General features: G+C 45.5%; 4 protein-coding genes across 10 annotated transcripts; 3 read left to right on the forward strand and 1 right to left on the reverse strand.

Annotated features, from left to right (window-relative positions):
* Positions 1 to 23,083: 23,083 nt before the first annotated feature.
* On the reverse strand, positions 23,084 to 70,823 carry BRCA1 (BRCA1 DNA repair associated). Its single transcript, XM_033169205.1, has 21 exons — positions 70,737 to 70,823; positions 69,096 to 69,189; positions 62,822 to 62,875; positions 61,927 to 62,004; positions 61,125 to 61,213; positions 59,974 to 60,119; positions 56,994 to 57,087; positions 56,058 to 56,106; positions 50,629 to 50,756; positions 47,073 to 50,258; positions 45,985 to 46,073; positions 41,290 to 41,449; positions 33,937 to 34,268; positions 33,349 to 33,436; positions 31,817 to 31,894; positions 30,561 to 30,601; positions 28,999 to 29,082; positions 27,592 to 27,646; positions 26,014 to 26,087; positions 25,019 to 25,079; positions 23,084 to 23,546 (listed from the first exon to the last, which is right to left on the reverse strand). Exons 2-21 carry the CDS (start codon positions 69,173 to 69,175, stop codon positions 23,437 to 23,439), a joined length of 5,076 nt encoding a protein of 1,691 aa, XP_033025096.1. The 5' UTR covers positions 69,176 to 69,189; positions 70,737 to 70,823; the 3' UTR covers positions 23,084 to 23,436.
* Positions 70,824 to 72,603: 1,780 nt separating this feature from the next.
* NBR1 (NBR1 autophagy cargo receptor) lies at positions 72,604 to 97,297 on the forward strand. Of its 3 annotated transcripts, none has more exons than XM_033168862.1 (21): positions 72,604 to 72,727; positions 74,718 to 74,828; positions 77,637 to 77,699; positions 79,320 to 79,338; positions 81,119 to 81,141; positions 82,667 to 82,870; positions 83,370 to 83,426; positions 83,953 to 84,161; positions 85,114 to 85,275; positions 86,263 to 86,469; positions 87,059 to 87,215; positions 88,393 to 88,680; positions 90,538 to 90,690; positions 90,930 to 91,005; positions 92,402 to 92,563; positions 92,666 to 92,806; positions 93,273 to 93,603; positions 93,898 to 93,998; positions 94,244 to 94,322; positions 95,221 to 95,326; positions 97,072 to 97,297. In XM_033168862.1, the coding sequence occupies exons 2-21, from the start codon at positions 74,727 to 74,729 to the stop codon at positions 97,249 to 97,251; spliced, it is 2,820 nt and encodes a 939-aa protein (XP_033024753.1). In that variant the 5' UTR covers positions 72,604 to 72,727; positions 74,718 to 74,726; the 3' UTR covers positions 97,252 to 97,297. The 3 variants fall into 3 exon arrangements, with proteins under 3 accessions (XP_033024753.1, XP_033024751.1, XP_033024752.1); XM_033168860.1 differs by having other exon boundaries at positions 72,629 to 72,727; positions 83,361 to 83,426; positions 95,218 to 95,326; XM_033168861.1 differs by having other exon boundaries at positions 72,629 to 72,727; positions 83,361 to 83,426.
* Positions 97,298 to 102,782: 5,485 nt separating this feature from the next.
* Positions 102,783 to 115,632, forward strand: TMEM106A (transmembrane protein 106A). Of its 5 annotated transcripts, none has more exons than XM_033170188.1 (10): positions 102,783 to 102,882; positions 106,112 to 106,191; positions 107,121 to 107,308; positions 108,635 to 108,888; positions 109,659 to 109,722; positions 109,859 to 110,018; positions 112,045 to 112,185; positions 112,270 to 112,313; positions 113,726 to 113,779; positions 114,724 to 115,632. In XM_033170188.1, exons 4-10 carry the CDS (start codon positions 108,651 to 108,653, stop codon positions 114,845 to 114,847), a joined length of 825 nt encoding a protein of 274 aa, XP_033026079.1. In that variant the 5' UTR covers positions 102,783 to 102,882; positions 106,112 to 106,191; positions 107,121 to 107,308; positions 108,635 to 108,650; the 3' UTR covers positions 114,848 to 115,632. The 5 variants fall into 5 exon arrangements, with proteins under 5 accessions (XP_033026079.1, XP_033026084.1, XP_033026082.1 ...); XM_033170193.1 differs by having other exon boundaries at positions 108,639 to 108,888; XM_033170191.1 differs by having other exon boundaries at positions 102,786 to 102,877.
* Positions 115,633 to 126,978: 11,346 nt separating this feature from the next.
* ARL4D (ADP ribosylation factor like GTPase 4D) lies at positions 126,979 to 129,935 on the forward strand. Its single transcript, XM_033170846.1, has 2 exons — positions 126,979 to 127,061; positions 128,890 to 129,935. The coding sequence occupies exon 2, from the start codon at positions 128,966 to 128,968 to the stop codon at positions 129,557 to 129,559; it is 594 nt and encodes a 197-aa protein (XP_033026737.1). The 5' UTR covers positions 126,979 to 127,061; positions 128,890 to 128,965; the 3' UTR covers positions 129,560 to 129,935.
* Positions 129,936 to 142,327: the final 12,392 nt, after the last annotated feature.

A 142,327-nucleotide genomic window follows, 5' to 3' on the forward strand; every position in this document is an offset into this window, starting at 1 on the left:
GGATGGTTGGAGAGGTCAGGAGCTGTGGCGGGAGCCATCTTTCCTCACAGCATCCTCTCAGTCACACCCTCTAGTGCCTTCAAATGCAGGACATCCATGCCTCTCTCATTCGCTTTGTATGATTCAAGAGACGGGAGAGGGACAAATGTACCTCTCAGAGCCGCTCCAGCGTCGCGAGAGGAGGCCAGTTTTCCCCCTGTTGCTGTGCCTTCATCACTTCCTTGTTGCTTGAAATGCTTTTGACCGCTGCATTGAGGTTGATGCCAAAGCAGAGGTTAGCTGGGAGCTTTTTCATCATATCTTTTCCCCGAGGAAAAAGGAGGGTAGGAGAAAGAAGGACGGGTCCACTTCTGTGCCATGGGTAGTAAATTAACCATGACATTGTTTTGGCAATTTATTGCTGCTGCTGGCTTTCAGTTCCGCGGCGCTGCGTGGTTTTGGTTTGCACCAAAGAGAAGCCACTCTTTCGTTTTCCCTCAAAACACATTTGCGTCTGAAGTCTCTCCCTTCCCACGACGTATCTGGGCGATGCTGCTTTTGGGGCAGCGGGAACCCGGGCACGTTTATCGGGAGGTATGGAAATGCCGCCATGCAAATTCCCTCTTGAGATGATTTGGAGAAATGGGCTTGATAGACAGGAGCACAGCCTACGTGTGTGTCAAGAGGCCAGGAAGCAATGTCGCATTAGCATTCATTATAAGGGCCCTGGCAGAGAGTGAGGTCGAGCCACGGATTGTTGCCAATGGACAAATCTGCAATGATTGGAGGAGGAGGAGGAGGAGAGGGAGAAAGCTGCTGACTTTGGGCCCTGAACCAGAGAAGTGAACAGAGATGGCTGTGTGTGTCAAGCAACTTCTTCTTGCAACTCGAAATAATAACTGCAGGAGACTTGCTCCAATGCTCACTAATATATCCGGGAAGCCAGCGTTGGGTTTGGGTACCGTTTTAGGTTCTTGATGGGTGTAAAGCTCGTTCTTCCTAAAACACAAACCGATCAAATTTTCGCCACCACCGTTAACTTTTCCCGCCCTCTGGTGCAATCGAAGGACTTTTCTCTGGAGCAAATGCATGCAAGGCTCTAAGGGGAGGCGGTGGCTCTGGGTTCCAAGCCTGCCTGGCAAAGTGCAATTTGGTTGTGTGGGGAAACGACCTCTGCATATGCTCAGGTGTTCTAGGACTACGGAAAAATATATATAAAAAAATCTGGAGCAATAATGTGCTTCTGACAAAGGGATTTTGGTGACGCAGCCCCCCGAGTTGTAGACTGATCTCATACCCTCCCAACATTTCTCTGATGAAATTAGGGGAAACACTGAACATTAAAAAAAAAAAAACACTTCCCTATACAGGGCTGCCTTCAGATGTCTTCTAAAGTTTGCCTAGTTACTTATCTCCTTGACTTTGGGGTCGCATAACTCCATACCCTCCAACATTTCTCCGATGAAAACGAGGATGTTCTAAAGAAAATTGGGACATTCTGGGATGGAATCAGAAACCTGGACAGCTTCTGTAAATCCCTGGAAAATGGGGGCACTTGGAGGGTCTACCATGGCAGCACCCATTGAGATCGGGGGGTGGCTAACCTATGCCCCCCCTATATGTTTTTGGGCACCTGGCAGAAATGCAGGCCACAAACTTGCCAACCCGGCTTGTAGGGCTTTGTTTGAGTGAGGCCTTGAGTGTATCTCTTCTTGTGGCAAAGAAAGGGGTCTCCATTTTCTACCTCACCTCTGAGCAGCCAATGCCTTGTCCACACACACACACACACACACACACACACACCATGACTTTAGGACTCTTGAGATTGCAGCGGCTGCTTTCTACGCTTTCAACCCTTCTCAGTGGCTTCTCCCTTTCGAGTTAGCGGGCTGAGTGCCACAGTTGCTCTGGCACCGGGGGAATCTATTCACAGGCAGGATTAGCCGAGGCTGCCTGTTCATCCTCTCTGCCAAAATGAAATAAAAAAAGGCACAATTGTTAACTGCGCTGGGTTTGAGGACAGCGGCTCCATTGTCCTGGCTGGGCAGCAGCTGGTGTTTCCAGCATCTCCCTTCCAGCCTCTCCTTGGTCTGGGATTTCAACATAGGGTTATCTCAGGCCACGGTCGTCCATGAGGCCACCAAGGAGAGGCCCAAACCCCACACATCCAGGCAGGCCTTCGTTGGTAAAAATTGCATGCGCAAGAGAGGGGAGGTTACCCGGATGGAAGATATGGAACCTTTTATCCCCATATAAAGCTACTGAGGGAAGGAAACCTCAACGATCACCGAAAGATTTTGAATCTGATAGAAAAATAATAATAATAAATTTTCAGGCTGAGGTGTTTCATTTCCGTTTCTCTTTCCCATCCCTAACCCCCCCCCCCCCGCTCCTGCATCTCCAAATGCAAAATGTTTGGGCTAATTTAGCAGTTAGCAAGTTTTGTACAAAAGCCGTTCGTTCGCTTAGCCTGACCTGCCCGCTAAGCCAAATAATTCCTTGGAGCTTAGGTATTTTGCCGTCAGCGTATGATTATTATTAGGCTTCTAATACATAAATTGCCTCCCCTGATGAGATGAAAACCTTATTAAGAGAACAATTGTTCCTCACAGAGTTGTGTTTTCCCTCCTCTCCCTCCTCAATAGCTCCTTTTGCTGCTCCATATTTGGTCTGCACTGGGAGGCATGGATGGTGAAGGAGACGTTTGCCAAATATTCGGGGTCGTTGTTGTTTTTTGTCACTAGATTACTGGATGCAATTCCTTTTTCCGGTGTGTTCAGCTGTGTTTTGTAATGCAAGGCCTTGGCACTAGGGCCCTTTCAGAAGCTGGAGTGCCTCTGAGCATGGGCAAATGTACCTATGATTGTGTGCTAGGGGTTCTGGAAGGTACCTGTCCTGAATAAAATAATAATGGCTGCCTTTCTTCTCCTTGCCCATGGCTGATAATGAACTATTAAGTGATGGACACCTTGGAAGTGAAGAGTAATACATTGCTGCAGTGATTTTTCCTGTCAGGAAAGGGAGCCTTCATAATTTATTAATCCTATTTTTAGCATAATAGTTCTGACCATAAATGAACCTCACTAAAGCAAATTTTCGAGGTCTTTATTAATCATTAAATAGCATCCTCTCAGTAAGCTGCTTGAATAAAAGCCTCATAAACGCCCAAATTAACTAGCAATGGGGCCCTGGGCATGGGTTGAAATTCAAAGGCTCCCTTTTGCAAGCAAAAAAACAAAAATCGAAAAACCAACTTCTCGGTGCCAAGTTTGTGAAAGCTGGAAGGACAGACAAGGCATTTGTAGTCATTGAAAGGAGATTCGGCCATCTTTGATGGTGATCTACCTCAGGGATTATCCTGAAATGTGTTTGAACATTATTTTAGAATAGGTAGCCTATGACTCTCCAAATGTTCCTGGACTACAACTCCCATAATCTCTGGCCACTGGCTTGTTGGGGCTTTAATTCAGCAACACCTGGAGGGCCAAAGTCTGGGGCCATCTTCCTCAGAATAGTCTGGGGCCATTTTCCTCATAATAATCTGGAGCCACCTTCCTCAGAATAGGCTACCCTGGACTCTGCTTCTATGTTTACCTCACTTCCACCTGGTTTGTAAAGTCAGCAAGAGTCAATGGAGTCTGGTGGGTGGGAAGGAAGAGCTTTTTTCCCATTTCTGAAGTGGGCATGATTTTAATTCCAGAAGATGTTCCTGGAACGTGTGCAGAGGAGGGCAACCAAAATGATCCAAGGCCTGGAAACCAAGCCTTGTAAGGAATGGTTGAAGGAGCTGGGTATGCTTAGCCTGGAAAAGAGGTGACTGAGAGGAAATGCGATAGCCATCTTCAAATATCTAAAGGGCTGTTCCATGGGAGTAAGGATCCTGCTCTGGAAGGTAGGACTCAAACCAAGGGCTCCAAGTTACGAGAAAGGAGATTCCGATTAAACATCAGGAAACACTTTCTGACAGTAAGAGCAGTGAGACAGTGGAACGGTCTCCCTCAGTAGGTTGTGGACTGACTCTTCTTCCTTGGAAGTTTTTAAGCAGAGGTTGGGCGGCCATTCATCATGGATGCTTTAGTTGAGATTCCTGCATTGCAGGGGGTTGGACTGGATAACCCTTGGTGTCCCTTCCAACTCTATACAATTCTATGATTCTAAGTAGTGGTGGGCTCGAAGTCCACCTGCCATGACGCTATGGCTGCTGCCTTGGTGGCAACCCTGCTGCTTCACCCTCAAGTGTGTGGTTGTAGCTACTTGGCGGTGAAGGGAAACCACTCGGGTTCATTGTCCTTCTCTCCAAGCAACATTGCAAGGTCCAGGCAGGAGCCCTGCCTCCAGAGTTGGAGAGCAAACAGATCTTGTTTATGAGCTTTTGCTTTCTCGGGGGGTTTGTTGCTACTTGAACAATACATAACACTCCGCTCACGAGTTTTATCTGCCTGTCAGTTGCTAGGCATTGCCCCGAGGTGCAGAAGGAGTTGGCTGGGGATCAGATGGCTTCCTTCAACCCTGTTCTATAATCCCCAACAGAGAAGTGTTTGGGGATCAGGTTTATGGAACTGGAAGAGAGACCAAAGGGCTCTTCTGTCCAGGACTTAACACCCACATAGGCTAGTAGTCCATGAAAGCCGGAAGCCGCGTGCTACAAGTGGAGAGCAAGGATCCTCTTCTTAAAAATGCTGATATCTCGAGCAGTTTTCTTAGTCACGTGGCTTATTGCTTATCTAGACAAAAACAAGCTGTTGACATAATTCCCAATTGGGTTTTCTACCTTTGCAGCTGCAGGGAAAGCTGAGCAGGCTTTTTGCAGGTTGGGGTTGAAGCATCGGAAGGAAGGCTGTCCTCATTCGCTGCATGTTGGCATACCTTACAACATCTCTCCGATGAAAATAGGGACGTCCTATTCAATAATTATAATTTTATTATTTATACCCCAGCCACTCTGGGCGGCTTCCAATATATATAAACATAATAAAACTTTAAAAAAAAAAACTTCCCTATACAGGGCTGCTTTCAGATGTCTTCTAAAGGTTGTGTAGTTACTTATCTCCTTAGCTCGGGAGTCACATAACTCCATACCTTCCACCTTTTCTCCAATAAAACAGGAAAAGGGGGGCATTCCGGGATCAAATCTGAAAGTGGGACGGCCTCTCTACATCTGGGACTGTCCCTGGAAAATAGGGATACTTGGAGTGTCGGTATTGGTGGAGGTTGGACCATGCCCAGCGAAATTTGCTTCTCCCTTTGCAAAAGTTTCTTACACTGGTGATTCACAGCATTAACGGTTGCTGTGCCAGCTCTTCAGAAGAGTTCGACCAAAGCAGAAATTTGTTGTTAATAGCTGTGGCTGCCGTTTTCTTCGGGAAACCAAAGAACCCAAAATGAAAGACTTTTAAGTAGTAGTAGTTGCCAGGACATTACTCTGTTCACTTCCACATGGTTCCATCCTTATTTCAGACACTGTGATATAGATAGATAGATAGATAGATAGATAGATAGATAGATAGATAGATATGCATATATCACAATGTTTAGCTAGTGATATATCAGCATGTTGAAAACCAGACATCGCTTGGCCCTGCTCTCCATCCCACTTGGGTATTAGGACCTAGGGAGAAGTTAATAATGATTTGTTAGAGGGCATAGTGGTGAGCAGAACAGAATACCTTCTGGGAGCCACAGGAAATGAGAATTCGTGGTCAGAAACTCCCCTTTCTCCTGGGCTCCTGCAGGACATTCCAACACCTACATTTCTCCTGTCTCCCACCTGGGAGTGGGGTGGGGGACCTGATCCACGACAGCAGGCTTGCACCCTGAAGTATGAAACAACTTCTGTTCTGCCTCTGACAACATACCCTCCAACATTTATCCTATGAAAACAGGGACGCCCTATTCCATAATAATAATAATAATAATAATAATAATAATAATAATAATAATAATAATAAATACCCTGCCCGGGGTTGCCCCAGCAACTCTGGGTGGCTTCCAACATATATAAAAACATAACTAAACATTAAACAGTAAAAAACATCCCTATACAGGGCTGCCTTCAGATGCCTTCTAAAAGTTGTATACCAGTAGTTACTTATCTCATTGGCTCGTGTCGCATAACCCCATACCCTCCAACATTTCTCTGATAAAAATAGGGACGTCCTAAGGCAGGGGTAGGCAAACTAAGGCCTCAATCCGGCCCGTGGACGGTCTGGGAATCAGCCTGTTTTTACATGAGTAGTGTTAAGTTGTGGGTGGACACAGCAGACAACACAGTGATTTCCAAACAGCTCTTGTTTATTCTCAGGCTGGAACAGAAGTGAGCTGAAGGGCTCAGCAGCCTGCTTATATAGAACTCAGCTACAAAGCAACAGTAACAACTTTCTGTAGTTACTCAATCCCTGAACGTCACTTTCAATCCCTCATTTGCATGTGCGGACCTGAGTGAAAACTGCAGCAGAATGAACTATATACACACACCCCTAGTGGCCTAGGGTGAGAACTTCAATACATAACAAGTAGAATGTGTCCTTTTATTTAAAATGCATCTCTGGGTTATTTGTGGGGCCTGCCTGGTGTTTTTACATGAGCAGAATGTGTGCTTTTATTTCAAATGCACCTCTGGGTTATTTGTGGGGCATTGGAATTCGTTCATTTCCCCCCAAAAAATACAGTCCTGCCCACCACATGGTCTGAGGGACAGTGGACCGGCCCACGGCTGAAAAAGGTTGCTGACCCCTGTCCTAAGGAAAAGCAGGATATTCCGGGATCAAATCAGAATCTGGTACGGCTTCTGTAAATCCGGGCCTGTCCCTGGAAAAAAAGGAACACGTGGAGGGTCTGTGCTAATGCCCTCCTCATGGCGACCCAAGGTTGTACCACTGCTGCACTGTTAGTTGGATTTATTTGGTTTGGTTTGGTTCAATAGGCCCAGTCCCGCAAAGCACTGCAAATGCCCAGAGCTTCCTTTATAGCCTTTCCAAGGTGCTGGCCTTTGGTGCAGGTGCTTGTCAGCTAAGTAAGCAAGGTTATGCAGTTACAGGTGGGTAGCCGTGTTAGTCTGCCATAGTCGAAACAAAATAGGACATTCTTTTCAGTAGCACCTTAGAGACCAACTGTGTTTGTTCTTGGTATGAGCTTTTGTGTGCATGCACACTTCTTCAGATACACTGAAACAGAAGTCACCAGATCCTTAAATATAGTGAGGGAGTGGGGAGGGGTATTACTCAGAAGGGTGGTGGGAATGGGTGATCAGGTGATAGGTGTGGAAAACCTGTTGACGACTCTTAACGGCTGCAATTAGTCTTGCAGGGAAAGGCAAGGGGTGAGATGGCTAAAGATAGCTTTGTTATGTATAATGAGATAAGAATCCAATGTCTTTGTTCAGACCAGGTTTCTCCATGGTTCTAAGTTTGGTGATTAGTTGCAATTCAGCCACTTCTCTTTCCAGTCTATTTCTGAAATTTCTTTGTATTAAGACAGCTACTTTGAGATCTTTTATAGAATGTCCTGGGAGATTGAAGTGTTCTCCCTTGCCTTTCCCTGCAAGACTAATTGCAGCCGTTAAGAGTCGTCAACAGGTTTTCCACACCTATCACCTGATCACCCATTCCCACCACCCTTCTGAGTAATACCCCTCCCCACTCCCTCAGTATATTTAAGGATCTGGTGACTTCTGTTTCAGTGTATCTGAAGAAGTGTGCATGCACACGAAAGCTCATACCAAGAACAAACACAGTTGGTCTCTAAGGTGCTACTGGAAAGAAGGTTATGCAGGTGTTCTTTTTTTAGAAAAGCATAATGATGGGAGTTGTGTTGCAGCAACATCTGGAGGACCACGAGTTCCCCACCTCTGGCAGAAAGTGGTGTCATGTTGCAGGAGACAATGGAGATCAGCTTGCAGGCGCAGTAGGCAAGGATGAAAAAGATGGACTAAGTCTGACTGAGGACAAGGCAGCTTAATGTGTTCAGTATAGAAAAAGGTGGGGGGGGGGTAACCTGGCAAATGGAAAGGGGGAGCAGGAAGCAAAGAGGGTGGGAGAAAAAAGTTTAATGTCCTGTGTGTTTTGCATCACTCAGGCCCTGCATCTACAAAAAAAAAAAAAATCCAAATTGCAAATATTTTTCTAATTGCAAAATTATGACAACAAATACCCAAAACTCTGCAAACACTTTGTTTCTCGATCACAGCAGATTTTTTAATCTGATTTTTTAAAATATGTATTTCTCATAATAGTTTTTAAACTTTTAAAGTTGTATGTTGAACTCCCCCCCCCCAACCTCTTTGCTTCCAAGCTTAATACAGTCACCTTAACGAACTATGTAAAAAGATCTACCTGAATTGTAGCTATTTCCACAACTTCCATTCCAAGCACAAGAGCTGAAATTAAAGATGGTCTCTTTCTAGTTTGTGATGACCTGTCAGAGCAGGTTGTCACTGGCCAGTTGACGAGACTGAAAGTGCCGGCCATTTACTGTAGCTTACCACCCCCTTGGTGCAAGGCTCCTCGCTGTTCGGCAGCTGCACGGCAGCACAAAGTTCAACAGGTGCAGCTGTCCCCCATCGCAGCACTTCTGTGGGCTTGCCATGAATAAAAGCCATTGATTGATGATGAAGCCACCGAGAGATGAACTCTCTCACACACACAGAGAGAGACGCAAGAACAGAACAAGAGGTAAAAGTGAGTGTTAGATTTGTTTGGCGGGCGTAATGACACGGGTGAAACACGATTCATGCAACCCACCCCATCCATCCTGCAGTTGTTGGGCCCCAAATCCTCACACAGCCTTGCCACCCGGACACTCAGCCGGTTTCTGCTGCCGTAGAAAGGGTGACGTAATGTGGAACAAGTGCAGCTAACCAGGCCCTGCATCTGACGGCCGCCTGCATTGCACCGTTTTCATAACCCTCACTGCTGCAAGCCTAACATTTCCCAGGGAGGGTGCGCACGAGAGCATTTATTTAGTGCACGGAGTTCATTAGCAGCTGTGGCTGAGAGAGCAGGGACAGCACAGTGGCGGCTGCAACAACAGCAGCAACAGCTGCTTAGACACACTATGTTATTTCCACTCAATGTATTGTTTCTTTCTCCACGGCACACTGCAGAACACTCTGCTTAGCCATTTCTGAGTGCAGCCTGCTCCAAGATGTTCCATCTCTAACCTCTTTTACCAATTGCCTCGGTGCTTAATTAACAGACCAGGACTTCCCAGGGCTCAGCCCTTCCTGGGTTCCCTGCCTAGTCCAGTGTTTGATCCTCAGCGAGGCTTTTCCAGCTACGTACTGGCAGGGGGATCCCTTACAAAATATGCCTTTGCGTATGAAGAAGGCGTTCTTTTCAGATCCTCAGAAGCGCAGGCTTCGGGAAAGGCTTCGGGTGCAAAATGCCTCGCAGAAGCACCAGCAAGGACGCACGGGTAGGCTGGAACTCTTGAGAAATAGAAATAAAAAAATAAACTCCAAACAATTCCCCAATTCAGGGAGCCTATGGATTTATTTGCTTGCTTGCTGTGTTTTCATCCTGCTTTCCAGACCATGATTGGCTCCCAAAGCATCTCACATCGATTGAAGGAGGCAGAGACACATCCTTGCAAACAAAAACAAAAAAACAAGAGAGACTCAAGGAGTGGGGAAGAGGCAGAGGAAAGCAACTAGTCCTCTATGGCCAGGACAAAGTGGAGAGCTACAAGGATGGCTATCCAGTTCAGGCTGGGCTGATCATCTTCCTTTGCTAGTGTTCTTGCTTGAACCAGCACTCACTAACTGAAGAAGTTTCCCTTCTTCGTCTTGGTTCTGCAGTCCTGGAAAACAGGCATCTGGAACAGAGTGTACTTTCTGGCACGAAGGGGAAGGGAACAGCATCTCTGGCTGTGATCTCCTACTGGCTGTGATGGTCTTCCTGGGAGGCAGTGTGTGCAGCCTTCCATCCGCCCCTGGTTCCCTGGCTTGATGTTAGCTTTTGTATCGTCACTGTATTTTAAATGGAAGCTTGCAAGCAGTCTTCAAAGGCAGACCCATGTCATCAAATCAAGGTGCTACCAGACTACCTGTCCAGGAGGGATGGGATTTAATGCACCAGCCTCCCCTGGTGAAATATACTGTTGCATGACACCCCAATCTCTGAGCAGTGCGAGATTGCAGAGGGTTCTTGTTTCCTTTTGAAAACAAGGCACAATGGAGACTGTGGTGTCTTTATGATACATGGTTTATTTACACAAATATATAACCTGAACCTGCGATGGAGGGGTTCACAGCATCAGCATCCCAAGCGGGTTTTGCTTCTCCCATAGCTGCAGCCTTGGATTCAAACAGAAATCAACCATCATGCAGATTGCAGCCTTTGACAGCCTACCACCATTTTTCTTCCCATTTGACATCACTCCTGGTCTAAAACTCTCCTTCAAATTCCACCTTTGTCTTCTAAGTAACTGGGTTGAGGGAGGGGGCCCCTTGTCTGGCACAGAGCTCCCTCTCTGGTTTTCCTAATGGCTCATCACCTACCTTTTGTTCTCCTAATGGTCCATCACCCTAGGCAATTTCCTCTTCTGGAAACTGGCCTAGCTTAAATTTTAACTGAATTAAGGGGTTCAGGGCCTGGCACCCAGAAACTCATAACAAAGGGGAGCCTGGTACCTGCTAACTCATAACAATACTTAATGCCCCAGAAGCCAGTTGGGCACCCAGAGAAAGGACCAAATCTAAGAGGATGCCGCTGCCCCAGACAGTGAACGTGGATGGACCACTCATCAACTGCCTTGTCTGAACTGAGCTTCCATCTCAGGGCCCTCATCCAATCATCTCCTGCCCTGATCACAGATCAACTGATCAACACTCCACCTAAATGTGAAGAAAAGGAGTTGAACCATCAGATGCCATCAGCATATTGATTACACATCAGCTCATCTCCTCGAATAGCCTCCTTCTGCAGTTTCATGCATATGTTGAATAGCATGGGTGACAAAACAGAGCCCAGTATAGCCATGAGTTTCTATACTCTTAAACTAACCTATAGTATACTACGAAATGAACCATAGTTTCACCATATGGTGAAAACAGCCCCTCAGCCCATCTAGAGGTACTTAGGTTGATGGCATCCAAATCTGTATAGAAGCTCAGGAGAATGAACAGGGCCACACTCTCCACGTTCTTCTCTTATCTCATGGATAATCCATCTAGCCAGTCCAAATGGTTTTGGTGCCAAACCACTGCCTGGACCTCTCTTGCAATAATCATTCTTATTCAAGAGTGACTGGAGTTGACATGCCACAACCCACTCAGAGCACACTGCCCAAGCAGGGCATAGCTTATGACACACAGGACACAACTTACATGCAGAAGGTTCATCTCCAGCTAGAAGGAGAAGCAGGGGCAGGCCCTTCAAAACACGAGGCCCTGGAGATCCAACTTCAATTGGGCCTAGAGCGGGGAAGATAGGAAAGCTGTGGGACTCCAGTTACTGTTGATTTATATCAGGGATAGCCAACATGGTGCTGTCCGGATGTTGTTAGACCACGTCTCAATTCCCATCATATCTGACGCACTGAACATGTGGTCTGGGATGCCTGTGCCTCCTCGCCCTTGATATTGGACTCCAATAAGGGTAAGTAGCTCTAAGGGTCACTTGCCCTTATTTTTAAAGGCTGCGGCTCTGTGCTTTGAACAGCAGTAGTACAGACAGGTGTCAGCAGGTGAACATCTCTCCTCCTCCTCCTTGCTCCCAGGCATTGAGATGTTGCAGTGGTGGGAAAGGCTTCGGTTGTTGATTTCTTCCTGTTGTGCAAGGAGGTTCTTCCATGAAAAAGCAACGAGCTGGGAAGCATCTCTTTTTATTTTTTTTTTATAAGAATTTATTGGCATTTTCTATAACAACATATACCCACACCCACACCTACAATTAAACAAATGCAAAACACATAGAACAAATACAAACAGTGTCAAGTTTTCTTATTGCATCTTTCTAGAAAAAAAAAAAAAATTCTATTTCCATATCTTGACTGTTGACTTCCCCTGCCTTTTCACCTTCGAGTTTATATCCTAGATCTATTTTATAACCATTTCTCCTAAAAAAGAATAAAGAAATTAAATTCAGTTGTATAATTACAGTCAATCATGTCTTCAACATTTTACTAAAAATACATCTCTGCATCTTGATCTCAATCCTCTTATTCCATAAACTTAATCCACTTAAATTTACTTTACTTATACTCCACCTCACTGATCTTCACAACTCATTCGATCAAATCTATCTCTTCTATCCTTAAGATTGCTGCTAATAACATGATAACTAGAAATATCTCCTTTCATGTTCAAATAAAAAATATAACAGAAAATTGTTGACAGTATTCACCCTCCGATTTCAGTTTACCATAACAGGCTACCTTAAGTTTTACTTATTGCTTCACCCCACACCCCCTCTGTCCATTATTCTTCTCCTGGTGGTTTCAACACTGAACTTCCATGTAGCTTCCCTCTCCAAATGTCCACAGATCCAGGCACAGTCCAAACCTCTCCTTGCCACGAGTTCAGAGGTATCCATCTCATCATCTCTCAGCTTCTTCGGTTCTTTGTGACATTCCTTTTCTTCTTGTAAATACCTTAATTCTCTGTCCCTGGCCCCCGAGCTCACACCTCGGGGACTGGATATAAAAAATCTTGACGTCGCCTTGGGGCTGCCACCCCCAGAAAGCGAATTTCTTCTCCGAAGTAGCTCACTCATCAATCCTCTCAGCTCCTTGGCAAGGCATTCTTCCAAAGTGTCAAAAGTTTTGAAAGCCTCCTCTGTGGGCAATTGGTTCCATTTCAGACCCCCACACAAGACTTTGACTTTTCTACAAAGCAGTTCCACCTTCAAGGCAGTGAGTCTCTGTTCATCCGTTAGTCCAGAGTTCAAAACCAGTTCAAGGACGAAGCCCAACATACTGGCAGAGGAGGAGGAAGTGGGTGTCATATTTCTACTCCCCTCTTTGTTCGTCGCCATTTTCCTGAGCTGGAGCGCAAATACCGCAACTTTAAATGGAGATATTTTCCTCTAATTAGCTTCCCGAAAGAAAAATTAGCCAGTCTCATGTGTCAGTTTTAAATACATTATAACCAGTTCTGTAGCAGTAATCACTCAGATTGGTTAGATTCTTGAGCTCGAAGGGAGGGAGGCAGGCTGCCCTTCTCCTTCTCCCCGGATCGTCCCAAAAGCACGATTTCACTCAAATTCTTTACTCACGACCACCGGGTTCCTTTAGCTCCATTCTTCACAGGTAGAACTTAGACGCTCACCGCGGGCTCTGTCGCCGCATTTGCATCCCGGTTGGGGCATGTCCCCGAAGCCCGGCTCCGGTTGTCCCTTCACCCCCACTCCCCCTTTACAGGGGGAGCGAGGGAAGGGTTCGGAGCCTCCGCGGGCGCTGCCGGGGAGCCCAGGGTGCGGGACGCTCTTCCCGCACCCCAACCGGAGCCGCGCGCTGCGGTAGCGCGGCTCCTAACCCCCGGGATGGACAAGGCGCTTCGCACCCGAAGCAGCCTTCGACCACCCGGCGATGGCGTCGCCGCCGGAAGTCCGGGAAGCATCTCTTTTTAACACGCCACTGGACTCTTTCTCCTTTACTAATACGCCCATTGCTTACTACCCCACCTAGGGCCAGCTGCTCCCTTAACACAGCACTGAGATGGGTTGCTCTGCCAAATGCCATAGGGCCCAAAGCAGAGGCGGTTTTAAATGGGCAGAGTCACCCTAGGAGGGGAAATGTGCCAGTTCCGTGGCACAGCAACCATCCGTTAGAGATTGCATGCTTCTGGTACATGCTGGGAGCGGAGACTCAAACAACACTGGCCAACTCAGCAAAGGGTCGGGTGAGGACCTGGGGCGGCAGGGGTGTGCACCTCTGTTCTTAAGAAGAAAAAACAACGGTGTTATTTAATTCCCCTCCAATTTATGTATGCAATCTCACAGTACTTGCATGGATGGGTCGCAACATTCACGGACGGCTCCATGTGTATGTAGCAAAGCCCGGATCAGTTTTGGAGTTCAGAACAGCCTTTCTAGAACCTTACCATACTCAGAGTCAAATAATAATGATAATAATAAATTTTTATTTATACCCCGCCCTCCCCGGCCAAGACAGGGCTCAGGGCAGCTTTGTTGTTGTTGTTCAGTCGTTCAGTCGTGTCCGACTCTTCGTGACCCCATGGACCAGAGCACTCCAGGCACGCCTATCTTTCACTGCCTCCTGCAGTTTGGCCAAACTCATGCTAGTCGCTTCGAGAACACTGTCCAACCATCTCGTCCTCTGTCGTCCCCTTCTCCTTGTGCCCTCCATCTTTCCCAACATCAGGGTCTTTTCCAGGGAGTCTTCTCTTCTCATGAGGTGGCCAAAGTACTGGAGCCTCAACTTCAGGATCTGTACTTCTAGTGAGCACTCAGGGCCAATTTCCTTGAGAATGGATAGGTTTGATCTTCTTGCAGTCCATGGGACTCTCAAGAGTCTCCTCCAGCACCATAATTCAAAAGCATCAATTCTTCGGCGATCGGCCTTCTTGATGGTCCAGCTCTCACTTCCATACATTACTACTGGGAAAACCATAGCTTTAACTATACGGACCTTTGTAGGCAAGGTGATGTCTTTGCTTTTTAAGATGCTGTCTAGGTTTGTCATTGCTTTTCTCCCAAGAAGCAGGCATCTTCTAATTTCGTGACTGCTGTCACCATCTACAGTGATCATGGAACCCAAGAAAGTGAAATCTCTCACTGCCTCCATTTCTTCCCCTTCTATTTGCCAGGAGGTGATGAGACCAGTGGCCATCAGGGCGGCTAACACCAAATATAAATACAGTAAAAACATTAAAAAGAAAACAAAACAAACAAACAAACAAACAGTTGATTAAAATATAAGTTAGAATACAGTTTAAAATGCAGCTTAATATGCAGCCTCATTTTAGTGGTAGCCTATAGATCAAAGCCATAAGGGGAGAAAATGTCAAATATACACCGGGGCCAACTATCCATGCTGGGCCTACATGGGCCAGCAAAAAGAGCTGAGGGAACATTTATATACAAAATCCCATACAAGGGGTTCCATTAAAAAAAATGAGGGGGGGGGGGAATAGACTGAGTCCAGCCCAAAGGCCAGGCAGAACAGCTCTGTCTTGCAGGCCCTGCGGAAAGATGTCAAATCCCGCAGGGCCCTGGTCTCTTGTGACAAGAGCGTTCCACCAAGTCGGGGCCAGTGCTGAAAAGGCCCTGGCCCTGGTTGAGGCCAGTCTAACCTCCTTGGGGCTCAGGACTTCTAAAGTGTTGTTATTTATGGACCTTAAGGTCCTCCCCGGCACATGCAACAATATCCATTGTGGCTAGTAACCTGACAATTGCCGTCAGGAACAACACCCACAGCCATGCCCCCAAGGAGAGTCCACAAACATTCACAGCAGCGATACACAGCATAATACCCAATTTATTAGGATCAGCCTGATTGCAACCCGCTAAATGGTTTCCTAGGAGCAAGCGCCACTGAATCCAGTTCTGCTGACATCCGAGTAAAAGGGTTCAACTTGTGAAACGCAGAGAACTTTAACAAATGAATCCACGGCAGCCTGAAATGCATCCTTTAACTTTTAATTGGAAATGCTAACCATCTTGCAAAGAAGTGTTACTATTCACACCATCAAGAGGCAGCCGACTTTGCTCTATGTTCCGCCTTCCTCTGTCCTAATCTGTCACAAACAAATTTGAAAGCTTCATTAGCATCAGTTCATTTACTTGCCAGAGCAGGGAAGTTCTGTCAATTACCCCCTGCTCTTAAAAAAGAGAGAGAGAGAGAGAGAGAAAGTCCTGGAGCTCCATTCCTCCTCCACTAAAGCTTTGCAAATTAACAGCTCTTTACATTCAAAACTGTAATGCTAGAAAAATGAATTGGAAGAACCCAGAGGCCATTTAATTTACCCGCTGAATTGCACAAATACTTCCCCCCCCCCCAGCTACCTGACCGTAACGTACGGGCAGACTTTTAGTGAGGCTTCCGAGCATTCCTGGGTAAGCAAATACAATCCTGTGCTTTTAGCTTTTAATTCGTTTACTGTTTTATATTGCATTTTAATTGATGCATTTAGTTTTGTGAGCCGCCCACAGAGCTTATGCTGTGGGGTGGCTACATAAATTCAGTTAATAAAACAAAATGAAAATAATGAATAATACATTCTTCCCAGAAGAATGAGCAGCGAGGGCTCCATCTGGGAATTCTGCTTTCCCTACAATGTGGTCCTGGTTTGAGAGACAACTCATACACTCAGTAGTGACAGTCCCTGGTTCCCACGGCTTCATGTCTAAGAAGAAATGTGCTGGGACTCGAGTGTGCCTGCCAGGCATATTGCCTAGGGCTGAAATCTCCACCCTTCGGCTCAAATATTTGAAAACATGGTTCCTAAGTGGAAAAGCAGCTGGGAGAAGACACTGACTGCACAAACATCATACATGTAAACCACATTTTCCACCCAAAGAATACTGGGAATCATAGTTCATTAAGTGCTCACTGGAAGGACAGATCCTGAAGCTGAGGCTCCAATACTCTGGCCACCTCATGAGAAGAGAAGACTCCCTGGAAAAGACACTAATGTTGGGAAAGATGGAGGGCACAAGGAGAAGGGGACGACAGAGGACGAGATGGTTGGACAGTGTTCTCGAAGCTACTGCGGGAGGCAGTGGAAGACAGGAGTACCTGGTGTGCTCTGGTCCATGGGGTCACGAAGAGTCGGACACGACTGAACGACTGAACAACAACAACAGTTCGTTAAGGGTGCTGTGAACTGTAGCTCTGTGAGGGGGTAAACTATAGATCTCATGGTTTTTTGGGGGGGATGTCTACACAGTCCAAGTGCATAGTCAGAAGCTGACTTTGTTATCATTGCTTCAAGTTTGTCAGAAATGGTTCCGGGCACTAAAAACAGATTTTTTTAGCGTGGGGGGGGGGGGCTGGCTCTGATGGACCTTTAGTGAGAAAGACATACGAACAACATAACCATTTGTTATTTTTTGGATCTAGATACAGAACGAGTCTTTCTTCTCATGAGGTGGCCAGAGTATTGGAGCCTCAGCTTCAGGATCTGTCCTTCCAGTGGTATTCATGAGAAGAGAAGACTCCCTGGAAGAGACCCTGGTGTTGGGAAAGATGGAGGGCACAAGGAGAAGGGGACGACAGAGGATGAGATGGTTGGACAGTGTTCTCGAAGCGACTGGCATGAGTTTGGCCAAACTGCGGGAGGCAGTGGAGGATAGGGGTGCCTGGCGTGCTCTGGTCCATGGGGTCACGAAGAGTCGGACACGACTGAACAACAACACAGAAGGAATGCTACCAAGCATCTGACTTGGTCACCCCAGGAACTCTGGGTGGCTTCCAGAATGTAGAAAAACGTAACAAAACATTAGACCTTAAAAAGCTTCCGGATACAGGGCTGCCTTCAAATGTCTCCTAAAAGTTATTTAGTTACTCATCTCCTTGACATCTGATGGGAGGGCGTTCCACAGGGAGGGCGCCACTACCAAGAAGGCCCTCAACCTGGTTCCCTGTAACTTCCCTGTAGCTTCACATCTAGCTCAGGCTCTACATCAAGAGGTACCCATGCTGCTTCTCCTTTCCTTTCAAGGCAATTCCTAGTTGTTGTTGTTGTTTAGTCGTTTAGTCGTGTCCGACTCTTCGTGTCCCCATGGACCAGAGCACGCCAGGCACTCCTGTCTTCCACTGCCTCCCGCAGTTTGGTGTCATGAAGACAGGAGTGCCTGGCGTGCTCTGGTCCATGGGGTCACAAAGAGTCGGACACGACTAAACGATGACAAAGACAATCAGGATGCCCCTCAGACATCCCTCAATGCAGAGCAACTGGACAAACAATGATAATTAATACAAAGGAGGCTCATAGATATAGGAGAGGAATCCCTTCAGGAACTTCCCCGGTTGCTATCTGCCTATGTGTTCTCAGGCAAGGGGGATGAAGGAGGCAGAGGAAATATTGAGAGTACCAGTATTTAGGAGAGCCAATATGGCTTTTGGATTGCTCTCCTCTACTGTTTTAGACATGTGATTTATATACTTATGTATGTGTGTTTACCTTGTGCAATTAGCAACATTTCTTCTCTATTTGAGATCTTAGAATTCCTATAACAATGGTATGTAGTTGGGGAAATGCCTACTCAATAATGTGCAATATGAAAATGGATATTAATATGACTCTCCTACAGAAAAGCCAAGGCCTAAATTCCAAGTAGGGGCTGGCCTTGAAGCTGACCCAGAAACTCCAGCGGGTGCAGAATGCCGCGGCGAGACTCCTTACAGGGTCCTTACTGCGGCATCACATTCATCCAGTGCTTTACCAGCTGCACTGGCTCCCGGTGGAGTACAGGGTTGGGTTTAAGGTGCTGGTTTTGACCTTTAAAGCCCTATGCGGCCTAGGACCCTCATACCTATGGGACTGCCTCTCCTGGTATGCTCTGCGGAGGACCTTAAGGTCCATAAATAAGAACACTTTGGAGGTCCCGAGCCTCAAGGAGGTTAGATCAGTCTCAGCTAGGGCCAGGGCCTTTTCAGCACTGGCCCCGACTTGGAGGAACGCTCACAAGAGACTAGGGCCCTGCGGGATTTGACATCTTTCCACAGGGCCTGCAAGACGGAGCTGTTCCGCCTGGCCTTCGACTTAGACTCACTCTGACCCCTTATATGGGATTTGGTATATAAATTTTCCCTTGGCTTTTTTGCTGGCCCATGTAGGACGAGCATGGATAGCTGGCTCGGGTGAATATCTGATGTTTCCTCCTTTTATGGTGTTGATTTATGGGCTACTACTAAAATGAGGCTGCATTTTAAGCTGTATTTTAATTGTGTGTTTTTTCTATTACATTTTATTTTATTATTATTAAAGATTTTCTTGGTTTACAGAAGTGTGTGTAATGTCTCTCGTTTCCCCCCCCCCCCCATATAACATTTTTACAGATCAGTTTTGGTTGTTGAGACATTAGGGAGAGAAGGGGGAAGGAGGTGGGTGGGATGGGGGAGATGATGCTTTTATTTTCCTTAATATATGTAGGATTTGGTGTCAGTGTCATTCGTGTTGGTTCTTTGTTGCTTGCTTGTGTTTCTTTGGCGGTGAGAGGTCGGGATTGGCGTAGGGTGTGATTGTTCCTTTGTGGTTGGCTGTGGTGATCTTTGTTTTCCTGTGTGAGTGGGGTGGGTGGGTGTTTTGGATCAGGTTAGCCATATTGATTTGTATGCATCGGTAGATTTTTGTCGTCGTCTTGTTGGGCTGTGTGTGTGATGAAGGGGGACCATACGAGGGTGAAGGTGTCTTCTTCTGTTTGTCCTCGTGCTAGTTTTAGGTTGCTGGTTAATTTTTCTAGTAGGGCTGTTTCCCATACTACTTGGTACCATTGGTCCATGCTTACTCCTGATAGGTCTTTCCAGTGTCTGGTTATGATGTTTCTGGCTGCTGAGAGTAGATGGATTATGATCTATTACATTTTATTGTAATTTATATTTGGTGTTAGCTGCCCTGAGCCCGGCCCTGGCTGGAGTATAAATAAATAATAATAATTATTACTATTATTTTTATTATTATGAAGTGCCATGCGATGATCTTTTTTTTGTTCTCCTTCACAGCCTTGGCTGCAACTACCTTTCCAAAGACATTGCATCTCTGCTCACTTCTCCAGAGAGATAATTTCACAGTGCCTCCTATGGGGGTATGTTGGCAGCTTCCTCATGTTACCTGGGTAACATTTCCCAGATAGCTATAATCTCCTGGAAGGCAGATAACAGAAGCCAATGTGGACTTTGAAGATAAGCAAGCTGTCAGTCAGAAGGTGAGGTTGACTTGACAGTTAAAAATGTTGTTGCAGCTCTTGGCAGTGGATGGGGACAATCTTGATGCAATCGGGCTACGGATTCTGCTGCTTGCTAATGAGGTTCTTGTGAGGCAGTATCTGCCTTCATTATGCAGGCGTCAAACATGCAATGATGCATCTGCTTCTTGTTCCAATGGAACCAATGGCAGACAAATCCATCACCGCAAGTGCCATTTTACATTTACGAAGTGTCCACTTCACATCTCTTTCTCCTTCCACAGGAAACATTGGAGAACAGTTGCACTTGCAACTTGAAGCCTAACAGAATAGTCTAGGGCAGTGCGGCCCAACTTTTCATACCAAAAGGGCTGCAGGAGTACTTCGGCATGGCACCCGGGGGGCTGCACATTGCTTTTCCACGCCCAGGGTGCTGGGGAACCTGAGATGTCTGGCTTTGGGAAATAGATGGAAGGACTCTGTAAATAGGAGAAATAGGAGACTGAAATAGGAGAAGCCCTCACTCCTCCTTCCCAAAACCCAACGCCTCACTTACCTGGCTTTGGGAAGTCAGTGTGAGGGCTGCGGGCGTCAAATGTTGCCAAGGGCCACCCAAAAAGGCATTGAGGGCCGCATGCAGCCCTCAGCCACATATTGGACCAACCTGGTCTAGAGGCAGGATACAAGACTGCGGCTTTGGTGAGGGGGGTGACTTTCATTTCTTTTAAGTAAGAGGTGGGAAAATGGGGGATCTCTAGGAAGTGTTTCACCCCATCTTCTCTGACTGCCGGCCGGAGTTGATGGGAGTCCCATATCTGAAGGCCCACAGGTGAGGAACCTGCTTAAAGGTTTGTGGTTCAAATCAATGGTGGTGAAATGGTTAAAGGAGGAAAGTCAATAAACAGGGGGAAATAAATCAATGAGCTTTTGCACAGTAATTGTTTACTATTTTCTAATCACTGTTTGTACTCTGTAAGCCCCACTACATATTGCATGTCAAGGCCAACAAATCTGTTGTCTTCAATGATACCTAACTCCCAAGAAAGTGTGCAGAGAGCAGCCATCTTAGTTGATCAATTAATGCTGTATCTATGTGTGTATGGGTAAACATAATGCTCCTTGAAGCAAGAAGTGTACATAAGCAGTAACAGGCACAATTTTTTTAAGACAGGAATGGGGAACCTGCAGTTCTCCATGTATCTGACTCCCATCAGTCCCAAGCAACATGGCCAGTGGTCAAGGCGATATAGTCCAACAGTATCTTCAGGACCACAGGTTTCCCATCCCTGAGAGAAGACAGCTTCCCAATGCCTGCTTACCTGTACAGGGTATGAGAAGCATGAGGATAGTCGGGGCAGATGTGGAGCCATCTGGAACTAAGGCTCCATTTGTGTTCCTTTACAGTGATCTGCCTACAGTGGGCACTCTCTGCTTTCAGTTATCATACTGGGCTTGTCCTCACTGACCCCAGACGGTGAGGTGGACCTTCCACCTCCCAGGCCTTAGGTGGACTCTGCCGCCTCAGAAAAAGATGATGATTGCCATGTGAAGTTTTTATATATATATATAAACACATGCATTAAAAATTACATTTTAAAAAACCATCTGCCCAATTAAAATGTGCACCATTTTAGCCAATCCATCAAACTTATTTATCAGTTAAATACCACACCCCTACTCCGTAGCCTGTGTGTATGCACAGAGAGATCTATTAAAAAAAGATTCTTGGGCCTCATTGACTGATACTGAAATTGTACAGTGCAGGCAGATTCATTGTGTTTTTGTAAGGTTGCCCCAAGGCTCTTTTTGCTATAGGAGGCTTAAACGTTGTGTTGCTTCTTCAGGCTTGGATGTGGAGGGGGCAGCAATCCCAACCATGCTCCCATGCTTGCAGAAAGGAAGCTTCCTTTGCTCACATTATTTGAAAACATAAAACTGCTGGATCCAGATACTCAGGGTAGCTGGCAAACTTAGCAAAAACAGAATGCCAATAAAAAGCTACCATGAAATATTTAAAATATTAAACAAACAACACACTGTAAAATATGCTTCTGAGCGAGCCCGTTCTCATCCGCGGAAGTAAAGAAACGAGAGGATCTCGTTGGTGAGGATCCAGCTAGCAAGACTTTCTTCCGTCATCACTGTCCTGTCACCTAGGAAGGAGGAGGGAAGACAGGGCTCTCATTCTGCTTGGCACCTGAGCAAGTGGGAACTGTCTTTTCTGTAGATTACTTCTCCTGCTGCACAGGGTGGGTAAGCAAATGTTTGGATCTCATGGCAGTGCCATCGCTTCTCGGCCTTTTGGCTAAGATCAAGTGTGTGCCTTTACCTTTAAGAATCCCATCCTCTCAAGAAGGGGACCTGCTCTACACAGATCTTACATGAGAGATAAAACCTGTGCAGGAATGGAGTGGTGACTTTTCATTAAAAAACAACAACACCCTGCTACTTTCTTCCACTGGAACCATTTTTATTTCTTGCTGCCGTCTGTTTTGTCATGGGTTTATGGCACTCTGTACAATGTGCTGTTTTACAGTTTTAGAATATTTTTTTGTTCCTCTACTAAGCCATATTTGTAGGTATTGGTGAAATACAAATTCGAAAAGGGAAAACTGCAGCTCTGTGTCGGAACTGACTCTCACAGGCATACATAGAAGTGTGTGAGTGAGCAAAACCTGCACCTGACTTATTTGCTTTTAGAATTGCAGAACATCGAAAGATTGCTCCAAATGCATTATGCAATGTAAAACTCTTTCAAAGCTAACGGGGGGGGGGGGGCAGGAATTGGAAAAAAGTATCTAGTAACATGATGGGTTCTACCCATCTTTTAACTGTAAACAAGCAAATTTTATTTATGAATCTCAATTTGCTTTTCAATAAGAAGTGGTAAATATTCTGCTGTTTCAAAGGCACTTGTGGGAACTAAGCCAGCAAGTTTTTAAAAATAATAATAATAATGGGTGCTTTGTCCCATGGTACATGGAAGAAGTAGGCTGATCATATATCCTAGTCCAAAAATAATGCCTAGGTCTTCTGTGGATCCAAGAATACTGTATAATGATCAAAACCTGTTTGTATTTAACTTGCTAGAGAGATGCTAGATTTATTTACTTTGAGCAAAACAAATATTTGACTTGGGACATGCTGCAGGGGCCCATTGAAGTGTTTTGTGTGTGTGTGTGTGTGCCATCTCCAGTCTGACAGTGCTTCTTATTAGAAGATGTTGCTATGCCAGTTATGCAGCATAAGTGCATCTTTGTATGTGAACACCCTACCCCATTAAACAAGCAGATAAAATACTGCCATCCTCCTGAGTTAATTGAAGCTCTCACATCCATATAACTCTTTCAGACGATTACATCTCCAAGACATGAAGAGAAAAGTCTCCCAAACAAGGCAGCAATTGGATAGTAAATAATGCATCTGCATCACCACAGAAGAACACATTATTGCTTGGCTCACGACGGCAAAGATAGAAGTATCACAGTTTTAAGTTCTGCCTTTGGCGGGCGACGGGGTGTTTTCATGCCAACTGAAATATTTATCTTGCAAGTGAAACCACACTGCCTGTGAGGAAGCCTTCCACAAACGTTCCACTGAAATCCTTTCCTGAAGATTCTGTGTTCATGAGCAATTTCAAAAGGCCGTCCTTTCACACCTGTTGCACGATGTATTCGTCAAATGCCTGGCGTTGATAGCATGCAATACTGTCCAGCATCCACTCTCGTGAGACTACAGTAGCACTGCATTGCGGTGGGATCCCTGCAATACAAGATCAATTGTGAGTATTTTAATGTCCACACTCTCTTGTTCCCCTTCTCTCTACCCAGAGGGCTCAGGAATGCACTTTCTTTCAGAGCATCTTTTGATGAATGACCTTTCAAAATGCCAGACGCACAAAAACTGCAAATGACAAGGGGCAGATCATATGAGCGGGTTTGAAGTGTTGCTGCAACATCCCTTGACATTAGCTATCAAGCAACTTTGAATGATAGTGCGCATGTGTGGGTAAGGATGGGCCAAGCCCATGACCTAATCTAAGTTAAGTCACTAATCCACACATATCCCTTGCCCTTCATATTTGGGAAAAAGAGGCAGGTATGCGTGAGCCAGTGGAGGAGGAAAAGTTTTCTTCTCCTTCATGTAACCTTGTTGTGTCTCCCTCCAAAGCCATTTTAGGAAGTACAAGCAGAAAACAAATGGGAAATGTCAGGGAACTGTCCCCAGCTCAGCGCAGGGTGGTGGAAGGGCTCTCGGGATGTTACAGAGAGCCCCAGCCCCACCTGACCAGCAGCACCTCCTCTTCCAGCGGAGGGGAGCGGCGAGGTCTCCAGCGGGGAGGGGCCGGCAGCTTTGGATCCTGAGAACAGAGGCTCTGGGGATGTTGGAGAGACCCTGCACTCCCCTTGCTCAGCGGGCGAGGAGGGAGACACGCCAGTTCCGGTGCCCCAAGTGCGCAGAAGGGTGAAACGTAAGGAGGAGAGGCGGAGATTTGGGATACTGAAACTCTTATGTTGGGGTCACAGCCAGAAGGGGCCACACCCGGATTCTGCGAGTGACTGATACAGACATGAACTTGTAGCTCTGCACTGTAAATAGCATGCACAATAAACCTCTTAAAAGACGGTATGGAATCTTGCCTGGTTAATTGCAAGCAACCATCCCACGGACCTTACAGGAAACTAGGAGGCTAGGGGGGCACTACCAGCTCTCACCACTACAGAACATCAATGTGAGACTTTACCGTTGCAGCAGGAAGTATCCACAAATGGGCTTGCCAGCTTACTGACACCAAAGGATCCTAGCTCTCTAGGGAACAGGATGCCTGCAGTACACAGACCCTTTCCCTACCTGGAGCTGTCACTTGAGATCCCAGTCTGGAGAAAGTAAAACACAGGCATCTCTTCTGAGCAGTGGCAAGAGGGAGGACTGGTTCAGTTTCTTACCTTCCCCATGTACTAGTGCAAATGAGAGAAGCCAGCACCTCTCCCCCAAACCCCTTTGTGTGTGTGTTACAGGTCTATGGGGGTTGGTGTTAGGCATTATTTATTACTGACTAGTAAAGTCAACCTAACAAATGTGAACTCCTGATCCAGAGCCTTGCACAGCTAATTCTGCTTCCTCTAGACAGTTATTCTGTCATGGCTGGTATTTATTATTCCAAACTAGTACACAATCGGACACTTTGTAACCTATGTTTATCTTGGGAGGCATGGGCAGCATGATAATCTCACCTTGGCAGGCAGTGTCTTCCCCCCAAGCTTCGGGCTGAACGACCACCACAGCAGTAGAGCTCTAGTGGTTGCAAGATAAAAGAGAAGAATGAGGAGGAGGAGGAGGCATATACTGGATCAAATTTGCCTGCCTGTCTGCAGCCAGAGATACTGTTGGGACAGGTTGTCCTTCACTTTGCTGCAGCATTCCAACTCGACAGGGAGTTGAGGAGAAACCTTCCCCCTACCTTCCCAACTACACAAAAATTAAGCTAGGTGACAAAGCAAATACGTTCGGAGCATAAGACAGTGCCAGAGAAACCAGGCTTGAAGCTAAGGGTGGCACAGGGGTGGTCTAAGGGCACACTGAAAATTGCAATCCCCCAGCACATGCCCATGAATGCATGTCTTCTCAGCATCAAATTGTCCATAGCTCTTTGCTCGGACAGCAAGTGAGATGTCACAGTCCTATATAGTGTCAGGTGTGTGTGACTTGTTAAAAGCAAACACCAGCAGGTCACATTCTGCCACTGAACTACATGTGCCTGATATACACAACGTTTCAGATTAAAACATTCCTGGCAGCAGTGCTAGGAAACAAGCCGCCATCTGACTGATGTTTGGAGCAAAGGTGGGGAGCTTTCTTCAGGTCAGGGGTTATATTCCCTTGTGACCAGGCTTTTAGGGGCTGCACAGGTGTGGCCAAAGTATGGCATGACCACAGCTGGTGGTGGGTGCGGCTGCCCAACTTTCTCTCTCACATACTCTGCACAGTACTGAGCTAGATGAACCACTGGTCTGACCCTGTTTGCAATTAGAACCCCATACATACACCCTTGCTCAACACAGGACATGGGTCTATAAAGCTGAATAAAAAACAAGGCAAGCCAAATTCATCAGTGCTTTAAAGGAAATAAAGGAGGCAAATGGAAATGCTCTCCCTCTGTCAGTCTGTTTCTCACACACACTCAGATTGGCCCATTTCTCTGTACCCACAATATTAAACCCACACTTACTTTTGAATGTGAGAATAAGCGAGGTTCTTTCACAATAGAGGCACCGGACAGCTCTACCATCCACTCCAATTGTTCTAAGCAATTTCCACCCGGAGGGAAAGAGAGACACAACATCAATATACAATGGTACAACAGGTTACCCCAACCAACATCTCTCTCTCTCTCTAAGCCCCAAATAGCTCCTCACATCTGTTAGGAGATATACGGACATTTTATTTGTATCAAAATTTGGGAGATTCAGGAGTCGTATTCCAAAGACATGACTGCCTAAATGAATCTGGAAAGGTGTGGGCTGCAACACCTTATCTTGCCATTTCTTATGACAGTGGTGGGGAACCTCCGCAGGCCAAATCAAGCCCAGCAGCTGTCTTAATCTGGCTAGTGAGGCAGGTTTGCCTCAGTTCGCTGCAAAGGAAGAACCAGGAACTTTAAAGTGCACTCCCAAGCAAGGTTTGTCGCAAGCACCCAGTAGCCAACTGGTGGTGACGGCAAGCTCCTTTCGGATCAGCTGCATTACAGAGTTCCCAGTCAGGTAATGCAGCTAATTCCTGCTCAAAGCAGGGCTTACAGTGATGGTGCTTGCAGCAAGTCTCACAAGGAAATGCTACCTTTGCGCCATCCCCCCCCCCCCCGCCCCCGTTTGATTTCAAACCACACAAGCAGCTTTGCTTGGATTCATGTTGGTCTCCAAAGGAAAATACTTTCATGATGTCATGGTGATGGCAGGTGGGCCACCTGTCAAAGTCACCTGCTGGGGCTGGGGGGACATCAAGATCTGGCCACTGGTCAGATCCAGTCTGCCCCCCACCCCCCGCCTGATAAAACCAGAAGCAGAGTACCGGTAAATTATACAAAATAAGAAAAGAGATGCAGATTAATTTGCAAAACTTATTTGGGACACAGGATCGTTGGGGCAGAATATGAGCAGAGCCCAGCGTTCTAAAACAATGACTGATCAAGCAAAGAAATCAGAGTGCTGTGGTCCGGTCCGGTCCCTCTTTCGACAATACTGGATAATTTCATCAGTGACTGAGCATGATCAAAGATAATAATAATCCTGCTTCACTTTACAAGATTCCTTGTCTTTGAACAACGAAAAGGAACTCAAGAGGGATCAAGAGATCAATCTATTTCTAAGCCATATCAATTTTACAAGAGTTTACTCATGTTTGTTCCATTCCATTTCTGGATTAATCTACAGTTTTAAAAAAAAAAATCCATACCAGAATTTGTATGCACTAAAGTATGTATTTTATCACAAAATAAATATTTAAATGTGGAATTCATCCCAGTGCATATATTTCTAAAATTATTTTATCCTGAGATACTTTTAAAAATGCCTTTTGGTACTTTCGTTGAGACAAGAACTATCACAACAGTCAGATATGTGTGACTCCTAAAAGATAATTAACTTTCCAATCTGTATTTTAGTCTGAGAGGTGCAGATTAGGCTCATTTGCTTAAATGTAAACCAAACACAATTCTTCTCCATCCCCAGTAAGGATTCTCAGTGGCTTCTATCGGCTGGGTTGTTTTCAAGCCCTTATCAACCTCTCTCCCTTATCGCAATCTCCTCACCTGGGAGCATGTCAGTGAATGGCCCGTAGCAGCATATTTCTAAGCCTTGGAAAAGCTGGAAAGGAAAGCAGAAGTGTCAGAAGGGGTGTGCAATGAACTCCCAAACTAAGGAGCTCAATATGGGTATGAACAATGTTATAGGGGTCTGCTCAGACCTGAATATGTACAGCTAATATGATCCCGAGTAGAGTTAAAAACAACACTAGACATTTAGATAAAAGATGAGCACTTAACTAAACCCTGTCTCCATCTAAAAGTGCAGCATTTCTCTTTCCATCCCAATCAGTCTTTATGGTGACAAGGCAATGCAGAACAACAACGACAAAAAATACAGGCCAAACTGGCAGGCCACTACATCTTCAGGCTGGGGGCGGGAGGCAAAATAAACGATTCAGCCAAGCAGAATCAAAGCTTTGCAGCAGGATCCTAAACACAATTTGCATCAGCTCCTAATTATAACCCTCCTTCACTCCTTGAAGAACTAGAAATTAACTTTCTCTCTATAGCAACAGGGCAGCATGACTTTTTATATTCTGCCAGCCTCTTCCTTATTAGTTTTTAATAGTTAGTAGTCAGGGGTTCTGAATATAACTATTTCTTTAAAAGATAAGAGCCACCATAAATGCTTATCAATGGTATTTCATTTTCAGGAATTACGAAGTGTCAATCAGACACTCACAAGCAGGCAGTGTTAAGCATTTCTGTAAGGGTTACTCAGGAGGGTATACTCTACCTGTTTGCACTTACCTTATGGCCATACATTCTTCATACAGTGGTACCTCTGGATACGAACGCTTCTGGTTGCACACACGTCAGATTACGAGCTGCGCTAACCTGGAAGCAGTTGCTCCCAGATGAGAACTTTGCCCCGGGATGCGAGTGGAAATCGCGTGCCAGAGGTGCGCGTGCAGTGCGCTTTCGCTAATGGTGCCTCATGTTAAGAACAGTTTCAGGATAAGAATGGACCTCCGGAACAAATTGAGTTCGTAACCAGAGGTACCACTGAATTTCTCCCACTTATTTACATAATTATAAACCACCCACCATTCAAAAATATTGTTGCGGTGTACAAAAATTAATAAAAACAAAACACCAAGTTAAAACAATATGTTAAATCCACGTGTAAATCTAGCATGAACAAGATCCAACAATGCTGTCCTGAAAAACCATGTTGAATTTTTAAAAAGTATTGAAAGAGGTACATATTGAAAGAACAAATTGTTGGCACTGTCCCAATCTGCAGAGGGATGATATTCCGAAGCGTGGGTGCCACCACACTAAAAGCTCTGCTTTGGGGGGGCACCTTAGGAGGAGCTGGAGAGGGGCATAGTCTCAAGACATTCCTGTGAATGTACAGGACTTTCACATATTCCCTTGTATAAGTGATAATGGTTAATAGATGCACACCTTTCCAGTGGGAGATTCCCTTGCTCTTTTGGGTCCCTGATGGTTTCTCCCATTGATCATGTCTCCTCTAACTTCAAAGTCCTCCTGAAAAACAACACACATGAAATGAAATGACAATGAAACTCTGGTTGGTTTGGCCAGTTCTGCATGGCTGAAGCAGGAAATGAATGCTTGCATTATAGAAGATGGAACCCCCTCTGTGAAAATTGAGACAGAAGGGGAGGGTTTTTTGTGGGGTGGGGGCTATAGAGACAACAGCTCTCATTTAAAAAGGAGACACAACTGGAATGAATAACTGCATCTTTACAGAAAGCTAAATTCTGAACTGTTTACAATGTTCACTAGAATCTTGAAAAGTAGAAGTTCAAGAGCCTAGAGAGGAATGGAACAAATTCAGAATATTGCTATGCAGTCTAAACCAGTGGTTCCCAACCTTTTTTGGCCATGCCCCACCTAAGCATCTCTAAAATCCTGATGTACCCCCCCCAGGTGACATATAATTCTTATTATTCAAAAAGTGAACTCCTATTCACGTGGAGGAAGCCTAAAAGGCCATTAATTGTTAATAACTCATTCTCAAATTGCCCCCCTGTGGGGTGTGTGCCCCACGTTGGGAACCACAGGTCTAAACAATTGTAAATTGCTTTAGAATCTAGACAGAATGCTTCCTAAGATTTAAATTAGAGAAGGATTCACCAAAAACTGGTGTTTCAAGTACAGTAAGCCCATGTAACTTGTATGCATTCAGCTTTACGTGCATGGCAAAAAAATAAAAAGGGGTGGAAAGGAGGCAGGGTTCTGGGGGGAAATGAATTTGGAACCCTAGCTGCCATTCAACCCAATGGGTTTTGACTATACTGTACACCAGGGGTGGCCAACTCCCAAGAGACTGCGATCTACTCACAGAGTTAAAAACTGGCAGTGATCTACCCCCTTTTGGGGGGTTCAGGTCAAAGTTGTTGAGCTTCTTTTAGAAAGAAGGAAGGCCCATTTTTAGGGGTTCAGGTCAAAGAAGTTGAGCTTGTTTGACGGAGGAGGAAAGCCCCGCTTTTTTGGGGTACAAGGCAAAAATGTTGAGCTTTTTTAAGGGGAGCCAAAGTTGTTGAGCTTCTTTGGGGGGAGCCAGTGATCTACCAGTGATCTACCACAAGATATCCAGTGATCTACTGGTAGATCACGATCTACCTGTTGGATGTGCCTGCTGTATGCGATTTTGGCTTCAGGCACAATCCTTGGAATGTAACCCCTGCGTAAGTTGTGGGAAGGCCTTGTGTAAGATGCTGGAGGTATAATGTTGGAAATGCCTTTTCCAACACATAACCATAGAATCGTAGTTGGAAGGGACCCAAGGGGCATCTAGTCCAACCCCCTGCAATGCAGGAATCTCAGCTAAAGCATCCAATAAATCATTTATAAGTATTAGCATTTAAATAAACAGAAGACAAAAGGCCACCTTAGATAGTGGCCCTGCCTCAGTCCCTTCCTCCTGCTCCCCCATTCTAAGTACTCTGCAAAATGCTCACATATTTTAAAAAAAGCAAAAGAGCAGACACCAGACATACCTCATTAAGAACTCTTCTTTCCTTCAGTGACTGTACAACCCCTAGGACAGATCAGGCAGAAGCTTACTATTAATTATAATAATACAGTAAACAGCTCTTTTTAGCACCTGCCACACAATCTTTAGTTCTTACCTCAAGATACAAAATAAAAATAAAAAATACTCATCAATGTGGTGCAAAAGAGCAAGCCCATGTTTAAATAATACTGCCTGCTGGCAGTATTACTGTACACCGCTGGAAACTTTATCCTCCCCACTCTTTTGAGATTTCAAATCCATTCCCTTCAAGAATACAAATGCTGAACTAACTGAAACAGTTTATGGCTTATTTCCAGAGAAAAGGGGCTGGCCCTGCCAAGAGCAACTCTAGGTGGGTTGATGCTTTAAAGAAATTCAAAGGGTCGGGGGGGGGGGTGAGAATACAATGACCTGTATGAATTAGGCAAAACTAAATCAAATTTACATCTCTTTGCTTGTTTCCCATAGTTCATTCTTTTGGAGAAGTGCACCAAATCCCTAACTTCACAAATACAGCATTTTTTGCTTGTTTCTCCTTGATTTCACCACTGTCCATATTTACTGACCACATCTGCTAAAAGCGGAAATTCTCAGGATGGCGAGTTCTTTGCCCAGTGCCAAACTCCACACTTGGATGATGCAAGTGGGGTGGGAAATACAGAGCCTACACTTTGTTTTGCAGAAAGAGACAGACAGACTAAAAACACTGAAATGGTAGCTTATGTTGGGACGAAGCTAGATAAAATGTGGGCAAATTCAAAACATGCAGTCCTCCAGAGGTTGTTGGACCCCATACATGCAGCCAATGGTCAGGGATGATGAGAGTTGGCAACCCAACAATTTCCAGAGGGCCACAGTGGCAAAGATACCAAAGCTTTATGCCACTTGTATGTTTCCGCCCTCCCTCGGCCACATCATGCAAACAGCAGCCTGGGGTGGGGGACAGAAATTTAGTTCCTGTGGTGTGGCGAAATATTGCCACTGCTCCCCCATTTGGCCTCCCAATGACCGCTTTGAACATTAAAAAAACCCTCAAAAATGTGGGAGATTGCCAAATGCTTCATCTAGTTTGGCTTTTGCAGCCTAAACATTAAATTCCTTGTTGCAGTACCCAGGCTGAGAAACACCCTGTCCTGAGAGCACTGATAGCCAAGAGCCTGTTACCTCTGCCTGATTATTCCGCTGAACTTTGCCAAGAGTGCAAGGGGAAAGAACAGAGATATTTCAATTACCACTTACAATGGTAGCTCACCACCCACTTCCGTCCAGCAATACCTAGGAAGTATTTCAGGGTCCGCTCACAAACCAGATCCTCATCTGAAGATTAAGCAGAGAGATCTCAATTAGTGCTTAGGCCCTGCCTTGCCTTTGGAAACCTTGTAAGAAGCTGCTGCAAGAGAGGGACTGTGAGCAACACTGTGGGAGGAGTATTTCTAGGACTAAGGTGAAACTGTGAATCTCTTGTTATTTTTGCTATTGGATGCTGCATGTTGTTTAAGTAATCTTTTTCTATTTATAGTACTGAAATGTGGTCGGGGTTTTTTGGCATGTTATTATATTTGCTATTGTTTTGCTATGTTATCATGAAACTGTTTTTGTAGTGTTTGTTTGAAATGCATACCTGTTTTCTTTGTTGTAAGCTGTTTTGAGCATGATCTCTTTTGAGGAAAAGTGGCATACAAATAAAATGAATGGATGAATGCTCTATTTAAGCATCCCCAAGGGCATGGGCTAAGTCCAATGGGAATTTTTTTTTTTAAAAAAAGGTTTTTCCTTTAACAGCAGATCCTCATGCTTAGTAGTACCTTCAAAAGACTGCTAGGTGACGGGGGAAGGGGTGCCAGAGGGAGGGGAGATGGCACGTGGAATCAGAGGCCCAAATCTTTGGATCATGCCCAAGTAGTCTGACAGGCCAGCAACCCTTAGAAAGTTCTGCCAGGTACCTGCCATGATGTTGTGCAGATTCACAGGATTCATCAAGCAGGCTATAGTGCCTTTCAAGATCTAAACTGCTTTTTGGAAAGTGGAGGAGGGACATTAGTCTCTTTTTTTCGTTTTTGTTTTCCAGGAATTACCTGGCTGATCAATTACTATCACCTTCTCAGTGGTGATACAAAACCAAATTATATGCCAAGGAAAGCAAGCCTTGGCAATCTGAAAAAATAAAGAAATAATCAAATAAAACAGCATGGGCGTTTGTTTTTGAGACATAATATATTTTGTTAGCCACAGGATAAGACAAGAAACTATACTACTAGAAAGCTGCTCAGCTTATCTTTTTATCCATGAGTTTCCTATAACTTGTCAGCTTTTGCAGTTTATCTCTGCAAGCAACGTGGGATAGAAACTTGCTTTTAATAATAATAACCACCAGCATCTCAAAAGCTGAATTACCAAAGCAAAGAGTATGCAGTTCTCTCTATCTACAAGGAACAGGAAACAAAAACATAGCAGGAAAGGTCAAGTTTGGATTTTGACTCAGAACTCTCAAAGCCCCATTCGACACATCCTCAAAATTGCTGTGCTAGCTGAGACCAGGGGGCATCCAATACTGCACAGCATTCTGTGTTCAACAGTGGCTAGCCACATGTATCTGGGAAGCTCAGTTTGATGGCAGGCTTCGTCCTGTGTTGATGGTATCTAGCATTTGGTAATCAGAAAAAACTATCTCTGAGCTTGTGAGTTTCAATAAGCAACCATATTTAACAGTTGTTGGTTCTGTTCATGTGACAATGCAGATGGGAAAGTTCTCCACTGGGTTCTCAACTCACCTGTTTTCATTACTACATGAGTTGTTTCATAAGAAATCTTATTAGACCAAGTGCTCTCATTTTTCCTGGCAAACACCTGTACTAGTCGCTAGAAGCAAAGCAAATATTGGAGTTAGAAATTATTGATTTTATCAGCACATGAGATATTTCTGTCTTCTCAATACAGCCTCTAAGAACTTTTATGAACGTACACCCTCCTTTTCCATATCAATGTCCAAGGTAGCTTACAACATTAAAATAACCACAGTAAAACAATAATTAAAACTAAGATTACCCAGACTCTGCGCCATGGCTGCTACTTGGGCAACCAGGTTCACGGCCAGACCCAGAAGTACCCTCACACTATCAAATTTTTTACAGACCTGCTAAAAAATAAGAATGGACTGAGAGTTTGTCAATAGTATTTCTCAAAGCAGGTTGCATGCTCTCTCAGCACCAGATCCTAGATATGAGGCCACATTAATAAATTCCATGGTTTTGAGTAGTTTCTTAGATGGAAACTGAGAAAGATCAGGATTTGAATTGCAGCCTCTGATCCTTGCTCTGTAATATGAATCATACTGATTTTACCATGGACAGAGTGCTTACCAACTCGCCCTGGTTCAGACCCGAGGCCACCAGAGACATATTCCTCTTGCTTGTCAGAAATGGACTCTTTGAATTCCCTTTGCTTGCACTACAATGTGTGATTTGTGACAAGGGGCAGACTGGACTTCCTTGTGCACTATGCCTCAATGCACTTTGTCTTCCTGCATCATGTGTGGCAGCAGGAGGCCCCATTGCTGTCTCTGTGGCCAAAGGGCTAGAAATCTGCTCTTTAGGCGTTGAGGACCCTGGAGTCCCTTGCATGTTTCTCACAGGGGTAGAAAAGGCACCTTGGAGGCTTTGTTTACTTTCAGAACTCAAATCTGCTTTACTTCCTGAAAAAGAAGAAAATATATCCATTACAAAAGCATTTCCTTCCATATTTGGAACGGATTAAAGATCAATCACTTAGACCAGTCATTATCAACCTAACCTACATCAAAAGTCGCATGGATGCCAGAAGTACACTTCCTTTCTTATCATACCTAAATTTACTGCAATGCTTTCAGAATATGAAATATTATCATGCAGTATTAGCTGACAGTTTGTATTGTCTAGGTATTTATGAAATTTTTAGAGTATAAATGCCTGCATTTTATTTTAAGAAACACAAATATACCAAGCATTATAGAGGAGCCGAAAGCAAAGCTTTATTATATGGTCATCAGAAATAGTATGTAGACCTCAACATTATCTTACAGAAACTTAAGAAGATTTAGAGAAAAAGCTCAGAAAATAAATGTTCCTAAAATGTAATTTAAGGAACAGCAATACATTCTCTACATTCTACTCCTGAAAGTTTCACCCTTGAGGAGTTAAAATGTTTGTGAACATTCTTGGCAGCTCCGCAGAAGGCTGAGTGGGTGGAATGGAGGCTGCACGTGTCTGTCACTGATGGACATGTTTTTAACCCTATTATATACTTACTGTTATCACTGATTTATTAACTGCCTTATAGACAACCACCCCCAGGGTGATGAACATTGAGAATAAGAAGAAAGTTGAACACACAAAACCAACAAATACATTCACATCAAAAGTGAAACCATACAAAGTAGACACCCCTGGTATAAACCCATTTAGCCAGCCAGTAAAGCCTGTCAGAACAAAAATGTTTCCTACAAAAATGCAGATAGTGGGCACCTGCTGTTTCTCAAGAGGAAAGATATTACACAGAAACAAGGGCAGCCATACTAAAAGAAAGCCTTGCTCTGGGTTACCGAGGAATAGGCTTCTGAGATCTTTGGCACTTTTACAGAGAAACTCTCCCACAGCTATTTATGAAGTGTATAAGGGTGAATAAGAGATATACTTAGTATAGGGTACTCTGTTTTTAGGAGAGTTGGTCTAGATTCTAGAACAACCCTCCAAGTTTGAAAAAAAAGAATGCTATTGACACAATTCTCAGCCAGTAACTTGAAGTGACACCAGTCTTTAAAGCAGCTTTAGTATTTTGCTGATTTATTATGAAATATTCATCATAAAATGTAGAACCATATCAGTTCCTGACTCTGGAGAGTAGCTGCATCTTTAATGGTCTATAAAACACCCACAGTCCTGCATCAGTATATAATACGCTACCGACTCAATACTCAAATTATACTTTGAATATTCAATCACATTGAAAAAACACAAGGTGTCAAGTGATGCGTTTGGTGGAACTAATGATAAAACAGCAGAAGAAACATGGAAAGAGCAGAACAGGCCTGAGGCAACATTCTCTTCACTACTTTTTTTTTAAAGCTTCTTATTTACGGTGTCTCAAAAGAGCTTTAATATATCTCTTCTCCCCAGAAAGTGATTAGAAAGAGGCAAAAGGTGTTTTTTTAATAGCCAGGAGAGACGCTGTAATTTGTAATCAAGCCATCAATAAATGTAATCAGGTTGAAGCTTTTATGAGGAGCCCCAAAATACTTTATTCTGGCCTGAAAGCCCAAACAAGGGCTCTGTTAATTAAGTTGTCTTCAGTCTGTTTCCGAGCCCAAAGGAAGCTAATTAATCGATTTCACCGACTTAAAACTCAAACGTGCTATTTATAGCTATCTAAGGATTTGGCTTTGATTGGATTTGAAATTGCTGCAAAAACATTTGCCGGCAAACCAGTTCCATGAGGAACAGCATATTATTCTCACACTAGATAAGGTTCTGTTTATGTCTAAATGCAGTGGGCTTCTAAACCCAGAAAGACTGGCCCTAGAATCACTGGGGGATTGGGATGAAAATAAACTAGAAAAGCACAGCAGGCTCATAACTGCCATTCTAGAAGACACTAATCACTTTTGCGATTTATGTTAAAGATATTGGGTGGGATTCAATCCAGTTTTACTCAGAGTTGTTGTTGTTGGTTTTTTTTGGCATCCATCTGTCTCAAGAGAAAATGGAGTGTGCCTCCAGGGGTGAAGCCAAACCTCTTCATTCGTTTGGCTAAGCCTGGGTGGTGTGTATAAAGGTCTCGGGCTGCCCGGAAAACGTCCCTCCTCTCAGCCTCACTGATGTGATCCAAGGGAAAGTAGATCAATACATTTGGCACAGCTTGGCTGCAGGAGTTGCTGAAGTTGCATACAAGGCACCAACCGTCTTATGGGTTTACTCCTTAGCGTTTTCTTCTCCCAAGGATATCCCACAGGACATCAGAGGTTTCCGATCAGTTTTCCTTCTCCTAGATGGGCTACCTTCCCTACCTGCCCCCTCACTTCCTTCTATACCAAGTGCAATAATTGCCTTCCTGACCACTGGACCCACTATTGGTTTTGACCGCTCAATCCACCGGAGCCTGTCTTTGCATGCAGGGGATGTCCCTAACTCACCCAGGGTTTGAGACCCTGACCTGGTTTAGTCAGCCAGTCGAAGACGTTTCCTGGAGGGTGGACACTGTTGTTTGTTGGCAGCTTCTAGGAGCCACAGGTAAGAGCTGAGTGCAGGGTGGGGACCAAAGGTGGACAAACTCCCCCAGGAGGAGCACGACATGTTCCTCACCAGAGGTGCTACCCTCCCCTAGCAACCCATACATCCACTGAAATTAATGAATAGGATTAGGTGAGGTCCATTAATTTAAGGCAGGCATCCCCAAACTCGGCCCTCCAGATGTTTTGGGACTAGAATTCCCATCATCCCTGACCACTGGTCCTGTTAGCCAGGGATGATAGGAGTTGTAGTCCCAAAACATCTGGAGGGCCGAGTCTGGGGATGCCTGATTTAAGGTCTACTCTGAATAAAAGTTGAACACCACCAATTGTGTCAAAGATTGAAAGGTAAATTCCACAAATTGCTCCTTCAAACAGCTGTGGGGAGCACAGACCTTGAACTGTGTTCAAGACAGCTCTAGATAGCCTTGCAGATGAATCTACAAAATCTGCTAGCCCACAAAAACTTTCACTAGCATGTCTGGTCACACGTAACAAAATCACCTGTTGCATATCGATAGCATGAATTAGATAAAGTAACAGCTCTTCCAGTTTACAGAAACAGCCATGCCTGGTCAGCTGGAAAATATTCTTATTTGCCTTTAAGTGAGAATGCAAATTAACATTTACAAGCCTGAGCTAGTTGCATGTCTGGTGGTAGGTGGGGAATTAATCAATCAACTTTCTCCCTTATTGTAGAATTAGGAAAAGCCCACCCTACTCCCAATTTCCTCCATGAAGTTGTCTGATCTGCCTTCTGTGTGAGTGAGTTTCATAGTTTAACTATGCATTGTGTGAAGAAGTACTTTATTTTAACTATCCTGAATCTTCCTATGTTCAGCTTCAATGGATGCCCACAAGTTCTAGTGTTATGACAGAGGCAGAAAAACTTCCACTTTCTCCATGCTGTGCGTAATTTTGTAAGCTCCAATCATGTCACCTCTTTCAGCCCTTTTCTCTGAACTAAAAAGTCCCAAATACTGCCACTTTTCCTTATTGGGGGGGAGGGGTTGTCACTCCATCCGCCTGATCACTTTGCTTGCCATTTTCTGAATATCCTTTTTGATGTGAGGCAACCAGAATTGTGCACAATACTCCAAATGCAGTCACACCACAAATTTGTATAACAGCATTACGATGTTGGCATCTTATTTCCGATTCCTTTCCTAATGTTTCCTAGCATGGAGTTTGCCTTTTCCACAGCTGTTGTACACTGGGTCAACATCTTCATCAAGTCATCCACTACAACCCCCAACGTTAGCTTCTTGTTGTGTGATGCCCTTTCAAAGCAAAGCAATGACAGCCATATAACCAAGTCTGAAGGAGCCATCTTTGCAAACAGGGGGTTGAAAAATGCGAACAGATCAGACGTGCAAAGATGAGCATACTCTACAGAATCACTGGCACTGAATGCAGATTGCAATACCCTTTGGCAGTCAGCTCATTAAGGTGACAGTTACTCTGAACTTTTAAAAACGTTTCAGCTGCCTTAAAATTCTGGGTCATCTTGCTCATTTGGCATGGGCTTCATTCTTCCTCTTGGAAGTAGCTCTGTTACTTTCTACTGCTGGTTTTTTATAGCTAGCTCCCCCACAGACTTCCCAAGAGAACCTTTGACCTGAAGCCTGGTGAAGATTAGCATTGCTCTGTTTCGCTTGCCCACCCTTCTGCAGAAGGCAATGATGCCTACTAGCCATAGCCCTTGTTTGCCTCCATAGGGTGTCAAAAGATTTAAGCACCTGGGAACCTGCAACAGCAAAAGGTTATGAAGTTAGTCTAAGAGAGGGACCCGCCTGTGTTGTTGATGCAGCAATTAAACTGGCTTTCCTTGCCCAGAGGAACAATTTGAGTGAGTAGCAAATAAAAGCCCTGAATGTGTACACTTTCTTGGAGTAGCATTTATATTACAAATTTTATCAGTACACCAGGTCACAATTCCCAAAGAAGGGCGTCCCCTGCAAAGCCAAGGTAGCTTCTGGGCTTTATCTAGCTAAAGAAAACAAGCTAATCAGATACACTGTCACAACAATATGGGGATGGGGATGCATTTTAAAACCAATGCCATGGCAACAGAGCTCAAACTGATGCATAAACTCCTCTGTAAAAATGCAAAATTAACTCCGTATTGCATCATCAGCAGAAACTATAGCGTGGTGCATTAACAGACAGAAGAAACATTTGTTTCTGGAATAAAAGAGCAAGGATAAACAGATCAGAAGAGGGCAAACAACACTGGACTTGTTGAGAAGGTTCCTTCTCGTCTTAACTGTGAACGGAGATTACTCCTCTTACTCATTCCAAAGGAAGAACTAAGAAAATCTTGGTGCTGTCCTTTCTGTTGAAACAAGGACCCCCAACCCAGTTTCAGGACATGGTACAGCCAATACATTAACAACCACCATAACTGTAAAAACACTACTAGAAAAAAGGGGGGGAAGAAAGAGGAGGAAAGGAGAGAAAAGGATCCCCAGACTCAAACCAAGCTGAACTGTAAACCTCGGAAGCCAAATGCGTCATCCCTCATCTACCCTATGGCCAGCAAGGGAACTTGAAGGTGAGCCTGAGTATGACTGGATATCCTTCCATGTACTGATGAGAAGAAATATCCATGGTAAGTTCAGTGCTCCATTCTTTATTAGTGGAGGAAGATACCTAAACTGGAATGTTCAACTGTCGTACCAACATCCTGGTCTTTCCCCTCATTACTCAGGGTCTAAGGGCAAAGGGTCTGTGGGGACACCATTCTTACAAAAGCCGCATCAGCAGAAGCAAGTATGTCCAGTCGGTAATGCTTAACAAAGTAAGAGGCCGAGGTCCAGGTGGCCCTGCTAAAACTCATCCAATGGAGCATTTGTGCTGAAGGCTGAAGTTGCATCACTGTTGTGGAATGAACTGTGACCACTGAGGGGCTATGTGCTGTACATTGTAGGCTAGAGATACAGGGCTTACTCCACATACCTATGTTAGCTTTGGAAACTTTCCTGCTTGTTGTGGAAAGCTAATAGGTTGGAAAGCTAATAGGCTGTTAAGCTGTTTAATTACCATAGATTCATGTTTGTTGCATGTCAGGCTTGTACCACTCCTCTTTGGGGGTTGGGAAGAGGGGATGTTTGAGCCTAGAAAAGGTGGCAGGAAGCAGAACCATGTGACAAACGGAACTGATCTCATTAAAGTAGAGTCAAACTTGAACTGCAAAGGTATGCACCAATGACCAGGCATATCTCCTCCAGCAATGCTCTCTCTCAGAAAGCAACAGTGTAGCAAGGCAGCACCCCCGACAAGTGTCAGCCAGGATACTCTCTGGGATCTGAATGTTGCTGGAAGACTGAACTAGGACAAACATTCCCAGGGCAATTTGACTGAGGAAGCCAGGGGCAGCCTTCTCTCAAGGCCCAATTTATTGAAGGGATACAAAGAGAAATCTGTGTTGAAGCACGGACTTGGTTCTGACAATATAAAACTTGAAGGTCTGGCAGTGACCAGTTCAAGGGGCATGGTTGGATGAGAATAGAATAGAAAGAAAGAAAGAAGGCAAAAAAGAAAGAAAGAAAGAAGGCAGGATAGGTTCCCGAATCTTGTGAAAACAGAGTTGATTTTTTAACTAAAAGCTGGATCTTTATGGAGGACTGCTTTACCTTGGTGGAAGATGCACAATCACCTTCCGCTAGAAGAACTCCCAGTTCCAGTACTTCATGCAGAGGTATCCGTCATGAGAGTGGCACTAAACCAAATAGTTGCACTAGCAACTATTGCTAGAACAATGTGATTAGTTCCCTCTCCTCCCCTATGCTGCCCCAAATCTGCTCTGCACCCCCAGAACAAATTCAGAGGAGGGAAGGCAGAGATTGTTTTGTTGTGCACTGGGAAATCCTTGTGCTAATGGAACAACCTGCTTAATGCTATGTTGAATACAACCCAGTCTTTAAAGTGAGAACTTTAAGTCCGGAAGCTCCTATAGGCTCAAAGAGTGGTCTAGTCAGAACTTTCAAAACGTTTTAAGTATTCAGGTGGACACTTGATGCAATGAAGGACTGACAGGAGAGGCAGCTCTCATGAATCTGCAGTGTGTGGGTGAGTGCCCTGTGAGCTGTAACCTGAGTCATCCATGTGCTTCCTATCCTTCCTGAGAGTAGCTCACTCCCTTTACCTTCATTCTAGCTATCCCTCAGCAGGGCCTAATAACAGAGTATGTGTGTGGCAATGGTGGAGACTGGTAGTTCAATATTATCTCCTATTCAAAGTAGCTTGTTAGCAAAGTCAGCTGCTGGCAAGAGTAATTAACTTAGGTTCAGCATCTCCTGCATTATGACTTTTACAAAGAAAATCACAATACAATATTTGAAAATAGAAAATAAGACAAAGGTCTATTTCAAGGTGTTTGATAAGAAGTAGGAAAGCATTCTTAATAGCCAAGCAATCTTCCTGACAAAAAAAATAGGATTGCATTGCTCACCCCTTGCTGATCTTGCCTGTCCTCCAGTGAAATCACCTTCCTCACCAGGAAGCGGTGATCCTTCACGGACAGCACTCTGGCTTCCCTGTTTGAGAACTGCTTCAAGAATAGCCATCTTCTGCTGGAGTTTCTTTAAGCTGTTTTGCATGGCATTTTTTTGCTGCAAACAAGAGACAACAGAACACCGGATTTGCCCATGATAAGTTATCTCTTTTCAGTGAACAGAGAGTATCCTTGCATGCCATCTAAGGTGACGTTGTGGTGCAATACAGAGGTATAAGCAAGGTCACAGAGAAGTTTGATGGGGAAGAGAAGAGAAAAGGACACCCTCAGTACTCAAATTATTCTGACTGAAAGCCCTGGGAGTCTCTCCCAGCCTGACCACAAGCAGTGAAACAACCATACCTGGGTGAGTAGGATACCGATATCAATACCTGCTAAAGCAGGCATAGGCAAACTCGGCCCTCCAGATGTTTTGGGACTACAAGTCCCATCATCCCTAGCTAACAAGACCATTGGTCAGGGATGATGGGAATTGTAGTCCCAAAACATCTGGAGGGCCGAGTTTGCCTATGCCTGCGCTAAAGAGAATGAACATATCATGGTAAGAGCAATATTTTTTTTTTTTTATAAGAATTTATTGACCTTTTTCTTATAACAACATATACCCACACCCACACCTACAATTAAACAAATACAAAACAAATACACTGATAAAACAAATACAAACAGTGTCAAGTTTTCTTGTTGCATCTTTTCTTTAAGAAGAAAATTTCTATTTCCATATCTTGACCATTGACTTCCCCTGCCCTTTCTCCTTCGAGTTCATATCCTTAATCTATTTTATAACCATTTCTCCTGAAATTCAAATTCAATTATATAGTTACACACAATTATATATTCAACATTTAACTAACAATGCATCATCGTAGTAATATCTCATCATAATTCTTCTTCCATTAGAATCTTCACCAATCATTTATATCATATCTATCTCTTCTATCCTTTAAACTGCTGCTAATAACATCGTAACTCAAAATATCTCCTTTCATATTCAAACAAAAAATAAAACAGAAAGATTGTTGACAGTATTCACCCTCCGATTTCAAAATTTCATGACAGGCTACTTCAAATTTTACTTAGTGTTTCACCCCACACCCCCTCTGTCCATTATTCTTCTCCTGGTGGCATCAACACTGAATTTCCCTGTGGCTTCCTTCTCCAAGCGTCCACAGATCCAGGCACAGTCCAAAACTCTCCTTGCCACGAGCTCCAGGATGTCCATCTCGTCGTCTCTCAGCTTCTCCGGTTCTTTGTAGCATTCCTTTTCTTCTTGTAAAAACCATAATTCTCTGTCCCTGGCCCCCGAGCTCACACCTCGGGGACTGGATATAACAAATCTTACCGTCGCCTTGGGACTGCCACCCCCAAAAGGCGAGTTTCTTCTCCGAAGTAGCTCACTCTTTTCTCTCCATCTTCCCAGACACCCTCTCAGCTCTTTGGCAAGACTTTCTTCCAAAGTATTAAAAGTTTTAAAAGCCTCCTCTGTGGGCAATTGGTTCTCTTTCAGACCCCCACACAAGACTTTGACTTTCCTGTACAGCAGTTCCACCTTCAAAGCAGTGAGCCTCTGTTCGTCCGTTAGTCCAGAGTTCAGTACCAGTTCAAGGACGAAGCCCAGCATACTGGCAGAGGGGGAGGAAGTGGGTATCAAATTTCTACTCCTGCCTCTCTGTTCATCGCCATTTTCCTAAACTGGAGCGCAGATACCGCAACTTTAAATGGAGATATTTTCCACTAATTTACTTCCCAAGAAAAAAGTTTGCCAGTCTCATGTATCAATTTTAAGCACATTGTAGCAGTCCTGTAGCAGCAGTTGCTCAAATTGGTTAGCTTCTTTAACTCGAAGGGAAGAAGGCAGGCTGCCTTTCTCCTTCCCCCCGGATCGTTCCAAAAGCTCGATTTCTGGTCAAATTAGTTACTCACGACCACCGGGTTCCTTTGGCTCCATTCTTCAAAGGTAGAACTAAGACGCTCACCGCGGGCTTTGTCGCCGCATTTGCATCCCGGTTGGGGCATATCCCCGTAAGCCCGGCTCCGTTGTCCCTTCACCCCCACTCCCCCTTTACAGGGGGGGCAAGGGAAGGGTTCGGAACCTCCGTGGGCGCAGCCGGGGAGCCCAGGGTGCGGGACGCTCTTCCCGCACCCCAACCGGAGCCCCGCTTTGCGGTTGCGGGGCTCCTAACCCCCGGGATGGATCGGGCGCCTCGCAGCCGAAGCAGCCCCGACCACCCGCTATGGCGTCGCCAGCCGGAAGTCCATGGTAAGAGCAATATTATCTTCCCCTTCCATGAAGGAGATCCTATAGCAGCCCATGTGGTGCCTTCTAGATCAGGGCTGTCCAATGTGTTGCCTGAGGATTACATACGGCCCTCCATGCCTTTTTTGCCCTCAGCAACACTGGATGCCCCCCTCCCCCACGGCCCTTGTGCTGCCTTCCAAAAGCCAGTTAAGCAAGGTGCTGGGCTTGGGGAAGGAGGCATGAGGGCTGTGACAGGGTCCTAGAGTCCTCCCGACTCCTTCCCAAAGCCCAGTTAGCATTTTCCCAGCTTTGGGAAGGAGGGGGGAGGGCTCTAGGACCCTGTCAGAGCCTCATACTTTCTTCCCAAAGCCCAGCACCTCACTTACCTGGTTTCTGAAAGGCAGCCCAAGGCTACTGGGGGAGTGTGTGTGTGTGTGTCAAATTTTGGCCTGTTCTCTCCCCACCCCCAACACCAATAGGTTTCGTGTCAAAGTACTCTTGTGGCCCACTTGGTATGAAAAGTTTGACTGTCATGTTCTAGATATTGCTGGACTCCCAACTTCCAGATCATTGTCCATCCTAGCGAACTGATAGGATTTGGGAGTCCAACATTTGGAGGGCATCATATTGACTACCTTGTCCTCAATATTCTTGTGCTCCTCCCTTTCATGTCCTTCACCAAAGCTGGTTTGATGCCAGCCAAAATAATTCCCTTGTATGTCTGTTTCATTATAATAAAGACCCCCACTCCACAGTGGAGTTTTCCCATTGAGCCTGTGGTGCCTGAAGGAGGCACCCTTCTTGTGACTCAAACCACATTCTAGCTGCTTCCCAAAGATCCACAAAGGGCAGCATGGAGCACGGCCAGTTTTATAATGTCCTGACTTCCTTTTGCACCATTATAATTCAGAAAGCATGGTAGGGGGGAAAGAGAACCTTCAGAAGCTTAAGGTAAAAAACAGAATAGGAATAGAGCTTTAATGAAGACTCGTTGTATCAGAGCAGGAAGTTTTAGGACTAGGAGGAGTTCCTTCTACTTGAGAAGAGCAGGCAAACTTAATAAGAATGAAAGGCCTGACTAGAGTTAGCAGAAGGAGTAAGCCACTGAAGGATACCCTCCTCAACTGAAGGAGAAAGGTTTGCAGCACTGGGAAATTTCTGTTTGTACGTCAGAGGATGAGATGGTTGGACAGTGTTCTCGAAGCGACTAGCATGAGTTTGGCCAAACTGCAGGAGGCAGTGAAAGATAGGCGTGCCTGGCGTGCTCTGGTCCATGGGGTCACGAAGAGTCGGACATGACTGAACAACAACAACAGCTTGCTGAATACATGTAGAAGTATACATTACAATTGCAACAGTTGCAAGGGAGCTGGTAGCAGAAATCTTATCGAAATATTTCTGTAAAAGAACTTTATTGCAGGCTTTTTGCTAGCGACGCCTCACCTCCCAGGAGTAGCAACTATCAGTGGCTTCATTCTTTCCCTTCTGCAGGAGTAGGAGTGGTACAAAGCTTCATGCCCAGTGATGGAGAGGAAGGAGATTCATCCCCCTCTTCTGCCCACCACAGGAGAGGGAAGGAAGCCAGTAGGGTTCCCAAGCACCTGCTGCTGAGCACAGCGCCACAAAGAAGTTCTTTCTGGTGCCTCCCACAGCAACACTAGGGATTTTGACAGGTGGGCTGCCCTTGAAGATGATCCAGAGGCTGCTGCCAATGCAGAATGTGGTTGCTAAGCACAGCACTGGCTGCAAGTGAGCTACAAGGCCCAATTCAAGGTGTTAGTCGTAGCAGCTTATGAAGCCTGAAACGGCTTGGGGTCCAAGTACCCCAAAGAGCACATCCCCCAATATCAACCAACTCAGGCCCTACAATCAGCAGATAAGGCCTTGTTGGTGGTGCCGCCACTGGAAACTGACCTATGACAGGGCCTTTTCAGTAGCGGTTCCCTATTTGTGGAATGCCTACCCTGGTGAGGAGCACCCATCTCCAACATTATTAACTTTGAAAACATTCCTATCCACCATTTATTTGGTGGCTGAAAAATGCTATTCCTGGCAACCCAAAGATCATTGGATGAAATAATGTTACTAATGATAACTTAAAATGCTTTAAACTGTTTTAGAATGCTTTTTTTTTTAGTGGACGTGCTTGCCACCTATGGCTCCATTGGGAGGAAGAATGAGTTATTGATTCTAGCTTGTTAATCCATGCTGATCCAACCACCTCTTAAAGGCCTCCAGTGACAAAGGTTCAACCATGTTCCCAGTATGACATGTGGTTCCTGTATACCACTAGCTTCCCGAAACTTCTCTCTTCTCAAGATCTTATCCTACCTTGCTGCAGCTTGTCTGCATTAGTCCTTCACAGCCATGCCTGAAACTGCACCATTTCATACCTGTGTGGTGAGAATCTCACTCTGGGAAGATAGGCCTGATGAATCCCCCAAGCAGCTAGCTTCACTGTCATAGTCCAAGGTCTCTTCACCTTCAAAAGACAAGAACCCTGTTTATCACACAAAATACTGCAGAGCATACAGAGATAATTCCCAAGCAAGGCTTATTTATTGATACAAAGATGTGCCCAACATACCACCCCTAGAAAGGAAGAGGGGAGCTTTGGCTGAAATAACAAGAAGGAATGGGAAAGGTTAGGAAAGTTCCCAGCTTCCTACAGAATCACAACCTGGGCTCACAGTAGCAGTTAAGATACAGTGACAGGGCTGGAGAAATATTTCAAATTCCTAGGCGCCAGGGACAAATCTTTATGCACCCAGGATTATTCAATGTTAGACACTGGGAACACTTAATATATATGAACAGTACATGGAGGTTAACACTTACCTCAACAGGTTCAACAACCACTGAAAATTGCTCGCCACTCCCTCCATGCAACAATTAAGCTTTTAAAAAATATTCTATTGGCACCAATGGAAGATTTTTTAAAACCAACCTAATACAGGAGGGCAGCACAGGCTGAAAGGGGGAGCATCACCTGCAGGCCAGAGGTCCCCCATCTTACCCATCCCTATTGTAAAAGGTCTAAGGGCCAATTTATACTTTATTCAGCACTATAGGCACACTGGTGACTGCTGTAGTGAATATTAAAAATGTCTGCTTTGTGCATCTCCCTTCTGTATTCAGAAAACCCAGGAGAGAGTCAATAGTGTCATGTAAACACACTTACAGGGGGAGAAAACAAGAACCTCCGTTTCAGTTAGCATTTAAAATGCAGTATGAAGACTTCCAAGTGAAACAGGATTCTTCCTTAAACAGGATATAACAAAAGAGGTACCATCGCTTCCTTAGCTGTTTCTATATATGGGCCTATGGCTCGCAGACACAAGCTAACTCATAAAACAGTACACTGTAGTGTAAAAACACCTCATTTTCATCTGAGCTGCTAATAAGAAGCAAAAGGGAGAGGATTCAATATGAAGGTAGGGGATTTAAAATAGCATAAATAAAAAAAACCATATATTCATACCTAAATTGAATTCTGAATCCACTTGTTCTTGCTGTTCATCTTTCTGTTGTCCAGCATCTTTTGAGATTTCATCCCTGGGTTGAGTGGCTTTTTTATTCCCACTAAGACTTTCCAGATTTTCTCTAGAAGTGGGAGCTGGAGTTAAGTGTCTTGAGTCATGAGGCCTGCTGCGGAAATCCTCAGCTGTGTGTGACTGGGAAGAAAACAACTTCATAGAGCACTCCGAATCCTGACTTGGACAGACGTGCTCATCCTTGGTTTCTACATTACATTTGTTGCTGCTCTTCAGTGCTGGCATCCCTCCCGATGTCTTCTTCTTTTTCAATGGTTCTAGCAGTGTGCTTGCCGATTTACCAAATATCAGTGCCTGAAAGGATGGCAACTCTTCCCCTTCACTTGAATCTTCCTCCGAGGATGGCAGCTTCTGTGCCCGTCTCTGCTGTGTGCGAACGAGGCCTTTATGGCTCAGCCTGGAACTTCTTCTGTTGCCACTACCCAGGTCTCTCTTAAGTGGGGTTTGCTTGTCTGTGGCAGGAGACATGGCCAAGCTATCTCTCCTCTCTGTTTCCCCAAGGTTAGGTGAGCCCTCTATGCTTCTGATGACAGGCCCTAGCAAGCCCTCTGGTGTCTCCGAGGACAGCCCAGAGCTATGGTACTCCTCCTCAGTGCACTGTTCCAAATTATCACTGTGAACCGAGCACTTAGGAGTGCCTGTACTGCAATTATTGGTTGCTTCTTCTGTGTCACTATGCAGTTGCTTTTGTTCCATGGGGCTATTCTTTTCACCATGGATGCCACTGGATTCAGAATGTGGTAGCTGACAAATTACAGGACATGGCTGCATGAATTCTGGCTGAGAGCTTAATGCCAGCCCTTTGTTTTTAGTGCTTTCAGATTCTGCATCTTCTGAGTTGTCCACACTAGAACGTGTCTCATTAATGACACTTAAACTGCTGCTTTGGATGATGCCATTTCTCCAGACATTTGGGCTTCCACTGCTGCCGCTGTTATTTGAGTTTGCAACTTCTCCTCTAATTTCAGGGGACGTACTCTTTTTAGTTACTGGCTGTTGACTTTGCTGAGGATTGTCAGGATTCTTGGTGGCTAACTGATCTGGTGTGGATGGATGATCTGGGAACGCAGTTTGTGAGGCAAGCTGGGGATGCTCAGTTCTCCTCTCATGATCAGGGAAACCAGTAGCACAAGATGCCAGTCTTTGGACAGAGCTGTTCACCTCGCAGGCAACAGCATCTCTCCTCTCCTCACAAAATTTATCGATGCAAGTCGATTTCTTCAAACAGTCAACCTTGCCATCTTCCCCCAAGCCAATGCGTATCTCTTTTTTAATTTCTGCAGCAGATTCCTTTACTGGATGCAACAAGAATGACTGGCGTTTGCAGCCACTGAATATCTTCTGCATGAAGTTTGTATCCAGTTCACTGTCCTCAGTTTCTGAGTTCAGCTCCAAAGTTCCTGCAGCTTCATCATTTGTTTCAGGGGGTTTACAGCTTCTCATCATATCCCCTGTGCAAAACTCATCGCCCTCTAGTTTCTGGGTACATAACACATTATTCTCAGTCTGGTGTGCTACTGTGAGCTGTTTGTCCTCAGAAGTGGTTTGCTCCACCTCCAGAGAAGCAAAATGCAGAAGTGAGCAGCTGTCCTGGGAACTTGCACTGGGAACAATGCAACAAGGACTGCTGCCCTCTGTGGTTTGTTCAACACCTACCTGAGGAGAAGCTGGAGGGTTAGCACAAGCTTTAGTTGCATCCCCTTCCACATCCATCAGGCTGGTATCTGACAAAGACAGGTCCTTTTGGAGCCTGCCCTGCAACACATTGGGGTAATTTTCTGCTACGGAAGGCGTTGGCATGTTTTCTTCATGAGACCACCTACGCTTCTTTGTCTCTCTGTTCTCCAATTGTTTCCTTCCTCGCTTTACGGGCTCACTTCTTGTCCGGGCTTCTTCTGTTGACAACTGAAGCCTTCTGCTCCGTCTGACTTGCACCTGGCCTGTGCCAACTTCCCTTAACTTATCATTGGTCTGTATCTTTGCCTTCTCAGGGGACCTGGAGCTTCTGTCCATCATTAACTGCAATGCGCCAACAGGCTTGATTAATTGTCTACGTACCTTGCTCAAAGTGTTACTTTTTTTCTTTAGATGGTTAAGGTTTGATTCCGGCGATTTCTGGCGTATACTCTGAGATGGTTCATTTAAATCCGTTTCCAAAACAGACAGCCCTTCTTTGACAGGAAATTCAGTTGCCAGTTCAACTTCCTTTTGATCTGCCACAGGGCTATCATCTACAAGAGCAGGAACTTGGCCACCTTCTTCCAAAGCAGTATCTTCATCTCCACCAGGCCTCCTACTATTTACTTCCACATCTTGCCTCTTAATGAAGTCATCTGGTAGCAATTCTGATGTAGCCTTCCTCTTTCGCGATAATCTTTTTACAGGTGTATCACAGGATTCTGTATTCATAGCAATGCCTTCCTTTGCTTGGATACAAACTGTTTCCCTCTTATTCCAAAGAAGGGTTGATTTGCGTTTCCTCTTGTATGTTCTCCCAAATAGTTTATCTTCAGCTTTAGAGGCAACTGGCTTGGGCAAAGACCTGTCACCTTCACATTCCACTGTGAACAGTTTCTGGTCTCCAATCTGTTCAGTCTTCTGGGAGACCAGAGAGTCTCCATCTGACAAGTCTGCATCTTGATCCACCTCCTGTGTGTGACTATCTTGCAAGGATCTTGGAGAAAGACCCTCCTTGCTTTTAGACAGCCATGCTTTGACTTTCTGGATGCTCCGCATCAGTTTCTTCCCAGAGACTTGACTCAGAGGACGTTCAGGGGAAGTTTGTGACTGCAGTAGCTGTTCCTCGTTTTCACACAAGATGTGTTTATTTCCAGAAGGCAGCCCCATACTAACATTTCCTGCATCATGACCAGCCTGTTTATCTGCAGTGGGCTTTGTGGCTTCACCAACCAATTGTGCCATATTGAGTAAAGAGCAAGAACCACCCTCTGGCATGGAACTGGAGTTCCTGTCATGTCTACCCAAGCAGGGATCTGGAGAAGACAAACCCTGACTCTTTTCCACAGCAGCATTCTTTTCAAGAATTTCTAACTTTCCAATGCTGGCTTGAGTTCCTTCTGTGTTTCCAAGTCCTTCCAAATAATCACATACACCTGAAAATAGAAAAGTTTAGAAATGGGATTGGCTTGCCTCTTACACCAGCTACCTTTCTTAACTGCTGCCTTTTCTCACCACCAATTAAGCAAGTCCAAGCCCTGCCACCACTCTCCTACAAACCGAGTTCCTGGTTGAACTACCCTAACCCTTCCCAGAAGGGAGGCTATTTCTTTGAGGTGAGTTGTGATCAGGTGCTGGAACTCCCTGTGAGAATACAGCAAGTTGTAAAAATCAGGCCCAAGAAAAGTGTGCTAGCTGAATTTCACAAGACACAAGTAAAACCCCCCAGAGTGGTGAACTGAGCCTGCTTGATACCTAGGAATTTGGATTCTTATTTCAGGTGCCATCGAGAGAAAATCCTCATACCTTGGATATTTATTAATTTCTCATCTTCAGCACTCAGCTCAGAAAACTCCATGTGAAAAGGGCTTAGGCTTTCATTTTTGGCACAACCTTCATCAACTCGAGCTGGATAATTACGTCTTAAACTCACACTGTGAAGAAAAATGAAACAAGAATGACCAGGTGACCAAATGATGAACTGCAAACAACCTCTTAAAAACAGGTTCCTGCCATTAGGGTTTACAACCCCAGTACAAGGGTTCAGGGAAATAAGCACAGGAAAGAACGAACCCTTCAAGGTGCTCACATTATTATCCAAAGGCCTAAATTTAGGTCTCAGATATCTGAAAGACCACTTCCTTCCCTGCAGACCCTTGTTAAGATCAGCAGAGGAAGCCCTGTTGGTAGTTCTTAACGTCCTCAAGGTTTTTTTTGGGAGGAGGCAGAAGAGGACCTTCTCTGTGTCAGTCCCTAAGTTACTGAAAGCCCTCCCTACAAATATGAATCTGGCACCTTCATTATGTAGCTTTTGTTGCATGATGAAGACACATCTCTTTATCCTAGCCTTTGACACTCAAGATATATATAATTTAGGATGTGTCCTTTTCTTTTGATTGTATTTATTTTAAACTATAAAGCTGTGTCTTAAATTGCTGTACAGCACCTTAGGACCTTGTGAAGGGCAAGTAAAAAATTCAATAAATAAATTTTAATCACAATGCCTACTGTGTCCATACTCCCCCCCCCCGCCCCACCCTATTCTTACAATTTGTTTCAGGAAATCCAGAAGTGAGGAAAGATTGACAACAGAAGGTGGGAATGGCACATGGCATCTCCCAAGCAACTACAGCTGTTCCACTGGTACCAGGACTTCTGGCAAGAGTTGCTCTCCTTGGCCCATCCCTTTTAAACTTCCAATAATAGAGCTGTTGGATGAACCAGCCATCATGCAGTTGACCTATCTTCCATGACATGATGGTCATCTAAAGAAGTCTTGATGAAGATGCCAACTAAGCACAGGAACAAAGAAGGAACTCTACTCGTTCCAAGCTCTGGCATATCTCTCCTGTTGCATCTGAGAAGACCAGCTGACTCACAAGACAACTTGCTTGAAGCCCAGTGAGTGGCCCAGGCTGTAGTTCCTTTACCCTCCCAATTCAGATGTGTGGCGTAAATGCTGCCTGCTAAGCTATAAATTAACAGCTACCACCAGAATCCATTGCTCCTTTTAACATGCCACTTGGGAGAAGTAGTGAGAAATGTATCTCCTTTTCTCGTACTCTCTTTCTAAACTGTGGTCAGAGGGCTATATTATTATTATTATTATTATTATTATTATTATTATTATTATTATTTTGGAGGAGAGGTATGAGAGCTCTTTTGTGCAGTAGGTAAAGTGTATGTGCCTGGTAAAAGGTCCTGTAGGGTGGTCCTTCTCTTTTAGCTTTGTTGATTTTAGGGTGAATTTGGTTGCTTTTATGATGTGCCACATTTTTTTGATATATTGGCTGCTTGAGTGGGGAGAGTTTATTTGTGACTAAAGCAGAGGTGGATAAGCTATGGGTCTCCTAGGTTATTGGGCTCTCATCAGCCTCAATCAGCATGACCAATAGTCAGCCACAGGTTAGCCACACCTGGGCTAAAGTGTGCATTGTCCTCTGACATCCTTGACTATTAAATAATTTTTTGTAGCGTAGGAATATATTGATCTGATGTTTATGAATTTTGTATAGTTATGCAACTACCCCCACCGAGTGTCATAGAAAAGATGTTAAAGATTCATGCACAGCACCAACAGCAGTGGCAAAAAAGAAAAGAAAAAATCCACTAAAATGCTTCAGCAGGGAGACAGTAGCAAAGGTCTCACTGACTAGAGCTGCAACTGCAAAGTCTGACCTTGCTACAATGAGACAAGCTACTGTGGAATAACTTGTGCTTTGCAGAACTGGATTTGTGTGACTATTCTCTGCTCACAAGCATAGGAGCAACAGTCAAATTTTAATCCTCAACGGGAACAAAATAGCCATAAGAAGCACATGCAGTCCTGTTATCCTTCACAAATTGACCCTGTTAGAGCAAATCAGCACGACACATTCAGTCCTCACAATGCCACTCTAAATTTCCCACCCAGCCACCTGCCTATTTTCAGCGATCAACCCTTGGCCCTGTGCACAAGGTTCTCTGATCTCTACCTGCTCCATTGCCTCCTTTTTCAGTTCTCTGCCTGTTCCACCTACATCTTTTCCTTGCCTCCGTCTCCTCCACCCAATCTTCCTTCAGGTCAGGTGCACCAACTCTGTGGGGTTGAGGCTTCTACAGACCCCCTCCCAATGTCTGCTGGGATAGGGCTCAGCCCCCATAATCTTGAGGGGGCGGAGGAGGCCTGGCAGGAAGTCGCTGTGCCGCCTGGCAGGCGACTGTCACAACAGGAGGAGGTCTGGTTGGCCTCTCCCATGTGATGGGTACAACTTGGCACCTGTGCTTCAGCTGCTAGTTTCTGAACTCAGTGCCCCTTTTTTCATCAATTTTGCCACTGGTCCCTTTCTCCAATGCAGAAGTAATTCTCGCACAAGCCAATCACAGGTGGCAGTGAGACAGTATTTTGATTGTTTTTAGCCTATAAACCTGTGTTTTTCAAACTTGGATCCCCAGCTTTTGTTTGACTACAACTCCCATCATCCCTCACCACTGGCCCTGCTAGCTAGAGATGATGGGAGTTGTGGTCCAACAACAGCTGGGGACCCAAGTTTGAGAAACACTGCTATAAACGTAACAGATAAACTCCTGGAAGGTAAGCAAGTAGCTCTCTCTCAACCTACCACCCCCAAACCAAGAGTTGGATCCAGAGTAAGTCAATTGTACTTAGGTTCCATAGATTCAATGGGAACCAAACACAGCAAGAACAGAGTCCCCGTGAAAAGGCCACAATCACTACATTTCTTGTTAAGTACAAGGAACGATGGCAGAGATAGCGTATGCAGTGCATTCCAATGTTCTGAACTATAACTCCCACGATCCAGGACCACTGATCATGCTTATTGGGCTGATGGGAGTTGCAGTATAAAATATATGGAGGGCACCATGTTAAGTACCCCTGCATTATGGGATAGCCACTACATTTCTATTCAGCATCTGAAGGGGAAAGCAAAGAGATAAACTTCCTCTACAGCAACAGCTCCATGAAAAGCACCAACGAAAAATTTCTGTAAAGGTCTACCTGTTTAGACAATCAGTCCAGGCAGAGGGAGATTTAATTAAAGTTAGTTGCAACTCGATACACCTCAGGTCAATCGAGTTCCAGTGCCTCCTCAGAGCCCCTTCCAGCCCAAATTCAGTGTTCAACTGCTTGCAAGAGCCTTGTGATTCACTGAGTTGCATGCAAACATGTTGCAATTTTAAATATTTATAATTCAATTTAAAAACACATTTTTACATAAAAGCAGGGCATTTACATACTTAGCAAAAAGGCATATGCAAATTAGGCTTCCCAGATTTGTAGATCTGGACAAGACAGCCCTATTATGCCTCTGATTAAAGCAAGGAAGACATACAGTGGTACCCTGGGTTACGTAGTTAATTCGTTCCGGGTTACAGTACGTAACCCGAAAAGGACGTAACCCGAACAATTCGTTCTACGCATGCGCAGACCGGGGGAAAACGTGAAAAACACTCTGCGCATGTGCAAATCGCGTGCACGTCGGGTTGCGCTTCCGGGTTAGTGGAATTCGTAACCCGAAAAGTACGCAACCCAAAGCGTACATAACCTGAGGTACCACTGTACAAAAGTTTAAATTGCACTAAATCGTAGTAGTAGTAAGAAAATCATTTTACATTCAGGGACGAACAGTCGCAAGTGCGGAGCTCTTTTAAGGTAGCCTTTAAATAGTTACTCCCTCCTGCATGATTGTGAGTAGAACTTACGGTTCAAAGAAGGTGGCCTGAAATCTAATGTATTTGGTACTTTTCCTTTGAATTCTGCATTCCCCTTCCCACAACTCCTGGAACGAGCTGAGCAAGGAACAAACAACTGATGGGCAGCAGGGTCTGCACTGGCCCTATTTTTCCTTTGTTAGCAACCCCAGATGTATGTCCAGTGGTGGTCTTTGTTTTGCACCATGAAACTTAAAATTATAAAGTTAATTTACCATGGCATGAGTTTTCATATGTAAGACTGATTCACCAGACGCACAGTTAAACAGCACAGTTTCATCCTCAAAAGGCTCTAAACTGGATGGAAAACTAAATATATAAAATGATACATAATTCATATTGAGAACAGATGTCTGCTTTCTTTGGCCCAGAATACTGTGTGTGTGTGGGGTGTCATTCATAGAGCACACAAAATCCTATTTATATTCTATCATGAGTTTGACCAAAAGAGCCCTGTTGAGGATAAAACAAAAAAATCTCAAGGTCAATAGACCAAATTCACTTGCAACAAACCATAGTTTGTTACAAGCACAGGGAGCAGGATGACACACCTTCCCATCTCTTTTGTGTGTAAGAGAAGACTTAATGCTTCTGTTCCTGGTTAAGTACAAACCATTTTTTGTTGGTTGCTCTGGCAAACGGTGGTTTGTTCAAACCACAATTTGTTAGCAAGGCAAGTTATCACACAAATAAAACACCCTGCCTTGTTGACAAACTGTGTCTTGAACAAATCAGCATGTTTAAGTTCAGCCAAAGCAGTGAGTATGCTTTGTTCCTAACAAGAAATGGAAGCTTTAAATCTCTTCCCCTCATATAAGGCCAAGGTTCACTGATATAAGAACAAACTATTTTTTAACATGTCGAAACTGGGTCAAACAGAAACAGCCCCAGGAGCTGCTCCACTGCACTGGGGATTCAGCAGAGGCAGTTTAAAATCTCGCACTGAACAAGTAGTTGTGATTAAGCAAGTACATGCTATCTAATTTTTTTTTGCCAATTTTAATTAACTTAGTGCCATCTTCTGAGCCCTAGATACAAGTGCAGATTAGAACAATAAATTTATTAATGATCTACTTCACAGGTTCTGGGTCTTCAAAATAAACTAGAAGTCAATAGCCAGTTGTCCCTGGGCTGAACCAAGCTTTCTGAGAAATACCACCCTGCACCCTGTCACCTTTCCTTCCGTTCACATATCCATAAAGAGCCCAGAAAATAGGAGGTGGACGAACAGTAAACGTCCCACACAGAAAACGTAAGCACTCAGCAAAGAGAAGACCAAGAAACAGCCATTGCACAACACTTATCTTCATAGGATGCTACAGAGTAACAAGGCATGAGAGGGTTTTTTTTCCTCTTACCTGTACTGCACAGCTGCAATTCACAGATCCAGAGGGCCATTAGCACTACTAAGTATTAAAGGAACATCTGCAAAGCATGGTAGTGTACCACCAAGATGCAGCAGGGGGGGAAATGAATACTGTAAAAAAAGGGTACTAACAATTTGAATTGATGGCTCTACTCACCATCTGATTGTATCTGTCTTCTTAAATGCATCTTCAGAAGAGTCTGATCCTTAAATGAACAAGGTTTACTATTATAATTTTGACAAAAAGGGGATTCAAAAACCACAATTAGCATTGCTGGCTAAGGTTTAGCAGGATCGTAGCTACTCTGTTCAGAACCTAATGCTTTCCCTCAAATATTCCATAAAATCCAGGTTGACTGAATCAGCAATACAGCTCATAGAAACATTTAAATATATGCTGGCAGACAGTCCACTGGAATGTGAACAGTGTACCTGGATCAGAGCCCAGAAAGTTAAGTTTGGGCAGGATTTGGTCTTGGGAAACCAAGGCAGAGAGCTGGCTTGCATGCCACAATAAGCAATAAACCATGGCTTGCTCTGAGCAAGCATCACCCTTCTTTGCACTAGACCTGCCTAGAACAGGAACGAACATCAGAGGTTATGGTTTCGTTTCTCCCCAGACAAACCACAAGTGGAAGCCAAGGTTTGTTCTTGGCTTACCACCCAGAGATGTTGGGGAGAAACAAATCATGAGTCCCGGTTCACACATACTGCTATGCCAAGCCTCAGTGTTTTCCCCAGCTCCAAGCAAGGCAACCAACGTGGGAGCAATTAAGCAGCATACACGAGCATACTTGTTTACAGTATGTTTGGAGAAAGTTCACACCCTGTTCAGCTATGTCTACTAGGTGATCTGGGACAAGTTAGAGCACTAAGCAATTCTTCCATTAGGATCCACCAAGATTCACCATTCCTTATCGTAATCTACCACAAAAGGGGACACTATTGAAGAAAAAGTAGTAAAACAAAACAAAAAACAAAACCCAGGCACGTTTAGGGATACAAAGATGCTACTTTCAGCAGACGACAACAGATAAGTATTATTGTTCTAACTCCTGCTATTCTGACTGACCCAATTTATTGAAACACTTACCAATTTCAAACACAATGGCTTTACTGGAATTGCTTTTCTTTCTCAGGGAGCGCCTTGTTCCACCAGCTAATGGCAACTTGGAGGTCTCACCTTCCTAAGGGAATCACAGAAGATGTGTTAGGGGCCGACAGATGTTAACATGCAATCCAGATGCAGTCTAGCCTTTAGGTCTCTGTATTCATCACAAAATTGATTCTCCCCCATGCTTTTCAACATCTATATGAAGCCGCTGTGAGAGATCACCAGGGGGTTTGGGCTGGATGTTCACCAGTATGTGGATGATACCCAGATCTACCTCTCTTTTAAATCAGAACCAGTAAAGGCAGTGAATGTCCTGTGTGAGTGTCTGGAAGCGGTTGGAGGATGGATGGCAGCTAATGGATTGAGGTTGAATCTTGACTGACAGAAGTACTGTTTTGGGGGGACAGGCAGGTGTGAGGGACTCCCTAGTCCTGAATGGGGTAACCATGCCCCTGAAGGACCAGGGGCGCAGCCTGGGAATCATTCTGGACTCACAGCTGTCCATGGAGGCACAGGCCAATTCTGTGTCCAGGGCAGCTGTCTACCGGCTTCATCTGATATGCCAGGTGAGACCCTACCTGCCTGCGCACTGTCTCGCCAGAGTGGTGCATGCTCTAGTTATCTCCCGCTTGGACTACTGCAATGCGCTCTATGTGGGGCTACCTTTGAAGGTGAGCCGGAAACTACAACTAATCCAGAATGCGGCAGCTAGACTGGTGACTGGGAGTGGCCAGAGAGACCATATAACACTGGTCCTGAAAGACCTACATTGGCTCCCAGTACGTTTCTGAGCACAATTCAAAGTGTAGCCTCGGCCCAGTGTACCTGAAGGAGCATCGCCACCCCCATCATTCAGCCCGGACACTGAGGTCCAGCTCCGAGGGCCTTCTGGCAGTTCCCTCACTGCGAGAAGTGAGGTTACAGGGAACCCGACAGAGGGCCTTCTCAGTAGTGGTGCCTGCCCTATGGAACACCCTCCCATCAGATGTCAAAGAAAAAAACAACTATCTGACTTCTAGAAGACATCTGAAGGCAGCCCTGTTTCGGGAAATTTGTAATGTCTGATGTTTTGCAATTTTTTATATATGCTGTAAGGTGCCCAGAGTGGCGCTGAATGCTTGAGGAAGGTTTCCTTCTCACACACAAGTTATACTGATACAAGTTTGTATAAGATCTTGAATGAAAACTTTAATGTAGAACTTCAGTGTTGGCCTCCTTAGGGTTAGAAGAAACATTTTTCACTCATCAAAAAGAAAAACACTGCAATCCATGCTAAGGTCAATAGCTATATTAAATTACCAAACCTGGTTGGATGAGACCTCCAAAATATTCCTTGACTAGAGGACTGCAGATAGCTAGACAAATACAGAATTGGTCTAGGTCTGGCAGCACAAGGGAAATAAGCTGCAGGAATCCAAAAAGGCTATTTAATCTAAAGGAGGTATCTTATTATGGAGAACACTTTAACCTGAATAATGGTGATGGGAGGATATCTGAATATAGCAGATCATGTAAAGTTTCCTTCCACCTTGTCAAATGTTGCTGGTGCCCAAAGTGCCAAAGGAGAATTAGTATGACTCAGCCATCCTTTGCTAGGAGGGCTGGAAAAATGGTAGGACCCACTACACCTTGCACAGCTCCTCTACTTATTTCTCAGGTCTTAATAGGCTTCTATGCCAGCTTTCTGAAGTTCATATACCAGCTTCCCTCCACTGGATATTCAATTGACCAGCTGTTTACCTGAGTACTCTTCCCTTGGCTTGCCAGACTTGGCCTTTTTTACTTCCCTTACCCGTCAACACCAGTGTTCATTTTCACTTTGTTGTGGACTAGTCAGCCTACTCAAACCATTGCAATTTTCTTATATTTCCTAGGTCAGCTGCCTCTGTGTGGATTGGATTCCTCTCTTTTAGCTGATGTGTCTACCTTTAAGACGATGGCACTCATGATTAGCCACCAACAAGATCTGACTTTAAGGCAGATCAGGAGCCAGAGAAAGGCAGAGTGGGAAAACAAAAAGGAAAATGTAATTGTGGTGACCCGTTAACTTTTATCTCCCAGATTCTTGAAGGTTACTGCAATGCCAAAACCATTTGGTTATAACAATCCTCTGCTTTAGTCTGCAGTGTCCCTTTTTAACAGTTACTCTTTGAAGCTTCCCTGAAACGCATTAGTATGGAAAAATATCCCTCACAGCGGTAATTTCAATGACAATTAAAATGCATTATAGCTTCAATACTCCAAAGCAATAAAAACAGCTTTCATTCAGATGCTTTTTAAAAATAAATAGTTATTCTAAAGGGAGTGATTATATACTAGCACTTTTCACAGCCTAGGAGTCTAACTCAAGTGCTGTTTATAATTTTATAGTCTAAGCAAATCAATTTGAAGCCATCTTGCTTAAGCTAAGCGGGTCTGTATTTGGTCAACGCCCAGATGGAAGTCCACTTGATAACCCCAAGTACACTGCACTCAGCCACATGATGGAAAAAAGGAAGGAAGATGGGGGAGGATGAGGGGGGAAATCCTCTTTGCTACATGAGCAACCAGGCTGGAACAATGAAGAGGACTGGATCAGGTCTGTTGCTATCACATAATGGCAGCAAAGCCAGCTCAGGATCCAGCAAATCTTGTGCCAGTCCAGCTGTGCCCCCAGAATGCCTGTTCTGGGGGGTTTCCACTGGCTACTGCCAGTCATAGTTTCCACATACCCACCATTTGGGTGGGCACATCAGGGTATTGCTCACCAGCAGTGCCAGGGAGAGGCACCTCTATCTCACCAAACCTTCTCCAACATACATAGCCGTCAACCCTCCCTGCTGTTTCCCAATTCTATAATAAGGGAATTTCCCGCAAAAAAAGGGAAAGGTTGACAGCTATGAACATAGTGGTTCAAGGGCTTGGATAGCTCTGTAAATATGATTAGGATAGCAGGCAAAAGGGGAGAAAACACTGTTACCAAGCTAGCATTTCTCTTTTTCACTTCCTTCGCTCTCTTCAGTCTGTCCCTGTAGCCTTTACAATCAATGACATGTTTTTCTTTCCATGAAACTGAAGCAGAAGCATCTTCTAAAGCTTTCTTAGGCAAACACAGATCATCTGAAACTGAGAAGATTAAGATAATCAAGCAGCAAACCCTTCATCTCAAAAACCTGGGACATGAAGTCAACCTCTTAATAAGAGTCGAGCTTTGTAGCACAAAGCAAGCCAAGCTGCACATAAGACAGAACATTGTGGTTCAGGAATTCTGCTGCCTTTGGACTTGGATTTGGGGAAGGGGGGCAATTCCATTGGGGGCAAGCAATAAGTAACAACATTTGCAGAATGCAAGCTTCATTTACCACAATTTTATATAGAATTTTAAAAGACTCCTATTTCTAAAACATTGCAAGACCAAAATGCTTCCTCACTCCTAGTTATCATACAGTTGTCCAAATAGGAAGGTACTAAATCATCTCTGGAAGGCACCCTGGCTCAAACTTTGCTCTACTTCAAGAGGAAGGGCTCCAAGGTTGTAGACTAATGTCTTCTTCTCCCACGACAGGCAGCGACCATTTCACATGGGGGTTCCATTCCCAGCCCCTGTACATGTCAGCGGAGTGCATATAAGGACACTCTGCCCCCATTCTACCTTCTTCCAGGTCCACAAGCACTCACGTGTCAGCAACTGTGTGTCAATTGGACACACCTAAAATGGTCGCATCCTGTATTCAATCTGGTTCTATGAAGCCAAGGTAAGGAAGATGCATTTCAAAGGGTACTGTTTGACACCTTAGAGCAGGGAGTGGCCCTCTAAATGTTGTTGGGACTATAACTCCCATCATCCCTGACCATTTGCCTTGCTGGCAGGGCTGATGGGAGTTCAAGTAGAGTGAGTTTTCCCACCTGTCTTAGAGGCTGAGATAGGATGCCAGAAGATGAACTGGTATAAACCAAATCATTTAGAACTTTATAAGGCAAAACTATCATCTTGGGATCTGTTTAAGGATGCAGAAAATCAGTTGTGCAGTTCTGCATCACAAGAAGACAACTGGGGTAGGAGTAGAATTCTAACTGACCCAGCTTGCCCTCCCCCAGCCTAGCAAGTTCATGGAGATACATAATACCTACACTTGAGCCCTGTATCATGTTCAAAAGCACGGATGGCTTCCAGCACCACTTTGATTACTTGCTTAAATCGGACATCTTCCCATAGACTTCTGAAAATCAAGACAACAAAGACGTGTAGTCAAGAAGATGAAATGCATGTTTTTATCTACAGTCCCCTGAGACACAGCGCTCAGGGGACTGGATCGGGGAAGTGGAATAAGTAATAAGAAAGGTTTCCAAACAGTAGATGCTTGAATTTCTAAGATGCTGCAGGCTTTTATCTAATTAAAAAATTACTCACTTTATAATAACCCAAGAGACAGTAGGTATTGCACTTGCTGTTTCATACCCATTTACTCCAAGAGTCCTTTGGTGTGAAAACAGCAAGCCATAATAAAAACAGCAGGGCTCTGATCAAAATTTAGGTAGAGATGCAGAACTGTTTTCAGCCCAACAGGCACATGTAGCCGGTGGGTGGAGCCAATGCAAAAATGGAGAGGGACACCCTATCTATCCACACTCCCCACCACCACCACCTAACAAGACTCATTCACCAAGGCATTTATACACTCACAACGGCAGTAATTAGATTTGAAAAATGTACAGGAGCGGTTTTCGAGCTTAATTGCCATGGGGTGGGGAGATAACCATAGCCATGCCTCTCTTCAGGCATTAAAAGTTCTTCCACAGGTGTGTTCTCGTTGCAGAAGGCTCTAGTTATCTGCCTGTTGTTGAAACTGTTATCCTGGGTCTGCACTGCAGTGTGCTTAGTTGCATAGTTGCTTCATCCTGTTCTAATTAAATTTTGTCATGAGGAATTTACCTTTTGGTGACTTTGGCATTGCAAAGTGGACACCGTACCACACCCTTCTTCTGTTTAAGGAGCTTAAACATGCAGAAACTAGAAAAGAAAAAGGAAGTCTAGGTGTGAATAGTCTTTATCTGAAGTGTGGGGCGCCCTACTAAGCCCTTGTTGGCTTGACCACCATGTACATACACCTCTGTCAAGCTCAGTTACCACCACTGCTTTCTTTTGCCAATTTGAGCCAAAACAAACTGCTTACTCACAACAGTTTCAGAGGCATGTGATCCTCCATCCTCTGCCTCAACTGGACCCCAAGGAAGGAAAATAATCAATATACCAGCTCTCCATGCTTACCAGTGCAGTAAAATGTTGCCTCCTTTACGTAATTTCTTAGCTTTTGCTTATCTCAAGTCCTTCCCTCAGGAAGTAGAAATGATTCTATGACTTTTTGCTTCATCCTTTTTAAAAAATTATTACTATTCAAAGTTTGTGCAGCAATTTACAGGCACAACATAAACATAACAAGGACTCAAAAAGTCACAGTGCATTACAGGTAGTAATGAATCGGAAATAACAATAAGAATTTTTCCAGTATGGTAGCTGAGATTAAGATTTAATAAGCTTACAAATCAATACGATTGTTACAAAATGTTTTTTGGAGAGGAAGTGATTTGTATAGGGTGGGGAGAGGAGGAATGATTATTGTATTATTGGGAGAGATCAAAGTACCACACAGAGTGAAAGGAATCTGGCTTGACTCAACTTTTAGATAAGCTTGTTTAATGAGTTAACCTTTCTAGCAGGAAAGTATATTGCCAATTACCTTTTTCCCATGTAAGCAACATGGTTCTAGTAATTTCCATACAACTATTTCTTGAAACTTCTACATGCAGAATCGGAAGAAAGGGCTTACCTACAGAAGATGTGGGCACAGTTTGTTGAGACTGGCTCCTTCATTACCTCCAGGCTAGGAAAAAATATATAAAGAATCAAAACTAGAAAACAAATGCAATTCTCTTTATGTCCTCAAATAATAAAAGGGCCAATAGGCAAATTTTATAGAATAATAGCAGGTTTCAAAGATACCGGTAAATCTGGCACATTTATAAGAAAATGAGGGAGAGATGATAGGCCACCAACCAGAAAGAGATGAATAGAGATGACTATGGACTTAAATGCCACCTAAACTAATATCAGTGGATTCTAAAGAAATTGTAATATCCAATATCAATGTTACCTGGCACTACACACACACACAAACATATACACACAAACATACATACACACACACAAAATTCAAACTGTATGTAACAACTCACAATAATTGCTGGAGATGCAAAGCCTCAAAATCAGATTTTATGTAGATGCTTTGGGAATGACCAAAAATAGTCATTTTGGGATATAATTCACATTGCAATCAATAAAATTACAGGATACTCATTATTATATGACCCTAAATCTCTGATTTCAACTTATCTATAGGGCCAAGAAACAGGGCTGAATTTGTTGGCAGCCATTTTGTTGCAAAAAATGGAGTAAAAGCAACTCTTCATCAATAGCAGACTGATTCAAGTATAACTATGATTAAAATGAAGTGTTTTAGATGAGTTTATAATGAACAACCAAACAAGGTTTTAGAACAATGGTCATTTCTAATGTTTTAGAATAATAGGCATCAAAATAACATACAAACCAAAAAACACTTTTTCTTTATTGTAATTGTATACTTCTAGGCAAGCCAAACATGTAAAATTACTGTATTAATATTTTATTTTAAAAAATAAAATGTAAAGCCATAGTTTATTTTTGCATTTGATTAAGCAGAGTAAAACTATAAATGAAGCACCCAAACTACCCATTTCAAATATGGCATCCTCAATGCAATGTCTATATAGGAACCGACTGCTGTATCATATTAACATGGAATCGGTTCTCTGCAAACACAAAAGAAGAATCTTGCAGCACCTTAAAACATAACAGATGCACGAATTGTATCCTCAGTTGACAGAGCTGTCCTTGCATAGAGACAGCCACCTAATCTCATATAGCTGCTCATTAACAGAGACATAAACCATGGGATTGTATCCAACTAAGACCAACTAACTTCAATGGTTGTACTCCGAGTACAACTATCATCTGATACAACCCTGGTACTGTATTAGGCCCTGCAACAAATCTAGATGCCAATTCTGTCCCCATATTTACTCAGGCAACGGTCTACTAGCAGAAGCTCATAAATTCAAAAACTAAACAACACAAAACGATCTTGAAACATGCCATTACCTGCCAACAATACATTCCTGTTGTCTACATAGGGCAAATAGTCTCCATACCAAAGAACATATGGATACCAATCTAAAATGATAACATTCAGAAACCAGTGGAATAACATTTCAAATCTCCTAGCACAGTGGTTCTCAATTAGTGAAGTAGTGCAGATCCATGGGCATAGCCAGCGTTATGTATTGGTTTAATATGCATACATGAGTTTCACTGCTAGTTCTGTAACTACCTTTCCTGCTCCAGAGTGATTCAAATGGGTGCGGTGACAGTTGCTATTGGTTAACTTGTTGGCACAATTTGGATCCTTACTCTGATTGGGTCCTGCCAAAATCTAAATGTATCCTTTCCCCAACTCCTGTTCCTGAGTATAAAAGGAGCTTGCCATTGCCCTCCAGTCAGTCAAGTTCCTACTGCAATAAAGGAGATTGTTCTTGTTAGACTTGACTCCTAGCATATCCTTGCTAGCATGCTGAATCACTACCCAGAGCTGATTACACGAAGAGCTAAAATCGCACCCACGACACAACAGCCAGGATTTGGGGGGGACGGAGAACCCCGGTTTGATGTGTATTTTTATGGGCTACGCCCATGTGTGGATCCCCTGTTTTCCAAAAGCCAAGCCATGAAAACCCCTACTTTTGAAAATTTTGATATCTCTATTTTATGTGAATGGTGCCATGAACCCCCTGGGTGCAGTATTAAAAATTAGCCAGGCATTAGGTGTATTTTGCGACTGGTGTAGGTCCAATTGCGACCACGTGGAGATCTCTGGATGCCAGGCTGGTGACTGGAGAAAGCAAAATGTCACTCAGAGAAGCATCTGGTATATTTTCCTTGAAGCTTGAATTTGCTTTGGTCTAGATTTGATGTTTTAATGTGTTGTAAACCACTTTGAGATTTGCTCTTTAAGTTCCTAGCACTACCTATGTGGGTTATGCTGACCCCCTAGGGTCTGCAGACCACCAATTAGGAACCACTCTCCTGGGCCACTCTGATACCTTCTTGAAAGTCAGTTCTTTAACAAAAAAAAAAAAAAGCATGAAACTTCTGAACGTCTGTCAGCAAGTTTGATTCTATCCATTTAGAACACAACTGAAGTTAAGGTTCTCTCTCCCACTACATGAGGAAATCAGGATAGCAAATTTAGATTGAGTTTTATGCCACATATTGCTATTGAAGTCACTCTGCTTATCTTGTATATAGGTTTGAGCTTTGCATAGATATGTCACAGGCCGTTATTTTTTTGCATTTCATAACCTGTTGGGCCCACTATTTCCCTCCTCCCACCTCCTATAACCATTTATGTATATACTTCTGCTGATTAAACACCTGACGAAGTGGGCTGAAGTCCACAGAAGCTCGTATCTGTTAATATTTAAAGTGCCATAAGGTTATTCTTTTAAGGGAGCTGGTAAGTGTAATGCATCTGCGGACAACCACCACCACCCCATCACAGTTGGTTCCGAATTAACTATTGCTTCAGGCTCTTAAGATAGATATTGGAAACACTGCCCATGGTGATTTTTCGCTCTCTTGAAACAACCCAGCTTTAATAATAAATATCCATTTCAGGAACCATCTGCTCTTTCAACAAAATGCTTAACACACACATCCCACACACTTCCAGGTCATACTTGCAAATTCCCAATTTGGTAGTACTGTATTTTTGGTACTGTATTGAATTAACTCCTTATGCAGTTGTCTGATAAAGGATAACAGAATGTCTTCTTGGTTTGATATAAAAATCAAGGGTATGGCTCAATTGTGACATAACAGCCCAATCATAATTTGGCCATCAGGAATGTGCTATAAAGTCATATGCCCCATCCTCCCCTTGCACACACCAATTCCCCCTTCCTTTTAATGTTTTGTGTTACCTAGCATTTACTGTGATGTAAATGCAATAACCAGAATTTGACACATTCCCTTCAAACCAGTTTTTGAATTCTGATTTGGAGATAACTCTGGTTATCAGTGACCATAGTCTGCTTGATTTGAAGATCATGGAAAACTGTGGTTATTGCAAATCAGGAAGTGAACGGGTTTACCACACCTCAGTCTGATGCTCCGTCTATGGTTTGTCCACAACATCTGAACTGAGCTTAATTGAACATCTTAGACAAGCTGTGGTGATTATCAAAATAAAATAATAATAATAATAATAATAATAATAATAATAATAATAATAATAAACTTATTATTTATACCCCGCCCATCTGGCTGGGTTTCCCCAGCCACTCTGGGCGGCTCCCAACAGAATCAAAAGCACAATAAAACATCAAACATTAAAAACCTCCCTAAACAGGGCTGCCTTCAGATGTCTTCTAAAAGTCAGGTAGTTGTTTATTTCCTTGACATCTGATGGGAGGGCATTCCACAGGGTGGGCGCCACTACTAAGGCGGCCCTCTGCCTGGTTCCCTGTAACCTCACTTCTCTCAGGGAGGGAACTGCCAGAAGGCCCTCAGAGCTGGACCTCAGTGTCCAGGCTGAATGATGGGGGTGGAGATGCTCCTTCAGGTACACTGGGCCGAGGCCGTTTAGGGCTTTAAAGGTCAGCACCAACACTTTGAATTGTGCCCAGAAACATACTGGGAGTCAATGTAGGTCTTTCAGGACCAGTGTTATATGGTCTCAGCAGCCACTCCCAGTCACCAGTCTAGCTGCTGCATTCTGGATTAGTTGTAGTTTCCGGCTCACCTTCAAAGGTAGCCCCACGTAGAGTGCACTGCAGTAGTCCAAGCGGGAGATAACTAGAGCATGCATCACTCTGGCAAGACAGTCCACAGGCACGTAGGGTCTCAACCTGCATACCAGATGGAGCTGGTAGACAGCTGCCCTGGACACAGAATTGACCTGCATCTCCATGGACAGCTGTGAGTCCAAAATGACTCCCAGGCTGCACCCCTGGTCCTTCAGGGGCACAGTTACCCCATTCAGGACCAGGGAGTCCTCCACACCCGCTGTCCCTCGTCCCCCCAAAACAGTACTTCTGACTTGTCAGGATGACAAGTATCTGCTTGGTTTTATAAAACATTCTGGACCAAAATGATCTTCATTTAAAGATCCCATAAGAATACAATACACGTAATAAAACAAGCATGAAACATATTAGGAATGGTCTGATGCTAGGACTGCATTTTCTAGTGTAACACTTATGTCCTTGATTATGGCGCCCCCAAGTGTTTGCTGCCATGACAACAAGTATTTAGCACCAGCATAGTGTTGCATGTCACCCCAATCTCCCAGCATTGTGAGATGCCAGGGTTTCCAGGCGCACACCCAGGATTTGGTTTCCTTGGAATGAGGGACGGTGAAGACTGTAGTCTCTTTGTGATATATGGTTTATTTACACACACATGTAACCTGAGCCCAAGATTGAGGGAATCACAGCATTAACACTCCAAGAGCTATTGCTTCTCCCGGTCACAACCTTGGACTCAAGTTGAAATCAAGAATGACTCTCTCTAAGTTGCTGCATGCTTCTAGCCCAGTTCTCTCACCCACCACTCTGGCAATTGTCCCTCTCATCACCAGACAGGTAAAGGAGAGGGCTCACTCATTTGTCCTCTGGTACAAAGCCACTTCCTTTGTTACACTAACAACCATGCTTAGGCCCATTCACTCACCAAGAAGCTGGTCTGGCTACTTCAACAATCAAATCCCCCATTAGATTTTAACCCTTGCTGGGTCCAGGCCCCTAGCATTTGCAAGGGACTCAAGCATCATGCAAGCTGACCCCCTCAAAGTAATAGGAAGGGGGGGAGGAAATCTCCAAAGACCCAGACACCATTCTACAATCCAAAAATAGCAAACCCAACTCTTAGCTATGAACATCACTATGAATGCATATAATATTTTACTATGGCTTTATATTCTAACTGACCAAAGCCTGCTATAGCACATCTATACTAGAATCCTAAACGATTTTCAAGCTTATTTAACTGCTGCAATTCCCAAGCAAAGAATCCTAGTAATTCTTTAAAGCAACTAGAGATCTCCAATAAAAAATTCCTAGCATCTTTATTGATTTTTACAGCAATCTTCAGAGGACTCCTATGACAATTCAGCTAGTTCAAACCAATACTGCACATGTGCCATAAGGAGACATAGGAGGTCAGAGAATGAAATAAGCCAGAGGAGGACTGTCACTGCACATTCATATAGGGTCAATTTTGAACAATGTGGCACAAATACAGCAAGCTGGCAGGAGCATTCTATGAAAAAGCACTCCACGCATACTATAAATTTTCAGATAAAAAGCTTGATTTTTTATGAAAAAGCAATAGAGATGTGCCTTCCCTGCTTCTTACTCATTTGCAACTGGCAAAAGGCTTACTGTGTTTTTTGTGTTGTTTGGATGTCATATATAAAACTAATAAAGGGTTCCAGCGTCGAGGGCCTTCTGGCGGTTCCCTCACTGCGAGAAGCCAAGTTACAGGGAACCAGGCAGAGGGCCTTCTTGGTAGTGGCACCCACCCTGTGGAACGCCCTCCCACCAGATGTCAAAAAGAACAACAACTACCAGACTTTTAGAAGACATCTGAAGGCAGCCCTGTTTAGGGAAGCTTTTAATGTTTGATGGATTACTGTATTTTAATATTTTGTTGGAAGCCACCCAGAGTGGCTGGGGAAGCCCAGGCAGATGGGTGGGGTATAAACAATAAATTTATTATTATTATTATTAATTGAGAAAAAAGAATCTGAAAGATACAGGCTCAGTTGAAACCTAACAGGAAATCATGGCATTCACATTCTCTCATCTTCCCAGTCCTCTTTCACAAGATCGAAAGCTTCTACTTTAGAACGTGTGACACCCACGTTCAAAGAACAGTAGTTCTAAGGACAGTCTTTAGATATTGTATTTTGAATCAGAAGTCAAGGGGACACTATCTTTTTTTCATACCATATTGGGCATTCCAAGTTCTTCTGCATAGCCAGCAATATGCCACGAACCTCCGCAATGCTTGGAATGGAGGAATCCATAATGTCTTCTACACCTTCAAAAATTAAAAGGCTTCATGTTAAAATAGTCTAGCATTCTAGGCCTAAACTAGTTTCAGACCTAAGATTCTATTAAATTGGTAGCCCAGACTGACTTGGAAATAAGGCCTATTGAGTACAGGGGACTTTTACACCCACAGTAAGTGTGCAGATGAACCAGTAAGAATGACCTTTATTCTGAAATCCAGTAACATTTCAGTTCAACCCAGTGACTCCTTTTTTTTAAAGTTACTCTCAGCTAAGTAGACAGACAACTGCAAGCTTACAACCCGATCATATGCATGCTTCACTCACAGCATAATTACTTGCTATGTAGATATATGGTGAACAAACGAGGATCAGCAGGATCACTGGACACTTTTTCTCACAGAAGGATTATTGTTGCTATCAATAAACCCTGAATGTTACTAATAACTTTTAACATCGTGATTAAATGAATGATAATAAACGTATAAATTTGTTCCTATCCTATATAGTAGAAACCATGTAGCATTGAAATATTCAATTTCAATAGAAGTGTGTTGCACTACAGGCTACTCTATCTTTTTCCCTTTTAACTCCCACCCCTTTCTCTTAGAAATGGATGAAGGGGAGGGGCAATGGCGTCATTTTAAGGAAGGGCTAAGGATGCACCAGGAAGGCCTGAAGAAGGCCACAAATACACCTAACCAGTTGCAGGGTGCTGGCAAAGGCATGAATGCTGGCCGGAAGAAACTATGCGCACCAGACCCCACCCTGTCTCACCTATTAGAGAAAACTGAAGCGAGAAAAACTTGGCTACCCACCATAAACAGAAGAGAAGTGAAACCCACTGATTCGGGAATATATTGCTTGCCTGTCGCCTTCATTTAGCTTTAGGCACCAGGCAAATACTTTCCTTTATAACCTTTAACTCTCCGTGGCCTTTTAGGAGTGGGTGGGATGTTTTTAATGCACTGCAAGGGGTTGCACTAGATGACCCTCGGGGGTCCCTTCTGAAACTCTACAATTCTATGATTAATGCACTGCCCCCCCCAACCCCTCAGTTTTAATGTTGGTTTGTTTTGTAAGTGGCTTTGGGTTGCCCCGGGCGAGATAAAGCGGCTAACAAAAGTTATAAATATAAATCAATTATTTATTTATTTATTTATTTATTTAATTTATATACCGCCCTATACCCGAAGGTCTCGGGGCGGTTCAAAGAACAAAATCAGAATATACAAACAAAATAGATAATCAAAATAAAAAGCAACAACCCAATAACAACCCACCCAAAAAAGAAACACATTTTAAAATAAATTAAACAGCCGCCGTTTGATGAAGCAAGTCCCTGGTTTTAATTTAGGAAAACACCGCTGTGCCCCCGACCTTCTATTAAAAACTGGGAGAAATCCCGAGTCTTCAAGACACACAACACCCGCAACTCTCCCTTCCATTTCACAAGCTTTCCCCGTCACTCGTCCGGTCTTTTAACTGCGCCCCGAAAGGAATTTCCCCCGCCGGCTACCCGGACGCTGTTAGCCTTCTCTCGCCGCCGCCGCCCCCCACCCCCATTTAAAGATACCTCAAGACAAACGCCAAACCCCGTTTCGCTCTCTTCCCTCACGCATTATGTCCCCTCAGTCAGTCGTCACGCGCGCGCTCTCTTCCCCTAACTAACCGTCTCTCTGGCCCCTTTTCGCGCCTTCTTTCAGAACCGTCCCCTAGGCAACCTGTTCGCCAACCAATCATCTCCTCGCTTCCGCATCCGTCGTGATCACGTGAACCAGAACGTCACTCTTTTCCCCACCCACCCACTCTCTCCCCCCATTGGCCGCGCGGGAAATGACAGCAGAGGGAATCGCGCTGTGTTGTTGTTGTTCAGTCGTTCAGTCGTGTCCGACTCTTCGTGACCCCATGGACCAGAGCACGCCAGGCACGCCTATCCTTCACTGCCTCTCGCAGTTTGGCCAAACTCATGTTAGTAGCTTCGAGAACACTGTCCAACCATCTCGTCCTCTGTCGTCCCATTCTCCTTGTGCCCTCCATCTTTCCCAACATTAGGGCCTTTTCCAGGGAGTCTTCCCTTCTCATGAGGTGGCCAAAGTACTGGAGCCTCAACTTCAGGATCTGTCCTTCCAGTGAGCTCTCAGGGCTGATTTCCTTGAGAATGGATAGGTTTGATCTTCTTGCAGTCCATGGGACTCTCAAGAGTCTCCTCCAGCACCATAAATCGCGCTGTATTTAACCTCAATTTCTGAGCAACGTTTAAGGGAGGCTGAGCAGCTTTAGCGGCTCAGTATTGTCTACACTGACTGGCAGCCGCTCTCCAGGGTTTCAGGCAGGGATTCTCCGCAATGCTGGTTTGAGTCGCCAGTGGGGGTTGGTTGAACCGGGGTCCGGGGAACTTCTGCTTGCGATACTCCGCTGTTGAGCTACAGGGTCTCCTTTCTTTGCATTTGTTGCGTGTTTTCCCTTAAACATTTCTGCAATAATCTTCATTTCAACTGTTTCAGAAACTGACTTGCATTTGTTGAATTTTGTTAAATTTCAATTAAAAAAAGAAATTGACTTCCCACCCCCACTTCCGCAGTGTTTTCACTGGAGTTTCCTTTTCTTTTCGTAGTTCAACTGAGGCGGGCTATACAGACAGAAACAATAAAGAACAGGCAGACAATACCAAGAAGTGGGTTATATTCCTGCATTAAAGCGGGTTGGACTAGATGACCCACAGGATCCCTTCCAACGCGACGCTTCTGTATGGGAAGCGTCTATTTCCCGCTCCAACAATGAGGGAAGGGCATCATGGGAGTTGTAGTGTCGCCTAAGGATCCAGAAGTGACAGCTTGTTCCTCTCATCCTCTTAAAATTTAATACCTAAAAGGTGGACGAAGTGTTTTAGGGGTGACCAGCCTACTTTCCCCCCACTCCTGCCACATGAAATAAGGCCTGAGTCAGAAAGAAGATAGAAATCATATTTTCCGCTTTTGGGGGGCGGGCGGGGGAGGAAAGCTTATGTACTGGTGCCCCCTCGCAGCCTCCATTCAAATCGTAGACATTAATATTAATAATAATATATTGTTTTATTATAATAATTAGCACCAATAATAATGAAATAATAATATTTGTTGTTGTTATTAGCCCCGCCTTCTTCCCCAAGGGCTCCAGGCCGCTTTCATGTCACTCCCCGGAAACGCACTTGAAGGCGCGGGGAAAGAAAAATGGCATCCCGGAAATTCCTTCTCGGGGCGATCGAATGCGTCACGCCCACTTCTGCCGCCGCCGCCGCCGCCGCTGTTGTGGTTCCCAGGTCCTTCCCCTGCCCCCCGACCCCGCCTACCCGGGCTGCCCAATGGAATGAAGAGAGCGGCGTGAGCGGCGCTCGGCTGCGTCCAATCACCTCCCGGCAGCCGCTGTTGCGAGGGCCCCCAGACTCGGCTGGAGCCGCCATGTTTTTTCCACACGTCACAGCGCGGGGCGGGCGCGAGGAGGTGCAAAGAGAAGGGGCCGCCGGAGCGTTCGCTGCCGAGACAGCTGCGGGCGGGCGCAGCTCCCAGGGGACCCGGCGGCGCGACGGTAAGGGCCGCTCTGTCCTGAGGCGGCGAGACTCGGAGCAGGGTCGCTTCGGTGGGCTGCGCTCCGAGGCTGGGGACTGCGGAGGGGAGAGAAGTATATCCTCCCCCCCCTCCTCCCACTTTCTGTAAACAACAATAACAACAACAACCACACTATAGTCTTTGTGGTTATTATAGAGTTAGTTTCTCTCTCATGCCCTGTGGCGAGTAAAAAAAAATTATCCCTCTGAGGCGACGGTGGGGTGGGGGGAGCCCAAGTTGTTTCTCTGCCTTAATTTCTGCACCCTTTTAAATATGTTGTGGGGGGGAGTTATTTTGTGTTTCGTATTTTGTGTTTCGATATGTTTTTATTCTGTGAACCACCCTGAGATCTACGGATGAAGGGCAGTATACGAATTTAGATATTATTATTATTATTATTATTATTAATAGTAATAATTCACAGCTGGGTGAGTATCCTAGCTTCGCCTCTCCTGCTGCCTGCCAACCTGTTTCAAATGCAGCCCAGAAACAGCATGGAAGCCCAAAGGGATGTTTAGTGGTGGTAGGAGATATAGATACACCCCCCCAAAAAAAAATCTATTCGCTAATATGTGGCTAGTGCTGCCTGATCCCAATGCCCCCAAGCGCTGCTTGTCTCAATTATGGTCTAGGAGTTTTCTCCCATCAGGCAAGTATGGTGTGTGGCAGTTGCGGCCTTTAAACTCAGGGTGGATGTTGTTTTGGCTTCAGGGCAATCTCTCGCCAACACAAGCAACTTGGTCAGATGGGTAGCTGAGTTTCCGGTATGCACCCTGTAAAAATGCAATTTCCTGTGCCCAGGGATTTACTCCCAAAATGGTTCCCCCTCTGAAATATTTGTAGCGTTCCAGTTAAAACATAATCTGTGTCTGCATTGTTGTATCTGTATTTCAGCTATTGCAGGACTTCTCCCCACCCCTTTTATCTCAGCTGTGTCATTTGTTTAACAGGTTGGGCTTTAGTCTGTGGGTCATATAACCTGTAATTGGGTTGTGTATGAACTAAGTGGTACAGTCTGTGCTCAACAGGGTTGAGGGGAGGGCAAAGGAGAGACCAATGCCATTCTCGAAACAGAAGATGTAAGGAAAAAAACAATAGCAAGAACTTCAACAGAGGTAGATGTATATAAACCCCAATGAAATCTGGTGTTAGAAAGTGTTTAAATAGTGGGTTGGTGGCTGGAGTAAAAGGCATTTCTGATCTTGGAAACTGTTGGCATAACACATTAGTATTTTACAAGATGTTCATTATTTGCATTAGCAAGACACAGCTCTTGTTGAAATCCCTGTTTTTCAGTTGTCATTAATCTGAATTTCTTAAAAGTGTAGTTGGATTTGTTTATTTTTAAATAAGATGAGGTGTTGGGTGGACATGATTACAGGAGTAAGAAATGTTAGTGGGTGGCGATTAGGAAACTATATGGTCTAGTTTGTTTATGACGTTAGGAAAATTAGAGTCAGGTGACTGGAAGCACTAAATCATGCAAACAGCTGTCTAAGAGATTATCTAGAATGAATCTGGGTGGTGTCTGTAAAAAAAAGAAAATAAATTGAGTGAGTGGCAATGCCTAAATATTGGGCTGTTTAAAATTAAATAGCTTGGTGTAAAATCAGCTTTTTCTCTTGATAGCCTCACTTGAGACAGAATAAGTGTATTACTTTAATATTTTACACTACTTACAGCTTTTCAAAAATTATTTACATGTAAATCGTCCCAGTCAAAGTTCACTGTTGTAATATTAAAAGAGAAGCTGTGAGCAGGTACAAAGTGTTGTTGCCTAAGCACTGGGGAATCACAGTGTTTGGCTGGCTGGCAGCGGGGACAGGACGGGACAGGGAGGGCTTCAGGAGCAGTAAGAAAAATATTCAAGTAAACCAGAGCCCCAGCACCTCTTTTTCTGGAGGTGGTTGCATTCACTTCAAAGCATTCAAGCAGTTTAGGTTTTAATTGCTTTCATTTTCTTTCCATAGTCCTGCGGCATGGATCCACAGGTAAATCTCAGTGTGACCTTCCAAGGTGACACACAGAGCTTCCTTGTGTCAGATTCATCTAATACCACATGGGCTGATGTGGAAGCCATGGTGAGTTGAATCTTTGATGGTTGAAATACACTGAACAACACAGGCAAAAAAGTAGATGAATTTTCAAAATTTATATATAGAATGAACGTTAACTCTGATTATCAGACTGCCACATTTTTGCTTGCTATGATTAGGGCTGGATGATTATATTGATGTAGCATCCAAAACCAGTTTGAAATCCATATCATTATATTGAGTTCATATTTTTGACCTGGCAATATATTGCAACTCATGATGTCTGTGTGTGTCTGCAATGCAAAATTAAGTGGGAGAAACTGTGAAGCTAGCCAATGCTTCTACATGGCTCCATCCTTATTTTAGACATTGTGCTATATTGGTATATCACAATGTTTAGCTGGTGATATATAGTGATATTGAAAGCCTGATATCACCCACCCCTAGCCATGATAAGCTGGCCACTGCCTTCTGGCAAGCATGATAAACCCCAGCCCTTCTTCCCAATTTGGATCTGCACAGGTGAGTGAGAATTGTCTGGCTCTTGCACAGTGATTTCTACCCCTCACCAGCTCCGAGATAGGAAAGAATACTAAAGGCTATTTTGCTGCTGCCCTGCTGACATGGCTGAAGTGCCTCAGCCACACAGTGGCCAACCCAGCAAGCCCTCATCAAAACTTTCCCATTTCAAACCTAATGTAGTAGATTGTCCCTGGCCTTGTGTGGAGACACAGTGCCAGGTCAGCGACAAGGATGAGGCAACCACCACTTTTGACTTGCTTACCAAGGTTTGCCAAAGATGGTGAGTCCCTGGTGATGATAGCCATAAATGTAAGTTGAGTTCCCAATTATCTTTTTGAATGTCATTCGTGTTCTGTAGGCTCCATGGGAGCAAACAAATGAGGCCTGGCACACAGGAACTTGGTAGGAACTTCATCAGGAGCTAGATGGGGATTGAGCTAGAATCCAACAGGATGGACTTTTATTTGAAAGGAGAACCTACCAGGAAGCAGGGCTGATTACTCCGATCTGCTTGAAATATAGTGGTACCTTGGTTTAAGAACAGCTTAGTTTATGAACAAGTTCTTAGTTTAAGAACGCTGCAAACCCAGAAGTAGGTGTTTTGGTTTGTGAACTTTGCCTTGGAAGCAGAACATGTTCCGCTTCCTGTTGAGTGTGTTCCATTTGTAAATTGAGTCCCCCACTGCTATGGGAAAGCATGCCTTGGTTTAAGAATGCTTTGGTTTAAGAACGGACTTCTGGAATGGATTAAGTTTGTAAACCAAAGTACCACTGTATGTACAGGTAGATCAGCACCTAGTACTGGAAGTGGCAGGACGTGCACAGATCTCTGAAGTTCTCTTGCTGAAAGAGAAGCCTGGCTGGATGTAAATCCAGTGTTGCTGTCTGCCACAAAGTAAAAGAAATGCCCACTTACTCTGCCTCTTGGCCGAGGGATAGTTTGGCTGGATTTTATCGTGAGCTTGCTTTGCCCTTTGTACACATGTGTTTACCTTGCTTGTACACTACTGGCTTGCAGTGAGTGGAGCATTACATGATTGGTGCAAGGTACATTTTCTCTGGAGGGTCTGACAAATATTTTTGGAATATTACTTAGTCCTCAGATTCTCTGGAATTTCATACTGGGTGCAGAATTAACCACTCTTGAGAATCTGCTTTTATTTCTGTTGCCTTGCTTCTAGCCCCAATGGCTGCAAGGATAGGCTTAAAACCATGTGAGCAGCATCTGATAAAATCTTGGGCACTGGGGGCAGGGAGGATGGGCTGCTAAGCAAACTGTCCAGTGGTCAGCTCGGCCTCTTCCTCCCGTCACCTGCGGAAGCTCCGTCCGGGCAGTCAAGCTGGCTTTTGGCCGCCATGCAGCCCTGCACCACAACGGGCAGCTCCAGCGACATGCCTCCTTCACACGCCTTTGCTTGTTTACTTACCCCGATATCATGAATATTATTAGTATTATTATTAGTGTTTGTATTGTTTTCTACCTCCAGAAGCTGAGTGCGTGCGTGCGTGCGTGGAGTTAGTTGGTGGAAGGACAAAAATCCTCTTCCCTCTCTTTCTCTCTGCTTTCCCACCAGCCTTTCTCCTCTTGTTCTCCCTCCAAGTCAGGCTGTTGGGGAAATAGTAGTAATAATCATCATCATCTTCCTCCTGCCACCGCTGCCCTGGTGCCCCTATGGGCCAGAGCAGACGAGCTCGCTCTGCCTACCCGCTTCACGAGAAGTGGCGGCGGCTCTTTCTCTAGGTGGGGAGGAAGCCCATTTCACGCCACCACCGCCAGCCCTTCGGCAAATGAGGCAGGCGGCAAACCGAGAAGGCAGCTGGGGCTGGGGTGGGGAGGAGGACTACTTGCCCCCCCCGCCTCTTCTTCCAGCTCCACCCCCCCCCGGTGCCGCTTCTCTGGAGCCGCCATGCCTCCTTCGCCTCGGCCGTTCTCTACATATTGAACTTGCTGCCCTTTTCTCCGTGGGGAGATTGTGGGTCTGTGTGTGTGTGTTTTGGGGGGTGGCGGAAGGATGAGCAGCTTTGGTGGTGTGTGAGCTTGTCTGTTGAGGAGCCTTCCCCACCCTGCTTTAATGCACACTAATATTTTATTTTATTTTATTTTATTTTGTTTTATTTTATTTTATTTTATTTTATTTTATTATGCTTGCCCTTCCCCCGCCCCATTCTTCCAAGTGTGCATAGGAATTCGTTCATTTCTTCCTCCCCCCCCCAAAAAAAATAGTCTGGCCCCCTACGAGATCTGAGGGACAGTGGACTGGCCCCCTGCTGAAAAAGTTTGCTGACCCCAGGCATAGCAGCCTACTTCACTGCACTTCCATTCTCTTTCAGGTGAAAGTCTCATTTGAACTGAATGATATCCAGATCAAGTACCTAGATGAGGATCAAGATGAGGTATATTATCTCCACAGTTCCTGTGTAGGGTCTGTTTTAAATGTGAAAGTTTGGGGAGGAAGGTTTACGGAGTCTGGGCCTGTCAATTCCCTATAAAGAAACTTGCATCTCTTACAAAATAGCTTGCTTTATCAATCAGTGAATGCCTGTTGTGTACTGGGTAATATTAAGTCTTTGGGTTCTCTCGATCGTGAAGCCTGTTTTAACAGAATGGGGATTCAAGGGAGTCTGAGAATAATTATCCTGAAACAAAATCTGCCTACAACAGGAATGGGGAACATGTTCTCCAGATGCAGTTGGACCACAACACCATCAGCCCTACAACATAATGTCCAGTGGTTGGGGATGATGAGAGTTGTAGTCTTAAAACATCTGCTGTGATATTCCTGTTGCATAAGGTGTACTAGCTCTTTTCCACTGTATGACGTTTTCTGTCTACAGTTGCACGTCACAAACTGAACACCACTCTCTAATGCCAGTAGGCTTGGTCTTGCTTATCCCAGGAGAAGGGAGATGAGTTCTTCATTTTTACCGGAAGCCAGTCTTTCTGTGTTCAGTACATTCTGGTACCTGCCTCTCCACATTTCTCCATTGCTGAGAACCGACATGCTAAGATTCCAAAATGTGGAAATTTTGCTGGGCTGAGGAGAGGCTGGGTTTCCTATTGTAACTTATTAGACTAATTGGTGTCATTGTCATTGTGTAGAGAACTTCAGAAGTGAAGTCTGTAACAGTCCTGCCCAAGAAGAGTGTTGTGGATTATGAAAAACTTTAATGTATTGTGTTAGTGGGAGATTTGCGGCATATAAAATTTGAATATAGTCTGTCTGGTGTGTATCTGTTGCCCTGGGTCCAATCTCCTGAAACATAGCTTGAGTGGAGTTACTGGCCTGGAGAGTGCCTTAAAGTATGAACCTACCGGTACTTTGTGGGGTGGTAATAAGGGAAACAAACTACAGTCATATCTTGGGTTACGAACGCTGTGGGTTGCACATTTTTGGGTTGCGGACCATGTCAAACCCAGAAGTACCAGAACAGGTTACTTCCGGGTTTCAGTGTTTGCGCATGCACAGAAGCACATAATGACGGCATGCGTAGAAGCGCCAAGTCGCGTCACGCACATGCGCAGACGCAGCGATGCGGGTTGCGAATGCTGCAGGTTGCGAACATGCCTCCCACACGGATCATGTTCGCAACCTGAGGTATGACTGTAATGATATGAAGGAGAGTGGCTAGAAACAATGTGAGTGGTGACAGAAGCCAGGCTACTGTGTGGTGTAGTGGTTAAGAGCGGTAGACTCGTAATCTGGTGAGCCAGGTTCCCATCTCCGCTCCTCCACATGCAGCTGCTGGGTGACCTTGGGCTAGTCACACTTCTTTGAAGTCTCTCAGCCCCACTCACCTCACAGAGTGTTTGTTGTGGGGGAGGAAGGGGAAGGAGAATTAGCCGCTTTGAGACTCCTTAGGATAGTGATAAAGCGGGATATCAAATCCAAACTCTTCTTCTTCTTCTTCTCTGAAATCCTGGATGAGAAATCCCCTTTTACAGTAATTTTTGGGTGGTGAAGGTGGCCAGCAGCAGGGAATAAGCCTTCATTTGTTCTTGATTTCTTTTCACAGGTGTCTGTCAATACTGCAGGTGAGTTTCTGTTGCTTACTTGTAACATCTGATGAGGAGTATCAGCTGCATTTCTCTGAATAAAGCCTGCATTTTTATATCCTGTAGGGGGAAATTTGGGTATAAATAGTATTGCACTTTTTATGCACAGGAGAACATGCCTCACTTTCACCACATAAAGAAGTCTATATTTAGTGAAGTTACAGGGTTTTCCTAGCAGTTCTCCTGTACAGATAGGAAGTAGCCTTTCTCACTGCAGTGTTCCTGGTTCCCTTTATGTAATTATACTTGAGACTAGCAGCCAAATATTTAACTGGCTCGCTCAAATTAAAATGTCATCCAGTTCCTGCTCTACCACTTTGGGCTCTCCACACAGCCTTTTCCCCCCCACTGCCTGTCTTTCCTACACCCTTCCTTGCTGACTCTGCATCTCTGACTCCACTCCACTCATACAAAAGCGTTGATTCCTTTCTGTTCAATGAAATCGCAGCAGCACAGCCAATAGCAAATGAGAGCAGGACTTGCAGGCAATAGGCAAGTGTCAGGTTTTTTTGTTTTTTGTTTAGTCTCTTAGCATCCTATAACATTTTTTATGCCCTTGTGTGTAGCGGTCACCTGTGGATTATGTTCAGGATGCGACACTTGTGAGTCAGTTAGGCTCAAGTATTTACACTGTTCAAGGTTTGTGAGTGCCAAATGCTTGGCTTTAATAAACATTAGGATTTAATTGGAGCTGGAACCCCGAAATAGCCAGACCCAAATATGTATTAGGAATAGTGGGAGGTGTGACGTGCTCTCTTATAAGCATCAGTAGTTAGCATAGGTAAACACTAATTAAATTAGGCAGATTTATGAAGTTGTGTATTAGGACAGTAATCCTGGCCAATCAACAAGTGTTAATTGAAACGTCTAATTCTACCAGCTGAAGTTCAAAGCATCAAAAGGTATATTGTTGCTGCTGTTATGGAATAACCTGGCATGTTTTGCTGCTGCTGCTGCTGCTGCAAACTTACTCCATTGTAGGCTTCAGCTTGTATATATGTGTAAACAAACCATGTACAGTGGTGCCCCGCTAGACGAAAATAATTCGTCCTGCGAAAATTTTCGTCTAGCGGGTTTTTCGTCTAGCGAAGCGGCAATGCAAGACAAAAAAAAAGGCGAAAAATTTTCGTCTTGCGAGGCAGCCCCATAGACTTTTTCGTCTTGCGGGGCTGCCTTCCGCTAGACGAATGCCTTCGTCTAGCGAGTTATTCGTCTTGCGGGGCACCACTGTATCATAAAGACACCACAGACTCCGCTGTGTCTTATTCCCAAAAGGAAACATGGACTCCTGGAAACCCTGAAGTCTCATGCATCATTTGGCAGAAATAGGGGTGGCATGTAATAATATATATTTGGGCCTCACTGACTCAGAGGCTATAAAATCTGAATACTTCCCAAACTGGAGGAAAGCTGAAATGTGATGTACTCACACAATCCAGGACACTGCAGTGGTTATTTTCTTTTCAAGTTGGGAACTTTTTTTACATATAAGATTTGAAACTCAGGAAATGGGTTGTGCGCTCATGATAGCAGTCAGCATTAATTAATTCCCGAAGTTCATGCATTGCAGAATGAATGTAGGAGTTTCCCTTTCGCATCCTTGAATTGGGGGGAAACGGGGTTTGACGTAGTGGCCAGAAGGAAGCCCAGTGAGTAGTGTGCAGTACATTCACCTAGCATAGGATTAATGTAGATGTTGATTTATAAAATGTGCAAATGTGACTTTTATTGCAAGCTCACTGTGGCTTTCTCTCTACAGAGGAATACGAAGAAGCTCTTAAGGTAACCGATGTGATCAGCATTTATGGCTATTTTTGAAACAGTACAGCTACAAAGTCCTGGGCATTCTTTGGTGTGGGAAGAATCTGTGGAAATCTCTTCCACATTTCTCAGGGTTGTCAGATTTTACTAGTGGTTCTCTTAACACCCTGTGCCTTAAGCTCATTGGGAGTGATGTTGTTATCTCTTGGCTGTAGGAGCATTGCTTCCAGATAAATTTCATATCTGAAGCAGAATGGAGGCGGGGGCAGAGTTTGAAGGCCTCCTTCACTGGTATGTCTGCTTGTGACACACTCTTGCTGCTGTCAAAAAGAATTTACATATTTTTCTAGCCAAAGCTTAGTGTAATGCTGATAGGCCTACCTTGCATGAAATCTGCGGGGGGTGGGGTGGGGTGGAGAGACCCAGCGTGACACCCAGTGCACTCATTTTTTTGGCACAAGAATTTCTGTTTGCACCAACAAATTTAGCGAAGAAGAGGGAGGGGACATTCTGTTGCACAGCCAAAAGTCCTTGCACTGAAGGTTGCATATTACCCCCCCCCCCCCATTTTGTAGATCTAGTATTTGTTCTGTGTCTGTCATATTAAGCCTCGCAGGACTGTTCCTGCAATATTAAGCATACTTGAGAATATTGTGCTTGAGTTACGCTGTTAATTGTACTTCAGTGTAGGTAAAAGCGGCTACACTTAACACACACTGATGCATTCCAGGGTGCTGTAAAGTTCTTGCGAATCCACACTACACTTTCGTGATCACTTGTCTGTCCACTGATCTCTTAGCTGGACTGCTGTAACTCCACTCCCAGTTGGCTCAGGACACATCTGCTAAGCTCCTCTTTTTCTCATATAACTCTGATCAAAACACCTTTCCCGACATTCTTATGTGGGTTGCCTGTCATGCTTCAAGGTTCGAGGCCTCTCTTACCTATAGCACTTGGATTTGCAGAGTACATTGAAGCCATTTTTTGTGGGTAGGTGCTTTACCTTCCAGGCCACCCTGTGTGAGAGATCCTTATTACTGTTTCCATTTTACAGGCTGGCAGAATTAAAGCCGAGAAAAGTGACTTGCCCAAGGCAATGTGCATCAAGGCAGAGCTGTTGGTTTGTCAATTTGCCCCACAAAGAGACTTGCGGTCTTGTGGGCACACTGTCTGATTTTTGCCTTTCTCTTCTAGAAGTTCGCTTTAGTTTGATCCTGGCCCCCGCTTTTGATGGATATTTTTCATTTCCTGACACTGTTCCTAGGGTTCATTTCTTCATGTTCACCTTGCCAGCTACCTTTGGAAACAAACCAAGGCAGCATTCCACAGCCTCCGATTCAGAACTTCTCATTTGCTCTGTTTCTGAGGTTGTGCGTGTGTCTGTTTTGTTATAACTCCAAACAGCTGTGTTTCCTCTGAGCAATAAGATTGACTGATTCAAGGTTCGCATGTGATTTTCATTTTTGGCTTTGCCTCTTTAAGAAAGCCCTGCACAGGATTCATGGGGTGCATGTAGAAGTATATTTATTGCAAGCTCTTTCTTTAGATTGCAGTGAAACAAGGCAATCGGCTACAGATGAATGTTTATCAAATAAGCGCTCCTCTGGGCATGCCTTCACAGCAAGCCCCCGAGAAGGCTGAGAAAACCCAGAGTCCCAGAGATGGGAGGAAGCCCCTTGCCCACTATTCCATGCTTGCTCGGACCTTGGCTCAGGACAGAGATACTGGAAGAGAGGATGAGAGGAGACAGGTAGGAACAAAAGATGTGCGTCCCTTGGGCCCCCGGAGCCACCCTGATTACCTGATGCACTAGAAGCATATCAACATGTTATGCACTTCCAATAGATAGTTATAACACAGCTCCACAATTACACCCTCACCAGCAGTGGCAAGCAGATAGTCTGCTTTCTGTAAACTCGAAAGCTGTGCTGTTGAGAAGTAGTGGGAGATGTTTGCTTGCCTCTGGCTTTTCCACAGCTAAGGTAACTGAACACACGAGACAAATGCTCAGGAACTGCTCTCCGCAAGTAGAAAGGTGCTGGTTACATTCTGCTTTGCCAGAAGAACGAAACTCCTGTTCCTAGCAGGAAGTTGGTGTTCATCTTTCTTTTGGAGGAAAAACACTGTGTCATGCTTCAAAGAATGTGTTTATCTCTTTGCTCAGTCTCAAGTTAATTATGAACTGCGTACAAGGAAGTTGTGTGTTAAGTTGTGTGGTTGCATCCCCCCCCCTTTTTTAGTCTCCCCAGAGCGAGCAGCATCCCAGTGAGGCCCCTCCTGAGTGGTTCACCAGCTATTTGGAAAGGGTGAGTGCCTCTCCCTTCTTAGATTTCTATTTGTCTTTTCAGACTTTGGGGAAGGGGTCATTGGAGGGTTTCTCAAGCAGACCATGAGAACCACAGATTTCCACACACACTTGTGCTTCCTTAACATAATGGAGCTTGGCCCGCAAGTTGAAATTTGACACCACACTACATCAAATTGCAGTCTGGATAAATATTCAATGCTTGGCTCATATTGTTAAGAGGGCACTTAGTTGATCTTAAGTGTTGTAATGGGTGGAAGAGTTTTGTGGGGAATGCTGGCAGATCCAACTCCCAAACATAGTGCATGTGGTAGTCAAAAGCATATAAATATGGTGATTGTCCTGGGTTCCATAACAATGTATGTGTTTGTGGCCAATACTGTTTTGTTGTCATCAACCTACGTATTGCTTCCCAATCCTAGCATATCTCTGCATGCACCAGTTCTGGGACTGGGGAGGGGAATGGAAGTACCTTTTAGAGAAAATGTAGGTGACTTTGCTTATGGCGCATCTCTTCCGCTTTCCAGTTCCGGGAGCAAGTGGTTCAAGAGACTGTAGAAATGCTTGAACAGAAGCTGAGCGAGAAGCTCCTCCTTTCTGGCCAGCTCCCCAGCTCCTTGAGCAGCACCACACCCCACACCCCTGCGAGCCCCTCTGTGCAAGGAAACCCCTTTGACTGGCTTCTCTCCTGCAGTAACTGTCAGGCCTCCATCGTGGGTATTCGCTACCAGTGCAGGTAGGACATGGGCAGAAGGGTGAAAATGCAAATCGTGCAGCTGTGTTGGTTCTTTGTGTCCAGAATGTCTGAATTTGGCATCCAGAGACTCTCCGAGGGGAGAGCAAGGGAGGATGTGTGTTTGTGTATTTATGTAAAAGGCCAGAGTCCTAGTCCTTATGACCAAAATGATCCAAGATAAATATTGGAAGCATGTTCTATGGATTGGGAGGGGAATCCAATGACCTTTAAATCCCCCTTTTCATTGGCACTTTTTAAAAATTTGTTGTCTTCACCTGTTTGCCTTTCTTAGTTTTTTTATACTTAAAAAAACTGCATAAAGAAAGGCAAATCAAGCTACATCAGCAAGTTGAGGAATTCTCTTACTGATATCTGTCCCTTCCTGATGCTTCTTCATTTTGGCAACTGTGAAAGGGAGATGAAGATGACAACAGAACTCAGCTGCAGGGCTACTAAAAGACAGGAGCTTTGCTGTTTACCACCACCATCTAAACCCATTCAAAATGGTCTGGTAGTGAATGGTTATCCTCCAGGGGTCATTTCTCCCTTTCTCTTCAACTTTCTGGGTCCTTTACCCACTCAGTTTCCCAGCTGTCAACCTCCCATCCAAACTTATATTTCAGTTCCCTATCAAAAGCTGCAGTGTTTTCAGAATCCTGTCGCTGGCACCTTCACATTAAGCCGTTAGAATGCTTGCAAACATGTCATGGCAGTGCAAAAGCTCAGCCAGTTGGGGGTGGGAAGGATGGTGGAATAACTCACAAGCAAGGTAACGTTTTATGAGAAGTGAAATCTTTTAGCCTGTGTACTAACAGAATTAAAATTGCTTTTGTTTTATTTCATTCTTTTTTCACATTTGTAATCACATCTTAACACAAATTGATTTAACCAGTTCAGTTAGTAAAAGATGAAAAAGCTGTCGGGTATCTCATGGCCTTTCCTCTCTTGACAGTGTGTGCCCATCCTATAGCATCTGTGAATCATGTGAAACAGGGACGTATGCCCATGACCCTAACCATGTACTTTTGAAGCTGCGGAAGCCAGTATTGTGTATCTCAGAGACGTATAATCTTGGGCAGTTTGCTCCTCGCTTCGCCACTCTGGAACAAGCCAGGTACGTGACCGACTTCCTTAGTTCTGCTCTGCAAACTGTGAGTCACCTTGGATCTGCCTATATATTTGGGGGTGGGGGGTTGCTGGTAGTGGATAAGCACACAATTGAGAAAACCAGTAGAGGGATACCCAGAGGCCCGCAAAAAAGGATTTGCTTCTAAGTTCAATCAGTATGTAAATTTCAGTTTCCACCTGGCATCCTGCGTTCAATGGCTTTCTGTCTTCAAGCTTCTTTTGCCTACCTGTGTACAATATGCAAGGAATGCAATGTGTATTTTTTTAAGGCTCCCAGAGCAGCTTAGAAATGTCCATGACAAAGACAATCCCTTGCAGTCCAAAGTGCCCAGCACAAAAGGAATAGGGAGGCAGGAGGATGCAGAGCAATCAGCTGGAATGGAAAGATTTTTAACTGAGAAGGGGAACCAAACATTGCCTGTCTTACAGCATTTCCCGATGAAATGGCTGCTAATGGAAGACAGTTGAGGGTAGGAGCCTGATGGAGCTGATATTACAACAGAGTGTTTGGAGAGGCCTGGCAGTTCTTTCTCTTCCTCTGTCCAGTAGGCACCCAGGAGCCTACTGTGTAGAGCAGGCATGGTAAACCTGTAGCCCTCCAGAGATTATTGGACTCCCAACTCTCATTGTCCCTAACCACTGGCCTTGCTGGCTGGGGCTGATGGGGGTTGAAGTCCTACAAACATCTCAAGGGCCACAGGTTCCTTACCTTTTGCGTAGAATCTTCATGTCCCCATTTGCAATGAGATGCCTTACTGGCACCCAAGGGACCTTTGGAAGTGACACTCAGCCCAGCTGAAGGAAATGGCGTCGGCAGCCACCACCTGCTCCCTCCAACTCTATGGGATGTCCTGGTAAACAGCTTCATTGCAACAACCCTGCTTATGCTGGAGATGAAACTTGGTTGCTAATAGCGGCCTGGGTCTACAGATCCTCCTGTAAGCAAACCGGTCTCTGCTTTCGACCTGCGCAGGCTTCAGAAACAGATGGACAAGCGCTTTCTGAAGGCGGAGAAGCAGCGCTTGCGAGCAGAGAAGAAGCAACGCAAAGCTGAGGTGCGGGAACTCAAGAAGCAGCTGAAGCTGCACCGGAAGATCCATCTGTGGAACTCTGTCCATGCTCTGGAAAATGCTGGCTTGACAGCTGCCAAATCGGAGAGCCTGCAGCCCAATACACTTCTGTAAGCAATCTGAGGACTGGGCCACATGGGGGAGGCATGTTTTATCTGCATGTTTGGAGCACTTCTAGGGGATGCTGTGCCCTAGCCAAGCTATATAGGCTATTGTAAATCTCTGCAGCACTTGTAACTTATTTGACTCCCTGAACCCTGGGGTTATATGCAAAGCAGTGCCAGCAGAGTTCTGCGAGCACAGTGGTGTTTCTGTTTCCTCTCCTTCCCCCAACCCCCCGCCCCAGTCTTGTGGAGCTGATCTTCAAGGCATGCGTGGGGCTGCAGCAGAGAGGAGGGGAAAGTTACATTCTACTAGCACAAGTTGCTTGCACTTGTGGAGCAGATGCATTGGATAGCGCCCCCGGGATTTATAAGTTGGGCTGCTGAGGATCCTTTGTTCAAGATCCCCAGTCCCTTCTTAGACCTACCTCTCCAGAACGCTCTGCTTGGGAGAGTCGGCGGTAGATTGCAGCTTAGAGCTTCTGTTAAATGCAGATCCTTTAAACTTTAGATCTGCCTCCCATAAGCGGAGGGAGTGAACTTTCCTTCTCTCAGCTTGAGATAAGCAACTGTACTGACTTTCCCCTCTTCTTTGCAGTCCTCTCCAGGGCTGCCCAGTCATTGTCCCAACGCTGAGTGCTGCCTTTGTGGATGAGAATCTTCCTGACGGAACTCGCCTGCAGCCAAGGACGACCTTCATCAAACATTGGCGCATGAGGAACACTGGCAACATGGAGTGGAGCTCTGACACTAAGGTGCGTTGAAGTGCTTAAGGTATGTGCTGGAGCTGAGATCTCCCTGCAAGCGATTCCCTATTCCCCACTCTTTCTTCAGCCCAGATATGTAGGTGCTGTTTTTGGTTACTCAGCAGCAACAGAAAGACACCCTGCAGAAGCACAACATACAGTGGACTCTCTGGATACGAACTTAATTCATTCCGGGGGGTCCGTACGTACCCCAAAAAGTCTGCAACATGAGGTGCCGCTTCTGTGCATGCACGCACAGCAAAACCTGGAAGTATATACTTCCAGGTTTGCCGCATTCACAACCCGAAAGTTACATTACCCGAAATTAACGTAACCCAATGGTCCACTGTACTGCTTTCTTATTATTTCACAGGCTTCAGTACAGAGCCCTGTTGCCATCTTTTGCCTATCACTGCCTGTAAATTATTTGGGTGAGGACTTTGTTTAGATTCTCATCCAGACAACAATCAACATGGGCCATTGGCCAGACTCCTAAAGGTGCAAAGCCCAAAGTGTGTTCAGGGCTGGGGAACCTTCTTCCCGTCATGTCCCATTCCCCCCTGGATGTTGCTGGACTATAACTCCTATCATCCCTGACCGTTGGCCATGATGGCTGGGGCTGGAGGGTATTATAGCCCAACAGCTACAGTTTTCCCATCCCTGCCATAGTTGGTCATTTTTGCTGCTGAGCAAATGCAAAGCCGCAAGATTGATTTAAGAAACATAGTGAAAGCATTGACAAGGAGATCTTTTGCTTTTTTGTGGAAGGCGCAGTAGGAGACCATGTGTCTATCAGATAAAATTGCTCTAACTGTGCCCTACAGCGCACACATTGCTTCTGAACTCTTTCCAAACTTAACCTGCCCTAGGTTGGGACACCATTATTTTAAAATATATCTTACCCACCCTAATTTAGCAAGTAATCCCAAAACAATATGGGAACAGCCTTACCAGCCTTAGTCCCTCTGCCACCTTTGCTTGCTAGCCTTTAGGATTTTTTGTCTCCAAAGCAGTCTAGTTAATTCATTAGAACAGACTCGGGGGGGGGGGGGAACTAGGTTAAAAAAAAAAAAGCTTTTTTGTTGCCGAAAGATACTTGCAGTGAATGAGGCTCCCTTCACATGCTTGGTTGGGACGAGGAAGAAGTTAATGGCCTTTTGTTTTTCTCTCTGTCTCCATCCTTCAGCTGAAATTCATGTGGGGGAACTTAACTCTGGTGTCCTTGGACAAGAAGGATGTCCTTGTGCCCTCCCTGCTGCCTGGGCAAGAGGGTGTTGTCTCTGTGGAGTTTGTAGCTCCTCCAGTGGAAGGAACCTACACATCTCATTGGCGGTTATCGCACAGAGGGGAGCAGTTTGGGCCCAGGATCTGGTGCAGCATTGTTGTAGACCCCTCCTCCAACGCAGACTGCCCAGAGAATAGCAAACTGGTGTCCACTTTCTTCCAGAAGGGCAGTTCCCATTGTAAGAAAGAGGTGAGGCCCTTATTTTATATCCCCGAGCCTGTGTAAGTTGTTTTCCCCCCAGTTCTGCTTACCACCTTCCCTCAGATCTTTCTCCTCAGGCTTTTCTTCTTTCTGCATATATATTTCCCCCCTCCTTCCTTCAGCAACAAGGTTTATTCAAGTTCCTTGGCTGAATTAGCTCACTTTCCTCTTAAGACTTTTTGAATTATTGCCAACAAATCACTGTTGAAAGGCTCTTTTCTAATATTTGGTGCAATATGACGTGGGTACCACCGTATATCGTAAACTTTCATGTAACTACCTTCCTTCAGCCACCATGCCTCCAGGCACCCCTATTCCTCTCTCCCCCTCTCATCTTTATGTATATATTTTCAAATTAAACATTTTACAAACTTTAAAATATCCAATGACTTCCCTTCTCCTTCTATGGTTCATAGTACATATCATACTTTCCCTGCATATTTTACTATAACTATTCAAATCAATTTTCCACTTTTACATCACTCAAATATTGTTTACTCTGTTGGATTTATCTTAATGTTGCCAGCGATTTCAGCTGTGTACAATTATTTTCCATATATTCAATAAATATTTTCCACTCTTCTGTAAATATACACTCTTCTTGCTCTCTTGCTCTGTGAGTTAAACCTGCAAGTTCTGCATAGTCAAGGGACCTCGCTCACTTTCCATTTTTGGGCTAACGAAACATGGGCCGCTGTTGTTGCACACCTAAATAAACTTTCTTGGCACCTGGGAATTTCTGTCTGGGTTATTCCCAACAAAAAGGACTCTGGTTTTTTTTGGGGGGTGGGGGGGTGGGGAAGTAAATTTAAACATTTTTCCCCAACTCATCATATATCATTTCCCAATATTCTTTCACCATTCTACATGTCCACCACATATGAAAAAGCTTCCTCCCGAAGCACCCCTATTCCTTGACCCTCACTTGTTTTCCTAGCCTTTAATGTACCAAGCCCAAACATTTTGTATCAACAACCCAGTTCAGTATGAAAGGATTTTTGGGTTTGTTTGTTTTTTAAGGCAAACTAGCCTCTCCTTCCCTAACAGAAAGCTGCACTGTTGGTTAGCATTCTGTCACAGACACCTTGCTCTCCCTTTCCCAATAGTTAGAATGTCTGAGTCAAGTCAGTGATGTCACAGCAGTTTAGCCAATGGCAAGTTGGGCCTCGCAAGCAGCAGAGATTAGGCTTGTGACATCCATTTAGTAACTCTGTTCATATGTATACATGTCTGTGTTGCTTTTTCTCAGTCTCCCTTCTTCATCGAATTAAAAAACAAACCCTCTTGGAGCAAAGAGTAGATAGCAGTGGTGTGCTCTGGCCCCACAAGGTTTTGTTCCTGTTGCCTCCAAGTGGGGCTACGAATGACTTCTATTGCAAACCCTGAAGAGCTGATGCCTGCCTGTGTAGGCAGCACTGCGGTAGTTAGACAGCTTCCCGTGTTCCTAAGTGGAGCATGAATGTAATGGAACAGATGTGAAAGATGCATCTCTTTCTGTGGGGAAAAGAACAAACACTCTGTATCTTGCTTTCTATATGGCATTTATTCCACCAGCAGGATTTTACAAGATCCTGCAAACTTTCTGTGCGGTAAGCTATAAAGAATTGAGAGGAAGGTCGTTAGTCCCTGTGATTCCTTTGGTCTCTTGGCACAGCCCATAATTAAGCGTTTTCTATTTTTTTCACTGCACCCCTTTTGCCAGAAGCTTAAGCAACAAGAAACATTCATGTATGTTGGTGGCACAGTAAAAAGAATGGAGTCTTTGCTCGCGCTAAATTAGGATGAGGCTGCCCACATTAAGAGTCACCTCTGTGGTCCTTTCAGTGTTTCTCTTTCTCCTTGTAGGAAAGACCCTCAAAGTTCAAGGGACAAACTCTGCAAACTGCTGATGGTGCCACAACGGGAGGTGTGGCCGGCCGGGCTGCTCCACCAAAGCTGAAGAGCATCCTCAGTGCTAGAGAGTTCTACATCCCATCAGTTGACCTGCTCACAGCTCAGGTAAAATGTCAGGTGCAAGCCAAGCTTGGAGGCAGGGAGGGTTCACAGAAAATCTATAATTCTGTATTTGTTCTGCCCTTCAACACCAAAGATTCTGCAGTGAGGCAAGGCTGTTTTCTCTTAAACTTAATAAAACTTGGTGTCTAGCTGACCAGGCGTGGCAGAGAGGGACGGAGATGGACTGTTGCTCTCTTTTCATCCCCTAACTTGAATGCTTTTGTTTCCTCCCTTCCTCCTAGGATCTGCTCTCCTTTGAACTGCTGGACATTAACATAGTGCAGGAACTGGAGCAGGTTCCACACAACGCTCCTGGAGGTAAGCATCACCCCCACCCCAGGAGGTCTGTGGGTGGTAGTTGTGATGGGCACATCCTTGCCCCGTCTCCCCAAGAGATGCAGATCTAGCACTCCATCCAGGGCCAGTAGCAGGAGCTGGCATTGTTGGGCATCTGTCAGGACCCGTACTTCAGTAGGGACCCCTCTTGTCAGTCCCCAGAGACTCCTGGTCCTGCTCCCCCTCCTTGCAGTTCTTGCTTGTTACCTGTCCCTTTCAGTGGGAGAGAGGAGGCAGAGGAGGCTGGTCCACTCAGAGCTTTTCACCAATGGGTCCCAAGCTTCCACCAACCTGGAACTGGCACTGACTCCTCTGAAGACCAGGGCAGGTTCTTTTGGCAATTCCCCTTTGTGTGCCACAGCTGCATCTGAGGTTGTTTGTGCTGCTTTGAAACTGTGCTGAGGACTGTACCCTGATTTTGGCTTGCCTGTGGTTCAGTGCAACTGGGCCATAATTTGCTTGCCTTGGACTCACTGATTGCTTTGCCTGAGCAGATACCATTTAGGGTTTTTATAGTTCTGTCCGAGACTGCTGGCTCAGTCAAATCATGGGCACCCAAAGGCGATGAATTTGTAACCCCTTCTAGCTTGAATCTGAGCTGTGTTGCCATACTGAGCATGTGCGGTGCATTTCTTTTGCCACCAAGTAATTAAAGGAAATCCCTAGCACTTTCTGCCTAATTGGAACAGTTCCAGGCAGGTTTGAGTTCCTGCACCTGTACAACACCTGAGGCAGTCCACAGAAATAGTTTTGGGAATCTCAGGAGCAGGTTCCTGTTCTTTCAGGTGGCATCTTGCTCTTCCAGACATGACTTGATGCATGTCACCGCTGCCCCATGACAGTTCCTTGCTGGAGAAGGCTGGCTGGGACCAGATACAGGAAGAGAGCAGGGGGAGCACATGTAAATTTGAAGCCTGAAATGGTGTGTTACATTTCTTCTAGTTACAGGAAGGGACAATAAGCTACGCTTCAACCCCTGACAAACTAGAAGGTCTTACTTAGCCTGTCTTGTGTCTCTGAGATTTCACCAGGCTCAAGCAATTTGAAGCCTATTTCAGCACTTCCATAAGTCCTAAAAGCATATATATATTTTAAAAAAAAATGAAAGCTGAGATTCTTAGAATGCTGAAATCAGCACCCAGCAATAAATTGTGCCCTTGCTTAGTTGCATTCATTTGTTACTTTGAAATATGGACCTTCCCAATTATCTGGTGATCTGAACTGTATTGGGCTCCCCCTTCAGCCTGTCCCATTGTTTCAAGTCTCTGTATAATAATTTGGGTTGGTTACTGAGGATGACGATCAAGCCCCCAGCTTCTAGGGCTGCTTCAGTTCTAAAACTTGCAGCGAGTGCTAATGAGAACATTGCGTCCTACAGATGCCCAGGCAGGGAAAGGGAAGGCTGAGAATCCAGCTAACTCAGAGGAAGGAGAGGAAGACATGAGTGGGACCCAGTTTGTTTGTGAAACGGTAATTCGTTCTCTCACCTTGGATGCTGCACCTGACCACAGGCCCCCACAGAGGAAGGAATCGTTGCAGAGTGAGTGTTTAATTTGTCATCCTGCTGAGCTCATTACATGTACAGAAAAAGCTTCAAGCCGATCTCACATTTTGATTGGCTCCTGTGTTTTTGTTGATTTAGGTTCTCTACAAGCACTACATGACAATGCCCACTGCAGCCCAAACAAGGACCCCGTTAGGATAGAAAATGTTCCTTCTCCAACACCACAGGAACCAGAGTCCAAGAATCAAGGCATGGAGGTGGCCCAAGAACCTGAGTTTGGTAAGGAGAAGTGGCTAGAGTTTGCTTCTTTGAAAGAGAGACCAGGACTGAAGGTATCACTCTCTGTGCACCACGGGTGGAAAAAGCTTATAATAGATCCCCATGCTCAAGAAGGATAAATTCAAACTAGAATAAGTTCAAAGAAGAGCATGATAGTGGGGGTGGTGAAACCTTTCTTAGGAGCCAAGATTAAGAGCTCTTCCATTTTATTTCTCCCAGCTTCTGTTTGCAGCTCTGCAATTACCTAGGCTGATCTATGGAAGTGAGCTATAGGTGACAGGACTGTACTTTTTATTGTTTTTCAGCCGCACGAAAAGGCTTTTGCGGAGAATATCTTAGTTTTATGGTGCCCAATAGGGCAAAACAAGCTGCATTGAGGAAAAGATACCTGCATTGCAGGGGCTTGGACCAATAGAAAGGGGCTGCAGTAGTCTTTGTAATGAAATTGTTCTGCTGCTTCTCCTAGAGGAACTCCTGCTGCAAGACGGGGGGGAATCGAGTGATGGAGAGACCGAGGATGATGCCAAGGATGAAGTCTGTAGCCAAGCATCCTCTACCTCCTCTGAAGATTACATCATCATCCTCCCAGAGTGTTTTGACACCAGCCGCCCTCTGGGCGAGTCTATGTACAGTTCTGCTCTCTCTCAGCCCAGCTTGGAAAAAGTGGCCGAGGCCTCGGCAAGTACTGCGGGAGAGAACCAACCCTCAACTCATAGTATCAACGACATGCTAACCACCTCACAGACACTGGATGAGGTGCCTCTGACCCCTCAGATCCTGGAACCACCGCCTGCAAGGTACCAAGTGGACCTGGAGCCAAAGTGTGCTAAGACTTCTTTGTCTCTGTAGTCATAAGCAACCTTCAGAAGGAGATAAAAAAGGGGTCTGCTGCTGTGTTTGGGCCTATTGTGCCAGCCAACCAAAGCACAAAAATCCAAGCGCAGGCGAAACTAAGTAGGGCGTGTTACTAGGGAAATGTCTTGAATGTGCAGCGTAGACATATGCTCAGGCTTGGTAGGTGTGCTTTTTCTAAAGTTTCTGGCTACTACACCTTCCCACATGCCTGCTTTTCTTTCATTTTTTAACAATAGATCTCTGGCCCCTCCCCAAAACCAAAACAGCAGCTCCCAAGAAACAAGTGTTCCCAGTGGAGAGGACGCCTCTTGGTGGGTTCCAGACCAAACCAGAGAAGGTACTGCGCTATGATTTCCAGGCTGATAATTGGTTAGCAACTGCTCTTAACTCAAATCATTAGTTTTACAGCCCACCCTCTTCCAGAGTCTCAAGGTGGGTGGTGGCAAATCAACAAGAGATGTGGTGCTGCTATCACTAAATAGATTCAATGAAGGGTAATTAAATCTCTCTGATAGTTGCTACCGGTATTTGGTTCTTTCCTGCCAGTTCCTGCTCTCACACTCCCAAATATTTCTCTTCTAGTGGTCCAAGGAGCAGATGTTGCTGAAGCTCTGCCTGCAGGGAATGTAAATAGCACACCAACATGTCCAGAATTCTCCAGGTAACAGAAGCTGGGTCAGGCTGGGATTTTGTTGTGATCTGGTTGGCAAGTGGTATCTGTTCTGTTTCTCGCTGAAAAATAAGTGTCTGTTTCTGTATGCTTTGAGATTGGTATTATCTGACTATCTTTCTTGGTTTCACCTGCCGTGTTTCTTTCTTTGTATCTTATTGCTGTTTTGCTGTATTTGTATTATTGTGGTTAGTCTCCCCTGAGCACCATTTTGGTAGAAAGGCAGGATTGAAATTTAACAAATAAAAAATTGGCCCATAGTGGTAATTCAGCAACTTGAACACAGTAGTTTTTGTTTTTTAATGAGGGGCAGGTTTCTAGCTAATATGGCTGCTAGGATGGACATGAAAATAAATGGGAAATGCCTTGTGAAATCTCAGAGGGGACAATTACTTATTTTCATTTAATACCCAACTCCTTTTCTCTAGAACTTTTAATTTGGCATACAAAGGGTTCCTAGGCACTTGTTCCATCCAGACATAAAATCTTCACCAAGGTTTCTGTATTGTATTCATTCTGTGGAATCTCCATGTAAAAGAGGGCTTGAGTATCAGGGTTGGAGATCTGCCATTCTAAGTAGATTATATCAGTCTAGGTGGACCAGTGGGCTTATTTGGTATAACGCACTGTCAAATGTTGGTCAAGTCACAGGATCATAGTTTTCTTGGTACAGAATTTTTATTTGTTTGTTTATTTAGGCTCAGGCACAGAAGATAGAAAACCTCCCTTTTAGCATTGACTTTGACTTTTACTGAAAGGTTTGGCCCAAGCAGTGCATCCCATTTTCCTTACCGTTAAGCCAAACTCCAGCATGTGCCCTGTTAAGACACCCTGCTCGGTTCTTTTACTTTAGTTATTTGTGTCCTTTAATTGCAACTTAACTCTGCAGGCACACCCATGGGAACAGCCTTGCCGGAGACCTTGTGAAAGGGGCCTTGTCAGTGGCTGCCTCTGCTTACAAGGCGCTGTTTGCTGGACCACCCACCGTGGAGCAGGTAGGCAGCTCCTTGGGATGATAATGCTCCCCCTGGAATGGGCAAGAAAGGGATCAGAGCAGAGTTTGCGTATTTTGTCTCTCCACGGTCGCACTGCAAGTACAAATTTGGTGTTACGTGCACGTGAAAACAGGCTTCTAGCTTTTGTGGCTGCAAAATGAACTTGAGAACATGTGGCACCAGGGATTGCTACGGCCAGGAGCAGGCTGCTGGGCACCAGATAAATATTTCACGTTTAAATGTTGCTTGGGATGGCAAGGAGGAGTATCTCCCCGTAGTCAGATTAGACTTCCTCTGATGGAAACCTGGACAGAAAGTAGGGAAGTTTGTTGTTGGGCAGGTAGGCGAAGAGGTCAATTGCTGGTGTCTCAAATCAGCATTGGATGGCTCAGAAGACACTGGGTTTGATGTTCTGATCTCCGGAATGTTGAAAGCTCAACCTTGTAGTTGTGGATTCCTTGGAAGCCGTGGGCTACCAGGAAAAGCAATGGGGAGGGGAGCTTCCTAAAACAAGGATTGGGATCTTGCGCTCCCTTGAATGCTCACATGGGCCTTGCCCATCTCGACAAGGCATTTTGAAATGGCTTTGGAAGACCTGCAACATCACACAGATGGCCCTTGGCTCCAGCCAGTTGGTGCTGTGTCATTTCATTGGGACAGTCACCTGCCTTGTTCTGTCAGACTGCAGCCATGAGCTGCTTTGTTCTTCGGACTAGTTGCCACTAGCCTCCTGTGTCTCACCATGCTCCACAACCAGAGTGGAGACCCTTACTTGCTCCCATTGCATTTCCATTGGTTGACTGGTGCTCTCTCTTCCCTTTGACGACAGCTGGGCACTGGGAGAAGCAAGCACACACAGTGCTCCGTCCTGTTAAAAATTAATAGATAGCGATTGGGAAAGGAACTTGGCTGTGTGAGCAAAGGTGGAGCTAGCTTCCCACCCGCTCTATGCAGTCAGAGAGGAGAGGAGATGGGGAGGGTAGAAAATGTCCTGTCACACCTGTAGTTGGCAGCAAGGATTCCAGAAATTCCATGAAAGGGAAAGGTAAAGACCCCTGACAGTTAAGTCCAGTCACAGACGACTCTGGGGTTGCAGCGCTCATCTTGCTTTACAAGCCGAGGGAGCCGGCATTTGTCTCATGTGGCCAGCATGACTAAGCCACTTCTGGCACAATGGAACACCGAAACCAGAGCAGCGCATGGAAACGCTGTTTACCTTCCCGCCAAAGTGGTACCTATTTATCTACTTGCACTTTTTGGCGTGCTTTCAAACTGCTAGGTTGGCAGGAGCTGGGACCGAGCAACGGGAACTCGCCCCGTCGCAGGGATTTGAACTGCCAACCTTCTGATCGGCAAGCCCAAGAGGCTCCTTGGTTTAGACCACAGCGCTACCCGCGTCCCTCGTAGTGCTGCAGAAATAGGCAGGATCAAAATGGGGTTGGTAGCTTCACCCACCAGAGTGATGTGAAAGCCTTCTGTTATTGAAATGCTGGTGACTGGAATGAGTGGGAAGAGTAACCCATATATTTTGTCCATTGTGAAGATAAAAAAATGGGGGGAAAGGGGTTTCCTGACAGAAAGGTGGGGTATGAATATAATTAATAATTGCCAATATAACATCCTGTCCTGTGGGAGTTGGGGATATATTTCATGGGTACAGATTGGGAAAAGCATTGGCAGAGAACCCTAGATGTAAGCATGCATGTTTCCTGGTTTTGATCGTTCTCCTCCTTCCATCCTTCAAGGTTCTTCCTGTGGCCACCGAGGATCAAATGAACCCCTTCCTAGCCAACCTGAGCGAGATGGGCTTCTGCGACCGGCACCTTAACCTCAGGCTGCTACGGAAACACAACTGTGATATGTCCCAAGTTGTCACTGAGTTGCTGCAACTGAGTCACAGCGATTGGTACGAAAACCAGTATTGAACCTTTTCCCTCACCGTGCTCATTAAAACCTGAGCAGTAAACGGCACCAGCAGCTTCCAGCTCCCTTCTGTTCCAGCACAGCAGAGATGGCTTGGCCTCTGTTTGCCATTGCAGCATGGTTCATCACCACCACCACCACCACCAGTATCCAATGACTCAGGCGCTAGGATTTCTTTAAAACACTAAGGGTTGTTCCTTCCCCAAACTGGCATTATACCAGATTTTGTTGTAGTAAAAAGAGCTGAATGTACACACGAAATACAAGTGAGCTGTGTTCCTAAGAATTTTAGGGCTTTCGTTCATGAGCTGCAAGCAAGCAAGAACCAGAGATTTGACGGGCCTTCCTTCTTGTATTTTTCCTACCCATCTGGTGGTGACGACAGTGGAGCTAAACTAAAGACCAGCTCTTCCAGATTCTGTCCTCTCAGGAAGGGGGTCATGGATCTGTTTGTCCTCTAGTTTTGGAATCTTCCTGCATTTTGTTGGAGCAATAATATCACCAGCATTTTCATGTTGTGTTTTGCAGACGCTACCTTAAAATGCATTCGTCATAGTCTAGCTGTTGGCGTTCTTGGCCAGTCCCATCAAAACCTAAATGCTGCTGTTTGCTGTTAGTTATTGGGAGTGAAATACACAATGAACGGAGCAAAGTCGGTAGCAAGACTGGGTGGGTGGTTTGCCATAAAAATACCAAAACAAAGAGCAGTTGCTCCTCCTGTGTAAATCTTTAGGGGTATTATTAATAGCTATTATAACTTAAGTATTTGATCGACACATGGTCAAGACATGCTTGGTGGGGGAAGCAACACAAAACTATTTTTGTAGACCCATTCCTCTATCATGAGTTTGTTTAGATGAATAGACTCTCATCCAAGATTTCTGACCCACCCTGCTCAGCTATAGGACCAATTTTTTTTTGGAGGGGGCGGAAATGCACAGTTTTTAACAAACGTTGATGCAATTTAAACATGCTAATAGTGCCCTTCAATATGCAGTTGCTTAATATTGAGCATAAAAGAACATGAGGGGAAATGCTGGATCAGAGATGGCATTAAGGGAGGCAGTTTCCCCCATCCCATCAGGGAAAAGAGACGGAAGAAAGTTCTGCCCAAACCCCATTGAATAAACAGGATATGTGCCCATCAGGTGCTCCTTTGACTTTTCAAACAATATAAAAAGAAAGGCTGCTATCGTTTAAAAAAAGACACACCTACCCTCAGAGATTTGGCTGAACCCATACCTGTTTTTTGTGTGGTGGGGTAAACACAGGTCTGTTTTTTTCCTGTGACTTGGGGATAATATGATTGGGAGGGGAAATTCAGAAATGATGGAAGCGATTAAGACCCCTTTTTGCTTTAGAAGAGGGAAAACGAAATGAAACACCTACTTCTGCAGTGCACTGCCTTTCCCCACCCTCATTTAACTTGTGCATGGAAAGCTACATATCTCTGATCAGAGATCACCAGATTAGGACTTATTTTGCTTTGGGTTGATGGGTGAGAATCTTGGTATTCCTAGGTAGATCATATTGTTTGACTTGAATTAGTTCTATTGCTGCCAATCCTATTGACAAACCTCTTGTTAACCCTGGTAGAGAGATCTTTCTTTTTAGGTTTCATAAAAGCTGAACTTTTCTTTCATTGGCTTCATATATTTTATGAGAGGGGTGCATGGATGATAATTTTAAAAAAGTGCAAATATTAAGATCTTTGTATATTGCTTAGAATAAACACTTTGAACAGTCTTTGGGGTGCGACAAATGTTAAAATAAAGTATACATTAAATAAATAGCCTTGTATTTATGAAAATAAAACCAGCTCACCAAACGTTCCTTGCTGGGTGGGGTTTATGAGGGAAACCATTCTTATTTTGAGAAAAGTAACTTCCACTGAAATGAAATATTTCAAATAAAATTGTGGTGGCAGGGCTTCTAGAATGAGGTACACTTGTTTATATTCAGTGGCAGTAGGTCTAGCGCTTTTTTCAGCTGGGGCGCATTTCTGGCACCTCTCAGGTGGGTGCCGTTGAGGACTGGCACTCCCCCCACCCGATTCTCCTAAGAAGCCCAAAAAACAAACATTTCAAATCAAAATGGAAGCTGGCCAGCATGGGCGAGTCTACAATTTTTTTTATCTACGACTTCACCTAGCTCCTAGCTGCATTTGGTCAAGCTATGTGGCGGGGCCAATTCGTATTTCCTTTTCTTCCCATGTAGCAGTGACGGGCTTTAAAGTTTTCAAGCCAGGTCTCCATCATTGCCCATGCATGCATCTGCGCAAGGGCCCTTCCAAGCTGCCCTAGCTATCCGTCTGAACCTAAGAGAAGAGAGGCAGGCAGGGGAACATTTGACCTGCACCAGAACCAGAAGTCACCCCTAAACCAGCTAAAGGGACTTGCCTTGGTTTTTAGTACAGTACCTCCCCGGGTGCTGAATGCAGCTGTTCTCAAACTGGCATTTGTTGAAGTCACCTGGCAACTTACTGTCATAATAATAATAATAGTAGTAGTAGTAGTAGTAGTAAACTAATTTTATTATTTATACCCCACATAACAACTTCATAGTGAGTTCTGGCACCTATTTTTCTTGGGGGGACGGGACACCGAGTAGGTGTGAGGATTTGCTTACAAGAAAACATAATTACACTGAACAAGCGTTGTATAAAGGTTGCCTTTCCCCTTGCCACCAGAGGTACTAAGGTAAATTAAGTGCTGCCCAAATGCATGGCACTCTGTTGTTTTGCTCAAGCCCAGCACCCCTGAACCCCGAGCCAGAGGTCTGTGGGAGCCATGAAGGACTCTGTACGTGTACATCTGTCTCAGGAAACAGCAGTGGGAATACTTTTCAAGTAATGTATCCCTGGGTTTTTTTAAGAGCTTCTGAAACCGCTCTCTTTAAAAACAAAAAAAACAACAACAACCAGCAGATTGTTTGCTAGATGCACAATCCACTGTTGAAAAGTGGGGAGAGCACAACAGTCAACAAACGAAGCAAACTGCTTCAAATATCAAAACAAAATAAAAAATAAAAAAAATATTCCAGTAGCACCTTAGAGACCAACTAAGGATTTATTTATTTATTTATTTATTTATTTATTTATTTATTTTTGTTTTGACTATGGCAGACCCAACACGGCTACCTACCTGTAACTGCTTCAAATATCCTCAAGGGTTGACTTAAGGCAAGGCATGGCCAAACTTGGCCCTCCAGATGTTTTGAGACTACAATTCCCATCATCCCTGACCACTGGTCCTGTTAGCTAGGGATGATGGGAGTTGTAGTCCCAAAACATCTGGAGGGCCAAGTTTGGCTATGCCTGACTGTCTTAAGCAAACCAAGGGACAATTTTTATAGCACAAGTGTTTAATAATTAGCTGGCTTTTTGATGGAGAGAACAGAGACTTAACCACATAAAGAGCCAGATGCACACAACTGGAAGAGCTTGGGCAGTTTACCAATAGCAATGACAAATTTGGTCCATTGCTCCAGTGGAGAAACTTTCCAAACGAACGCAGGCTTTATTGAGATTTGGTGCACGTTTATTGGTAAGCCTAGTTTACAACTGCCAGGCACACATAGTAATCTTTGGCAAAATGTTATTAACTCTTGCTTTATTATTATTTTCAGGAGAAGGGTGGGGTGGGGGAGACCTTACCTTTGTTTTTGTCATTATTATTTACTTGTAATAAAATTACAAAACATAATTGGGTGCTGTTTTGACCTTTGAAATCCCTCAATAGCCTGGACATGGGCAATTGTCAGAACAAGCAGCTCCTCTCATAATCATTCGTGTCAGCTGAGATGAATTTGCTTCCCAAGATCATAAATCTGTATAAAGATAAGTATTTAAAAAGCTGGGAAGTTATTAAAAGAAATTTGGAACAGAATGAATCTCTCACTATTAGGCAGTAACGAGTCTGTCGACCATAAAAATGAATGTATTATCTAGAATGTTATTTTTCTTTCAAACAATTCCGGTGGTTGGCAAGGTGTTTCAACACATGGCAAAAAGATATTTCTAAATATATTTGGCAAGGGGGGGAAAACCGAGAATAAAATATAAAACATTGATAGATGCAAAAGAGAGAGGTTTCTCCCTGCCAGATATGAGATTATACTATGAAGCATCTTGTCTTTGTTGGCTGAAAGAATGGATGACATTGGAGAATTCACATATTCTAGACTTAGGTCATGATAATATTTTTGGTTGGCACACTTATTTATGGTATGAAAAAGTAAAAGCACCAAATAAATGTTATGGATGTGGTGAAGGAAACCACGTCCTTGGCAAACTTTTCCAATTTTTGGACTCCTTGATTGCAATTAAAAGCTCTTTTTGCAAGGCATGCATAGAATAATAATAATAAACACAAGTAGAGCTACAGTCCTTGGCACACTTTCCTGGGCGTAACCGACAAAGTAGCATTTCTCAATAAGCTGGTGACCAATGTCACTGTGTTCTGTGGCAGAAGGGATTTCTGGTGGAAAGCTGGGCAGCTGGTCTTTCATCACCTTAAATCTAGATACAGTACAGTATTGTAAAGCTGTGCTTCAGTGGCATGGTCATGGGGAACAGGTTGTACTTTTTTCACCATAGGGAGAACAATGGGGATCTTGGTTTGTGACTGAGGAGGCGCAGACATAATGAGGAAATTCCATGGAAAAGTCTGGATTGCTCAATTTCCTCTCAGAGCAGTGAGAGCAACTGGAAGGACGGGCTTTGCCCAGTTGTCATGTCTGCCGTCCAGGTGAAAAAGAAGACTTTGGGTGGGTGGAAGGGGCATAAATGGAGTGAGGAAAGGGGTTTATGTTCTGAATTGAGCGCAAAAAAAGCAAAGGGGGTGGGGGGACAGCGAGTGAAAAACTAAACCTGAAACACTTCAGGCCATTACCTCAGTTACAAGTTGAGAAGCGAATCTCAAATGGCTTAAAACAAAAGACGGTTTAAAAAAAAACAAAACACCGGAGTACACTATAGGCATTTTCGAAACGCGCCAATCTTCACGCAGCCTAAGGCCGCTAGCAGATGCTGGCCAACCATTACGTGGGAAAGGGCAACAACACGCATCTTTGAACCCCGAAGGCGACTTATTCGAAGCCGCGGGGCGATTCACCCACGAAGCTGCGGCCGTCGCCATTTATTGACCAGGGGAGAATAAAACGCTATGCCGCCTTTTGCGGGAACTCCGCGTGCTGGAGGGAAGCTTTACTTTCGAGTAAAAGGCGCCGAGCCCCCTCGACGCTTAATCCCAGCGGCTTGGCGTTTCAGCGTGGCAGGATTTAGCCATGGTTTTTTTCGGGGCGAAAGCCTGGCAAGGGGGCGCGCGGGCCGGGCTTCAGTTCTGGCCGGGTCAGAACTCGGCTCCCACCACCCCCTCCATCTTTTTAAAATTAAGCACAGGCTAAAATAGACCACCACCCCCCTCCCGAGTCGCTGAGGGGAAAGCCGAGAGAGCGGCCCCCCGCCATCGCCCCCTTCTCGGGCGGGAAATGCCCGCCGGGGGTGGAGCCGCTGGGCTGCCGACCTCTTGGTGGCCGGAGGAGGGCGAGGCGCCGCCGGTTTTCGCTTTCGTTTCGTTCCGGAGTCCGCCGGACGCTGCAGCAGCCTGGCCGCTCTCCTCAGGCGGGGTGCGGTGAGCAGGTGTCCCCCCTTGGGTCTCCTCTCCGAGGGGCCGCGTGCGACCACCGTCCCCTCGCCCCCCGCGCCTCGCTCCCTTCCCCTGCTGCCACTTTCTCCTCCTCCTCCTCTTCTTTGCTGCGATTTCCTCTTTCTGGCTCTCGTTTTCTCTGCGCCTCAACAACCGGATCGTCCAAATTTAAACCCTTGAAACCTCCTGCCTGGCCGCGGCGGCGGGTCTGAGGGGAAAGGATCCTTCTCTCTGCCCCCAAACTGCACCCAAGAGCCCCCTTCCCTGGCAGCACAGTTAGCGCATGTTGGCCTCGCCTTCCTTGGCCCTAAGGTGGCATTTTGCTTTTTTCTCGGCGAGGAGGAGGAACAACAATGGCCATTTTGCAAAGTTGTTAACTTCGCAACAACATGGCCTGGCTGAGCAAAATGGGAAACCAAACAGAGCGTGGAACAGTTAAGGTGATTGTCTGGATGCGGTTGGAGGATGGGTGGCAGGTCACAGATTGAGGTCGGATCCCGACAAGACAGAAGGGTTGTTTCTGGGGTTAGGGGACTCCCTGGTCGTGAATAGGGTAACTTTGCCCCTGAAGGACCAGGTGCGCAGCTTGGGAGTCATTTTGGACTCACAGCTGTCCATGGAGGCGCAGGCCAATTCTGTGTCCAGGGCAGCTGTTTACCAGCTCCATCTGGTACACAGGCTAAGACCCTACCTGCCCTTTGACTGTCTTCCCAGAGTAGTGCATGCTCTAGTTATCTCCCGCATTTTGTTGTTGTTGTTCAGTCGTTCAGTCGTGTCCGACTCTTCGTGACCCCATGGACCAGAGCACGCCAGGCACGCCTATCCTTCACTGCCTCTCGCAGTTTGGCCAAACTCATGTTAGTAGCTTCGAGAACACTGTCCAACCATCTCATCCTCTGTCGTCCCCTTCTCCTTGTGCCCTCCATCTTTCCCAACATCAGGGTCTTTTCTAGGGAGTCTTCTCTTCTCATGAGGTGGCCAAAGTACTGGAGCCTCAACTTCAGGATCTGTCCTTCTAGTGAGCACTCAGGGCTGATTTCTTTGAGAATGGATAGGTTTGATCTTCTTGCAGTCCATGGGACTCTCAAGAGTCTCCTCCAGCACCATAATTCAAAAGCATCAATTCTTCGGCGATCAGCCTTCTTTATGGTCCAGCTCTCACTTCCGTATATTACTACTGCAATGTATGTATATTACTACTGCAATCTCCCGCATGGACTACTGCAAAGCGCTCTAAGTGGGGCTACCTTTGAAGGTGAGCCAGAAACTGCAACTAATCCAGAATGCAGCAACTAGACTGGTGACTGGGAGTGGCTGCCAAGACCACATAACACCAGTCTTGAAAGACGTTTCCGAGAGGGACACGGGTGGCGCTGTAGTCTAAACCACTGAGCCTCTCGGGCTTACCGATCAGAAGGTCGGTGGTTAAAATCCCCGCAACGGGGTGAGTTCCCGTTGCTCGGTCCCTGCTCCTGCCAACCCAGCAGTTTGAAAGCGTGTCAAAAAGTGCAAGTAGATAAATAGGTACCGCTCCGGTGGGAAGGTAAATGGCGTTTCCGTGCACTGCTGTGGTTTCGGTGTTCCGTTGTGCCAGAAGTGTTGGTACTGACAGTTAAAGCCCTAAATGACTTCAGCCCAGTATACCCGAAGGAGCATCTCCTCCCCCATCGTTCAGCCCAGACACTGAGGTCCAGCTCCAAGGGCCTTCTGGCAGTTCCCTCATTGCGAGAAGTGAGGTTACAGGGAACCAGGCAAAGGGCCTTTTTGGTAGTGGCGCCCACCCTGTGGAATGCTCTCCCATCAGATGTCAAGGAGATGAGTAACTATATAACTTTTAGAAGACATCTGAAGGCAGCCCTAGATAGGGAAGCCTTTTAATGTGTTGTGTTTTTAATGTTTTTTTATATGTTGGAAGCCCCAGAGAGTGGCTGGAGCAACCCAGTCAGATGGGTGGGATATTATTATTATTATTATTATTATTATTATTATTATTATTATTATTATTACGGAACCCTAGGCATTCTCTTTCAGCCAGTTGAGATTCCTACATTACAGGGGGTTGGACTAGATGACTCTTAGAGTCCCTTCCAACTACATTTCTATGGTTTTATACCACTGCAGGCAGGAAGATAACCTCAGCCCCATCCAAGCTGCCAGCCGAAACTCCTTAATCTTTCCAAACAAGCTTCAAACTTGGCCACTCTTTGCTTTTCCGTCCACGTTTAGCTCCCCACCCCCCTTTTTGGTATATATCAGGCACGTCCAACTTCCAAGATACTGTGATCTACTCCCAGTATATAGGAAAGGGAGTGATCTACCCATTGGCATTTTGCGGGGAGGGTTGACCAGAGTTGTTGAGCTTTTTTAGGTGGAGAGTTGTTGTTTTTAAGTATTTTTATTAAAGATTTCTTGATTTACAAAAGTCTGTGCAATGTCTCTCTCGTATTTTTCCCATGTATCATTTTTACAAATCAGTTTCATTTGTTGAGACATTGGGAAGAAAAGGGGAAAAGAGGTGAACAAGGGTGGGGAGATGGGTGGGGGTGGGGTCGAGTGACGATGTTTCTATTTTACTTAATATATGTAGGGTTTGATGTCAGCGTTGCTTGTGCAGCTTCTCTTTTGTTCGCTTGTGTTCCTTTGGTGGTGAGAGAGGTTGGGGTTGGCCTAGGGTGTGGTTGTTCATTTGTGATTGGCTGTGGTGATCTTTGGTTTCCTGTGTGAGTGGGGTGGGTGGGTGTTTTGGATCAGGTTAGCCATATTGATTTGTATGCTGTTGGTAGATTTTTGTCATTGTCTTGCTGGTCTGTGTTTGTGATAAAAGGGGAGCCATGCCGGGGTGAAGGCATCTTCTGTTAAGCTTTTGGGGGTGAGGGTCGTCCACCGTTGACAATTGCACACAGCGCTACAGCAGCCAGTAGACAAACAAGCCCATCTCTTTGCCCTCCTTGCCGGGCAGAAAATAAATGTCAACGCATCACGCCTCCTAATACGGGTCCCGTGATTGACAGCAAGCACCCCGGCGATCGACCAGTTGGACATGCCTGCTATATATCTTCCCAAGTAGGGTTGTCAGTTCATTAGCCTGGGATGCTCCTGGGGTTTATTTACAGCAGCTAATCTAGATTGTAGTGAAATCAGTAGTTGAAACTCTTCACAATTTGAGGATGAAGTGTTACCACCTGCTAATGTTTTGTTAATCTGCTTGTTAAAGGCACAGTGACAGAGGTCGACTGGAGAGTTGGCAGCACTACTCCCAAGCCTTCATGCTGCTTTCAGTGCTCATCTTGTGAGGTATGTGCAACCTGTATTTCTGGGTTACCTTTCTAGGTGAACTTGAGTTTTTGAACAGAAGGAACAGCTCAGCCTATTAAAACACAAAGAAGGGGATAAGTCTCCTTTGTGCGTGAACGAAGCTTGCCCCTTTTAAAAGAGCTGAATCTCTGCTATAGTCAGTTTATAAAAAGAGTGTGTTTATCTAGAACTGCTCCTTTTCTAATCCCAGATATGCAGTACTTGTTCTGGCTGCTAAACCCTGCTCTCGGCTAGGCACAGGTATTGAGAATCCACACTGTTTCAAAATAGAATAGATCGGCTCAAGTTTGGAACTGGAGGAAAGCTTTGGCTAGGTTGAGAGATGCTTTTCTGAAGTCTTGTGAGCTGTGGCTCATATTGAGTTTGCAGTTTTTCCTTTTCGTTCTTTATAGAAGGCTGAGGAAGCCACAGGTCAGCTAGGTTCTCTAGCAGGACTCTATCTTGTCTAAGCCTTGTTATCACTGAACCTGATTCAAAGCAAATGCCTCAATTGGCACAGGTCAAAATCAGATTAACAGTTTAATATCTGAATTTGTAAAAGCTATGAAAGATAAACACTGCTAATTAATGTTAAAGTCAAAAGTCAACACTTTGTAGTTTCTAACACTGTGTATCTAGTAGCCTCCACAATTGGGAATGTTCGTAAAATATTTGAACCGGTAGAATATACATATATTTTGTTGGTAAATTTGAGTTAGCAGAAGGACCTGCTGGAAAATGTTCTCTCTCCATTTCTATTTCTTTTGAGTACACATGTGACCCTACCCAGCAGAAATCCATGATTCCTCTTCTGAGGGTAGGTGAATTCAACAGCAGTGTTTGAAACCTGGTGATAAATGATTTCTCAAATTTGTATCTCCCCTTTCTCTCCCGCTGCAACCCAATTTTCTTTTCTCCTCCTCCCCCAGTCATTCCTACTTTGCCTCCCCTAGATATGATTCGTGGCATTGAAAGGACGTCCTTAGAGGAAATGTTAAACATCTGACACTGGTTGGGGCCTGTCCTGGGAGTCTGCTAGTGTTTACCTCTGATACTTGGCCTAAGTAGGTACTTCTGGGAGTGATTCTTTCCTTGCTCTTGGCTCCCCATCTACCAGGTAAGAACTGTGCCCACCTCAAGCTCCTTCCAATAAGTTAGGTTGAGTATCCCTTCGCACAGTTGCTGAAAGAAACCAGCCATGGGTTTAGCCAAGGGGGCAGCGGGGGTGGGGCAGCCGCCCCTCCATATCAAGTAAAACAATAAAAATACCAATTTGAGGTGGCCAAATTTCTTTTTTTTTTTGGCCCTTAAACAGCGTAAGGTCAAAATCGATGGTATCGATATGGGTTTTTATGTATAATTTACTTTTATTGTATGTTTTAGTGTAAACCCCTCTGAGTTGTCTCAGGTTTTAAAATTTGTATGGATGATTGTGTTCTGACTGACGGTCGAATAAATTGTTATTGATTGAAAATACCAATCACATCAGTTCTGCCCCCCCCAACAAAGTCCTGTCCCCCCCCCACCCTAAAAATCCTGGCCTATGCCCATGAAGCCAGCTGTTTTTAAGCAATATCTCCAGAATTTGCTGCTGAAAACAACTATTGGTTATTGGCTTGTTTTGTTATTGTTTTTATTACATATGTTGCATTTTAATCTTGTGTTTTTTATGTTCTGAGATCTATGGATGAAGGGCGGTATACAAATTTAATAAATAACAATAGCAATAAATAATAAGTGCCTCTCACTGCAAACTCAGGTGGCAAGCGCTGACAGAAATTGAGAAACAAGAGGGATGAATTAACATGTTTTAGGGGGAACCACAGTGTTTGGAGAACTACAAAAAAAAGTTTTTAAAAAGCCCAACGTGAAGACTGAGCATACTCAGTCGCAATGAAACGTTAAATGTCAGTTGCAGAAGAAAAGCAGAAGACTGGGGAAGCCCTGCTTGAGCTTCTTACAGTTTATGGTTTCCTGAAGGAAGTGTTGGCTGGCTGGCTGGTTGACTAGCACACACCCTGAACAGGAACGCTCCACGTTGGGCAAAATATTCCTGCATTGCAGGGGTTTGGACTAGATGATCGTAGGATGTCCCTTCCAACTCTGCAATTCTGTGATGCTGTATCTGACCAGAGGCAAATGTGGTATGAGTCTATGCCCTAGGCATGGGGAGCCTCAGGCCCATTGACCCAATGCAGCCCTCTAAGCCTTCCTATCTGGCCCTTGAGATTCTCCCCAGGCCACACCCCCTGTTGGTCCTGCTTCTCACCCTCAAGTGTTTCTCCATCACTGGAACATGTCCTTGAACTATAATATTTTCCCCAAAATTTAGTCTGGCCCCCCACAAGGTCTGAGGGACAGTGGACCGGCCCCCTGCTGAAAAATTATGCTAACCCTCTGCACAAGGCCCTCAGATCTTCATTTATTAAAGTCTCTTTGTCAGACAGCATCCCTGAACAATGGACAGAGTCCTCTCGTGGCTGAGGAAACTCTGCGGCAAGGAAGAGGCCGAAGAAGGGAAAGGAGAACGCGACTCGCTACGGGAGAAAAGTTCGGGTGAGGAGGATGAAGCACCCTATTATGGCACCATCAACGGAGGCAATGCTGCGGAGGTGTCCTGTGCTCCTTGTGTTGGCGTTGCCAGCCGTGGCTCCGTCACCTGCCCTACGTGCCAGGGCACCGGAAGGATCCCCCGAGGTAAGTTTCAGCTCCAGACCTTGTGTTGCCCAGGTTCTTCTCCTGGCTCGTCCAAAGCTAATGTAGGAATAGCCAAGAGCCCCGCTGGATCCTGTTTCCCAGAGTGACCAGCCAGATCTTTCCAAGAAGCCAACAAGCAGCTCTTGAAGGCACCAGCCTGTACAACTAGCTGATCCAGACGTAATTAAAACAGCTGGGTTTTTTTAAACAGACACACAAATGTTTCCACAAGTTCTGCTACAGGTGAAACTCAAAAAATTAGAATATCGTTGAAAAGTCCATTTATGTAAGCAATTGTTTTCATTAGCTACTGGAGTTTAATATATGAGATAGACTCATGTATGTCAAGCCTTTATTTGTTATAATTGTGATGATTATGGTGTACGGCTGATGAAAACCCCAAAGTCGAAATTGTTAATTTGGGGTTCTCATCAGCCTTACGCCATAATCTTCACAATTATAACAAATAAAGGCTTGACATATCTTGCTTTGCATGTCATGAGTCTATCTCATATATTAGTTTCACCTTTTAAGTTGAATTACTGAAAGAAATGAGCCTTTCCATGATATTCTAATTTTTTGAGTTTCACCTGTACATCTTGCTTAGGAAGGAAGTGGCCCAAATTACATGCAATGTTCTGCATTGAGATGTGTTGTTCTCTTCATTGGACCAGATTTGTGCTCCCCTGCAATGAGTGGTGTTTCCCAGACCTTTGCTTATTATCTCTCTCTCTTTCTCTCTCTCCCTTCCTCCTCCACTCCCATTCCAGAGCAAGAACAGCAGCTGGTGGCCCTCATTCCATACGGAGACCAGCGGCTCAAGCCCAGGCGAACGTAAGTTCACTCTGTCTTTGTTGATGGTGCTCCCTGCCCTTCTTCCCGCCGTCTCTTTCCTAACTTTGCTGCCAGCAATCTGATTCTTCTGTGGCGGTTCTACTACTGCTAATCTGCCTTCATCCTATTTTCGCAGGAAGCTGTACGTATGTCTCACAGTGGCCATCTGCCTGCTGATGACGGGCCTCATGATGTATTTCCTGTTTCCACGCTCCATTGCGGTGGTCCCTGCCGGACTGAATTTCTCATCTATATCCTTTGACAATTCTACTTACAGTATCACCCTTAATATGACTGTGAGTCCCTGGGGGTTGGTGGGACAGGGTTTGGATCGCATTGATGTCACGAAATCTCTCTTATTTTCTTCTTAAATTGAGATTGTGATTGACGAAATGCATGGGTTGTTGTGGGGTTGCTGTTGTTTTAATACAGTTACTGTGCTCAGAGCTGTCTGGAAGATGCACCTTCTTGAGTTAGAGGGGCTTCTAGATCAGAGATCCCTGCAACTTGGTTGTAACTGCTCTGTGTGCAGAGGAAAATTCCATTATGCCTATGAAAAGAGGCATCCTTTATCACCGCACATGTTCCAAGGCTGAGAACTGACATTCAAAGCGGGTTGTGGGACTCAACTTTGCCCCAAATTTAAGGCATTATCTGTGGAACAAAGGAGCAGGTGACTAAAGGAGCCTGTTGTAAATGAGATTAGGAAAAATTACAACCGCCTTTTTGCCTAGTCCTTATACTCAGTACATCACACTCAAACTCACATGGCAAACCATACAGACATGGGCAGAAGCAAGCAGTGTCCTATGGGCAAAAGCATTTCCATTTTTGCTTGTATCAGTCTGTGCTGGATGAGTACAGTAGTGCCTCGGGTTACAAACTTAATTTGTTTCGGAGGTCCGTTCTTAACCTGAAACCGTTCTTAACCTGAGGCGCACTTTCACTAATGGGGCCTCCCACTGCGCTGCCACAGCATGATTTCTGTTCTCATCCTGGGGCAAAGTTCTTAACCCAAGGTACTACTTCCGGGTTAGCAGAGTCTGTAACCCGAAGTGTTTGTAACCCAAGTTACCACTGTACAAGACACCTAGAGGGCACCAGGGGCCGGCAAAGTTTTTTTTGTGGCTTGGGCCAGTTCACGGTCCCGCAGACGCCGCGGTGGGCCGGAGTGTGCACGCACACACACACACACACACACACACACAAATGCTATTTCTGGCACAGAGGAGGCGTGTGCAGCTTCCCATTGGCTGCAGGACCTTCCTGTAGCCAATGGGAAGCCGGCCAGCATCGCGGAAGGCGGTCCCCACTGCTCCGCGCCAATTTAACACGGCACACGGGAGCCGACTGAGCAGGTGGCAGGGGTCCCTGAGTGGATGGGGGGTGGGTCCATGGGCCGATTAAACGACCCCCATGGCCGCTTGTGGCCCATGGGCCTTAGGTTGCCAACCCCTGGTTTATACAAAAAGAGTGAAGTTGATTACACCTGAAACTGTTTCTGATCTAGTCTTGTCATTGACAAACACTCGCTCTCCCTCTCCCTCTCTCCCTCCTGCCAGTCATCCCTTAGAATCAGGGATAGTGTCTTAAGTAGTACCTAACAGGAATCTTCTACTGGGCTTAACCTAGTCCAAATATCAAGGCCAGTTCCATGTTCTGTACAGAGTTTTGTATTGTGGTCTCACGCATGGGTAGGCAAACTAAGGCCCGGGGGCCGGATCTGCCCCAATCGCCTTCTAAATCCGGCCCTCAGACTGTCTGGGAATCAGCTTGTTTTTACATGAGTAGAATGTGTCCTTTTATTTAAAATGCATCCCTGGGTTATTTGTGGGGCATAGGAATTCATTCATTTCCCCCAAAAAAATATAGTCGTCCCCCCAGGTTTGAGGGACAGTGGACCAGCCCCCTGCTGAAAAAGTTTGCTTACCCCTGGTCTCACAGAACAGGTGAGACCATATCAGATGGGTCACCTGATCTTTAGCATCTTCCTTTTTCCAAAATACTTTCTGTATCCATTGTGAAAGCCCTCCTCCATGCCTTAATCATATTTCATCCAGACTTCCCTTTGCTCCAGGCCTCAATTCCTGCTGTATTCTCCCTCTCTGCCCCTGTGTGTTTATCTAATGTACAGACTGGGCATTCCGCTTTTTCTATGGCATCTTACACTTGCATAGGGCAGCAGCAGCAGCAGCAGGGTGCTAATTATGGGATAAATAATTCAGTCGTGGAACAGATGGACGCACATGTACCAAGATGTCAAATTTATCAACTCATCCCACATAACTCTCACTGCCTGCCTGTCTGTCTTTCTCTCTCTAGAATATGCTGAATGTGACAAACAACAACTTTTACACTGTGCATGTGTCTCAGCTCGCTATCGAAGTCTTGCACAAGGCACTGGTGATTGGGAAAAACACTGTGATGACAAAGCTGGACATCAGACCTTTGCATGGGGCTCAGGTGAGGACCATGCTAAAGTGTGTGCAACAGAGAAGCAGTAGACAAGCAGCCCAAATTAACTCGCTCTTTCTGATTTATTTGTAGATGCATTACAGTGTCTCGAGTAAAATCATGGATAATAACACTTAGTAAGTATGTCTGTGAAATCTATCCCTGCACTGGGGGGGGTGTGGAATCTCAATTGCTGTCAATTGATGGATTTTTTAATATAATGACTTTAACTAATTGTGGCTGGCAAACTTACATGTTTCAGACCTAACAGAGATGCCTTCATTTAAAAAAAACAACAGCATTGAACAGATTGACTGCTTTTTAAGTGTGAACAACTTACAATTTAATAAACAAATGTTTCAATTTTAGAAGGAAATATCAGCATTAATTTTTTTTACTGAGTTATATAATGCATAGTGTCCCCCCATTACAGTAATGCAGCACAGCCAAAATGGACTTTGAAAATGAGCCAGTTCAAGCCCCTCAGTACTGCCCAAGATCCAGACAGATGGCTTAGTATCTGGTTAGTGGGTTACAGTGAAGGAAGAGGCACAGTGAGACTTAAGTAGATGCTTAGGTATCTGTATAAGAGAGCTAGCATAGTTGTTAGAGAAGCTACAGCAAACACACTTAAGATCCCGCCTGCATTATGCATTTAAAGCCATATCATACCACTTCAAAGAGTCACGGCTTCTCCCAGAGAATCCTGGGAACTGTAATTTGTTAAGGGTGTTGCTGAGAATTGCGAGGAGACCCTCAGTTCCCCCCCACAGACCCAGAGCTCCCAAAGCTCCTTGGAGAGAGGAATTGATTGTTGAATCACTGCTTTAACTGTGTAGTGCAGATTGGGGGGGGGGGGAGCTAAGGCAGAAAATTAGAATGGCGAAGAACTATGTATCTATCGCTTGTCTGTGTTGCTGAGTGTGCTCCTCAATTAAAAAAATATCCCAGCTTCAGAACTTGAGTTGTGGTCTTTATGGGGACTGACTCTTAATGTCAACCTGGAGACAGACCATTGCGAGGGACCCTGGGAACTTCAGTCACAACTCTGTTACCTTTATAGTGAATCTAGTCTAGCCCTGACTGGCAGCAGCTCCTGCCAAGAGGTTTCCCCTGTATTACTTCCTAAGACATTTTTTAACTGGGGATGCTGGGGCTGTTGGTTGGCATCTGTCCGTCTCGAGAATCAATGGAGTGTGCCTCCAGGGGTGAAGTCAAACCACTGGAGAGTCACAGCGTCTGATGTGGCTGCAGAGACCGGCAATGTTTAACTGCTGCCTCCTGTGTTGTTCTTGCTGCGGTAAGAGCGCTGACCTCCACGTTTCCAATCAATACCTTGTAGGTTTAGTTTCGGGGTGTCAGCATTTCTTTCCAACCACCTGTTTGCTGAGGACTGAACCTGTGAAATTCAGCCTGCAGAACAGGGGTTCTGCCCCTGAGCTGTGGGCCTGTTTGTGACAAGAGACTGAAAAACACATCCCCATTAAGTTCTGCATACAAAGCTTTGGCATAAGCAGCCGAAAACTAATTATCTTCCCTTCTCTTTCAGCAACATTTGCACATGGTCCAGAATAAAAGTTCACAATGTTCTCCTGCACATACAGTAAGCGTCATTTTCTTGACAATAATCTGACGAGTTTCTGCTCTCCCTCTCACACCCAGCTGTCCTGCTCCCTGACCCATCCTCAGTGTTTTCCTCCGGCCAATAGCATAAATTTCCCCATGACAGTCCCCTTCACCTGGCTGGGCATTTTCTTCCCGCCACTAGTCAATTCATGACATCTTTTAAGCTCCACTTTCTCCCTCGGTCCCAAGATCGTGTCACCCTTCCCCAGAAGTCCTTGCATCAGCTCTACCAGCTTTCAATCTTTTAACATTCTCCTCCTTGGCACCCTGATTCGTTCTTCTCCTCCCCTTTTCAGTCCCACCATGCACAAACCCCGTTTACTGCACTCCAGCCCCTTGGCCATTGGGCCCCCGTTTTGTTCATTTTTAAGTATACTGTGCCTTTCAGGCCAAAGTGAAACAAAATTGCAGCTCTGCCCAATTAATCTGCCTCTTGATCCAGCTTAGTTGGTCTCTTAGGTGCTACTGGAAGGATTTTTTTTTTTTTTGATCTAGCACTGTTTGAGGACCCCTTTGAGCTTGAAGGCCAGCCCCATCCCTGACTTTCCTCTTCCCAGAACAAACCTATCCACCCCCTTGCTTGCTCTTGTGTTGCCTGCTGGCTGGCTTTCCCACTTCTGCGTCCTTACTGTTCATCGTCGGTCTCTTGCGTCCAACTCCCATCTCTTCCTTGCTTATCTAGTATAGATAGATTATAAGCCCAAAGGGCAACGGCTGGAATCATTTCTGTATCCTGTACAGTCCTGGGCCTGAACTCTGGGCTTGAATTAAGCTGTGGCTGGAAAGATGGAGGCGGTGAAGAGGAGGGGAGTGATTCGTATGTCTTTGGTGGGTTTCACCAGGTTGGGAACTAGACTTGGGGAAGCCATCACAGCTGTCAATTTGCAAACGTTTTGATCTGGTCTTTCTCTCCCTCTCCAGGGGTACTGTGACTTGCTCTTACCTTGCTCACTCGGAGCAGTTGGCCTTTGAAAACTACCAGTATGTGGACTGCAGAGGTAATGTCATGCATCCCGGGATGTCCGGTTTCTCCTGTTCCCCATAGCTGCTGTGAACTCACGGAGCAGCAACTGTTTGCCACATCTTCCCTCTGCAATGAAATCGCAGCAGCATTAACATTTTCATCCCTCCTGTAAACTGTGGGGTCAGGAAGGGAGAGGCATTTCATTCAGTACTGCTAGTTCTGCTGCTAAGAAGAGGGGCAGCCTCATCAGGATATAACAAGATTTGGGTGATGCTGTTTGACAACACGTGTCTCGAGGGACCAGCAGAAATGCATCTGGTTGTGGAAGAAAACCACGCTGAAGGTTTGGGATTTTGTGCTGGAATTTGCACGGCCTTGGGCTGTGTGGGTCCAATGCCGGCTGCTCAGATTGGATTGATCTTCTACAAATGTTTTCTGGCCTGAAGAAGTGATCCTCGCCAAGTGTGTTTCTTTATGGGAAGGCTGGAGTTTACCTTTGAGGTCGTCGTTCAAAACAATCTTCCCTCGCTAAGCAGCAGAGAACTATGGACTTTGCACTCTTTACTTGCACAGGCAAACACTGCTTCTAAATGAGGCTGCATGTTTACTCATCTCTCATCCCACTGGCCTCCTCCTGACCATTGGATCAGGCCTTTGCAATGTGTGGCGGAGGCGGAGGGAGAGTACACAAAGGTTTTGGAAGTCACAAATATATTATTCCATGTTCAAATGCTGTCTTTCTAAATGCACCCCTCTCTCTTCTGGGCAGAGTCGGGAATATAATAAAATCATGCTGACCTCCGTTTTCTGTCAGATTGCACAATTCTCAAAAAAAGTACTCCAGAATAAATAGTCTCATGCATTGTCATTGGAGGCGGGGTGTTGTTTCTTTGCTTACACATTGTGATGGAAGATTTTTTTTGGCTGTGTGTGTGCAGTGCTGCCTGGTGGCGAGTTGAAATTATTGCACAAGAGAACTTTGTAGATGAAAAAGAAAGATGTCTGATACTCTTAAGGCCATGGGTAGGCAAACCAAGGGCCGGGGGCCGGATCCGGCCCAATTGCCTTCTCTATCCGGCCCGCAGACGGTCCGGGAATCAGCGTGTTTTTACATGAGTAGAATGTGCCTTTTTATTTAAAATGCACCTCTGGGTTATTTGTGGGGCCTGCCTGATGTTTTTACATGAGTCGAATGTGGGCTTTTATTTAAAATGCATCTCTGGGTTATTTGTGGGGTGTAGGAATTCATTCATTTCCCCCCCCCCAAAAAAAATATAGTCCAGCCCCCCACAAGATCTGAGGGACAGCGGACCGGCTCCCTGCTAAATAAGTTTGCTGACCCCTGCTTAAGGCTGTGTACACACCAGGGCATTAATGTGGATGTCAGTTGCACAGATCTGATTTTTCAGTGTGCGTTTTTTTGTGCACTTTTGGCCACAAATTTAAATCTCTCTCTGTTTCCCACCCACATTGGGCAGAGCTTGACTGGATGCATTTGTGCTGTGTGGTATTGTCTCCTCCCTTCAATTGGAACTTTCCTGACTCCCGTAAGTTCTGGAAATCTGAGATCCATTGCAGGTGTGCGTGCAGGTATTTTTTAATTCAAAAAATGTTTTGCCTGTAATTGCATGACAACAAACTTCCACCCTAGCCAATGTTTCGTAGCAAACGAGCCATATTTTAATTTTAATGTTTTTTGAAACACAAGTTGTTGTTTTTTGTTCCACCAGATTTGTGCAAGATAGCAGCTCTCCCATCCCTCAAAAAGTGTTTTTTCAGGTAGAGGACCAGCAGCCCACCACCTCATGAGGCCTAATAAGGACCAGGCAGGTGGAAGCACTGGTGCCACCAATCCGCAGACCCTCCCAATACAGAGCGCTGCGAGTCAGCTCAGAGAAGAGCATGAAACAGTGCATTTAACACACAAACACAACACACTTAAGACAGGACAGAAGAAGTGATTTGTGCAAGCCTGTTTCCCCCACCCCACCCGCTTTTCCTCTTCTGCCTCCTGTACCTGCAAAGGCAATTTATATTTTTAATACATCGTGTTTTTTTGAATGAGTGTTTTGAAAACAATAAATACTGCAAACGTGCCTTCAGCAGCGACGGATGGAGGTAGACACCCTGGAGCCTTTACTGTGAGCTGGTGGGGAAATGGCCAGGGCTGTGCTCAGCTGATGAGCAAAACCGAAGTGGGTATTTTGTCGTAAGAGTGCACTTGGTGTGGCAAGTCCCCACACTTGTTGCTTTGGTGCATCCCCGTTCAAGTAGCAAGTCATTTTACGTTGGATTGTTTTACCGAATTATCCAGATTGGAGAAATCCAAATTAGTTGGAGGGGAAAGTGCAGGTTAGCCACTTGAATGAGGACGATATATGGATGGTGTGGAAGTTTGCACACATGGGATGCCCTGAGTCCACTTTAAACTGCCACGTGTACATGCCCTAAGTAAGCTTCCTTCCACACCAGCCCTTTTCTGTGAAACGGCTTTTGCTATGTTACATTTTACAGAGAGTCCAGAGGTGCAAATCTCTGCAACCCTGTGTTGGTATGTTTTTTTCAGCCATGATTCGTAACAGATTCTATTTACAGTACTTTTGCAGTAAAATGTGCAACTGCAGCACTGTCCTATGTGGTGTGGCAAAGATCTGAGGAAGCTTTTGGGGGCTCTTACACTTTTAATTAAAAGTTTCCTTTTTGCAGGTCCTATGTGCTTTATTGCTTCTGGTTGATCAAGGCTGCAGGATTAGTGAAGAATAGCCTCTTAATGCCCTCCATGTCCGCTTCTGTTCCTGTGGCTGAAGGTGGGGTGATTATTTTAACACCAAAATGAGGCTATTTTACTACTTTTTTTTCAAGGTTAAAATGAGGAACTCAATCATCGACATTGGGGGAATTGAGGGACTCTTTGGTGTTAACCCCCAGCTTCAATCAACCAGAAGCAACTAAAACGGGAAGGCCTGCCAACAGGAAACTCTTCATTAATGTTGCAGACAACCTTTCATAAATGGGAACTAGTTTTAAGTAAATACAGAAGAACCCTTGTCATGGGGAGTGAATATCACTGGGTTACTACCATTACCTTAAGGAACAAGCACTGCTTCAGCAGGACTCTAGTGTGGATGCAAGCAACCTAAATTCCTATCCTAAGCAGTGACACCCACATTCTACGAAATGGTCTCCACCAGATCCCTCTCTAATCCTTTCTTCAAACCTCCCAAGGAAGGAGAACAGTTGGCTCTTGTTCTGCTGGTCATATTTCCCCCTATTTAAATCTACAGTTTCCTTTCAGATAGTGCTGGGCAACTGTTTGGCCACAACTTGCCGCAGTGGTCTGTGCAGTTTTAGGAATAATGTGATCCACCCAACACCAAACCAACCCAACTGAAGGTTGTGCAGCGGCTCAAAGTTTCAAGGGGACCATACGTTTTTGAGAAAGCCATAGCACAGGCATAGGCAAACTCCGGGCCTCCAGATGTTTGGGACTACAATTCCCATCATCCCTGACCAATGGTCCTGTTAGCTAGGGATGATGGGAATTGTAGTCCCAAGCATCTGGAGGGCCGGAGTTTGCCTATGCCTGCCATAGAATAACAGAAATGTAGAAGAGATCCCTGGGTCATCTAGTCCAACCCCTTGCAGCAACTTTAGTTATGCTCAGTTCCACATAAAGGAGTGTGGCTTCAGTGTGTGACTCTGGAAAGCTTTTGTTTTATGGTTAGGGAGGGTGGGAGAAACATGGGCGCAACCACTAAATTCTGTGTTTCACCCCGGAAAAGTGCTTTCACAGCACATAACAATGGACACCATTTTCCCTTCCAGGTCCAAGTTGCAAAGGAAGCTTTTCTCCCTTCTGCTGCCAGCTGCTCAGTTGTTACCACTGCTGTGTGTACTCTGTAGTCTAAAAGAGAAAAGAGAGGCCATCAATATCAGATCTAATCCAACAACAGAGAAGCCACACATTTCACAATGTTTCCTCCTCCGTTCCAACAAGCTGGTTCTGGCAAAACATTCGAGGACTTCATTGCCCGGTTGGTGCTGATAATGCCAAGGTTGCAGGTTGGATCGCCTATGATCTTCAGGGTCCCTTCCAACTCAATGATTCTACGTAGAATGCCGATGCATGTTTTATTTAAATCTATGTAGACGAGGACTTCATTGCTAATATGCCGGTGTTAAAACCATTAGGAAGGAGAGATCTTGTTAGAGATTTCAAATTGCCTACGTGCAGAAATTCAGCTGTCTATCTTCAAGCAATTACCAGTTGGCAGAAAGCCCAGATCTGCTCTCTCTCTATACCCTTAGCAACGACCTGTGATTGGTCAATGAGTTCCTAAAGAGTGAGCTCTGTGTGAGAGCTTGTGTGGTTAGTGTTCGTGTTGGTTGGTGTAGAGAAAGTGGTCAGTGTAGAGAGAGAGACAGTGAGGAAAGATTTTATGTTTTGTTTCTTTTATTTGTATAGTCTGTACATAGTAACTTATGGATACTAGTTGCTTCAATAAATACTGTATATAGTTATCCATGAGAGTTGCTGACTTCCTGCGTTGTGCTGTCCAGTTAATTACACAACAGCCAGAAGCTTCCAGAAAAAGTCTGCGGTTAACTCTGCTGTGTCCAGGAATACGTTATACTCCTGACACTAAATCTTAAGAGATCTGAAGGGGAGCGAGGACGGGAAAGCAGAACGAGAATGGCCATTCGAGGCACAGAGAAGACCACAAAGCTCAGTGTGGAGAACGATGTAAGAGAGAGGTTCACCACCGGCTGCACTAAAACAGGCTGCCCTGCCCAAAGGTTGCAGCCAAGAGGTCACTGATTCATAACTCCCCGCTTTTCCCTTTCTGACTCACCGAGTATCTTTTCAACAGCTTGCCACTGTGATTCGGCACATGGTACGTTCTGCACTGGCAACAATCAGCCCCGACCCCTGCGAGAAATTAAAAGGGGGGAAACCAAGCTGTAAATGAGCCAGGGCCCAAGCTCTGGGGCATGTTATGACGGCACAGACTCCCAATGTCTCGGGACCGAGCAACCGCAAGCTGCCTGCTGGTTAGGGTGGGAGGAAAGCAATCTGGATTACAGCCAAGTTTGAGCCTCTCTTAGGAAGAAAGACTTAGCAACTGCATACTCAGATCAGCTTCCCTGTATTCCATAAGGTGATGGCATCTACCTCACGGGGCTGTTGTAAAGATAATGCAATGGGTCCATGCATCTGGCTACTAAACAAAAGGTTGGTGGTTCAAGCCCACCCAAGGATGGCTGTGGGCAGGATTCCTACATTGCAGCGAGTTTAACTAGATACCTGAAGGAGCATCTCCACCCCCATCATTCAACCTGGACACTGAGGTCAAGCTCCGAGGGCCTTCTGGTGGCTCCCTCATTGCAAGAAGTGAAGTTACAGGGAACCAGGCAGAGGGCCTTCTCGGTAGTGGCACCCGCCCTGTGGAATGCCCTCCCATCAGATATCAAAGGAAAAAAACTACTAGCAGACTTTTAGGAGACATCTGAAGGCAGCCCTGTTTAGGGAAGCTTTTTAATATCTGAAGGACTATTGTATTTTAATATTTTGTTGGAAGCCGCCCAGAGTGGCTAGGGAAACCCAGCCAGATGGGCAGGATATAAATAATAAATTGTTGTTGTTGTTGTTGTTGTAGATGACTCTTGGGTTCCCTTCCAGCTCTACAATTCTATGATTTTATGAATGTCTGCAGGAAGCACTTTGGGCACCTGAATACCTATAAATGGCAAGGTGTCTTGCAATACCTTCCGAGATTTAAAGCAATGATGGGAAGCCTGCAGATCTCATGATGTTGGACTCCCCATCAGCTCCACCCAGAAGGACCAATGGTCAGGGTTAACAGGAACTGCAGTTCAACACCAGGAGGCCCGCAAGCTCTCTACTCTTCATTTAAGGATGTCTCGCACATGGGTACCTGCACCTGATGAGTTTGGTAAGACTCGCACACTTTTAATCTCAATCTACTCTCAAACCAATGTATCGTGCCCGTGGTCCACAAGCTTCATTCAGACGGTCCAAGAGGCATGTCTGGATTTTTGGCTAATGATGGAAGGGGTAAATAGCGATACTGAATTTTATTTGTATTTTTACTGCTTCTTGTATTGTACTGTATTGTATTACAACATGGATTTGATGAATGCTTTACAAATTGAATTTCATAAAATTCAATTTGTAATACGGCTAAAAACAGTACATAATGAATAAAATAAGCAATAACAATACCCAGTGCTTTTTTTCTAGAAAAATAGGTGCCTTGAGTACACCGTGAAGTTGTTAAAGTGGGTGTCACACTTTTTAACACCCCCCCCCAGAAAAGGTGCCTTCAGTGCCCCCCCCGGGGGAAAAAGCACTGGCAATACAATTAAAAAACATTCCACATCTAGCGTTGTGCATTACAATTGCTACAACAGGCAGGAAAAAAAATCATTAATTGGTCTTCCAAGATGCACAGCAAGTTCTGTGGGGAAACGAATTTGGGAACCACTGTCGCAACTCGTTTTGGCATCTTGCTTTAGCTCCGACAGGTCGGATGTTTGCAGGAAGAGCTCGTTTCGTTTACGAGATATTTTGTTGGTTTCGCTTGGCAGCATATGAACTTGCAGAAGAAGCTGCCATCCCTGAACCACAAGCTTCTAGTGGAACTTGATTGAGTGCCCTCATCCCCTGAATCATGTTGAAATTGTAGCCTGACCTGTGGAGACAGCCCATGCCGCGATCCTGGGCACAATTGCTTGCTCAAGTCCCACTGAACGCCTGTTTTCTAGCGCGACAAACCCTTGTAATTTGACCTCTGTCTTTCAAGGCAAGGCACACGGCTAGGTCAGCCTACACCTGATTTTCCAATGCCTTCAGTGCATGAATATTTCAAAGCTCAAGCTCAGTCGCCATGGGGGCTGAGGATCTGATCACAGCTCATCTTCTGCGTGTGGAAGCCGGGTTAGTTTCAAAGTAGGGAAAGGCATAAGGGGTTAATTCCGGGCAGAATTAACTGCATTCTTTGAAGAACGGTTATCAGATGGATGGCACTGAATAATTAATTCCAGTGGCAGAAGAGTACCCAAATTAAGGCACTAATTTACACACCCCAAACACATTCAAAGTGTGCTGCGGTAGGCCACATGGCAAAGTGAGTTTCTGACCTTTTAATATAAGAAGTAACATTTCCCCCCCCTACATGTGTTATAATGTATGGCAAATCTATTAGAATTACAATGTGGAGCATGCACATGCCTGTTTCATCCCAGCACAACCTGAAACACCCACAGACTGGCTAGATTTGGGGGTTGTGGATCCCTATAGTTGGGCCTCTCCCTTCTGGTGACCAATTCCTAAATTGAGGGGCTCAAGCCTGCCTGCCTGCCTGGAACCACAGAAGGATGGAAATTGAACCGGTTGCAAATATGCACGGGTGAACTGCAAAGATGTCCCCAGTTTGCAAAACCGAGTCCCAGAGCTAAGCATCTGGCTCAAATACAAACACTCACTTCTGCATAAATATGAGGGGACCACTCAGGCTCCTTGTGAATATGAACACAGCTCTCTTGCGGTCTGTTCAGTAGTTGTAAGCAGAACCCTCGTGGGAACTAACTTTAGCTGTCAGGACAGAGTTGGAGAACCGATGCTGTTTTTGGCATCAGTCTGTCTTGAGAACAGTGGCGGAGGAAGCCTCCGTGCCACCCAGGGCGGCAGCGCAGAGGCACCCCCCTGGGGGTGGGGCGTTGCGACGCACGCCGGGACAGGTTGCGCATGCGCGGAAATGCGCCACTTTCTGTCATCCCGCAATCTACCTGCAACACCCCGGTGATCTACCTGGGACAGCCCGGTGATCTACCAGTAGATCGCGATCTACCTGTTGGACATCCCTGGTGTCCAAAGGAAAGGAGAGCAATATGTTTGGCAGCAGTTTGGCTGCTGGAATTGGAGGACTCCACTCTGAATTTGTGCAAGATTTACCCCTGAGCCTTTTTCTTCTCCTGAAGATATCCCGCAAGGCAGCAGAAGTTTAGGATCAGAGATTTCCTTCTTAAAATGGAATAACTTTTGTAAAAAAACAAAAAACAGAAGCATTTTTATTAGGAATTACAGGTACCAAGATTCCAAAGGAACAGAAAAGATTGTTTATGTATGCGAAAACAGCCGCAAGGATGCTACTAGCCCAGAGATGGAAGGAAGAGTCAACCCCGACCAGGGAAGAATGGCAAATCAAGACGATGGACTATGCCGAAATGGCAAAATTAACTGGGAAGCTCAGAAATCAAGAAGACAAGAACTTAAAAAAAAAAGAATGGGAAAAGTTTATAATTTATATACGAGACCACTACAAGCAGCTTAAGACATTGGCAGGATTTAAATCACATTTGTAAAGTAACAGAAACTATGGACAATTCAGAAGGAAAAAAATATTTGGATAAATATTGAAACGCAGTTGTAATTATTTCATTAGGACCCATGGAAGGGATGGGGAGGGGGGAAAGTCAGGAGATTCAGAGTAATCTCAGTTTTTGGATTTTGAATTGTTGTATGTTTATACTTTTTAAAAATAAAATAAAATAATATTTTTTAAAAGAGAGATTTCCTTCTCCAGCCTCACCTGCCCCTCACATCCCTCCGCAGCAGGTACAGAAACACCTTCTTGACCATTGGGCCTACGATTGGTCTTGTCCGCTCAATTCGCCAGGAGGGGAAGTCACTAACTCACCGAGGGTTTGAGATACCTTAGAATTATATTCCTTTCCAGAGGCTGGGTCCAGGGGCTAGCCTAGGTAGGTGATGTTCATGGACAAGGCATCTCTGAACACCCCCTTCTCTTGTAACAGCTTCCCTGGCTCAGCCCCACCCTTCCCCTTACCTTGGGAGACTGGATGCTGAGACACGGTGCTGGAGGGCGGCGGGATGGAGCATTTTGCCTGGATATCCCTCAAAACATAGTCATGCTGCTGTCCTCCATAGGGTCCTCTCGCCTGCATGCAACCACAGACATGCAAAGTGAAATCTGCCATGTTACTTTTCCCTGGCTAATACCTGCCCATGCTGGACCAGGTGTGCATTTTCCTGTTCCTTCCCCTTCTGCAACATCCCTTTGGATTTCTCCCTTTTCAGCCTGGGTAACTGTCTAATAATAATAATCATAATTTATTTGTACCCTGCCCATTTGATTGGGTTGCCCCAGCCATTCTCGGCGGCTTCCAACACATATAAAAACATAACAAAACATTAAACATTAAAAAGCTTCCCTATACAAGGCTCCCTTTCAGATGTATAGTTATTCATCTTGTGGATCTCCTCTAATTCTCCTATGCCCCGTTACTGTTCTGCTGCCAATGAGTAGCTCATCTGCTTCTGCTCTTTATTTTACCTTAGTTTTGACAGGAACGTAGCTTCACCATTAATGCAGCGATTATTGATCAAAATTTCCCTCGCCAATCCTTCCAAACTCCTTCCCTTCCCCTCTGAATTCTGCACCCCACAAATTTAGTTCCTTATTCCTCAATTCCCATCTTCTACTATGCTCCACTTGCACGTTCCAAGGCTACAGTGACAGGCAGCAGCCCTCCTGGGTCATTCGGAGTCCGATCTGAAGACTGTTCAGGGATTGGACCTGGAAACGTCTGCAGACAAAGCTACCGGCCTCCCCACTTTCCCCTCACATGCATGCATAAGGTCCCCTAGCCAATCCCTTGGCCTCTCCAGTTGTTTTTGTTATTTATTAAATTTATACACTGACCTTCATCCAAGACCACAGGGCAGTTTACAGTATAAAAACACAAAAATACATAGTAACAAACAAAACAATACCCAACCCAACCCAGTTTAAAAGGCAACAGATGGTTAAATTGACCGAAGGAATGCGTTTGCCTGGAGCCTAAAGATATGCAATGTAATGCAAACCTTCCTGGGGAGAAAATAAAAATTTCTTTCCAGTAGCACCTTAGAGACCAACTAAGTTTGTTCTTGGTATGAGCTTTCGTGTGCATGCACACTTCTTCAGATACACTCATGTACACGAAAGCTCATACCAAGAACAAACTTAGTTGGTATCTAAGGTGCTACTGGAAAGAAATTTTTATTTTGTTTTGACTATGGCAGACCAACACGGCTACCCACCTGTAACTTCCTGGGGAGAACATTCCACAAGTGGGGAGCCACCACAGAATAAGGCCCCGCTTTCGTGCTGCCACCCTCCGGATCTCTCGTGCAGGAGGCACATAAGAAGTGCCTCAGATGGCGATCGCAGGGTCTGGGCCAGTTCATATGAGAGAGGCTGTCCTTGAGGTATTGAAAGGGCCGAGTGGCTGTGGAGGCTGAAACCCTTGCAGATCTTGGGCAGCTGCTGGTGGTCGGAGAAGACATCTAGGCATACAAGCCAACTGCTAGGGTCCCTTCATCACATTCCTAAAATATTTGAGGGGGGCCGCTTTCCCAAGTTGCCATTCAAATGGTGTACATGTGCCATGTCTTGTGATCGATTTATGTGGGGCTGGGCCTGGGCTTACCTGGCCGCCGCCCCCCCCCCAAAAAAAAAATTATTCAAGTTGGCAGCCTGCAACTAGATGAACCAAGCAACAACCAACTCAAGATAATGCAGCGCTTTGTGACTCCCATCATATTCTCTCCTGCACCCCTGTGCCCCACATTTCCCCACCATCTGTTGGGAAACTTTTTGCCCCCCCCCCTTTAAACGACTCTCCTCCTGGACCTGAGAGGTTTCCCCTCTTCTCCTTTTCCCAGGTACCTGCATCATCATCATCTCCCTGCATCGGCGTTCCAACTGCATCTGCCTGCGCCGCGCTTCCCAGTGGTAGGCGTCCGCCATTGTGCTGCCCGCCGGACTGCCTGCAGCCGCGGGCAGCCTCGGTGGCACCGTCGCCGAGGCCCGTCGGGTCACACAATGCCGCGACGCCCGGGCAACTGGGAAGACGACGACGCCGGAGGCGCCCCACTTGCCGCACCTGGCCGCCAGGGGGCGGCAGAAACCAGGCGCTGCTTCTCCCAGTACAGCCTGGAGGAGGCGCGTCCTCGCAGCGCGCGACTGATTTGGCACCCCGGGTGCGTGCCAGGCCCTGCACCCATGCAGGGGAAAGCTTATTTGCAAGAGCTCGCCCAGAAAGAGCGGGAGAGCAGGCAAACACGACCCAGAGAGTAGCAAACGAAAGTCGGGGGTGGAGGGAAGCGGGAATCTGACAAGTTTGCAAGCGGAGCGGTCACTGCAAAATGCAGCGGGCTGTTTGTTGCAAGTTATCCTGTGCGCGAGCGATCGCCGTAAACAAACAAACAAACAAACAAACAAAGACGGGGGGGGCGGAGAACAGCACGTGCTCGTATTTGTTACTTTTTGGATCTCAGAGACGCAGGACTGAAAACCAGGCTCCGGGGGGAAATTAGAATTGTGCCTTTGCACGAGCAGAAGTCCCCGCGCAGAGAAAGCTAGCGTGTAAAGGAGACGGCCCCTTCTCCCTGGCAACGAGCTTTCCACATGCAAGGAATGTGTATTTATTTATATCCAGCCTTTCCCTCCCCCGACAAGGACTCAAAGGCGGCCTTTGGCTGGTTGACATCATTCCCATGTCCTTTTAAATGTGTCCTTTTGCATAGAATCGCAGAGTTGGAAGGGAGGCTCATCTAGCCTAGTCCAACCCCCCTCTGCAACGCGGGGATCTTTTTGCCCAACGTGGGGCTCGAACCCTCGACGCCGGGATTAAGCGTCTCGCGTCCACGGACCGAGCTCGCTCTTGTTACTCCACGACGCATTTCGCGCTCTGTGTTGTGAGCCGCCCAGCGACGGGAAGCGTGAAAATCTATTATTATTAATAATATTATTAATAATAATAATAAGAAGAAGAAGAAGAAGAAGAAGAAGACTGCCTCCAGAGAGCTGCGAGCCCGGCTGCCTTTCTGCAAAAAAGAAAAAAAAAAGTCCTGGATCGGAGCTGGCACGCTCAAAACTCCGCGCCAAGGGAGCGAGCGCACAGCGCGCGTTTAGAGAGAGAAAAAAGCGCTTGCAGTTCCGAGGCGGCGGCGGCGGCGCTGTGGAGCGCGCGCTTCCGATTGGTCCGTTCCAGGAAGCCTCCCCCGCAGCTGCATCTCGGGCGCTGATTGGCTTCGGGAGCGCTGACGCCGCCGAGCTGGCCTCGCCTTTCCTCTCCCCGGGAGTCGAGAGGCATCTGCGGGCGAGCTGGGCGCGTGGAGAGCCCGGGCTAAGGACGGCTTCTTTCTCGGCGAAGCTGCTGCTGCTGCGGCTGGCGCGCAGCTGCCAACTCGGAATCCCCATGGAAGGTAATCTCTCTCGATCTCCGGAGCCTGCGATCCCTTCTAGGCCTCCCCGGTTCTCAATTCGGCCCGCTTTCGGTGGAGACGCGGAACTCGGCAGGAGAAGGGTGCCCCTGAGCATGTACAGAGTGCATTTTCCTAGCCTGCGAATCTCCGCGATCCCTTCTAGGCTTCCCGGGTTCTGAATTCGGCCCGCGTCTCCTTTCGGCGCAGACGCGGAACTAGGTAGGAGAGGGTGTCCACGAGCAAGTACAGAGTGCATTTATTTATTTTTTTAATCGCCCGGGCCTGGGGAATTTGGGCGGGCGCTTCCGCTTGCTTGGGAAAAAAGGCTTTCCGAATCGGAGGGTGGCTTTCCCCCGCTTCTCTTTCTGTAGACTCGGCACCGTTTGCCCTTGTTCGCCCCCTCCAGGCATCCACATCAAGCGCCAAAATCTGTTTACAAGGTCTAGATCTGGAAGGGACAACATGCAAGAGTCCTCTGAATATATGCAATTATCTTTTCCCCTTGTAACCTCCAAAGGCATAACTTGACTTGAGCGCGACTGAATCGCATGTTTAGAAAATGCACTCAGCCCAGCACTTTTTGTGCATTTGTTGTTGTTGTTCAGTCGTTCAGTCATGTCCGACTCTTCGTGACCCCATGGACCAGAGCACGCCAGGCACGCCTATCCTCCACTGCCTCCCGCAGTTTGGCCAAACTCATGTTAGTAGCTTTGAGATCACTGTCCAACCATCTCGCCCTCTGTCGTCCCCTTCTCCTTGTGCCCTCCATCTTTCCCAACATCATGGTCTTTTCCAGGGAGTCTTCTCTTCTCATGAGGTGGACAAAGTATTTTTGTGCATACCTTTCAGTAAACATTCAGCTGATATTGCAGCATTAGAGAGGGTTGTGTTTCGGAAGGCTTCTTGTTCTTGAGATAAATGCCCATCTTTGGAGAGTTTTTGAGCACAGATCCTGACCAAACAACCTCTTTAGGCTCTGTTTGCCACCAGTCATTGTGCCTATTTAAAGTAATACTGCTTCTGTCCTTGGCCAGTAATCCAAAGGTATTGAGGAGAAGGACTGTAAGTCTTTGAGGGGGGAGGATAACTCCCCCCCCCCCGCACTTAAGATCTTTTAATAAATCACTGCTTCAGATTCCTCCTTACATTGAGGCTACATGAGCACCGGAGACTTCTCTGTAGTGGCCCCAGTGTTGTTGAACTCTCTTTTAAAAACACACGCAAAGAACACCTCTCTACAGCTTCCTCACTTCTTACTTAAAACTACCAAAATAAAAACCATTTTTAGGCTTTTAAACTTAGCATCTTTCTTTTGTTCTTTATAGAGATGTTGTCATTGTGCTGTTCCTTGCTGTTATAGGCTGTGATGTTAACTATTTTTGAAATGAATATGGGAAAAGTAGCATGTAAATGTTTTAAAATATACTAATGGAAAGGAAAGTTACCAGTTAATGTGGATCTGCAAATAGGCACGATTCAGCTTCTCTGAAAACCAGTTTCTCCAGATCGATTGTCCTCTGTGTGAATTGAGCTTTTCTGTGAAGGAGGTTTCTTTAGCGTTTGTGAAAGTGTTGTTTGAATCAAGGAATTTGAGGTGTTTAGCTGAGGGATTACTTTGGCATCTGAAGAGTAGACTCAAAAGCGTTACGGGTAGTTCACAAAAGACCATTAAATGTTCCAATTTCCCCTGTTTGTTTAATCAGCATGTCTTTAACAATACCCCCCCCCCAAAATGCTGCATCTTCAAGCATTGCCCATAATGAGGCAAAGCATGTGCACATGGGTTTGTATTTTGCATTAACTGTACCTCTGTGTCTTGTTGCCACAGTTCCACAACTGCCGTGAGCGGAAAAATAATCCGGCCGCCAGCAACACTTCAAAGTTTGGCTGTGGTCCAGAGGACTATGGGGAACCAGCTGGCCCCAGTGCCCCCTTTCATGCCCCACTTGCAGGCCCTACATGTGGTGGTGGTTGGGCTGGATGCAGCCGGCAAAACATCGCTGCTGTACCGCTTGAAGTTCCAGGAGTTTGTCAAGAGCGCGCCCACGAAGGGCTTCAACATGGAGAAGATCCGGGTGCCACTGGGCGGTTCACGCGCCATCACTTTCCAGGTGTGGGATGTGGGCGGCCAGGAGAAGTTGCGCCCCCTCTGGAAATCCTACATGCGCCGCACGGATGGAGTCGTGTTTGTGGTGGACTCTTCGGAGGCCGAGCGGCTGGAGGAGGCCCGCGTGGAGTTGCACAAGATCGCCCGCTCCTCGGAAAACCAGGGCGTCCCCATGTTGGTGCTGGCCAACAAGCAGGATGTGGTCCAGGCCCTCTCCGTAGCCGAGGTGGAGAAGTTCCTCGGCTTGCACGAACTTTGCGCCTCCACCTCGAACCACATCCAGGGCTGCAGCGCTGTCACTGGCCAGGGCCTTCAGCAAGGCCTGGAGAAACTCTACGAAATGATTCTCAAGCGCAAAAAAGTCCTTCGCACCAGCAAGAAGAAGCGCTGAGAAACTGGGGGTGTGAGATCACCCGTGGGGGATTCAGACATTTTGCACCCGGACCTCAGTTTGTTGACAACCCGGGACATTGTTTCGGAGCAATACAAGGTTGCAAACCAAACAGTTTCCTCTTTGTTGGACTCTTCTTTTTGGACTTACGAATTGTGGAGCATTTGTGCCCTCGTTTTTGTATTTTTAATGTTTTGAACCGCCCTGTGATCTTTGGATGGTGGGCAGTATGCAACTTGAATAAATAATAGGGACAATACATGCCATAGGCAGTAAGAAAGCATCTTGGCAGGCTGCTCTGCCCTGGATTCCCTGGGAGGCTAGTAGTTTGGGGAGAAAGGGGAAATTTCCCAAAGAGGTGGAAGTCTGTCATGCGCCAACCGCATTATTATTTGTTTATATCTTTTCAAGAAGAAAGCATAATGTTTTCTGGGCTCCTCACCCCTGTTTTTCTGTCTGTCTGTTTGTTTTTTGTAGAAAACAAACCTTAAATTATTAAAAAAACAAACCATTCTTTTCAGAGTTGGGGGTGAGGCATTTATGTCATCTTTTGTGCACGAGGGTTTTGGCATGCTAAGGGGATGAACGAGATGATAAACAAGGGAAGAACGCAGAGCTGCTTGCATGCAGAGTTAGAAACTGAGATGGGGAAAGCTTGGAGCTAAAGGGCACCTTAAACCCTAGGTTATGGCGCAACAACGGAATGTCTTATAACAAGAATACAAAGCTGGAAATGAATGAACTGCAGCTAAAATACTATATTCATTTTTTTTGCATGGTCTAGTCCTTCCCCTGCCCACCCCCCTAATATTCTCAAGAGGGTCCCTTCTCCAGTCTTCAAAGAGTAGCTGGAAGTGGGGAGGCTGAAAAGGGTCCTCCTTTCCTTCCACTCCGCAGTTTTAATCTCAGCTCAGAAACTGCTCGCGCTAATGAAATTCCCTGTCGCAAAATGCGCCTAGAACAGTGGGAGTTTCGAACGCTGCTTGCATGGTGTTTGTAAAGACAGTCTTTCCTGGAACAGAAGGTAATGCTTCAACCTCTGCAGAAAGAGAGGCTGGAGCTCAGGGCATTTCAGGGCCTTTAGTTTTCTACCCACAAACCCCTGGATACATCCCCATGAGTTGTGGCTGCTCAGTAGTGAAGACAGGCTTATGCTGGAGTTCCTTTACATGTCCCAGTGATTATCATCATTAAGTTCTTTCCCCCTTCCTTGATAGGTACCCACAGGTAGCTCCTCAGCATCTGGGAACGGGGACACCCAGGTTGTCACTTCTAGGGAGGCTTGGGGCTAAGCACAATTCATTTTGGAGATGAAGGACTGGTTGCCACTCTCCCAGTTTCCTCTTCCGGTGTGAGAGACTGCCTGCGTTGACTTGGAGAGGGGGGGGTTGTGCTTTTGACGGAAGCGGCTTTCAGTCACTGTAAAATTCCACCTGCTTTTTGCGCTGATGGTTTTCCATGAGCCTTATAAAGGTCCAGATCAACATTGTTTGCTCAGACTTTGTTTAGATCAGCCCCAAAAGCAATTTTTAGCTCCGGGGTTTGGAACCTACTCAACTAAGGAGGTCTCTGAGCATGCAAATCTTTATTTGAAGATAACCAGAGGTGATGGTTGCAAACATTGCAGCCGAACATTTATCAATACCCTTGTCGGTGCTATAAGGTGGCCGGTGATGATAAAAAAGAAAACCATTCGCGAGTTCTCCTTTTTGCATTTTGCTCCAGACATGCACATGTGTTGTGCTTTTCTTGTCATCTGTTCCTCTTAACCCAGACCCCACATATATAGGCTTAGGGGCACAGATCAGAGCATTTAGGCAGACCAGAGCATCCAGCAGTTGTTGCCCCTTGTGGGTCTAACCCCCGTCAACAAAATCAAACCGATAACACGTTTGGGGAGCAGCTGTTGTGTCTCTGGGGCGGGGTGGAGGCAGGTGGGGACATGGCACTGGCTCAGACACGCTGCTGGAAAAGAGTACAACTGTTTTTAGCCTGGCAAACGTGCTCGGCGAAAACACCAGATTTCCGGACGGTCTGGCATCCCAAGCTCGTGTGTGTGTGAGTGTGTGTACGGTGAAGATTTGTTCCGTTCTTATTTTACGTGCCCACTGGGGAAGAGATTGCTCCTTTGTTAGTGGATGAGGAGGAATTAAGTGTGGGCTTCCTTCGATACGCAATGGGGCAGCACTGTGTTTCTAGAGTATGCTAATGCTAATGTTCTGGCTGGAATTTGGCAAGGAAGTTCACATTTGTGGACATGAGAACACAGGGGCAGGAGGATTTTCCCCCCGCTGGAATCCATCGGTGAGAAGGGCTCATGCTTGCCAATCCTCTCCTACAAATCCTCTCTGGGCTATTTTCTCTTTAGCTGGAAGTACTTCCAATTTTTGCCTGGGTTTTTTGGGGGGGGTGGGGGTGGGGGGGAGAAATAAGCTGTGGACATTGTCAAGAGGAGATGCTTAATTCAGGCATGTCCAACAGGTAAATCGTGATCTACCGGTAGATCACTGGACGTCTGGTAGATCACAGAGCTCAACAACTTTGGCTGTAAATAACAATGGGTAGATCACAGCCAGTATTTTTATACTGTGAGTAGACCACAGTCTCTTGGGAGTTGGACATGCCATTCACCTGCATTTAATGCCTACATTTGAACACATCAGTTGCACAGAGCTTCTGAGGAAATTTATCAGACCCATGAATGTTCAGAGTGCCAGAATGGAGCTTTTCATAGAATCAGAATTGTTGAAAAGGACCACAGGGGTCATCTGGTCCAACTCCCTGCGATGCAAGAATCTTTTTGCCCAGTGTGGGGCTCGAACCCGTGTCCCTGAGATTATGAGTCTCATGCTCTACCGACTGATGCACAGAACTTTTAATCAACACCGCTTGACCTTCTAAAGTAAAATGATGGAGTTCGTGCGTTTCGGGGGTACCTGTAATGTTTTCTGGCGCAAAATCAAGGCTGTGTTGGGGGAATACAGAGGCCCGCCGCCACCCTTCCCTACTGGGGCAAGCAGTAGTCGGGAAGGAATTTTGACTGGGAAAACACTAGCAGCAGGAAGGAAAATCAAGCACCCACAGCACCAATCCAGTCAAATATATTTCTCCTTCCACCCCACTAAAAGAAAGCATTTGAAACTTAGAAGTAAAAAAAATTAAAAGTCAGGATAACAAACTTGCAGGACTGCCATGTAATGTGTGGGTTGCCCTTGGATCCGCCTTGGGCAGAGGAAGGAGAAGCAGCTCAGATTACTCAGAGTTGAAGAGAAAGTCACTCTGCTAGTCTTCTGCCTTGTTGGGTGTTTTCACATTCAAGAACTAAATTCTGGCACTCAAAACACATCCTGTGTCTGAAGTCCTGTGTCTGATCAAGCCCTTGGGTACAGGTGACTGCTTGGCCTACTAAATGAGAATTCATCTGTTACCTTCCTGGACAAAAGCCACAGCAGCCGAACTGGCTGGGAACTGGTTTTAGGTTTGCAATTTAAACATTGCTCAAAGCAATTATTGTGAGAGCAGCCAGTACAAGAGGTGCCAGAGTTCATGTTTTGCCTAGAAATCGCACCCTCTTACTTTCAGGTCGTTCTCCCCACCTGATGCAAATGTGTCTTGTCCCTCGGAGAATGTGCTTTATGAAGCAACGAATAAAGAATGAAAGGGAGAGATTATGAAGAACAGCCACTGTTGTGCACCAAATAGACCTCTGTCTGTTTTCATGTGCAGTGGTACCTCGGGTTACAGACGCTTCAGGTTACAGACGCTTCAGGTTACAGACTCCGCTAACCCAGAAATAGTACCTCAGGTTAAGAACTTTGCTTCAGGATGAGAACAGAAATTGGGCGGCGGCACAACGGCAGCAGGAAGTCCCATTAGCTAAAGTGGTGCTTCAGGTTAAGAACAGTTTCAGGTTAAGAATGCACCTCCAGAATGAATTACCGTAAATTCTTAACCTGAGGTACCACTGTACTTGCTTCTCATATTCTAGGGCTGGGCCTGGTGAAGTCTCTAATGCCTAGTCTGGTGCCTGATTATTGGCACTGGTAATATTCCTTCACAGCACATGTTCCTTGTGGTTTAGTTAGCAGGCGCTTGCGAGGAAATGTTCAGTCTCACACAGTGTTAGAAACTCAGATATATACGCCAGGCATCAAATCGTTCCTTAAACCAGAGTTATAGGCACCAAAACGGAATGTCCGGTCGCCATTTTGGGTCCAGGCAGCTTGAAAGCCGTATTTTTCAACAAAACTTTTTGGTTCCTGAAATTCATTCTGATTAGGCAGATAAAATATAACGGCTAGACAGGGTGTGGGATTAAGTGTGCAAAAACAGTCGAGGTCCAAGGATCCCCAGATGGTGGAGACATCAGGCAACGACATCCTGGCACCCGCACATCTTCACTTGGTCACAAGGGGCCGATAGCCAGGAGCAAAATGCGCCTGGCGAATTTCCAACGCTGGTTTCACACCCTAAGAGCGTAGCGTGGCCACATACCTATCACTAAAAGAGAAGAAAATGCATCCTGAGTAAAGGGACAAGATTGTGTAAAATTTCCCAACGCTGATATAGTGGTGTACTTAGAATTAGTTCTGATCAGAGCCGTCTTTGCCGTTGGTCTTAGTGGTTCGTTGCGCCAGAGCGCTGGCCTCTCAGGGGCGCCAGCTGCGCCCCGCCAACTATATGGCTGGCGGGCGTGCAGCTTCCTTCCCAAGCCTCTGCAGCTGCTAAAGATGGCCCTGCTCAGGGTCGTTGTTCTCCTCCTGCTTCCTGGCGAAAGGTGGCACGCAGCCTTCCCGGGTTGCCTTCTCGGGCACCCCGACGCTGGAGAGCATGTCCACCAGCACGTTTTCCTGCTTGATTGCCACCACCACGCCGGTGATCGGGGCGGTGGGGGGTGGCAGAGGACATTTTCCACCGCCCCTTCCCTTGTTTTGGAGTTGCCGGGGGAGGCGCCGGAGGGATCTTTGCACCACGGCGCCGGATATGCTTACGACGGCCCTGATTCTGATAACTTAAAATGGAAACGCAGTGCATTGTACCAAAGTGGGATGTGACCAGATGGGCTATCTGTCTACCTGTTCGCCAGGTGCTGTTAATGAGCAACTTCAAGGACTCTATATGGTGCTTTATGTTTAAACTGGATTTGGACCAGAAAGCCCTTCAAACTAGTAGCAACTTCGCATTAGTTCGAGCCAGCTGAACTCTGAATCTGGAGGATAAGCGGCCAGGCTGTCCTTGCTCGGGAGTGTGTTTGGACACTAATGCCTTCTTTTATGTAAGAGATTTGAGGGCAACGGGTTTAAATCGCCTTTGGAGCTGTTATATAAGGGCTTTCCAAATCTGTCGACCTCTCCTGCTCCTGCGCCACTCCCAGGATTAGTCGTGCTGACTCATTATCTTTCTCAGATGCTCAGTCCCTCGCAGGCAATCTGTTCTGCTCAAAGGTGCTGCCCTCACTTGTTTTACACGGCCAAACAACAAGCCCCGTCTTTGAAAGCAGGTTTGGGGACTGGCCATGTGTGAAGGTGGCGATGTTTGTTTCAGAATCCATGTTCCCTGGCTCATCTGGTCAGCTCCAGATTTTGAAACTAGTAGTACTGCGAAGAAACAACAGCTTCCGATCCCTGAGCGGCTCCTCTGCCCGCTGCGGTGCTACTTCCCAGTAAGAGCAGCATTCTGCACATGCTCTGGTGTGTTCTCTCGGTCACTTATCTCACATATTCCAGGCCAACGGCAAGAAAAGCAGGTGGCTGAGTCCTGGCTCAGCCCCTGGGTGTCTTGCCTGCATCTCGGCTAGGCAGCAATCTTGACTCCAGCTGTAAGTAGAGAGGACTTGCTCCACAAAGTAGTTTCTTCTTAATTAAGTTCCTGGGCTGGGATGCTCTCGAAACAGGTGTCTCACCCACCCACATCTTTGCTTTCCTGGGGCCCCTTTCAGTTTTCATAATGATGGGGAAAGGCAGCCCTAGCCACACTATTGCTGTGTTGGCAAAGGTGGAGCTTCTCCTGGAAGAAGCTTTGGTTAAAGGCTTAGTTTCCCCCCTACCCCCAACTATGTAGGAAATTGGAAACCTGTACTTCAGTTGGATGCGAATGGCGCGGTGGGTTAAACCACAGAGCCTAGGGCTTGCCGATCAGAAGGTCGGCAGTTCAAATCCCCGCAACGGGGTGAGCTCCCGTTGCTCAGTCCCAGCTCCTGCCCACCTAGCAGTTCAAAAAGCACGTCAAAGTGCAAGTAGATAAATAGGTACCGCTCCGGCAGGAAGGTAAACAGCATTTCCGTGCGCTGCTCTGGTTCACCGGAAGCGGCTTAGTCATGCTGGCCACATGACCCGGAAGCTGTACGCCAGCTCCCTCGGCCATTAAAGCCAGATGAGCGCCGCAGCCCCAGAGTCGGACACGACTGGACCTAATGGTCAGGGGTCCCTTTACCTTTACCTTTACTTCAGTTGTAGCCCTCCGGAATGCCGGCGGAGGCTCAAACAACCCCATGCTCTACTGTACAAAATAAAAATTAAAACCCACCAACATGCCAACCGTAACACGCAGAAAATGCAAGAAGGCGTTGTCGGCACTCTTCTCCCTGATCTGATAGTCTTCTATGCGAGAGGGGAGGAAATCACGTGAGCCCCGATCCAAAATGGTACCAGGCAGACACAAGTTCGCCAAGAAGAGCCACGTCTAAGTTTTGATAACATTTAAGGCCTCAGATGCAGGGAAGTCAAACTCACCGAGCTTCAGAGAGCCAGTGTGGTGTAGTGGTTAAGAGTGGTAGACTTGTAATCTGGGGAACCGGGTTCGCGTCTCCGCTCCTCCACATGCAGCTGCTGGGTGACCTTGGGCTAGTTTGTTGTGGGGGAGGAAGGGAAAGGAGAATGTTAGCCGCTTTGAGACTCCTTCGGGTAGTGATAAAGCGGGATAGCAAATCCAAACTCTTCTTCTGCTTTAGAAATGCAAATGCTCTCGTGAGCCGTGCTCTTCTTCAAGAGCCATTTGAATAAGTAAGTATTTAAAACAAAACGTAAGAATAGCCTTCTGGATCAGGCCAGCCACCCACATAGTTCAGCATCCTGCTTTCACAGCGACCAGCTAGATGCCTGTGGGGAAGCCTCTCCGGCAGGACCTGAGTGCGAGAACACTCTCCATTCCTGCAATTTCCAGCAACTGGCATTCAGAAGCAGAGTGCTGCCAACCAACCATGGAGGCACCTCTTTTCAAGCTATCCATATCTGTCATCACGGCCTCTTCTGAGAGCTGATTCCAAAGTTTGACTTTGCGTTGTGCAGACGAGCACATTTTTTTGTGCCTGCCCCATCTTCCGGCGTTCGGTTTCTTTGGCTATCCACAAATTCTAGTGCTGTTAAAGAGGGCAAATGAGGTTTTTTTCCTATCACGTTGTCTCTTGTTCACCTTTTTCGCTAAACAAAAAAGCCACTTGGACTAGATGACCCTTGGGGCTCCCTTCCAAATGCTACAATTCTATGATTCTATGAAAAACCTTCCTCAGAGAGGAATTGCTCCATCCCACGATCGCTTTTGTGGACCTAAACGTTTAAGCATACAGTGGTACCTCTGGTTAATTCGTTCCGGAGGTCTGTTCTTAACCTGAAACCGTTCTTAACCTGAGGTGCCACTTTAGTAATGGGGCCTCCCGCCTTGCCGCCGCCGTGCAATTTCTGTTCTCATCCTGAGGTAAAGTTCTTAACCCGAGATACTACTTCCGGTTTAGCGGAGTCTGTAACCTGAGGTGTTTGTAACCCGAGGTACCACTGTATCCATACTACAAATACGGATTTATTGCCATCTTCCCTGCCAAGATTTTAAAACAATTTCATCTGAATTTACTGGCTTTGTTAGCTGTGACTTGAACATTTCAACCCACTCACATCAATTTTTTATTTTATGTTGTTTTGACCTCAAGGCAGGGAAGTTCTGGGGCATTCAAGGATTTTCTTCCCCATCTGCTTGCACACTAAGATCGATTTCCTTCTCTCTCTTATCCAGTCTGAACAAACTATTAAGTCCAGTGTTACAACACAGGGATAATTATTTTTGACCCGATCGTTGAGCCAAGACAGATGAGGTTTGGGCTGTGGGCCTTATGCAAGAATTTGCAGCTGAAGCAATGGCTGCCTGCCATCTTCGGAGGCAAATGTGTAGGTGGGGGAAATAATATGGGCTGGTTTGTACTCCCCGTTTCTGGGTCACGCATTTGTGCAATTTGCATGTTCCAACCCTGAAGACCCCGATTCCCTCTAAACAGCCCATGTCATATGTCTGCTGACTGAGCAGGACAGCAGTGCACCCAGCTGCCTATAAACACATGATCAAATTAATATACCCCACAAAAAAACAGGACCCCCCTCCCCTGCTTTTGCATTTACATGCACTTCAGTGCCTAAGACAATACTAAAATGTATTTTTCCGTCTATAAGACCCCCCCCTTAATGGTTAAGAGCGGTAGACTCGTAATCTGGGGAACCGGATTTGCGTCTCTGCTCCTCCACATGCAGCTGCTGGGTGACCTTGGGCTAGTCACACTTCTCTGAAGTCTCTCAGCCCCACTCACCTCACAGAGTGTTTGTTGTGGGGGAGGAAGGGAAAGGAGAATGTTAGCCGCTTTGAGACTCCTTTGGGTAGTGAAAAGCGGGATATCAAATCCAAACTCCTCTTCTTCTTCTTCTTCAATTTTAAGAAAATGAGGGCTTCTCCCCACCCATGCAGCAGCAAGTTGGAAACACTCCCTAGGTCGTTTCCCACGCACAGCTGCATGGGGGAAAGTTGCGCTCTCGCCAACCGGCATGCGTGCTGCTTCTCCCCCCCCCCATGCCGCTATCAATGTATTGGACGATCCCAGTTTTTTGACACAATTTTTGAATCAAAACACCTCGTCCTATACACGGGAAAATACGGTAATAAAAGGACAGAGCTAGTGCATGGGGTGGTTGTTCAAGAAGTCTTGGCAGAGGGAAACGACATTGTAGAACAAACCATGGCAGATAGGTAACTTCTTCTTTCTTCTTTGGTGATCACTCGTAGCTGAGTAAAATTGTCTTCCATAAACACGGTTTTAACAGTGAGTCCGTGAGTGACTGTGGAGGCCAATTCTGGATCCACACGTCCTTCCGCAGCGGGGACATAGGTTTCCGGGCAGGAGTTGATCACGGTGAGGGTTTGCCAAGCGTACCTTCCTCTTAGCATGTTTCTCCCTTGCGTCCTGAGTTCGAGTGTCTTCAAGGTCCACAACACCTTTGGGTAAAGGCTGTTCTCCCATTGGAGCTCTCACAGGCCAATGATTTCCAGCTGTCAGTGTTTATACTATACTTTTTAAAGAGACATACTGCCTCTGACAGTGGAGGTAGAGCTTAGCCATCATGGCTGGTAGCCGTTGATATGAAGTGCTCTCATACAAAGCCCAAGACACCTTCGGCAAAGGCTGTTCTCCCATTGGAGCGCTCACAGGCAAGTGTTTCCCAATTGTTGGTGTTTATACAGCATTAAAAAAATTTGTTTTGCCTTGAGACAGTCTTTAAACTCTTTTGTTGACCACCAGCATAACACTTTCCATTTTTAAGTTCGGAACAGAGTGAGAAATAGCGCCACGTCATCTCAAATGACCATGTCACCATTGCAAGGGAAGCTCTGAAACTAGCTGAAAAAGTAAGAAGCTTTGATTGGGAAAACTGAGAACGCTAGCCATAGAAAATACATTTAGTAATGAGGACGGGGGGGGGGGAGGCAGAGAGCGGGGCTTGTAGTGACTTTTTAGGTAGGGGCTGTGGCACCCTGTTTTGTTCGGTGACTAGCTTGGGGGTTTAAAAAAGGTAAAGGTAAAGGGACCCCTGACCATTAGGTCTAGCCGCGGACGACTCAGGGGTTGCGGCGCTCATCTCGCTTTACTGGCCGAGGGAGCCAGTGTACATCTTCCAGTTCATGTGGCCAGCATGACTAAGCCACTTCTGGTGAACCAGAGCAGCGCACGGAAACGCCGTTTACCTTCCCGCCAGAGTAGTACCTATTTATCTACTTGCACTTTGACGTGCTTTCAAACTGCTAGGTTGGCAGGAGCAGGGACCGAGCAACGGGAGCTCACCCCGTCGTGGGGATTCGAACCGCCGACCTTCTGATCGGCAAGCCGTAGGCTCTGTGGTTTAGACCACAGCGCTTTAGCGATTGTCAATGCCACCCACAGGAAGGAGGGGGAAAAGAGCGTGCACCTGAGCACCTCACTAGGTAATTGCAACCAGCCCACACATACAATCTTGGATTAGAGAACAGAGCAGGGCATCCTGTCCAGAGGGTGGTGATTGGCAGGCAGACTTCAGCTTTCCTTATATCAGATTCGCATCTGCTCTCGGGGCGTGCATGTGGTTGAAACTTGCATAATTCCTTGACACGAGCAGCGGGTGCTGCAGCCGCAGCATGCCGAGCACATATCTAAGGGCATCTTTGGGTGCGTGTAGTTAAGACCTTCCACCCAGTGTGAACCCGGGAGGGCTTGCACAGGAAACGCCTGCTTTGCAAACTTGCAAAGGAGAAGGAAAGGGTGACGGGGGCGGGCAGGGGGAGGTTTGCTCTCCTCCGCCGAATGCGGAGCCTGATCCTTTCTTTCAGAAGTCCAGCTGCACAGCAGAACTCTGCCACTCCTTACCAACTTAATTTAGGAAGCCGCTAGAGCTGGAGCCAGTCCTGGTCCTTCCGAGCATTAGAAACAGCTGAGATGTGATTCCAAATCTTGCAGCGGAAGGGGCCAGCAGCTGCCGGAGAACATTCTGCATCTGCTGTCCAGCAAAACCTCGGAGCCCAAGCCCAGAGCCTCCCAGACTACCTAGAAAGCAGCAGGTGATGAAGGCGGCAGCAGGATATCCCAGCACCGGCCCAGCACCGGCCAAGCATTTGTTGTTGTTGTTGTTCAGTCGTTCAGTCGTGTCCGATTCTTCGTGACCCCATGGACCAGAGCACACCAGGCACGCCTATCCTTCACTGCCTCCCGCAGTTTGGCCAAACTCATGTTAGTAGCTTCGAGAACACTGTCCAACCATCTCATCCTCTGTCGTCCCCTTCTCCTTGTGCCCTCCATCTTTCCCAACATCAGGGTCTTTTCTAGGGAGTCTTCTCTTCTCATGAGGTGGCCAAAGTACTGGAGCCTCAACTTCAGGATCTGTCCTTCTAGTGAGCACTCGGGGCTGATTTCCTTAAGAATGGATAGGTTTGATCTTCTTGCAGTCCATGGGACTCTCAAGAGTCTCCTCCAGCACCATAATTCAAAAGCATCAATTCTCCGGCGATCAGCCTTCTTGATGGTCCAGCTCTCACTTCCGTACATTACTACTGGGAAAACCATAGCTTTAGCCGGCCTAGCATAATCAGGGCTAATGTCCATCACTGCAGCATCGTTTTGTTCTTATGCCTTCTTATGTCAGCGGGTGAGCAGCCAGGCTGAGAAATGGTTATAGATGCTTGTTTTATTTTATTTTCCCTTTAAAAATACATTATGATTTTCTACAAAGAATAACGTGCTTATTCCTGCGTAAATGTGTTTAGTGTCGGGGAAGCACAGCCCATTTTATTCCTGGTGACGCAAGAATTCAAGTGAGTATAAAATGTGAAACTGCACGTGCTCTCAGAGTATTTCTTTTTTGTTTGTTTAATCATGGTTGCCAAACTGGTTTTTTTGTTCTGCTTGCTTGCTCGTTGTTCTAACACACCAGGAATGCATAAGCTGTTGTTAAAGGATGGAATTTGAGAGAAGTCAAATGTTAATGGTGTGCTTCACAATTGACATAATACAATTGGCCTCTGCAAGACCGGTATGGCCAGGGTCTAAAATTACGTATCTGTAACACCATGTTCCCAGAATGCAGTTCGAGGACTGAACATGGGGAAACTGTGGATGAAGCTCATGTTTTGGATCTGAATATAGAAAACTGACTTAACTAAAACATTCAAAGAGACCTTCTTGGCTCTCTATGAAGTTGGAGTAACTGTGGAACTCAAAGGCCTTCTGAGAAGAAGGTGGACCCTCACAGATATTATGGGACACCCAAAACATTACTGCAAACGGTGGCTCCTCCGAGGCCATCATTAAGGACCCGGGAAATGGGGTGATCTAAATGTACAGCCAAAATTCTGAGATGTTTTGGAGCCTGCTGGAATAATGGGGTGACGAAACAGGGTGGTGATACAATAACTACTGCAACCGACGCAAGATGATTTCACCAAGGCAACTATCTGCAAACAAACAATAAAGGTCCATAAAAATGGCAAAAGTAGTTTCTTCCCCAAAATCAGTTTTGTTATGTATTGAAGTTCTCACCCTAGGCCACTAGGGGTGTGTGTGTGTATATAGTTCATTCTGCTGCAGTTTTCACTCAGGTCCGCACATGCAAATGAAGGATTGAAAAGTGACGTTCAGGGATTGGGTAACTACAGAAAGTTGTTACTGTTGCTTGTAGCTGAGTTCTATATAAGCAGGCTGCTGAGCCCTTCAGCTCACTTCTGTTCCAGCCTGAGAATAAACAAGAGCTGCCTGAAAATCACTGTGTCGTCTACTGTGTCCACCCACTACTTAACAAGTTTTATCTTAAACAATAGCAAACACAGTAAATGACATTTACACTTGTAATATGTCAGTGGTTCAGTAGTGCTCATTTCTTCTCTTTCCAAAATAGATTTTATCTTGAACAATTGCCAATGCGGTAATAAAGGGTCCACTTGCAGTGGTTTGGTGCTCGGACGCCATTCTGGTAATCCCTTAGTCATCGAGCT

Source organism: Lacerta agilis, chromosome 14, assembly GCF_009819535.1.
Source record: "Lacerta agilis isolate rLacAgi1 chromosome 14, rLacAgi1.pri, whole genome shotgun sequence".
Taxonomy (NCBI): Eukaryota; Metazoa; Chordata; class Lepidosauria; order Squamata; family Lacertidae; genus Lacerta; species Lacerta agilis.

Excerpts from the sequence above, each read along its gene's own strand:
- BRCA1 (XM_033169205.1), bottom strand. The coding sequence starts at position 69,175 with ATGGATTCCTCCATTCCAAGCATTGCGGAGGTTCGTGGCATATTGCTG. Across the intron at positions 62,005-62,821 it reads TGTGCCCACATCTTCTGTAG|TTTCTGCATGTTTAAGCTCC; the intron begins GTAAGCCCTTTC and ends TTTCTTTTCTAG. Across the intron at positions 31,895-33,348 it reads TCATGTAGTAATGAAAACAG|ATGAGGATCTGGTTTGTGAG; the intron begins GTGAGTTGAGAA and ends CTTAATCTTCAG.
- NBR1 (XM_033168860.1), top strand. The coding sequence starts at position 74,727 with ATGGATCCACAGGTAAATCTCAGTGTGACCTTCCAAGGTGACACACAG. Across the intron at positions 81,142-82,666 it reads AATACGAAGAAGCTCTTAAG|ATTGCAGTGAAACAAGGCAA; the intron begins GTAACCGATGTG and ends CTCTTTCTTTAG. Across the intron at positions 83,427-83,952 it reads TCACCAGCTATTTGGAAAGG|TTCCGGGAGCAAGTGGTTCA; the intron begins GTGAGTGCCTCT and ends TCCGCTTTCCAG.
- TMEM106A (XM_033170188.1), top strand. The coding sequence starts at position 108,651 with ATGGACAGAGTCCTCTCGTGGCTGAGGAAACTCTGCGGCAAGGAAGAG. Across the intron at positions 109,723-109,858 it reads CGGCTCAAGCCCAGGCGAAC|GAAGCTGTACGTATGTCTCA; the intron begins GTAAGTTCACTC and ends CTATTTTCGCAG. Across the intron at positions 113,780-114,723 it reads AATGTTCTCCTGCACATACA|GGGTACTGTGACTTGCTCTT; the intron begins GTAAGCGTCATT and ends CTCCCTCTCCAG.
- ARL4D (XM_033170846.1), top strand. The coding sequence starts at position 128,966 with ATGGGGAACCAGCTGGCCCCAGTGCCCCCTTTCATGCCCCACTTGCAG.